We start from the raw sequence: 120200 nt of genomic DNA, 5'->3' as shown, positions 1-120200 counted from the left end.
GTGACGCAATCCCTTCTGCGTCTTGTCTCCTGTGGTGTGGATGGGTTCGCAGAGCGGAGCACCTCGCAGATCTGGAGCTGGAGCGTCTCGCTCTCAGGGACCTGCGTCTAGGGGAGCGTGCTCTCCTTTCTGGGGAGTGTCTGCGAGGAGCTGGAGATGGGGAGGCAGACCGCACTCTCGCTGGTTGAGGCGCGAGATGAAGACAAATGTCTCCGCCTAGGAGAAACACTCGCTGTGGTCCCTTGTGTAGCGGAGCCCACAGAGGAGCGGAGGGCGGAGCTTCTGCTGCGACAGCTGGCCGACAGGGAGTTCCTGGCCCTTTTAAGGCACGTTGCCTCCATAAAAGCCGCACAATGCACGCAGCCCCCCTCTCCCATCAGTGCGTTCCGGGCATGTTCCTCTCCGAGACAACGCATGCACAGATCATGTCCATCGTCTGAGGGCAGCTTGCCCTGGCACCAGGAACAGTGGTGGAAAGCCACTTTCGGTTTCATCCCTGTGAGAAGATTCGTTTCTAGATCGTCCACGTCCAGACCCTCCAAGTATATCGACAGCTCTCGTGGCAGATGGACTTCACCAAACTCCTCCGCTCTGATACCGTCCCCCTCGATATTAATGTCAAGGATATTGACGTCGAGGTCCAAGAGGTCGTCACGGATGTCCAGAGGTCGAGAGCGGGTCAACTGGACTTCGTCGAGAGGTCGATGGAGCACAGAGGTCAACGGATGTGGTTGAGGAGTCGACAGGATTGATCGAGGTCGACTCGGGATGACACGAGGTGGGATTTCACAATCAATATCAACAGAAAGGTCGAGGGATCGATGAGGTTGGTTGATATCGACAGAGAGGTCGAGGGATCGATGAGGTTGATCGATCTCAAGAGAAAGGTCGAGGGATCGATGAGGTTGGTCGATGTCGAAAGCAGGGTCGAGGGATCGACAAAGTTCGATGTTTGTCGAATGCTGTTCTCGGTGTGTCAAGCGGTTTATCCCAGGATAGAGCAGGGGGGAGGCTGCTCCGTGGAGTAGACTCCGTCTCTATCCTCTCCTACGCCACTCGAATCTGTAAAAATAAATGGTACAGAAAGGTAAAATCGTGCAGTAGATCTCAGAGAAGGGACCGAGGCCGGCTCCAAACGAGACTCATACTACACACCTACTCCAAGAGAAGCTGAAAACTACAGAACGGGAGGGGGCGTTGGCGTCTCTCGGCTGCGTCCCTTTGTTGCGCTTCCTGGAGTGTAAGTGGGGGTGTCTGAAGCTGTTATTATTGGAGGGGTGGGAGTACTCACACCCTGAATAATATAATCTTAGGACAGAACTTTGATGTCTCTAGTATGTAACTTGCTTATGCTGGAGACTCTTTATACATGAGAATCTACTGGACTGTCAAATTCTTTTTGGTTAACTTTTCTTAGCTGGCTACCCCTGTATCCACCTGCTTTAGTGGTACGGCCTGATTAGGGTAGGGCTGTGTGGAACTATTTAAATGACTAGTTTGGATCTGGAGGGAGAGAGGGCTCATACAGCTTGTGGTGAGGCTGTGCCAGGGAGCTGGGTTTTTTGTAAATACTTCATTTATTTGTTTGTTTATTTATGTAAGCCTGGGAGTTTAGTTTATTCTGTGGATTATTCTTCTTCTTCATTCTTTATTTTTGATATCTTGTTAATAAATAAGCCCTGTTGTTTTTGCACCGACCTTCTGGTATAGACCATCATTATTCTCCACCTACACCAGTGCCTTGCCACAGACTATCCCTTTAGTAGTGGTGGTATCTAGAACACCCCCCACACTACCCATTACGACTTATTCCTTAGAGACACTCGGGTCTAGTGTGACTAGTTTTCTCAATCTAAACCTTTTTCCGGATACTCATGCTCCGAGGAGCCCAGCAACAGAGCTTGTGCCGAACAAACAAACTGTTTTAAATCCGTGAAAAAAGACTCCTAATTCACACCCCTTTCCCTTTATTTTGTTCCCAAAAAAACAATAATACTCTGAGCACTATACCCCCCTCTCCGGGGGATCTGCCACTTCCGACACTTGAGACGAGTCAGTAAAACAGCTTTCATCATCAGTCTCCCTCTGAACTATCCCTGCTCCCCTGAGCCTGCACCCCAGCAGCCCCGCACAGCTACACTCATCAGCCCCACTGACCTCACCACCTGATACACTATCATCAAAAAAACTGACATTAGTTGTTTTTTGCGGGTACCTCAACATTACGTGTTTTCACTGGTCTTTTAAAAACCTCCTCTTCACTGTCGCGCTGCCCTCTGTCTTTGTCAGCCCCCCCCCGTACACAACACGACATGACATGCCGAAGTTCTGGGGCTTTACATCCCAGCGGGATATGCTTCACCCCTGACATGAGTTTCCTGTACCGCTGCAGCTCTCGTTCAATCAACAGACTGGGAACGAAAGGTGGAACATTAGGGGTTACTGGAATGGCCGGATTTCCCAACGGAACTACTTGAATTAGTGACTGGTCGACAACAATCCCCCGTTGTACCACCGTTTGTACCAGCTCTCCCCTGGCCAGGAACACCACTACGGCTTTACTCATACGGGAGGCTGATTTTACATTCACAGCTCACCGCGAGGACGCACTCCTCCACGGTGACCTGTTCAAAAGTTATAATTTGAATGGCATGCCAATGCGTCAAAGTATATGGGCTACTAACACCCCTTCCTGACCACCAAAAGCTCCACAAGGTCAAAGCCAGAAAAACATACAAGGAAACCATGCACACCCTCCTCCACTGCACTCCCACCACACACACAGAGAAAGATAGTGAGTGTGAATGGGTAGAGGGGCACAGCAAGTGCATGAGACAGCTCCAGGGAGATCCTCTCTGCGGATGTTGTGGGTTTGCCATTCACTCATGGGAGTTCTGGAGACTTTCTCTTTATGGAGTAGTGTGAAGCTAGCAACATTAAGCAACAGTAAGAGTTCTACTTCCAGTAAGCAATACAGCTAGAAGGCTCTTGTCGTTTCAAAATTAAAGTCCTGCCATTCCCTGCCATGGGGTATATACATATGTAATTCCTGAAAAAACTAAGGATTGTGCACCCTGCAAAGGGGGGTGAAATGTAATGTACAGACACCTACTGAATTGAATATGGCCTTGGATCACCCATCATAAGAACATAAGAACATAAGAAAGTTTACAAACGAGAGGAGGCCATTCGACCCATCGTGCTCGTTTGGTGTTCATTAATATCTAAGTGATCCAAGGATCCTATCCAGACTATTTTTAAATGTTCCCAAACTTTCAGCTTCAACCACATCGCTGGGTAGTTTATTCCAGATTGCGACTACTCTCTGTGTAAAGAAGTGTCTCCGGTTTTCCGTTTTGAATGCCTTGAAGCCCAATTTCCATTTGTGTCCCCGGGTGCGTGTGTCCCTGATGATCTGGAAAAGCTCCTCTGGTTTGATGTGGTCGATGCCTTTCATGATTTTGAAGACTTGGATCAAGTCCCCACATAGTCTCCTCTGTTCCAGGGTGAAAAGGTTCAGTTCCTCAGTCTCTCAGTAGGACATTCCCTTCAGACCTGGAATAAGTCTGGTTGCTCTCCTCTGAACTGCCTCTAGAGCAGCGATATCTTTCTTGAAGTGTGGAGCCCAGAACTGTCCACAGTATCCAGATGAGCTCTAACTAACACATTGTACAGTCTGAACATCACTGCCCTTGTTTTAAATTCTACACTTTTGACAATATACCCTAACATCCTGTTTGCCTTTTTTATTGCTTCCCCACATTGCTTGGATGGAGAAAGTGAGGAGTCCACATAGAATCCTAGCTCTTTCTCATGCGTTACTTCGCATCTGCAAATTTGACAAGTTTGCTAACTATCCCACAGTCCAGATCATTAATATAGATTAGAAAAAGCAAAGGCCCTAGTACTGATCCCTGTGGAACTCCACTAACAACCTCACTCCAGTTAGAAGTGACTCCTCTAATTGACACCCTCTGTTTCCTATACATCAACCAGTTCATAATCCATCTACTTACATTACCCTGAACGCCTACAGCTTCCAATTTGAGGATCAGTCTTTGGTGTGGAACCTTATCAAAAGCTTTTTGGAAATCTAAGTATATCATATCATATGCTTTCACATGGTCTACAGCTGCAGTTGCATGTTCAAAAAATTTTAGTAAGCTAGTAAGACATGATCTGCCTCGTCTAAACCCATGTTGACTATCTCCAAGAATATGGTTTTCATTGAGATGCTCCTCTATTTTCTGTCTAATCATTTTTTCCAACATTTTACAGGTGATGCAGGTGAGACTGATTGGTCTGTAATTTCCTGGCTCAGTTTTGTCCCCTTTCTTGTGGATTGGTATGACATTTGCTGTCTTCCAGTCAGTGGGGACATCCCCTGTTCTAAGTGTCATTTGGAATAATCGAGTTAGCGGCCTATAAATAATTTCCCTCATTTCTTTAAGTACTGTTGGAAATATCCCATCTGGCCCAGGTGATTTGTTTGTTTTTAATTCTGCTAGTCCCTATAGTACCTCCTCCTCATTTATCCTGATCTCTCTTAGGGTTTGACTGGACTGATTGTCAACCTGTGGCATGTCATCTGTTTTTTTTTTTGTAAAAACCTCTGTGAAATACTCATTTATAATATTTGCCACATCTTGTTCGTTTTCCAAGATACCTTCATTTTTGCCCTTTATCTGTTTCACCTCCTCCTTTATTGACCGCTTGCTGTTGTAATATTGAAAAAAGCTCTTTGCATTGGTTTTAGCTCCAAGAGCAATGTTTCTTTCTATTTCCCTCTTTGCTTTCCTGATCCCTTTCTTAAGATCTCTTTGCAGCTCAACATATTCTATGTATTTTGTTTCGTCACCTTCCCTTTTGTATGCGCTATACAACATTTTCTTCCTCTTTATATTTTTTTGCATACCTCTATTAAACCATTTTGGCCAGTTTTGTTTGTTCCTCAATTTGCTAAGTTTTGGTACAAATTGCTCCTGAGCCTCAAGTAGTATATTCTTAAAATATACCCATCCATTTTCAACTGACTCTGTATCCAGTGTGCTCCAGTCTACCTCTTCTAAGTGCCATCTCATACCTTCAAGGTTTGCTTTTCTAAAATTGTAGACCATTGTTTTAGACTTGGACCTTGTTTTTTGAAAGAATGCCTCAAAGCTAACCATATTGTGATCACAATTTGCCATTGGTTCTCTAACTACTGTCCCCCTGACTCTATCTTGGTCATTTGAAAAGATCAAGTCAATACATGCGCTCTCTCTGGTTGGTTCCCTGACAAATTGAGTTAGAAAGCAGTCATTTACCATCTCAACCATTTCTATTTCTGCTTCTGTAGTCCCCACTGGGCTTTCCCAGTCTAAGTTTGGGAAATTGAAATCCCCCATTATAACAGCCACATCCTTGCTACATGCAGTCCTGATTACACTGTACAATGCAGCATCTTTCTGAATATCTGAGTTTGGTGGCCTGTAACACACTTCTACCACTAATCCTCCAGATCTCTTGTTCAAAAGTTTCACCCACAAAGATTCTGTTCTGTTACTGGGATTTAATACAAGTTCTTCCCTGGGTTTTCTTTCCTTGGTGGAACATCTCCCATTGTCAGAGCTCCCTGCCCCCCTGGTTCCTAGTTTAAATGATTCTCAATTTCACTGCACATACGCTCTCCCAACGCATTAGCCCTCCTTCTGTTTAGATGTAGACCGTCCAGTTTGTACAGGTCCCATCTATCCCAGAAGAAAGACCAATGCTCCATAAACCTAAAACCCTCTTCCCTACACCAAGCTTTCAACCACGTGTTAAACTTTCTTATCTCTGCCTGTCTCCCTGGCCTGGCATGTGGTACCGGAAGTATTTCAGAGAAAACTACCGTGGAGGTTCTGCTCTTTAGTTTTGTTCCTAACTCTTTAAATTTGTCTTGCAGAACCTCTGTCCTACCTTTTCCTATGTCATTGGTTCCAATGTGTACCATGACCAGTGGATTCCCCCCGGCTTTGGCCAGTAGCCCGTCTACTAGTTTAGGGAGATCTGCAACCTGAACACCAGGCAGGCAAGATACCATGCGGGTCTCCTTGTCACTAGAACACACTGTGTGATCTATGCCTCTAAGAATTGAGTCTCCTACTATAACTACCTCCTTCTTCTGGGGGGGAGTGGGCACCATGGTGCTCTGGTGCTCAACTGCCCCCCCATCACCCTCTGAGCTGTCACTGTCCAACTCGGTGTCCAGCAGTTGGAACCTGTTGGGCAATTCAAGCTCTTGGGGTGTCTCTAGGGGTTGTGCACGCCCTTTTCTGCGGTTACGACCTACTGTAACCCATCAGTTCTCTACGCTGTCCTGCTCTAAGGTCTCAACTCTCCTAGGTTTTGGCGTGCACACCATCTCTCTCCTGGGCTGATTGACCAATTCTTCTATATCCCTAATACAGTGCAGATCGACAAGCTGTGCCTCAAGATCACGAACCTTGATCACTAGGATTTCAACCTGCCGACAACGTTCACAAATGAAGCCTTCTTGAATGAGTTCATCCAGGAAGGCAATCATTCTGCAAACCTGACACTGTAGTGGCCACATGCTTCTAGATGTTACTTTTTTTTTTATTGTCTCTTTATACTTCTCTTGGTTCCTGCTGCTAGTCAACTGCTTAACTTTTGTCAGCGAGAAACAGCACAGCTCTTTCTCAACAGCTGCTTTAAGTAGCTTTTGTCTACCTACCCCCAATTCACACCTAACTGGCCCCACCTGGCTCCTCCTGCAACAGAATTCCTGCTAGTCCTAGACAGCAACTCCCTTCTACAACCTGTTTACTTTCACCAACTCAGCAGCTGAACTGAATTGACTTCAATTTAGGCAAACTATAGACAATGCTAACGTCAATTTAAGGCAAACTTAAAACAAAATGAGCAATGCTAAGACTATTCTGAAACTAATCAAACAACAAGATTGCTACCTCTCACCTGTACTCTCCTGTCTTTCTCTGTGGCAACTTGTAAAATCAGTTTTCACATTTCATGAAAAGGCCAGCAAACAAGATTATAATGGTACAAAAAGTTATACAACTTTTCTTGCTCCAAGAATGAATAACTGCATGAAATGTGAAAACTGATGTGTGATACCTCAGACAGTATAGGCAAGCCCTACTCCTAGGAATTGTTGCCATGTTATGCCTGGAATACTGTAATTCCTACAGAGATTCCATACTGATTGATACATCCACAATGATGTCACACCTGATTTGCAACCTACACATTTCTCTCACACCTGTTATTCAATGGTCATGCGGTTATAATTGTTTCATGTCGCATATGATATAATCTCAAAAAGAATGTACTGTATGTTCTTTCATATGTGTTTCTGTTATCCATTTTGCAGATAGTTTTCTAGCTGCCAGCGATGGTACCACACCTCGTGTCTGGGAATGAGCAAGAGAGGCTTCACCACAGCAAGAGAAGATAGTTATGCTTTATGGAAAACCAAGAAAGGAGGAAGAATAGCGATGTAACGTTCAGAAATTTTGCTTAGATTCTTTCCCACAAGATTTGTTTTTTATATATATATATTTTATTAGTAATTCTATGTGAGGATCAGGTGAGATTACATGATATGCTGAATAAACTATGCAACTATGTACAATAAAGTAATTTTTCTGTGACAATCCTTGAATTAGTTATTGATTTTTATGGCCTTCAATGCAATATTATTGACTTAATTTCTATTAAATAAAATAAGCGTGTGATATGGTCAACATACCAAAAGTAATGTAGAACACGTAGCTTATATACTTGCCCAGTATTTTGACATCTATGTATAAAGGATTTTACACACATTTGCAGCTATCAATAGTTTTTCTAAAAAGAATACATGTACAAATAAGTACACACATTATGAAGTAGTTAAGTTAAATTAACATTTTGTGTCTGTATCATGGTTGCATTTAAGTTCTTGTAGGCTCTAGGCACTTCTGTTTTGTAGGCCTGTTGTGGGTGCATTTTTATGTGTATTGAGTTCTTATTTCTATGGGTAGAATCTTTTTTTTTGAGATTGCAGAACAGTGTGTGACATTATGATATGTTTGTCAAATAAGTTTTTATATGTTTGTCACTAGTATGCGTTGCCACCTTTAGTATAAATTAATCAATTTAGATATTGTTTTATGCAAAGTGTTAATGTCTCTAACTTTATGGAAGGAAAAGATTAACATTGACATGACTGTCTCTGTTAATAAAAAACTGTGCCTATCCTTGCTAATGAGTTGCTATATAAATATATTTCTTCAAGACGATATCTTTGTTACATTTTTATCATAGAACAAAATACATGGGCAATTGTTTTCGTAGGCTCTTTAGTTTTTGGTGCCTGCTTAATAATAGGGAACTAGTCTGTATAAGCCATAAGTGTGAATCTAGGCCAATATTCCAGTCAATTAGTTCAACTGTGGCTGCTGTCTATGTTGACGTCACGCAGACGTTCTGAAGAGCACCGGCAGATTTCCGCAGCTCTGCGCATATAAACAGAATCGCGCCGATCCCATTGGTGGAGCTGCGCAGATCTCGCAGACGGCGCTACACCGCGACCCGTGCTCTCGCGAAACATGAACTAATACGCATGCGCATAAGGCGGATCTTATTTTCGTGTGAGGATGGTCTCATTGCTCTCATTGGCTCCTAGTCATACAGGCAGTGCAGGACCGTGCGTTGATTGGTTGAAAAATCTCTTTCTGTTTTTAACGCAGCCAATAGCTGGGCTCGGGTGTATTTGGGAAGTGCAATGGAAATGTTTGGAGTGGGTTTTAAAGAATCCGTATTTTAACACACACTGTCAGAATTAAGAGTCTTATTTTGTGTTCCTGTGATATAGTGAGAATAAACAAATACGAGATGCCGGAAGAAAGTAGACACAACATCACGTTAGTGACCTGCACTGCGCCTGTAAATATCGCGGTTATAAAGTACTGTGAGTATCGCTGTGTTGTTTTGGTTTGGGTTGGATTCCTGATGTGGACATTCATGCATTCATTCATTCATTCAGGGGGGTTGTATTGTATTGTCGAGTTGGGGTGGGCGATGATCGCTTATTTCAGATCGTATGTTTTTATTCTACTCTCCAGGGGGGAAGAGGGATGAGGATTTAATCTTGCCCATAAATTCCTCTTTGAGTGTCACACTTCACCAAGACCAGGTACAGTTATAGTACATGTATGCCAATTGATCGCATTACTATACAAATGAAACACATCACTGTGCAATTACCGTTCTGTGTCATAAAGCTCTGTGTGATCTGATTACCATTGTAGCTGAAGACCACTACCACAGTCGCCTCCAGTCGTCACTTTAAAGAAGATCGCATCTGGCTCAATGGCAAAGAGGACAACATCAACCAGCCGCGACTGCAGTCCTGTTTGAGAGAAAGTGGGTGACCTACACACAGACAAGTACTGTAAAACTAAATTACAGGTCGAAGAATAACACCGTTATTTCAATGCAGCTCCTCTCATAGCTACAACACGGTCATCTAGTTTAGCTCAGTTTAATGCAAAACTCAGAAAGCAATCATTTATTGCCTAGTTAAAGAGCTGTTTCCTGGGCCATTGTTGCATTGTCACAAAGTTCTGTTCACTTGATGAACCTCACATCCTGCGTCCCACTAAGCATGTTGATACATCCATGAACTGATAATGCTCAAAACATCTTTATAGGTATTTCCCACCTTCCATTTTGTCCCGCCAGTTTCTTGATTTCTGCCACTGAAGTTGCTTCAGTGCTGCCCATAGCAGGATGGGACTACTTAGCTGACTTATTGTCCTGCCTGTTACTCTGAAATATGTGAAGAACTAAAACATTGTTCTGTTTACTTGTTTTTTGTGTGGAAAGTCCGTCGACTTGCCAGGAAGAGACGCAGTGATGGGGATGTAAGCACAGAGAGCTTAGGCTTGTCGCACAAAGTTCACATCTGCTCTGTGAACAACTTTCCCACCGCCGCTGGACTGGCCTCCTCTGCTGCAGGTTATGCTTGTTTGGGTGAGAAGCTGCTACCATCTACCCACATTGTGATTTTCATGCAGTTTGTGTAGTGGTCAGGACTCTGGAGCAGAGGGTTGTGGGTTCAATCCCAAGTGGGCGACACTGGTGTTGTACCCATGAGCAAGGCACTGTACCTGGATTGCTCCAGTACAAACCCAGCTGCATACATGGGTAATTGTATGTATACAAAAACTGATGTATTGTAACAATTGTAAGTCTCCCTGGATAAGGACGTCTGCTAAGGTATATAATAAATAGTCATATTGTGTCAAGCATTATTATTAACTTAAATTGGCAATAATACAATATTGCATCTTTCCTAACAACCTTTTAAATGTTAAATACTGTGTTTCTTCTCAATAAATGCACTCTCCCCCCCTGTTGTCCAGTGTACACATTGGCCCGGCTGTACGGGGTGGAGGGCGAGCTGTCGGAAGTGGCGCGGCAGGGCTCGGGCAGTGCGTGCCGCAGTATGTATGGGGGCTTTGTGCAGTGGCGCATGGGAGAGCGGACTGATGGGAAGGACAGCGTGGCGGAGCAGGTGGAGGCTGAATCTCACTGGCCGGAGCTACGCGTGTTAATTCTGGTGGTGAGCAGTGGCCTCCTGCCTCCTAATGTCCTCGTTCAGTGTTTTAAATTTGAAATTAAACATTTACTTTCCATCTCCATTTAATTCCAATCTGTTTGTCTTATTCTTCATCTTCTATTTTCGTTATTTATCCTCTGACCACGTAGTCTCACGTAGTTTTAGAAATTCTAACATTTTCTACAAATATGGCGTATAAAGGTAACAATATCAATATCTAGTGTTGTTAGTAGTTGGTGCATCAGAGATTTAATGTGGGCTTTGTAAGAATGTCTATAGGAAACTTAATTACAAGGAATATGTTTAATGGCACCACCAAGACCTCCCAGCCACAAGTGTCATAGCCTGCATCTGAACTGGCAACCCCCCTAGATTTACAGTGTTGTGCCGATAGATTCTCATTGTGAGATTCAATTCCCTTACCTTGCCATGTCTGTCTAAATGTGTTTCCAAGTTCCTGAGCAGACGTATTTCATTGGTGTTTCTCTCCGGGATCTGTAGGTGAGTGCGGAGCGTAAACCAGTCGGAAGTACGGCAGGTATGCATACGAGCGTGGAGACCAGCCTACTTCTAAAGGTACAGGGAGCCTTTTATCAATCTGTCAGTCATTTCTATATGTCAGCCTTCTCACGGTACTGTACAGTATGAAAAAGTCAGTGTCTTTATGGGTCTGTTTTTCAGCAGGCTTAATTTATCCATACAATGCAAGAAACAAAATGTGTAATCCTGTCTAAAATTTTTAGCACTACTGAAAATCTGTGTTAGTATTTTCTTGTGCAGTCAGTTTTCCAAATATTGACAATATTCAGTGGTTTCGATGTCACTAATCTATAAATAGTGTAAGAGTTGGAAATGTCAGTACCAGTATATAATTATAACTACTTTTATGATTTTTTTTGTTTTTGCTTTCTTAAATTTGTTATATCCTATTATATATAGGTACTTGTGGGTTAAGAAATACTATTTCCTAAGCTAACAAACTAGTCTTTCAAAAACAGCTGGTGGGCACAGGCTTTCAGGGTATCAGGACAGCCCTGTATTATCATTTCACTATAGGATCACTGGGGCTCTGAGATTAAAACATACCTTAATTGTTGTCAAGGCGCATATAAGGTCAGCATCAACATGTATCGAAGCGTTCTACGGCAGTGGTCTCAACCTGCTCCTGAAGAGCCCCAATCCAATGTAGTTTTGAATGTAGGCTAGTAGGCAAACTCTCAGGGACTATATTTGAAGACTTTGTTAATTGATTATTTAAATGTCTTGAGTGACCTATGACCTAATGATTCAGGTCTAAAAGCACCAGTGATTGAGTAATGTTACAAGAGGCTGATGAGGTCAGCATGTCCCTCTGCTCTGCAGCACCGGGCCGACTCTGTGGTTCCTGGAAGGATGACTGAGATGATAAGTGCCATCCGCCAGCGGGACTTCGCCGCGTTTGGAGAGCTGACCATGAAGGACAGCAACCAGTTCCATGCCACCTGCCTGGACACCTACCCCCCCATCTTCTACCTGAATGACGTGTCTCATCGCATCATCAGGATGGTGCACTGCTACAACGCGCACTATGGACACACCCGGGTAAGAGCAGGGGTCCTCAGGAAGGGCAAGAAACTTAAACGGGAGTCAACTCAATATTTGGGTTATGACATTCCTGTCACTGAGAGCCATGTTGCAGCATGTTTACTCCATCACTTCATATCTTTAGTATAGGAAGTGGTGATACATGTCCAGTTAAGCAGTTAAGGAAAATGGGGTAGTTGGAATTAAATAAAAAAACATACCATCTGGTACATATTCAGATCAGTTATATTATTCTTGTTTAAAAATGGAACAAAATTACCTATCTGGAGAAAATAAACAATACAAGAAAGTCACACGGACAACACCAGGTTTTAAGTTAACCCAATGTCTGCTGTCTTTATTTATATTTACATGTTAAGAAAGGGGATGAGGATAACATGCTTCAGGGCATGGTAGGACAGGACCGGTCAGGTCGAGTCGGGCTGGGAAGATGGGAGAAGGGTCTGACGATGGAGTCTGGGACATGGCTACTGTGGGTCATATTGTTAAAATGATGCCTTGTATTCAGTCACAGAATAGAACAGAAAAGGACATTTCTCTGTAGACATTTTGTGAAATATTCAGATCTTTTCTTGATAGTGGTTCACTTAAAATGGATAGACCATATATATTGTGTTCTGGAAGAGCCACACTATCAATGCTCTGCAGTTTTTGTTTCCTTGTTCTTTTTATCAATGTCACATTTGAAGTGGAGTTTGTGATTCTTTCACTCTATTGAACAAAATCTATGCCTATACTGTTATGTTTTGGTCAACTTGAATATAAACCTATTACAAACAAGTAGGCTACAGTTCACCTACCTCATTTTGATGATAAACCTTCCTATGCAACTTAACGGAATTGGAAAACCAAATACGCACCTGAAATACATATGTAATGATATGAGCTATCATTTCTGATGCAATTTCTGAAGCTGTTTTCAATTGTCGTCTTGTTTTTGATTAGAAGAAGGCAAATGTTAAACTGTTAATGGTCAACTTAAGACCTAACCTATTCAATACACTGTAGTTGAACTTACTGGATGTCTGATACCAGGACTGATTAGCTACTAGCAATGCAATGTGCAAGATGTTCTATTAGTCTATTCGTTTACTGTATGAATATAACCAATTTTCTGAAGTATTATTCTTTACACTACTGGAAAAGCAACTGTTCCTATGACTGTATCTGGAGGCAGAATTATTTTGTATTTTTAAGCATGTGTTGTGTGTGTCAGGTGTTTCAACTTCCCTTTTGCAGTGTGATTGAGTCTGACATTTTCAAGGGTGGTTTATACTGTTGCTAAAGTGTTCTCTTTCTGGTCACTGTAGTGTGACTGTTCAAACTGATTTGGTAACATGGAGGTGTAAAAGGGGATGTGAAACATTTAAATGTGTGTGTGTTTGAAATAAGGAAAACACCGGGGGCAGAAAATTCACTGCTATTTCTTGAAATCAAATAGATTTAATTTGAGTAAAAACAAAACGACGACTTTGGCACTGAAAGCTGCTCTCTTCTACATTTAAATCTGCATTAAATTGAGTGTTGTTTTTTTTTACATTTTGGGCATCAATGATTTGTTTAAATCTTGGTGGCTAGTATTGAGACAGGACAATAGTTTTACTATACATTACTATACCCCCCCACCAGGTAGCATACACATTTGATGCCGGCCCCAATGCTGTGATCTACACACTGGAGGAGCACGTGGATGAGTTTGTGCAGGTGGTCAAGCACTTCTTCCCCCCGGAAAACAATGGAGGACAGTGAGTTCCTGACACTCTCCACCCAGAGCCAGAAACACAGCACAGAGGTCAAGGGTCAAGTAGCAGAAGGGAACTTTCACTGACTGCTGTGCTAGACCAGCATTATCTATTTCACCGAATTTGATTTATTTATGTCTGAGCATTAACGTGTACAAAGTGTGAGTGTGTTAACCAGAGGTGGTCAACCCTGATTGTGGAGAAAGCACAATCCTGCAGATTTGTGTACTTCTTTGACTTATTTACTAACAACAAATTGAGCAGGAGGTAATTTTTCACTCCATAATGCAATTTATTGCAATCCATAATCCTTAATGCAATCTATTCATTAAGGTCTGTTATATAACAAAATCAGAAGACCATGTAGATCTTCTGAACCAAGCTCCATCTCTACTACGCTGTACTGTAGAGTTTGGTGAGGGGTGGACCCATTTTAGAGACGCTTATAAGACACTACACTTGTCTAGATGTTTGTTCATACCCTTTCTAGATCAAGGTTACCTTTTTTGGCCATGTTTGTTGCTTTGTGTACAAGAAGACCTATACAATTTAAGTAATTATTTATATAATAAAACATTGAACCCTTTCTCGGGTGATTAGTGATTTAAAGAGACTTTATATGCCCTTCTGGTTGGCCAACTTCAAGGGCATCCTACCAATAAATGTTCCAGATCCCTTAAATAATGAGTTGCCTTTTTGAGACATAATGCTTTTCAAAGCAATATCAGCTTGTTTTCAATTACTTCAATTTGTTTTAATGGGAAGCATACACAATACCATTAGACAGTTATTATCCTGCACTTTCAAGCAAGTCCAGACTCGTGTGTTTGTGGAACTAAGCCAGAGAGTGCCATGTGTATCCTATCTAATATGCACACTGGCACAGAGGACTGACTGCAAGCTGCTGTAATGCATAGGAAAGGGGTGTAGAACTTTGTGATAGCAATTGAAATCTCTGGATCTCAGTTTTCAAAAGTGACTAAACTTGGGGGACTGTGGATCAAAGCCAGTGAGTAGAAGAGATTACGTAACCTATCCATGATGCGCTCTATCATGGGACAAAGGTCTGACTCTCCTCTAGGAAAGGGATAGAGAGGGATGTGAAAACTCTGGGTCTCTACTTTCTAATGTGCTAACCAGCAACACACAATTTAAAATGAATGAATAAAACTGGTTTCAATCCAGCCCAGGGCTCCAAAATACTAATTTGATCAAGAGGGTTAAAAACGTGTGCAAATATCAAACTGGTCCAGTTTAGCAAGTAATTAATTTAAACAGCAAACTGAGAGCTGTTGTAGAATAAAATCAGATGACACTTAAGCACTAGAGGACCAGAGAGCACCACTGTTCTCATTTAAATGTACTTTGATACAGTATCCATCTCCATGCAATTACAGTAGTCTCTGTCTCATCAGGTTCCTCAAGGGTCTGTCTGTGAGCCCAGTGTCTCTGTCTGAGGAGGTGAAAACTGCCATTGCAGTGGAGCCCACTCCCAAAGGAATCAGCTACATCATCAACACAAAGGTAGAATGATTGGATGTTAAAGGGGTAATTAAATGTTTGAGAAAGGGGAATGGGGATTGCAAAGTGTCAGATATGTGTAGTGGGAAATTTGACTTTTATGATTGTCTTCATATTGTTACTGTTGTTGTCAATTTCCTCATGTTTGTAATGTAATGTAATTAGTTTATATGTACAAATGTATTTATGTAGCGGGATACTTTTATTTGTTTCATTGGGAATGTATATAGCTATTTTCTTAGTTTTTTAAACACAGGTATTTGATTGGGGGGTTTGCAAGCACTGGGCTATACTGATCACCAATAAAGGGTGATAACCATTTGGCCAGTCATCCTTCGTTTCAAACCACGTAGCACATGAAAATCAGGAACCACACGCAACTGCAAAAGTAATAAATAAACTCATGTATATGTTAATTGTTTGTATGATTGGATTTCAAACGCCAACCCATTGTCCTTTGTCCCTTACTCACGATATTTAGTTCTTTACTCCACCTCACACAAGCGGAAAACTTTAGGTTATCCTGTGTGTGTTTTGTTTGTAATAAACTTGTTACATTTGTGAGCAGTGTCTGCTGAGCATTTCTGAAACCCCTTACAAATGCAATTCCATGCCACTAAAACCAGAAACTATTTTCTATGTTTCTCTTAGGCAGGCCCAGGTCCTTGCATGGTGGAAGAGCCCAGCCTCCATCTTTTGGGAGCAGATGGATTACCCAAGCAAACGGTTTGATCATAGACCATCAACAAAGAATACCCAGCAGCTCTGGGCCAGTAGGAAGCACAGAATACGTCAAACAAAGTATCAGGAAATTAATTATAGCCATGATGGTTGATAAACAGTTACCCCAGTATTCTCCAGCTCCCCCCCTCCACACACACAATCGGACAATTCATGTATATTTTATGAGATATTTGAATACAATAATTTGTGGCAGGCACTGTCCTAAACTATTATACCATTTGTAATGTGGAGTTTAAAAAATTGTGTTTGTAGAGGAATTGAGGAGACTGCTTGAATCTGCAATTATATTTATAATTTATCATCAGTGTGTCACATCAGCTGTCGGTTAAAATGGAGTAGAAATGGATGGAATGCAAATCGAGAGATTGTGACCAGACTTTGGATTTGCACATCTGTTGGCTCCGAAAAGCATTCTATACACAAAGTGGAAGACTTTCAAAACTATGGGCTCTATTGCAGATGTTCCTACACTTTTCTGTTTCCAACTGATTTTCTGAAACTATTTATAGAATAAATGTTTTAATTTACTATACTGTATACTATACTATACTGGCATCTGTAAAGTAATTTTCCAGAGAATGCTGAGGTATACACCTTTAATATGACCATCTTTGTATGTTGAAGTATTTATTTGAGGTGCTACATGTTTTCTGTAGGCAGGACATCTGTATAGTGTAGAAGACATGTAAATAACTTTGCTGTGCCTTGCCTGCTAATTGCCTCTGAAATAAAAAGTTTTGTAATTTCACTGTCTCTTTATTTCTTTTTTTACACGACTATATGTATTGAATCCCTTTTCAGTTTCAAAAGCATTGTTTGGCGTTATGTAGATTAGTTTGTTTTAGTATATACACTCACCTAAAGGATTATTAGGAACACCTGTTCAATTTCTCATTAATGCAATTATCTAACCAACCAATCACATGGCAGTTGCTTCAATGCATTTAGGGGTGTGGTCCTGGTCAAGACAATCTCCTGAACTCCAAACTGAATGTCTGAATGGGAAAGAAAGGTGATTTAAGCAATTTTGAGCGTGGCATGGTTGTTGGTGCCAGACGGGCCGGTCTGAGTATTTCACAATCTGCTCAGTTACTGGGATTTTCACGCACAACCATTTCTAGGGTTTACAAAGAATGGTGTGAAAAGGGAAAAACATCCAGTATGCGGCAGTCCTGTGGGCGAAAATGCCTTGTTGATGCTAGAGGTCAGAGGAGAATGGGCCGACTGATTCAAGCTGATCGAAGAGCAACTTTGACTGAAATAACCACTCGTTACAACCGAGGTATGCAGCAAAGCATTTGTGAAGCCACAACACGTACAACCTTGAGGCGGATGGGCTACAACAGCAGAAGACCCCACCGGGTACCACTCATCTCCACTACAAATAGGAAAAAGAGGCTACAATTTGCACAAGCTCACCAAAATTGGACAGTTGAAGACTGGAAAAATGTTGCCTGGTCTGATGAGTCTCGATTTCTGTTGAGACATTCAGATGGTAGAGTCAGAATTTGGCGTAAACAGAATGAGAACATGGATCCATCATGCCTTGTTACCACTGTGCAGGCTGGTGGTGGTGGTGTAATGGTGTGGGGGATGTTTTCTTGGCACACTTTAAGCCCCTTAGTGCCAATTGGGCATCGTTTAAATGCCACGGCCTACCTGAGCATTGTTTCTGACCATGTCCATCCCTTTATGACCACCATGTACCCATCCTCTGATGGCTACTTCCAGCAGGATAATGCACCATGTCACAAAGGTCGAATCATTTCAAATTGGTTTCTTGAACATGACAATGAGTTCACTGTACTAAACTGGCCCCCACAGTCACCAGATCTCAACCCGATAGAGCATCTTTGGGATGTGGTGGAACGGGAGCTTCATGCCCTGGATGTGCATCCCACAAATCTCCATCAACTGCAAGATGCTATCCTATCAATATGGGCCAACATTTCTAAAGAATGCTTTCAGCACCTTGTTGAATCAATGCCACGTAGAATTAAGGCAGTTCTGAAGGCGAAAGGGGGTCAAACACAGTATTAGTCTGGTGTTCCTAATAATCCTTTAGGTGAGTGTAGTTCTATATATTTTTTTTTTGTATATGATGTTAAATATTTCCTCATCTGTATTTGTACAGGTTTCCCCTTAGTGGGTGGTTCCCAGTACTGTAGCCTCACAAACCATATCTGAAATGTAGTGGATGTTTGGAATTGCAAGCTTAAAAGCAGGAAATGTAGATCTATAAGAACATCATCTATAATATAACAAAAAATAGTCAAACCTGTGTATCTGTGCATTATAGGGAATACATTCTTAGTCTTGCTGCTAGTGACATGTTACAAGAGATTTAAATAATGTTTCAAAGCACTTAAATGAGCATTCGTTCACCAAATGTGCAGAAGCCAGTTAAGACTTCATAGCGATTAACTTATTCTAGTGTCAACTACACGTCTTTGTGCAGGAAAGGAGGAAGAATGGTTTACTTCTGCAAATTGTTCATGTGCTCATATGTAAAGCAGGCGGAAATGACGCAAGGCGGAGGCAGCTGTATTTTTTGTGCTTTTTCTTCCTCCTACAAATACCTACAGGGTTGCAGCACGGAAGCATCATATGGGTGAAATAACAAAACACAAAGCAGGAGTAGTCTTGGTCTGAACTGCGACGATTTTCTTTTTTGATTGGACATCTGGATAGCTGGCATGGGGCAGATCGAGTGGGCTATGTGGGCGAATGAACAGGCGCTAGCGGCGGGGCTCAGTAAGTCACTTCACACAGTTACTGCACTTACTGTAAAGACGACGCTTTTAACACATTATTTTAATATCTAGTGCCCAGACGTATTCTGCTGCTATCGTTTCCCATTTGCTGGTTGAGCAAGTTTCATCCAAAATATGAATTAAATGCATAGACGTCGAAGTGTAGAATCTGTGATCATTGAATAGGTGAAAATAAGTCACACATCCTTACACACGCTTAGATTAGTCTGATGTTATGTGATGTGCCAGTGTCAGTTTTAAGGGTTTGAACACTTTTACATGTATTATTTGTGGACTTCCTCTATCTGTCTACCGTCCAGGCTGATGCTAATGTCACAGTGTTTCTTGCATGAAGGCTTGTTGCTGTAATAGTTGCCATTTTAAACTTCTCTGTTTCAGTTCTGCTAACCGGCGGCATTGTTGGGGTCGCTGGGCAGTTCAGGGGATGGCAGTTTGCCGCCTACGGAGTGTATCCTTTCATTTTAACACAATAATCCTGCCAGATGATCTCAAAACAGCTTTTTAGGAGAGAACCTAAGCAACTGTTATAAGTGAGAAGTTCAGTTCTATACACTATAAGTATGTTTTAGTATACTTATAATATATAACATACTCATCTCTTGCACCTGGGCTCTTTTCTGAACTATGGTGGTTCAAGCAAAACTGAGATACAGTACAAAAACTGATCTGATCCCTACAAAACTGTTTGGTGACGGTGGTGCATGGTGTTAAATGTGTACTCTTAAGAATAGCACTGCAGGAAGTCACGTAGCTAAATTCTTTGTGAACCTGCTTGGTTGCACTGTTTTGGAAGAAAGTTAATCAAACAAGTTCCTCTTACACTGCACATCTCTGTAAAAACTGTATATATATCTGCAGATTAAACATTGGACTTTTATAAATCTATGAATGGCCCATAACAATCTGTGTGAGATGAAAGACGTGCAATTAAAATAACATCAGACTGCTGTATAGGTAGTAAAACTGTCTTGTAGGTTACACAGAATAAACACTGCCTGGCAAGATCCTTGATTGTAAAAAGAACGATCATTTTGGGCATTATACGTCCAGGAACGACACTCCTAATTATTGTCGGAGAGTAATTGTGCAGGAGACTGTGAGCTGTTTTGTGTCATTTAAGTATTGTATAAAAAAACAGAGTCGCTGTGGTAAGAACAGTGTATTACCCCAATGTAAAGCATTACTCCATCAACATGTTGAGAGAGAGTGCATCTGTTGTAACATTAAACTCATAATCTAGGTGGTACCCACACCATAATCCCCAAAATATGATGTTAGAATAGTCAGTTTCCCACTGAAAACTAAAGAGTTTCTATTTTTGGACACAGAAGGACAACAAATAATGAGATGAAGTCTGCGGTGAGGTGAAGTACTAACTCAGACAGTTCATGCTTCATTTCTTTGCTGAAAAACAGCTTTATATATTTAGACTCCAGTCCCAGGTGGCTGCAGTGTCTGTTGGTTTTTGTTCCAGCAGCAGCTCCCTATTACTTAATTAATGTCATTATTTTTGCAGGTAGGCTTATCTTACATTTGTATATTGTATTTTCATAGCTGATACCGTACAATCTGTTGATGACTCAAAACACTGAACCCACAGAACATTTCAGAGTCTGGAGAGCAGTGTTCAATTAATGCAGTTAATTGTTTAATTAGACCAATTAAGGAGCAGAGGGCTGGGCTGGAACGAAACCCAGCAGACACTGTGGCCCCCCAGGACTGGGGTCTGACACTCCTCATATAAGCACTCCCCAGTCCTGTGTAACTGAGCTGGTGGAATAGCTGTGTGGCATTGCTATACTCCTTGACTGGCAGCACAGTGCGGCGGGCGTGTTCATCTGCCTTCTGGAGTACCCGCGGGGCAAGAGGCTGAACAAGGGCACCAGCATGGAGAGGACGTGAGTGAAGTTCACACACATGCAGCATAGCATGAAGCACCCCTATGTCCTTTTATAACTGAATTTGAACAATGAGAAGTGAAATGAAAGGCATGTTACTTAGACTGTATATTTGTAAACCCTATTTTTCTATAAGAGTGGTGTGTGTAGAAACTGAAGTGAGATAGACGACAAAGTCTCTGGTTGCATAACCCAAGGATGTGCTGGCCGCGATTTGCCAATTGTCCTGACACAGAAGAGAAAAAGTGTTAGTATTAGCGCCTGATAGGACTTCCAGCTGATCTTCTCCCCAGTAGTCTGCTAATAGGTCTCACATTTATTAAAATAAAGAAATAAATAGCTTTCTACATATACAGGAAACTAGGATCAGCCCTTAAACAAAAAAACTCCAATGACTGAAGTGTGAGATAAACACTATTGTGTAAGTCTTTTTCTAAAATTTGAGGGTTTTTTTATGTATCTATTTTATGTCTAGTTCATGTTTAAAAATCTAACATGGCTTCTTTAAAATTATTTTCAGGGGTCAGCAGTGTCTGACCGTTTGTGTGAAGGCATTTGGCCCAGTCACTAAGAACTACTATGTCAGAGCTGTACTACATGCTGTGTAAGTTACACTCAGTCAGTGTGTGATCTGTAATACATTTTAATGCCTCTTTATGTTTATGTAATACTGTAACAGAATCCCTCGCCGATTGATGGCAAGTTTGTAATACTTCTTACTCAATACACTACTGTGCTGTCACTTACGGGAAGGGATTTTTATCCTAAATTGCTTTTGAATAATTTTCCAGGAAGCTTCCTCCACACCTTTATTTAAAAAGCTCTGGTTCATGCTCTGTTCATTTCTCTCTCCTACTCTATCTGGACATAATCAGTAGTGTCTGAAAGCATTAGCACACACAACTGCAGCTTTTCACAGATGCTATTGATGTTATCAGTTCTAAGGCACATTTTTTGTGGCACAAATAGAAACCGTTTAGAATAGAAAAGCAAACTGTAACTGCACTAATTCCCACACATCCACTGCATACTGAGGAGGTCGAAGTACAGACACTATTCCATTTCATAGACAGCAATTAATGCCCTTTGTATTTACATTGGACAATAGATAATGGGTGTTATAAGTGGCTATTCCTCCACCACAAAGAAGATGTATAGATCTGTGTTCCAGTGCTGCCTTATAAGTATTAGGAATTCACATTAAAGTAAGTGAACATTTTTGACCTGCATCGTGTTCTCTTCCCCACAGTCTCTCAGTGCCAGGAGGGTTCATTCTGCCCACGGTCCTGGGCTGTGTTAGTTTGGGCATCGCCAGTCTGATCTACTTGGCGGTGAGTGTCACTTTCCTTAGATGAGTGGTATCCAACCTCTTTCCTGGACAGCTTGAAGTCTTGGGAACTTTGACCAATTAAGCCCCATCATTGAGTCAATTAAGTTATTAAGGGCTTGGAAAGCCCAAAGAAACCAAAGACAATAACTGTGCAGGACCAGGGATCAACAACAACCAGGGTTCAACGTGTCTAGCATTCCTGTTTAGCAGACTCTAGGCTTTTGAGAATGACATCTTGGCAATGGGAGAGGTAACAGTTGTGCAGATGAAGGTGTAACATCATTGTGTACACAAGGCTGTTACAGTCACTGTCACTGCTCCAGACTTTTGATAATGTATAAAACGTGGTGCTTGTTTGGGCTGGCATGATTGCGATCTTGTCCTCCATTGTCTCCAGGGCCAGTTGCATACGTTTGTATTTCCGTTTATTAACATATACTGATGTTTGTCCTAGCAGGCTGCCATCAGGGGTGAGCACTGGGAGCCCATCTTGCCCCAGACAGAGACCAAAGAACGACAGGGTGAGAGCATCAAACAGCCTCCCCAAAACCCCCCTCCCCGCCCCCCTGCAGAGGTGCGGAGGAAACGGGCAGAGGACGTGGAAGGAGCCGCTTATGTCAACCCAATTCCAGTCACTGCCAACGAGAGTTAATGGCCACAGACAACACACAACCCCAGCCGGCACTCTTCTCTGGCATCCAGTGAACCAGTTCTATGAAGCGAAGTGTCCTTTTTGTTCTTGTATATAACTTGTAGCATTCTGTTTTTATAATATACAGTATATATGCAGTTTATACCATTACATGAAGGTGATTAGGGTGAATTGGATACATTTTAGGGACTGAATCTCTTCATTCTCCCACAGCTCTTGTTTTTTTTCGTGTTGTAAAGTTTCCCACTTCATACCTACGAATATGAAGTAACTAATTCCACCTGAGCCTAGGAAAAATGATGATGATATAATGGTATTGTTGCTGTCTATTTCATTGGCTCTGAATTAGTTTTTTAGTTTGATAAAACACACCTGCATTCCTTCATTATCTGTAGTCAGTGTACACTGGATAAAGCCTGTAAATATCTAACAATGTAAGATCAGGAAATAGGAAATATAATGTATTATTATTATTATTTTCCCACTGACGAAATATGATTTACAGATAACTCAGTGCACTGTGTTTCAAGTGTTTTGCCAAAAGGAGATCAAAGAGAAAAGTCTGCAGACACTCCCAATGGAAATGCCTTCACTTTCTGTCATATTAGCATTCCCCCCTGGCAGCCAAACAGTAGGAAAACAGTGTAAAACCTAGATGTTTCTGAAGATGAGCAGAGAGAAAATGAAACATCTCTGGCTGTGAAGATAAAACTAAGAAAGATAAGAAGCAAAATTAACTTCAGAATGTAATTTTATTTTATATTCTGCATTGGTTAGAAAAGTGGAGAAATGAGAATGAACAGAATTACATTCTTCTGCTGTCAAGTTTCAAAGATTGCCTAGCTAATAAATGAGTATATGAGTATGTCCAGAAGTAGTTTAGTTAACACTATAAATCTTTTTGGAAGATACAAATATTATATTTAATATTCTCTTTTTCGATTGTCTTTATAAATGCTCTTGAAATGTTTATAAACCTTGAAGTGTGTGATAATCTGTAAGCTGAAGAGAAAATAAAATCTTGCTTCCTTAATAATCATAAACATATATATATATATTTTATAAATTGTTCAATATTACTTTGGAATAAATACATTTGCACAATCCAAGCAAAACAAGCACAGTTTTATTGTCCTGCTTATTTTAATTGGTTATTTATTATATATATATATATATATATATATATATATATATATATATATATATATATATATATACACATACACATACACACACACACACACATACATATATGGACCTTAATGTGCTTCTTCTTGAGCCACTCCTTTGTTGCCTTGGCTGTGTGTTTTGGGTCATTGTCATGCTGGAATACCCATCCACGACCCATTTTCAATGCCCTGGCTGAGGGAAGGAGGTTCTCACCCAAGATCTGACGGTACATGGCCCCGTCCATCGTCCCTTTGATGCGGTGCAGTTGTCCTGTCCCCTTAGCAGAAAAACACCCCCAAAGCATAATGTTTCCACCTCCATGTTTGACGGTGGGGATGGTGTTCTTGGGGTCATTCCTCCTCCTCCAAACACGGCGAGTTGAGTTGATGCCAAAGAGCTCGATTTTGGTCTCATCTGACCACAACACTTTCACCCAGTTCTCCTCTGAATCATTCAGATGTTCATTGGCAAACTTCAGACGGGCCTGTACATGTGCTTTCTTGAGCAGGGGGACCTTGCGGGTGCTGCAGGATTTCAGTCCTTCACGGCGTAGTGTGTTACCAATTGTTTTCTTGGCGACTATGGTCCCAGCTGCCTTGAGATCATTAACAAGATCCTCCCGTGTAGTTCTGGGCTGATTGCTCACCGTTCTCATGATCATTGAAACTCCACGAGGTGAGAACTTGCATGGAGCCCCAGACTGAGGGAGACTGACAGTTATTTTGTGTTTCTTCCATTTACGAATAATCGCACCAACTGTTGTCATCTTCTCACCAAGCTGCTTGGCAATGGTCTTGTAGCCCATTCCAGCCTTGTGTAGGTCTACAATCTTGTCCCTGACATCCTTGGACAGCTCTTTGGTCTTGGCCATGGTGGAGAGTTTGGAATCTGATTGATTGATTGCTTCTGTGGACAGGTGTCTTTTATTCAGGTAACGAGCTGAGATTAGGAGCACTCCCTTTAAGAGAGTGCTCCTAATCTCAGCTCGTTACCTGTATAAAAGACACCTGGGAGCCAGAAATCTTGCTGATTTATAGGGGATCAAATACTTATTTCCCTCATTAACATGCAAATCAATTTATAACTTTTTTGAAATGCGTTTTTCTGGAATTATTTGTTGTTATTCTGTCTCTCACTGTTAAAATACACCTACCATTAAAATTATAGACTGATCATTTCTTTGTCAGTGGGCAAACGTACAAAATCAGCAGGGGATCAAATACTTTTTTCCCTCACTGTATATATATATATATATATAATTATATTATATACAATATTATATTTACAATTTAAGAACCTTGAACCAGAACTTAAGACTTTCTGCCTAGTATGTTTAGTTTAGTTTTTTGTTTTTTCCTCCGTGCTTGCTGAAGTTTGTGAATTTTATCACAAGGGTGTTGACTAATCTGTAGGTTGGTATTTTGCGAAGCCTGAGCTCATGATAAAATGTCTAGTTGTGTAATTATATTCTCTTCATCAATGCTGTACAAAAACAGGTTCAACACATTAATATTACTGCATTAGCTACATTTATTTAAGTCCTAATTAGACAGTCAGCAAACTGCTACAAACACCTGCTGTTCACCTTGAGCACATGTTTTATCTGAATTACAATAATCCATATATTTATTTGTCCTTGAAATTGATACAAGGTTGCAGAAATGTTATCTGTCTGAATCATGACTGCCACTGAACAAGCATATTACATTGAGAAAAATCAATAGTCCTAGAAGACAAATGCTCAAGAAAATGTGCGGTATGTACACAATACAATTTCCATGCTCCTGTCAGTCTAGGCAGTACTCAACTACTCTCCCTCTAAAAGAGTCTACAAATTAACTGTGATAAATGAATCATCTCCAACATAGAATTGAAAACCAGTATAAACTTTGCAAGATCCTGAGAAGGAGCACCCATTATTGAAACTGAGGACAATATCATATTTTGAGCAAAATGAGATATTTGCAACATCTTTAAGAATGGAACTGGGAAAACATGTCGTTAACTCGCATGTCACCTGATAAGAACAAAACTTAATGTAAACTGGGTATTAAAACATTTTCCTTTTAGTTCCTACATTTTGTCTTCAACTTAGATAGTTGTTGTGTCACTTCAGTTTTTGTTCCCCTTATTTTGCAATACAGGGGCAGTTCCTTTAGTCTTCTATAGTAACCCCTTGAAATGAAAGAGGATTTAAAAGTATACTGCAATAATTTATTCTGCCACTTTTGAAAGTCACGGTGTATCTGTCAGTGTATTCATTGGGGGGGGGGTTAATTATTTTACAATTCGCTAGTAAGAATAAATAATAGGATGACTTGGATCAGCTCACAAGGGAAACTTCACAGAAATCTGACCAGGGCATTGTGATGATTGTACAGGTGTGGTTGGGGGCATCAGTGAAGGGTTTAATCCATTACCTGTTCTGCTCCTAGGTTCCAGATTCAATTAATTTGTATTTAATATTTCTCCATCTGCTGGATTCCATAGTAGGCTATATTGTCTGCTAATATTGTTTGTATACATATGTAGCTGTGCGAAATGCCAGTCTGGGTGGACTGCCTGACATTCTGTTTAAAAAGAGCATGTTTAAAGTTTATGCATGAAAAGACGATGAAAAGACAATGGAATACAATAGTGGTTCAACTTGTTTTGATTGTTATGAAAACTTCACACTGAACTAGGAAAGCTGAGTAGCATTAAGAAGCTACTGTTACTACTGTTTTTAATGCAATCAGTTTGTTACCTCTTTTATTTTTAGCTATACATTATTGGTGAATGTGTGCAGTAAATATATATGTGTGTGTGTGTGTGTGTGTGTGTGTGTGTGTGTGTGTGTGTGTGTGTGTGCGGAACAGTGCTAGGTGGGAAACTAAATGACCACCATGAAATGCACCGCATATAAGGTAGTTTTGTGTAGAGATGGTTACACTCTTTTTTTAGAAGATTCTGGCTATACACATCCTGCCAATCGGTTTGCATTTCTTTTTTGCATTTTAAGCCCATAAGAACATTCTGTGCGTACAATATGTCATCATAATGTACTGTGTGTCCTGATCTAATACTGCCAACATCAATAGCCTATAAATCTCTTAAGTACAGTGTGAGTTCCCAGGTATCAACACGTCCTAAGTTACTGTAAATGAGAAATGTCACGACTATGCTTAATATCAGCGCCACCTACTGTTAAGATAAATGCTTCCCTTATGTTTTACTCTCATGTTTCAAACCCGAATAGTAGACTTATAGCAACATGGTTTATTTGGAAAAGATGTGGGTAACACAGCCACCATTTAGAAATATACTTACAAACTATAAAAATGTCTGCTCTGTATTCTTTGTGATAATCCAGTAACAAAGACAGTCATTTGGACCATTCTGAGTTATAAATAATTATTCGTATTACTTAATTTAGCTAACACCTTCATCCAGGGTGACTTAGAACATCACAAACAATGTCTCTGGGGCGAATCAAATTAACCATTTTGCCTATGATAATAATGTATGTTTGTATTCTGTATATCATTTCAATACTTTCCTAATTAGTTAACAGTGTTTGACCTGGTCATGTATGTATATTGTATGTATATTTCTAAATGGATGCAGTCCAGAATACAGCCTGTTAGGATAACGTTTGCAAGTCCCAGTATTATCCCCCCCCTCTCTCCCCGTGTTGTTACTTTCAAATTGTTGAAACCTAGGAATAAGTCCCGCCTTCAAGAAGTAAATAACCCAATCAAACGCGTGACACACGCCTTGTAAAGGCAAGTAACCAATCAGACGCATGATCCTGTTCTGCCCCCGGGCAAAGATTCGCCTGAAGCGCAAGTGTGCGGATTGTCGCAGCCTGTGGCTGGCGAGCTAAGCAGCTGTGTGTGACGTCACACAGGGCGCAGCCAGTAGGATTTGTGGGATACGCAACTCGTCATTCTACACACCAAGAATTCATGGTAAGGTCGTAGCTTTCAGCGAGGGAAATGTATTTAAATATACGATAACTTAAGCAAATTATGCGAATGATTCAAAACCCAGCACGAATAGCCTAGATTCTGCAGTCATGATGTTCATATGCATTCTTGTGAGCCTTATGTGAACCTTATTGGAATTTCACATATAAAGGCAAGCATTGTACATACAGTGAGGGGAAAAAGTATTTGATCCCCTGCTGATTTTGTACGTTTGCACACTGACAAAGAAATGATCAGTATATAATTTTAATGGTTGGTGTATTTTAACAGTGAGAGACAGAATAACAACAAAAACATCCAGAAAAACGCATTTCATAAAAGTTATAAATTGATTTGCACATAAATGAGGGAAATATGTATTTGACCCCTTCGACTTAGTACTTGGTGGCAAAACCCTTGTTGGCAATCACAGAGGTCAGACGTTTCTTGTAGTTGGCCACCAGGTTTGCACACATCTCAGGAGGGATTTTGTCCCACTCCTCTTTGCAGATCCTCTCCAAGTCATTAAGGTTTCGAGGCTGACGTTTGGCAACTCGAACCTTCAGCTCCCTCCACAGATTTTCTATGGGATTAAGGTCTGGAGACTGGCTAGGCCACTCCAGGACCTTAATGTGCTTCTTCTTGAGCCACTCCTTTGTTGCCTTGGCTGTGTGTTTTGGGTCATTGTCATGCTGGAATACCCATCCACGACCCATTTTCAATGCCCTGGCTGAGGGAAGGAGGTTCTCACCCAAGATTTGACGGTACATGGCCCCGTCCATCGTCCCTTTGATGTGGTGCAGTTGTCCTGTCCCCTTAGCAGAAAAACACCCCCAAAGCATAATGTTTCCACCTCCATGTTTGACGGTGGGGATGGTGTTCTTGGGGTCATTCCTCCTCCTCCAAACACAGCGAGTTGAGTTGATGCCAAAGAGCTCGATTTTGGTCTCATCTGACCACAACACTTTCACCCAGTTCTCCTCTGAATCATTCAGATGTTGGCAAACTTCAGACAGGCCTGTACATGTGCTTTCTTGAGCAGGGGGACCTTGCGGGCGCTTCAGGATTTCAGTCCTTCACGGCGTAGTGTGTTACCAATTGTTTTCTTGGTGACTATGGTCTCAGCTGCCTTGAGATCATTAACAAGATCCTCCCGTGTAGTTCTGGGCTGATTCCTCACCGTTCTCATGATCATTGAAACTCCACGAGGTGAGATCTTACATGGAGCCCCAGACCGAGGCAGACTGACAGTTATTTTGTGTTTCTTCCATTTGCGAATAATCACACCAACTGTTGTCACCTTCTCACCCAGCTGCTTGGCGATGGTCTTGTCGCCCATTCCAGCCTTGTGTAGGTCTACAATCTTGTCCGTGACATCCTTGGACAGCTCTTTGGTCTTGGCCATGGTGGAGAGTTTGGAATCTGATTGATTGATTGCTTCTGTGGACAGGTGTCTTTTATACAGGTAACGAGCTGAGATTAGGAGCACTCCCTTTAAGAGAGTGCTCCTAATCTCAGCTCGTTACCTGTATAAAAGACACCTGGGAGCCAGAAATCTTGCTGGTTTATAGGGGATCAAATACTTATTTCCCTCATTAACAAGCAAATCAATTTATAACTTTTTTGAAATTATTTGTTGTTATTCTGTCTCTCACTGTTAAAATACACCTACCATTAAAATTATAGACTGATCATTTCTTTGTCAGTGGGCAAATGTACAAAATCAGCAGGGGATCAAATACTTTTTTCCCTCACTGTATGTAGCCTATATGTCTATGTAAATTAGCTGTATTTTGGACTAATATTGGAATAATTATAATTATTTTTATAGTTTGATCATAATCATTGATTTATCAGATAATAGGCAAGCATGTGTTGCCTGGTTGTAGATAAAGAATCATTGCATTGAAACCTGTAGGTCTGTAGCCTAGCGAGTATACTTGCTCTGTTGCTTAGGTAAGTTCTTTGTGTAACTCAGTTTCAATATAGGCCTAATTAAACTGAAAGTGATACAAATGCTAAGCTTGCATGACACCAGAACATATGAAACATAATTGAACTAGTCCTTGCATTTAGTTTGTAGTCTGAGGGCTGCATTCATTTGTATTTGTATTTGTTAATACTTCTGTGTAGTTACAGGAGCTCGACAGTGATACAGAGGAACACAGGTATGTGCAGCGTTTGCTGGAGATGAAGAATTCTGAGCTACGGAACAAGAATCAGGAACATGAAGTGGAAATCAAGGTAATAATAGAAGATACTTTAACATGTCTATTTGTTGGGGTGTGATGGCCCTCCAGTACAGATGATCATCACTGGGTCAGTAGTTCATAAATAAATCCCTGATGAAGAATTGTCATTGCTGACGGATGGTTATTAATGAGCTGTTGGGGATTACTTTGCTCAAGACAGTTTGCCACACAGACAGTTCAATTGAGCAAACTTGTTTTCCTTTCTTGTATTATTATGCTTATGATTATTTTTATGTTTCTTACTAAATATATCCTATGGGGAATATGTTTGCTACATATAACATTATTGTCCTGCACAATTAGGATGATTTTCCATCATTCTTAAACAATTACATTTACATACAAACAACTTACAATGGGACTTAATTGTTGATAATTATTTTATTCTGATGTACACCTTGTTGTTGTTGTTTACAAACAGAAGATGAAAGACTTACTGCACAAAGAGCAGAACAGCATCTCGGAGCTGAAAGTTGAGGGGGTTCTAGCTGTGAAGCAGATGCAGGATCAGAGTTGGAAGGAGAGCCAGTTACACGACAAACTGCTTTCCCTCAAAGAGGAAAACAGACAGCTGGAGGTTGACAATGAGACTCTAGTGAAGACCCTGAAACTGGTATGTGTATGGTTTACATTTTTTTAAATGCCGATTTGCCCTTTTACACTCTGGCTTTTTCTTCTTAGGGGATCTAATTTCTGAATGCTTTTTTGTTTACTTTTCAATAGGAGCACGATGAAGAAATCACCAAACTGCACAATTATTATGACAGACAAGAACAAGGTATGATTTGATATTTGATTTTAATAGGCTCATTAGTCTTTTCACGTGATATTGCCTGATTAATTTCTCTGTGAAATCCTGAAATTGGGAACACATAGGGTGTTTCTCCTGTTGCAACTTGGATGTGATTCTTCCCCTGAATCAGAAATTGAAGGACAGAACAAGAAGATGATGCAGAGATTACGAGAGCAGCTGGATCTGAGACGGAAGACAGAAATCCAGGAAATCAATGAGCAGAAGGAGAACCAGATGAATGCACTGATGAAGAACCATGTAACGGCTTTCCATGACATCAAAAATCACTTCAATGATATCATCATGAAACTGAATGTAAGCACCCATAGTATAAATTAAAATGCTCTGTGCAAAGTGCTCTGAATTAAAATAATAATAATGACGATGATGACAATGAAGACAGGGATATTATGTTTTGTGCAAATTTAAAATAATTTTCATTGATAGAAATCTACATTTTACATTTGTAGCGTAAGGTACACTTATAAATTTCAATTTAAGAAGTGAATTTATAGTATCACCTCATCACGAATCCTGGAATCTTGTAGAACTCAATTTCGGTAATAATTGGACGCAGACACCAATTCCAAAGATATAAATTGTCAAATTTATTCAAAACAAAGACTAAATGTAGCACTACACTAATCATACAAAAAGGGAAAATCTAATTAAAATTCAACTCTAGATCAACAAATCAAAGACAAATCACTTCCGTGACCAAATCAAAGACTATGGGATCGCATATGATAACACAAATCGTTAAACACAAAAGGTTATAAACACATTGACTACAATACCGGTTAGTAAGACGAAAGTGAGTCTCTCATTAGTATTGTTAGTCGGACATCAAATAACTACGCAGGTTAGTATTTATGTCAGGTAACTTCTCGTTATATATATATCAGTCTCATTTAAGTTTAGGTGCCGAGAAAGATCCTATTATTACTTGTTACCACAATTTCCTTTAACTGATTATTATTCAATGATTGAGGATAGGCAGGGCCACCAATAATCGAATGTCTATTAACGTGTGTCAATTTCAGACTAAAACAGTTAAACAGGAATGAAAAGATATTCTTCGTCGCAGAGAGGCCTCTCTGGCTTCGGGCTCAGATAACAGCACACGGCACGAGGTCTGTGTGGTTGGGAACAAAGGCAGTCCGGTTCGGCTTTGTCCAAGAACTTCCACTCAGTCGATGCACCTGGAAGTTGGGGTTTCGCGAAACAGAGTCTTTCCAAACAGATCTTATTTGTAAGCAGGGTCTCTCACCGTACTTATTTGAAGACAAAGTCTTTGAGGAAAGCAGGGCCCTGTTTGGTTCCAAGGGTCGAGTTTCTTAAGACTCAATAGCTATTTAAATGACTGACACTTTCGTATTCAGTCGACTTAGTCAATTGTCCAGCTGTAAAACTCCACTGATCAGGTGGACACAGGCGGGCAGCGCAGTCTGTAAAGTTCTTTATTTAATAAAGTCCTTTAAAAGAATTCTTCGTACGGCTCAATCTCCTTCTCCCAGTTTAACTCTTCTGTTGCCGGCAAAGACTTGGTTGGTTTCTGGTTCCGGTTCTGGCAACAGAGCTACAGGTTGAGCTGTGGCAGCGAGTTACTGGTTCAGGTGAGAGAGAGAGAGAGAGAGAGAGAGAGAGAAAGACTGTCCGCTGTTCCTTATAGTCTGTCAGATCAATAGGTGATTGGTTCTTGAGTTCTTGAGATTGGATTTCGGTTTCAGCCCCCAGTGTCCTATTGGAGGGGGGCTTGATTTATGACTGATGTCAATCCATGCCATCTTTTGGAAATGCCGGTTGGCCTGGGTTCATCGCTCTGTGTCGGGATTTTGGCTCTCGTCCACTTCAAAGCTTTTTTATTACCTCAAGGCCCTATTCCCCAGACATTTCACAGCAGGGATCCCAAGCCATTCGGCCCATTCTCGGTACCATCCTCCCAAGACTGCCACTTTGATGTAGACTAGTTCACATGCTGATGAGCCAAGGAAATCTGATAACTTTGGGGGAGAGGTCTTCTTCAGATCAGAGCTTCAGCTCAGAGCAATGAATGCTCTAATCAGAATACACCCCCACACTTAACGCTACACATTCAACCTGCTATGTTCAATATCCTTTTCATAACTGAGAGGAAATGAGAATTGTTTCTGATGACTTTCTAGTGCTGATTTCTATGTTCATGTGATGACAGTGTGTGATGTAATGTAAGGGTAGGTGAGTGACGTATCAGGTTGTGTTTTTTTTGTTCTGTGTCCAGGAGCAGATTGAGGCCATGAAGCAGAATCAGAAGAGTCTGTAGGAGGAGTTGGCTGAGGTGCTTCAAAGCTAAATCTTCAAAAGTTAATTTAACTCAAGCGATGAACCAGGAGAGAAATGCTCAGTGAATGTTGCTTACACAAGGCCTTCATGATCCTGCAATTAACATGGATTCTACTGCTTACCCTTTGAAAGAATCATTTTAGAGAAACTCAACATTTCAGATCAACATGAATGACAGACAGTAAAGAGAATAATTGTCAAAAAGGCAACTTAAACATAAATGAATAATCAAGACTTTATATAGTTATAAGATATTTATCCTTGAACACACTAATCACGGTGACAGGCTTCAGTTCTGCAGTTCTGTTGAGCAGCATGTCCAACGGCTTCTGTGTATGAGGTGCCGTTAGGGACATAATTCACCCAGTGGTACATACACTACACTGAGACGCTGACACTATATACAGAGACGCACTATATACTGAGACACTGACACTATATACTGAGACCCACTATATACTATATACTGAGACGAACTATCTACTGAGACGCACTACATACTGAGAAGCACTATATGCTGAGACGCACTATTTACTGAGACGCACTATATACTGAGACGCACTATATGCTGAGACGCACTATTTACTGAGACGCACTATATACTGAGATGCACTATATACTGAGATGCACTATATACTGAGACGCACTACATACTGAGACGCACTACATACTGAGACGCACTGTATGCTGAGACGCACTATTTACTGAGACGCACTATATACTGAGACGCACTACATACTGAGACGCACTATATATTGAGAAGCACTATATACTGAGACGCACTATTTACTGAGACGCACTATATACTGAGACGCACTACATAATGAGACGCACTATTTAATGAGACACACTATATACTGAGATGTCTCAGTATATAGTGTATGTGTCTCAGTATGTAGTGTGTCTCTATATAGTGTCAGCGTCTCAGTGTAGTGTATGTACCACTGGGTGAATTATGTCCCTAATGGCACCTCATACACAGAAGCCAGTTGGACATGCTGCTCAACAGAACTGCAGAACTGTGTGCTGAAGCCTGTTGCTGTGGGGGACATTAGTGTGCTCAAGGATAAATATCTAATACATATATAAAGTATTGATTTTTAAGTTGCCTTTTTTATTTTATTTTCTGTTTTAATTTGTGTGTATAAAAAATGTTGACAACTTTTTATACTGATTGGGGATTTCTTAATAAACAAATTGATTAGTGATTAACTTTCTGTCTCTCTTTACATCCCGTTTTTTACACATCTCTCCCTCTGTCTCGTCTGCTGACGCAGCGGCCGCCTGCTTTTCACCCTTAACTACACAACCATGTTGGTCTCACACACCACACCCTCACTACAACTCAATACAACTCTTGTTTCAATCCTCATGCTGGTCTCACTAAGGTTTTGAATTACACTCACCTAAAGGATTATTAGGAACACCTGTTCAATTTCTCATTAATGCAATTATCTAACCAACCAATCACATGGCAGTTGCTTCAATGCATTTAGGGGTGTGGTCCTGGTCAAGACAATCTCCTGAACTCCAAACTGAATGTCTGAATGGGAAAGAAAGGTGATTTAAGCAATTTTGAGCGTGGCATGGTTGTTGGTGCCAGACGGGCCGGTCTGAGTATTTCACAATCTGCTCAGTTACTGGGATTTTCACGCACAACCATTTCTAGGGTTTACAAAGAATGGTGTGAAAAGGGAAAAACATCCAGTATGCGGCAGTCCTGTGGGCGAAAATGCCTTGTTGATGCTCGAGGTCAGAGGAGAATGGGCCGACTGATTCAAGCTGATAGAAGAGCAACTTTGACTGAAATAACCACTCGTTACAACCGAGGTATGCAGCAAAGCATTTGTGAAGCCACAACACGTACAACCTTGAGGCGGATGGGCTACAACAGCAGAAGACCCCACCGGGTACCACTCATCTCCACTACAAATAGGAAAAAGAGGCTACAATTTGCACAAGCTCACCCAAATTGGACAGTTGAAGACTGGAAACATGTTGCCTGGTCTGATGAGTCTCGATTTCTGTTGAGACATTCAGATGGTAGAGTCAGAATTTGGCGTAAACAGAATGAGAACATGGATCCATCATGCCTTGTTACCACTGTGCAGGCTGGTGGTGGTGGTGTAATGGTGTGGGGGATGTTTTCTTGGCACACTTTAAGCCCCTTAGTGCCAATTGGGCATCGTTTAAATGCCACAGCCTACCTGAGCATTGTTTCTGACCATGTCCATCCCTTTATGACCACCATGTACCCATCCTCTGATGGCTACTTCCAGCAGGATAATGCACCATGTCACAAAGGTCGAATCATTTCAAATTGGTTTCTTGAACATGACAATGAGTTCACTGTACTAAACTGGCCCCCACAGTCACCAGATCTCAACCCAATAGAGCATCTTTGGGATGTGGTGGAACGGGAGCTTCGTGCCCTGGATGTGCATCCCACAAATCTCCATCAACTGCAAGATGCAATCCTATCAATATGGGCCAACATTTCTAAAGAATGCTTTCAGCACCTTGTTGAATCAATGCCACGTAGAATTAAGGCAGTTCTGAAGGTGAAAGGGGGTCAAACACAGTATTAGTATGGTGTTCCTAATAATCCTTTAGATGAGTGTATATATACATGTAACACTCTCTCCCTGTATGTGCTCCTATCAATCATTACGCACTCTGCCCAACATGCCTCTCACGCTGCTCAATAATACAGATTTATGTGAAAAACATTAAGATTCCAAACACACCACCAACGAATCTGTCAATCAAAAAAAGTACTGACGAGCCTGTTAATTAAACCCAGCTCTTGTAAACCTGTCAAACAGTGGTCCACTGGATTGCCTGTCAATGTCTGAAACAATTGTCTGTTTCTCTTCAATCGCACCCTCACAAGCTTATTAATCGTCTTGATCCGAAAGCCAAGGTCCCACATATTCTCTATTCACATGAACCCTCTTGTCACGGGCACCACTTAGGAGATTGTCAACACCGCCGAATCCACCCATATCCTTTGAGAATAATATATTTACTTTAAACGTTTAGCACACGTGCTTCAAAGCTGAACAATAAAAAATAATAAATAAACACACCCCCCATGACAAACCTAACTAGCACACACCTATGTCTGGAACACATAGACATCACCACATGCTTCACAGATGAGGTGGTATGCTTCGGATCATGAGCAGTTCCTTCCCTTCTCCATACATCATTCTGGTACAAGTTGATTTTCGTCTCATCTGTCTATAGGATGTTGTTCCAGAACTGTACAGGGTTCTCTAGATGTTTTTTTGGCAAACTCTAATCTGGTCTTCCTGCTTCTTGTTTCCATCTTATGGTAAATGAAGTCTTCTCTTGACTGTTGACTTTGACACAGATACGCCTACCTGCTGGAGGGTGTTCTTGTTCTGGCCATCTGTTGTAAAGTTTTTTTCTTCACCAGGGAAATAATTATTCGGTCATCCACCACAGTTGTTTTCCATGGTCTTCCGGGCTTTTTGGTGTTCCTGAGCTCACCAGTGCGTTCTTTCTTTTTAAGAATGCACCAAATAGTTGATTTGGCCACACCTAATGTTCTTGCTATCTCTCTGATTGGTTTGTTTTTATTTCTCAGCCTAATGATGACTTGTTTCACTCACAGTGGCAGCTGTTTGGACTTCATATTGAGGGTTAACAGCAACAGATGCCACATGCAAATGCCACACTTGAAATCAAATCTAGACCTTTTATCTGCTTACCTGTAATTGAACTAATGAGGGAATGACACACCTGGCCATGGAACAGCTGAGACAGCTGAGCAGACAATTGTCCAATTACTTTTGAGCCCTTAAAATTGTGTGGATCACATATACAAATGGGTGTAATTCCTACGCCGTTCACCCAATTTGGATGTAACTACCCTCAAATTGAAGATGAAAGTCACATCTTGATTGTTTCCTTTCAAATCGATTGTGGTGGCGTACAGAGCCAAAATGATGACAATTGTGTCACTGTCCAAATATTTATGGACCTAACTGTATGTGCTCTGGTGGGATCAGCTATAACATTATGACCACTGAGAGGTGAAGTGAATAACACTGATAATCTCATTATTATGGCACATGTCAGTGGGTGGGATATATTAGGCAGCAAGTGAACATTTTGTCCTCAAAGTTGATGTGTTAGAAGCAGGACAAATGGGCAGCGTAAGGATCTGAGCGACTTTGTCAAGGGCCAAATTGTGATGGCTAGACGACTGGGTCAGAGCATCTCCAAAACTGCAGCTCTTGTGGGGTGTTCCTGGTCTCCAGTGGTCAGTACCTATCAAAAGTGATCCAAGAAAGGAAAAGCGGTGAACCGGCGACAGGGTCATGGGCGGCCAAGGCTCATTGATGCACGTGGGGAGTGAAGGCTGGCCCGTGTGGTCCGATCCAACAGACGAGCTACTGTAGCTCAAATTGCTGAAAAAGTGAATGCTGGTTCTGATAGAAAGGTGTCAGAACACACAGTGCATCGCAGTTTGTTGTGTATGGGGCTGCGTAGCCGCAGACCAGTCAGGGTGCCCATGCTGACCCCTGTCCACTGCCGAAAGCAGCTACAATGGGCACGTGAGCATCAGAACTGGACCACGGAGCAATGGAAGAAGGTGGCCTGGTCTGATGAATCACAAGTTCAAGGTGTTGACTTGGCCTCCAAATTTCCCAGATCTCAATCCAATCGAGCATCTGTGGGATGTGCTGGACAAATAAGTCTGATCCATGGAGGCCCCACCTCACAACTTACAGGATTTAAAGGATCTGCTGCTAACATCTAGATGCCAGATACCACAGCACACCTTCAGAGGTCTAGTGGAGTCCATGCCTCGATGGGTCAGGGCTGTTTTGGTGGCAAAAGGGGGACCTACACAATATTAGGCAGGTGGTCATAATGTTATGGCTGATCGGTGTATGTGCCTGCCACAATAGAGTACAAGAAACTTGTGAAGCTGCATGTATCAGGAGTCTCCTATCGAAGTAAGTTTACATATGTTATAAAAACATGTTTTTTTTTAAATGAACAAACAATAAAGTATATCCATCAAACCTTTGTTCTGTCATGATAAGAAACTTGCATAAATGAAGGTGTGCACCGCTTACATCCCACTTGTGCTCACATAAAAGTAACAATGGGTTCTATAACAAAACAATTGCTCTGTGTTGTACAGCCAAACTCAATCATTGTCTTCTGTATAACTATACCAACTATTGCATAGGATTGGAAAATGTATATTTATGCAAACACACTGTTTATACACATTTTCCTATGCACATTTTAAACAATTTTATACATGTTTGGTACGTGTACAGTCAGTCTTTTAATTTAATCACAGTTAAACTGAAGTTAGGGAGCACAGACTAAAGCTGCTCCATCACAGTGCTGGATTAAATACTTACAGGTATCTGTTCACGATACTGATGTGTGGTCAAATACCTTTATCATTATATATCATTATTCTCCTCCTTCTTCTCCTCCAAGATTGCAGACATCCGCAGGCTCTTCAATACTCCACCCTCATCTCCCATCACACCGAAACCTCCCACCGACCAAGCTTCCTTTTCTTCATTCTCACATCTCTCAGATGCTGAAGTTTCTGCTCTCCTCCTTTGTCACAAACCCACAACGTGTGCCCTGGACCCTCTCCCTTCTTGTCTCTTCCAAGCAACCGCTCCTGATCTTCTCCCCTTCATCTCCTCCCTCCTCAACTCCTCACTCCTCTCCTCTCTTCCCCTCTGCATTTAAACAAGCTGCTGTCATCCCACTGCTCAAGAAACCAACCCTTGACCCCACCTCTCCTCAGAACTACCACCCTGTCTCCCTACTTCCCTTCCTCTCCAAGACTCTCGAGCGGGCGGTCCACCATCAGCTCTCGGACTTTCTGTCCCAACACTCACTCCTTGATCCTCTGCAATCCAGCTTCCACACAGCTCACTCCACTGAGACGGCTCTCCTGGCTGTCACTGACTCCCTCAGCCATGCTCGGGCAGCCTCCCTCTCCTCAGTCCTCATCCTCCTTGAACTCTCTGCAGCATTTGACACCATTGATCACTCCATCCTCCTCTCCTGCCTCGCTGACCTTGGGATCTCTGGGACTGCTCTCACCTGGTTCTCCTCCTACCTCAGTGACCGGTCCTACCAAGTGACATGGCGAGGCTCCTCATCCACCCCTCAACCTCTCCTCACAGGTGTTCCCCAAAGCTCCGTCCTGGGCCCGCTCCTATTCTCTCTCTACACTCGCTCCCTGGGCCCCCTCATCGCTTCCCATGGTTTCTCCTACCACTTTTACGCTGATGATGCCCAGATCTTCCTGTCTTTTCCCTCTTCTGACCCTCTCATCCCCTCACGCATCTCTTCCTGCTTGTCTGCCATTTCCGCCTGGATGCACTCGCACCACCTCAAGCTCAACCTCTCCAATCAGATCTCCTCTTTTTCCGGCGGAAGAGGATGTTTCCCGGGGGCGGAGGCGACGGGACTGGGATATTTTCCTCCGATAGGAGACTCGGTGTCCAGGCTGGTTCAGGCGAATGCTATATTGGGCAAAGAACCGATTTGCCCTAATAAACAATGCAGGACACTATGCTGAAGAAAGCGTATTCTGCGGAAACTTCAGCGGTCCGGGCCAATAACGCACAGGCTATCTTGATCCTGTACATGGGTTACCTGACGGGACGCCTGAGGGAGCGCTGGTCTATGACGGATATAGAGGAGATGGAGCTAGTAAGCGCCTATATGACTTGCTGCGAGAAGGGGCGAAGGACATGGGGAAATTTCTCGCAGCTACAATTGCAGCCAGATGTAATGTGTAGCTGACACAGGTGAAGCTCCAGGACAAGGAGAAGTCTGTCCTCCGCGATGCTCCCATTACCCTGGGTTGGACGTTCGGGAGACGGTGGAACTCTCTATCGAGGGGTCAGCGAAGGCAAAGGAGACAGTGTCCAAATATGCTGATCTCCAACGATCTCCAATGAAGCACAATTCACACTTGGCTACAACAAGGCTTAACGAGATACTTTTGCTTTTAATATCAATTTGAACAATACATATTTTGTCTATCAGCCTGGGTGGTGCCAGTCTTGTTATTTATAAAGTTTGAATATAACTGGTTACAGTACAGTAAAACATGTGAGTTCAACATTAAGCGCAATTACATCTGGCAAGGGCTTAACACGACATCCAATCGTTTGTGTAACAGTTTGGAAAGTGTCAGTTCTGTCATCAAACCACGTTAAGCTTTTATAGACTCTCCCTCTGCTGCCGTGTGGTCAGCCATGTTAGATGAGAATGGAGATCGATAGTGCGATGATCATCTAGGATGCCTGATCTACACGTTGGTTATTGACTCCGTGTGAAAACTGTCAAAAAGAATTGCGAGCGTGTAGACAGAACTGCACATGTGTAAACGAAACTGCAAATATGTAAACGATATTGAACGAGCGCAGAATTGAATTGTAAGCGTAAAATAAAAACCATACGTATAGTTTTCCACATACAAGTTGTATTTCTGTGCTCGCAAATTTTGACAGTGAATTCACTCCATATATTTTCCTTCCGCCAAAATTTCTAATGCCCCTAAAACGCTCATACATTCATGAAAACTCACGAAACCTGCAAGTGTTGTAGACACCCCTTAAAGATAAAGGCGTTGCCCTAGTGAAAATCACGGGTGCCATGGGCCAATTTAAAAAAATGTATGCCACGACGTTGTGTGTTAGCTGGGTTGCTGGTGTAGCGTTTAGACTGCTGTTGGCACTACAATTCAGCATCTATACAGGACTGAAGATGCCCCTCGCCCTTCTGCCCCTGGGCACACAGGATAAAGACACTGCCAGGCCGCTAAATGCAACACAGACAGCCCTGCTGAAAAGCGTTTTTTCTGCATGGATGTGCGCACCATTTCAAAGCGCTTCATGGTGTGTAAAGTACAAAGTAAAATAATATGTATTTCAAATTTCGATTAATACAAGTTTAATAAAATATGTATACACTTTTTAATGTTGTAAAATATAGCACGTCAATAATTGTTATAGCCCTATTTTAAACACCCTCCTTCCTCCCCATTTCTGTCGACTAATTATTATTATTTAATACAACAACCAATACTACAAATATTCACCTGGTGCCCTGCACATTATCTATACATGCTGGTTCATATCATGTAAGTATTCCTCCCTAGTATATGCATTACTGGAATATTAGATCATACGCAAACAGCTTCCTTCACACTGACTGCACATTGAGTGATGCATTCATCGATTAAAAGGGGGGAAATTAAAGTGTTCAAAAACATTAGAACTAAGGGGTGTGTGAAATTAAAGAGTAGAAATAAAGACCAAACCTGCCATCAAGGATGGATTTGATAACAGTCTTTTTGAAATCGTAGGACATTAAGGAATATTTCATCTAAATCAAAAGAGACCATGTGGGTGTGTAGTGTGTAACTTAATATGCAAACTGTTGATGAATATGCAACACGCTGATGAATATGCAAATTGGTGATGAACTGTACCCCGTGATGAAGTGTGCGTGATGAAAAGACTTAGAGCCGGTTTCCCCTTAGTGGGTGGTTCCCAGTACTGTAGCCTCACAAACCATATCTGAAATGTAGTGGATGTTTGGAATTGCAAGCTTAAAAGCAGGAAATGTAGATCTATAAGAACATCATCTATAATATAACAAAAAATAGTCAAACCTGTGTATCTGTGCATTATAGGGAATACATTCTTAGTCTTGCTGCTAGTGACATGTTACAAGAGATTTAAATAATGTTTCAAAGCACTTAAATGAGCATTCGTTCACCAAATGTGCAGAAGCCAGTTAAGACTTCATAGCGATTAACTTATTCTAGTGTCAACTACACGTCTTTGTGCAGGAAAGGAGGAAGAATGGTTTACTTCTGCAAATTGTTCATGTGCTCATATGTAAAGCAGGCGGAAATGACGCAAGGCGGAGGCAGCTGTATTTTTTGTGCTTTTTCTTCCTCCTTCAAATACCTACAGGGTTGCAGCACGGAAGCATCATATGGGTGAAATAACAAAACACAAAGCAGGAGTAGTCTTGGTCTGAACTGCGACGATTTTCTTTTTTGATTGGACATCTGGATAGCTGGCATGGGGCAGATCGAGTGGGCTATGTGGGCGAATGAACAGGCGCTAGCGGCGGGGCTCAGTAAGTCACTTCACACAGTTACTGCACTTACTGTAAAGACGACGCTTTTAACACATTATTTTAATATCTAGTGCCCAGACGTATTCTGCTGCTATCGTTTCCCATTTGCTGGTTGAGCAAGTTTCATCCAAAATATGAATTAAATGCATAGACGTCGAAGTGTAGAATCTGTGATCATTGAATAGGTGAAAATAAGTCACACATCCTTACACACGCTTAGATTAGTCTGATGTTATGTGATGTGCCAGTGTCAGTTTTAAGGGTTTGAACACTTTTACATGTATTATTTGTGGACTTCCTCTATCTGTCTACCGTCCAGGCTGATGCTAATGTCACAGTGTTTCTTGCATGAAGGCTTGTTGCTGTAATAGTTGCCATTTTAAACTTCTCTGTTTCAGTTCTGCTAACCGGCGGCATTGTTGGGGTCGCTGGGCAGTTCAGGGGATGGCAGTTTGCCGCCTACGGAGTGTATCCTTTCATTTTAACACAATAATCCTGCCAGATGATCTCAAAACAGCTTTTTAGGAGAGAACCTAAGCAACTGTTATAAGTGAGAAGTTCAGTTCTATACACTATAAGTATGTTTTAGTATACTTATAATATATAACATACTCATCTCTTGCACCTGGGCTCTTTTCTGAACTATGGTGGTTCAAGCAAAACTGAGATACAGTACAAAAACTGATCTGATCCCTACAAAACTGTTTGGTGACGGTGGTGCATGGTGTTAAATGTGTACTCTTAAGAATAGCACTGCAGGAAGTCACGTAGCTAAATTCTTTGTGAACCTGCTTGGTTGCACTGTTTTGGAAGAAAGTTAATCAAACAAGTTCCTCTTACACTGCACATCTCTGTAAAAACTGTATATATATCTGCAGATTAAACATTGGACTTTTATAAATCTATGAATGGCCCATAACAATCTGTGTGAGATGAAAGACGTGCAATTAAAATAACATCAGACTGCTGTATAGGTAGTAAAACTGTCTTGTAGGTTACACAGAATAAACACTGCCTGGCAAGATCCTTGATTGTAAAAAGAACGATCATTTTGGGCATTATACGTCCAGGAACGACACTCCTAATTATTGTCGGAGAGTAATTGTGCAGGAGACTGTGAGCTGTTTTGTGTCATTTAAGTATTGTATAAAAAAACAGAGTCGCTGTGGTAAGAACAGTGTATTACCCCAATGTAAAGCATTACTCCATCAACATGTTGAGAGAGAGTGCATCTGTTGTAACATTAAACTCATAATCTAGGTGGTACCCACACCATAATCCCCAAAATATGATGTTAGAATAGTCAGTTTCCCACTGAAAACTAAAGAGTTTCTATTTTTGGACACAGAAGGACAACAAATAATGAGATGAAGTCTGCGGTGAGGTGAAGTACTAACTCAGACAGTTCATGCTTCATTTCTTTGCTGAAAAACAGCTTTATATATTTAGACTCCAGTCCCAGGTGGCTGCAGTGTCTGTTGGTTTTTGTTCCAGCAGCAGCTCCCTATTACTTAATTAATGTCATTATTTTTGCAGGTAGGCTTATCTTACATTTGTATATTGTATTTTCATAGCTGATACCGTACAATCTGTTGATGACTCAAAACACTGAACCCACAGAACATTTCAGAGTCTGGAGAGCAGTGTTCAATTAATGCAGTTAATTGTTTAATTAGACCAATTAAGGAGCAGAGGGCTGGGCTGGAACGAAACCCAGCAGACACTGTGGCCCCCCAGGACTGGGGTCTGACACTCCTCATATAAGCACTCCCCAGTCCTGTGTAACTGAGCTGGTGGAATAGCTGTGTGGCATTGCTATACTCCTTGACTGGCAGCACAGTGCGGCGGGCGTGTTCATCTGCCTTCTGGAGTACCCGCGGGGCAAGAGGCTGAACAAGGGCACCAGCATGGAGAGGACGTGAGTGAAGTTCACACACATGCAGCATAGCATGAAGCACCCCTATGTCCTTTTATAACTGAATTTGAACAATGAGAAGTGAAATGAAAGGCATGTTACTTAGACTGTATATTTGTAAACCCTATTTTTCTATAAGAGTGGTGTGTGTAGAAACTGAAGTGAGATAGACGACAAAGTCTCTGGTTGCATAACCCAAGGATGTGCTGGCCGCGATTTGCCAATTGTCCTGACACAGAAGAGAAAAAGTGTTAGTATTAGCGCCTGATAGGACTTCCAGCTGATCTTCTCCCCAGTAGTCTGCTAATAGGTCTCACATTTATTAAAATAAAGAAATAAATAGCTTTCTACATATACAGGAAACTAGGATCAGCCCTTAAACAAAAAAACTCCAATGACTGAAGTGTGAGATAAACACTATTGTGTAAGTCTTTTTCTAAAATTTGAGGGTTTTTTTATGTATCTATTTTATGTCTAGTTCATGTTTAAAAATCTAACATGGCTTCTTTAAAATTATTTTCAGGGGTCAGCAGTGTCTGACCGTTTGTGTGAAGGCATTTGGCCCAGTCACTAAGAACTACTATGTCAGAGCTGTACTACATGCTGTGTAAGTTACACTCAGTCAGTGTGTGATCTGTAATACATTTTAATGCCTCTTTATGTTTATGTAATACTGTAACAGAATCCCTCGCCGATTGATGGCAAGTTTGTAATACTTCTTACTCAATACACTACTGTGCTGTCACTTACGGGAAGGGATTTTTATCCTAAATTGCTTTTGAATAATTTTCCAGGAAGCTTCCTCCACACCTTTATTTAAAAAGCTCTGGTTCATGCTCTGTTCATTTCTCTCTCCTACTCTATCTGGACATAATCAGTAGTGTCTGAAAGCATTAGCACACACAACTGCAGCTTTTCACAGATGCTATTGATGTTATCAGTTCTAAGGCACATTTTTTGTGGCACAAATAGAAACCGTTTAGAATAGAAAAGCAAACTGTAACTGCACTAATTCCCACACATCCACTGCATACTGAGGAGGTCGAAGTACAGACACTATTCCATTTCATAGACAGCAATTAATGCCCTTTGTATTTACATTGGACAATAGATAATGGGTGTTATAAGTGGCTATTCCTCCACCACAAAGAAGATGTATAGATCTGTGTTCCAGTGCTGCCTTATAAGTATTAGGAATTCACATTAAAGTAAGTGAACATTTTTGACCTGCATCGTGTTCTCTTCCCCACAGTCTCTCAGTGCCAGGAGGGTTCATTCTGCCCACGGTCCTGGGCTGTGTTAGTTTGGGCATCGCCAGTCTGATCTACTTGGCGGTGAGTGTCACTTTCCTTAGATGAGTGGTATCCAACCTCTTTCCTGGACAGCTTGAAGTCTTGGGAACTTTGACCAATTAAGCCCCATCATTGAGTCAATTAAGTTATTAAGGGCTTGGAAAGCCCAAAGAAACCAAAGACAATAACTGTGCAGGACCAGGGATCAACAACAACCAGGGTTCAACGTGTCTAGCATTCCTGTTTAGCAGACTCTAGGCTTTTGAGAATGACATCTTGGCAATGGGAGAGGTAACAGTTGTGCAGATGAAGGTGTAACATCATTGTGTACACAAGGCTGTTACAGTCACTGTCACTGCTCCAGACTTTTGATAATGTATAAAACGTGGTGCTTGTTTGGGCTGGCATGATTGCGATCTTGTCCTCCATTGTCTCCAGGGCCAGTTGCATACGTTTGTATTTCCGTTTATTAACATATACTGATGTTTGTCCTAGCAGGCTGCCATCAGGGGTGAGCACTGGGAGCCCATCTTGCCCCAGACAGAGACCAAAGAACGACAGGGTGAGAGCATCAAACAGCCTCCCCAAAACCCCCCTCCCCGCCCCCCTGCAGAGGTGCGGAGGAAACGGGCAGAGGACGTGGAAGGAGCCGCTTATGTCAACCCAATTCCAGTCACTGCCAACGAGAGTTAATGGCCACAGACAACACACAACCCCAGCCGGCACTCTTCTCTGGCATCCAGTGAACCAGTTCTATGAAGCGAAGTGTCCTTTTTGTTCTTGTATATAACTTGTAGCATTCTGTTTTTATAATATACAGTATATATGCAGTTTATACCATTACATGAAGGTGATTAGGGCGAATTGGATACATTTTAGGGACTGAATCTCTTCATTCTCCCACAGCTCTTGGTTTATTACGTGTTGTAATGTTTCCCACTTCATACTTATGAATATGAAGTAACTAATTCCACCTGAGCCTAGGAAAAATGATGATGATATAATGGTATTGTTGCTGTCTACTTCGTTGGCTCTGGATTCTTTTTATTCTTTTTTTATTTTAACAACAGTTTGATAAAACACACCTGCATTCCTATATTATTTGTAGTCAGTGTACACTGGATAAAGCCTGTAAATATCTAACAATGTAAGATCAGGAAATAGGAAATATAATGTATTATTATTAATATTTTCCCAATGCCGAAATATGATTTATGGATAAGTCTGCAGACACTCCCAATGGAAATGCCTTCACTTTCTGTCATATTAGCATTCCCCCCTGGCAGCCAAACACTAGGAAAACAGTGTAAAACCTAGATGTTTCTGAAGAATCTTTTTGGAAGATACAAATATTATATTTAATATTCTCTTTTTTCGATTGCTTGATTGTTTTTATAAATGCTCTTGAAATTTTGAAATGTTTATAAACCTTGAAGTGTGTGATAATCTGTAACTTGAAGAGAAATAAAAATCTTGCATCCGTAATAATCGTAAACAATTATATAAATTGTTCAATATTACTTTAGACTAAATAATTTGCACAATCCAAGTAAAAGAAGCACAGTTTTATTGTCCTGCTTATTTTAACTGGTTGTTATATTTATATTATGATGGAATTCATAAATGGTATATTATATCTAGGACATTTATTAAAGCCAGTGAGTGTGTAACATTGTAAAATGTAAGTACAAATGTTTTCATGATTAGCTGCTTATTGAAAAAGGATTACAATTTAAGAGCCTTGAACCAGAACTTAAGACTTTCTGCCTAGTATGTTTAGTTTAGTTTTTAGTTTTTTCCTACGTGCTTGCAGAAGTTTGTGAATTTTATCACAAGGGTGTTGACTAATCTGTAGGTTGGAATTTTGCAAATTCTGAGCTCATGATAAGAAGTCTAGTTGTGTAATTAAATTCTCTTCATCAATGCTGTACAAAAACAGGTTCAACACATTAATATTACTGCATTAGCTACATTTATTTAAGTCCTAATTAGACAGTCAGCAAACTGCTACAAACACCTGCTGTTCACCTTGAGCACATGTTTTATCTGCATTACAATAATCCATATATTTATTTGTCCTTGAAATTGATACAAGGTTGCAGAAATGTTTGAATCATGACTGCCACTGAACAAGCATATTACATTGAGAAAAATCAATAGTCCTAGAAGACAAATGCTCAAGAAAATGTGCGGTATGTACACAATACAATTTCCATGCTCCTGTCAGTCTAGGCAGTACTCAACTACTCTCCCTCTAAAAGAGTCTACAAATTAACTGTGATAAATGAATCATCTCCAACATAGAATTGAAAACCAGTATAAACTTTGCAAGATCCTGAGAAGGAGCACCCATTATTGAAACTGAGGACAATATCATATTTTGAGCAAAATGAGATATTTGCAACATCTTTAAGAATGGAACTGGGAAAACATGTCGTTAACTCGCATGTCACCTGATAAGAACAAAACTTAATGTAAACTGGGTATTAAAACATTTTCCTTTTAGTTCCTACATTTTGTCTTCAACTTAGATAGTTGTTGTGTCACTTCAGTTTTTGTTCCCCTTATTTTGCAATACAGGGGCAGTTCCTTTAGTCTTCTATAGTAACCCCTTGAAATGAAAGAGGATTTAAAAGTATACTGCAATAATTTATTCTGCCACTTTTGAAAGTCACGGTGTATCTGTCAGTGTATTCATTGGGGGGGGGGGGGGGTTAATTATTTTACAATTCGCTAGTAAGAATAAATAATAGGATGACTTGGATCAGCTCACAAGGGAAACTTCACAGAAATCTGACCAGGGCATTGTGATGATTGTACAGGTGGGGTTGGGGGCATCAGTGAAGGGTTTAATCCATTACCTGTTCTGCTCCTAGGTTCCAGATTCAATTAATTTGTATTTAATATTTCTCCATCTGCTGGCTTCCATAGTAAGCTATATTGTCTGCTAATATTGTTTGTATACATATGTAGCTGTGCGAAATGCCAGTCTGGGTGGACTGCCTGACATTCTGTTTAAAAAGAGCATGTTTAAAGTTTATGCATGAAAAGACGATGAAAAGACAATGGAATACAATAGTGGTTCAACTTGTTTTGATTGTTATGAAAACTTCACACTGAACTAGGAAAGCTGAGTAGCATTAAGAAGCTACTGTTACTACTGTTTTTAATGCAATCAGTTTGTTACCTCTTTTATTTGTAGCTATACATTTTTGGTGAATGTGTGCAGTAAATATATATGTGTGTGTGTGTGTGTGTGTGTGTGTGTGCGGAACAGTGCTAGGTGGGAAACTAAATGACCACCATGAAATGCACCGCATATAAGGTAGTTTTGTGTAGAGATGGTTACACTCTTTTTTTAGAAGATTCTGGCTATACACATCCTGCCAATCGGTTTGCATTTCTTTTTTGCATTTTAAGCCCATAAGAACATTCTGTGCGTACAATATGTCATCATAATGTACTGTGTGTCCTGATCTAATACTGCCAACATCAATAGCCTATAAATCTCTTAAGTACAGTGTGAGTTCCCAGGTATCAACACGTCCTAAGTTACTGTAAATGAGAAATGTCACGACTATGCTTAATATCAGCGCCACCTACTGTTAAGATAAATGCTTCCCTTATGTTTTACTCTCATGTTTCAAACCCGAATAGTAGACTTATAGCAACATGGTTTATTTGGAAAAGATGTGGGTAACACAGCCACCATTTAGAAATATACTTACAAACTATAAAAATGTCTGCTCTGTATTCTTTGTGATAATCCAGTAACAAAGACAGTCATTTGGACCATTCTGAGTTATAAATAATTATTCGTATTACTTAATTTAGCTAACACCTTCATCCAGGGTGACTTAGAACATCACAAACAATGTCTCTGGGGCGAATCAAATTAACCATTTTGCCTATGATAATAATGTATGTTTGTATTCTGTATATCATTTCAATACTTTCCTAATTAGTTAACAGTGTTTGACCTGGTCATGTATGTATATTGTATGTATATTTCTAAATGGATGCAGTCCAGAATACAGCCTGTTAGGATAACGTTTGCAAGTCCCAGTATTATCCCCCCCCTCTCTCCCCGTGTTGTTACTTTCAAATTGTTGAAACCTAGGAATAAGTCCCGCCTTCAAGAAGTAAATAACCCAATCAAACGCGTGACACACGCCTTGTAAAGGCAAGTAACCAATCAGACGCATGATCCTGTTCTGCCCCCGGGCAAAGATTCGCCTGAAGCGCAAGTGTGCGGATTGTCGCAGCCTGTGGCTGGCGATCTGCAGACCTCCTGAAGTTGGCACCCCATATAATTAAATATCCACCAGAACTATTCCATTCATTTGTGCTCATCTGATTTGTGCCGCAAAAATGAGCATTTGTGCTGGTTTGGTGTTTGAGATATTACGCATTCTTTTTTGGGCTGTGTGACGTCACTCTTCACCCCATCTCGCTCAAATCGCTCCAAACCGGTGTCATTCGTTTGTGCTCGATCTGTGCCGGTTTGTGCTGTTAAAAGAAACAATCTAACTAATTCTATTACATAGACATAACAAAATGATCTCCCGGATCTGTGACTTTACCCCATCTCGTCCAATGCACTCATTTTCCGACTCGTTCGTCTGTGCTCTCGGTGCAGCTCTCTTACCGTTGATGTCATTGGTTTTTTTTCTTTCAATACTGACAGTTTGATCATTGGCCGTAACTTCAAACGTTTGCATCAATTGGAAGTCAGACGTATTTCAGTAATACCCCCGCAACCCTATTCGAAACATGATTTTGCTCATTTGTCGGTACTTCTTGTACAAGCAGCAGCATTGTGGCAATATTGTTTAGACCTCCTGTCGTCCCGCCAGAACCTGCAGGTTTCACAATGTTGTTACGTTAGCAAAGCGCTTTCATGGGGCGAAAAATGTAGTGAAACTAAACAGTCTAAAACCTGTTGAGAGAGGCAAGCGAGAAGACGGCAACATGGCAAGACTGTTACCAGCCCAGAAGACCGAGGGCGAAGCAGTTCGCAAGGTTCACTGCCGCATATGCAAAGGAAAGCTCAAATAGCGCCACAAAAAGGAGGCACCCAACCGCCTCTCACTTGTAAGTAATATTATTCATATAAGAAGTTAGTCGATATATATAGTACAATGCTGTTTTTGTGAAATCCAGTTTTTTTTTTGTTTGATACGAGGAATTACATGTTAATTTAGCACATGAAAAACTGTTATAATCTGTTATTGTGTAAGTGTTCACACCAAGTATTGGTCAAATCCTAGACTTTTACCAGCACTATCAAACTTGTCAAAAACAAACAAACAAACAAACAAAAAACACGCTGCATTAGTCATAGAATTGTTGGATTTGTATCAGTTCTCTACAGCACTATTAGTTTATGGCATAATAAACACTATTTACAATTTTACTCCAGATCATTATAATAATTTGTTTAAGATTGAGTCTTAATTATACTTTTATTATATGTTTTTAAAAGCAAATAATAATAATAATAATAATAACAAAAATAACTAAATCTAACCTTTTTAAATGTCTTTCAAAATTAATTAAATATCTTCAAATTATATAAACCTGTTTAATATTTATTATTGCTCCACAGCTGAGCTTTAATAATTGTTCAATACAATTATCTAGCTATCTGTGACTTGATTTACCTTCACTTCCTGATTCCAAAGAATTTCAAGAGGTTTGACCACTGGAGCAAGTTCAAAGACAAGGCATCCTGATATTCTGATCATACACTCACCTAAAGGATTATTAGGAGCACCTGTTCAATTTCTCATTAATGCAATTATCTAACCAACCAATCACATGGCAGTTGCTTCAGTGCATTTAGGGGTGTGGTCCTGGTCAAGACAATCTCCTGAACTCCAAACTGAATGTCTGAATGGGAAAGAAAGGTGATTTAAGCAATTTTGAGCGTGGCATGGTTGTTGGTGCCAGACGGGCCGGTCTGAGTATTTCACAATCTGCTCAGTTACTGGGATTTTCACGCACAACCATTTCTAGGGTTTACAAAGAATGGTGTGAAAAGGGAAAAACATCCAGTATGCGGCAGTCCTGTGGGCGAAAATGCCTTGTTGATGCTAGAGGTCAGAGGAGAATGGGCCGACTGATTCAAGCTGATAGAAGAGCAACTTTGACTGAAATAACCACTCGTTACAACCGAGGTATGCAGCAAAGCATTTGTGAAGCCACAACACGTACAACCTTGAGGCGGATGGGCTACAACAGCAGAAGACCCCACCGGGTACCACTCATCTCCACTACAAATAGGAAAAAGAGGCTACAATTTGCACAAGCTCACCAAAATTGGACAGTTGAAGACTGGAAAAATGTCGCCTGGTCTGATGAGTCTCGATTTCTGTTGAGACATTCAGATGGTAGAGTCAGAATTTGGCGTAAACAGAATGAGAACATGGATCCATCATGCCTTGTTACCACTGTGCAGGCTGGTGGTGGTGGTGTAATGGTGTGGGGGATGTTTTCTTGGCACACTTTAGGCCCCTTAGTGCCAATTGGGCATCGTTTAAATGCCACGGCCTACCTGAGCATTGTTTCTGACCATGTCCATCCCTTTATGACCACCATGTACCCATCCTCTGATGGCTTCTTCCAGTAGGATAATGCACCATGTCACAAAGGTCGAATCATTTCAAATTGGTTTCTTGAACATGACAATGAGTTCACTGTACTAAACTGGCCCCCACAGTCACCAGATCTCAACCCGATAGAGCATCTTTGGGATGTGGTGGAACGGGAGCTTCGTGCCCTGGATGTGCATCCCACAAATCTCCATCAACTGCAAGATGCTATCCTATCAATATGGGCCAACATTTCTAAAGAATGCTTTCAGCACCTTGTTGAATCAATGCCACGTAGAATTAAGGCAGTTCTGAAGGCGAAAGGGGGTCAAACACAGTATTAGTATGGTGTTCCTAATAATCCTTTAGGTGAGTGTGTGTGTGTGTGTGTGTGTGTGTATATATATATATATATATATATATATATATATATATATATATATATGATCATAATATCAGGATTAAAACACCAATGTTTCTGCTGAATTTACTATATATATATATATATATATATATATATATATATATATATTAGTAAATTCAGCAGAAACATTGGTGTTTTAATACTCAGATATGCAAAGCTTAGAACTAAATGATCACAATAATCATAAAAGTTAACATTAAATGTAATTAAAGTTAATTTAAAGCTATTTACACTTTAATTAAAATAAGTTGTAAAAATCTAAGAATTACATTTTAATTGATCTGTAACACAGATTGTCAGTACTACTCTGCTGTCCCTTAAAGTTCCATAAATAGCAGTAGTACTGTCCTTTTTGACATATAGGTGTAGTTTAAACTAAAAATAATTAGTAATGGTTAGCTGATATGATAGGGTTAGCTTCTGTATTGCAGCACTGGTATACTGGCTTAAGGCAGCTAGACTATATATTTTAAACCAAGACTACTGCAACATTTTAAACTATAATTTATAAGACTCACAGTACTACAGACTTTTGTTTTAAGTGAATTGTGTCTGTTAACTATTTTTGCAAAATAAGTTATTGACTTTAAAGGTTAATGAGTTGACTTTAAAAGAATTTTGCTCCACTTGTTCAGCAAACAGCAACAATCCATGTAGGTTGAAGTGACAACAATGATTAAGTTTTACAATTGCTTTCCAAAAATTCAGGAGTACATTTTGTACTGTAGTTATTTATGTGAGAAAGCATTTTCTGATTTAATAAAAATAAAAAGAATAAATAAAAAAAATGATATGTGTTGTTTGAGTGAGACTTGCTATTTTAGATAGAGACTAGGGCTATGTGATTTGGGGAAAATATCTAATTTTGTAAACTCAAACTTCAGCTCAATATTCTCAATAGTGTGCAGCACAGACTCTAAATTAGAGAACAACATGCCTTAAACTGTAGACCCTGTCACGGTCTCCCCTGTTTCTACCTTAGTTCACCACCAGAGGTCTCCCTCTCCCGAATACTAGTTTAATGCTTCTCCTTTCCTTTATCCAGTCAAACCAGTCTTTCCACATTCTTCCCTACCAGGTGCACCTGTTCTGTCCTCCTCTCATATCATTGGTCAATCCTTCATTCACCTTGTTCAATCCCTCTCTCCTTCACAGTACTAAAACCCCTGTTGCCTATTTTCATCGTGAAGTGAAGCATTCTCTCCTGGATCATTTCCCAGCCTTGTTTCTTGATTGCCTTCCTGTGTATTTTTGACCTCTTGCTTCCTTCTCTCGTTTACCCCTTTCGGATCTCCCTACTAGCCTGTTCGCTTGATCGTTTGACCTGGACTGTCCCTGTTTATGCTCTCTCGTTTTGCCCTTATTGGATTATCTGCTTCAACTCTAAAAGCCTGCACTTGGATCCTTTCCTTTGGTCCTAGAGGACGTCACAGACCCCTTCACTAACTTGTAGTCTAGCAGATGCAGTGTGCCAATAGATGGTTAGCTTCTTGCTGCTAAAATGCAGTCAGTGCTGCCTACAGAATGCATTCTAATTCAAGAAAAATAACTTAAAATATATTAACTAATTCCAACATTGATTACAATTTCTTTTTAAATATCCAGTTATTAAACAGACTCACTTTTCTCTAGTGCAAACAATTTCCTGTAAGAACAAATAAAATGACCTTACCGTTCTGTAAACAAGCTCTTCTGACTTTGAAATAAGGTAGGTCTAGCACAAAGCACAAAATAATGATCACAAATGCTACACAAAATATTCACAATCAACTAAAACTGTCAGGACTGATGACCAGCACTTAAAATATTGCACAGCACACATTCCAGTACAAGTACATGTTAACATTTTCTTCGCACAGTAAAGGCTGCCAGTAAGTGGCATTACAAAATAAAGTGCAGAACAAATCTTGACTCCAACTGAAGTCTTAAAATCACTTGCTGAAACCCCCCAAACCTTCTACACTCTACAGGGAAGTTGCCGTTTGCAGACAGCGAGTCTTCAGCTTGAAGTGCACAGTGAGACTCAGATACGGTTCGGTCGTCCTGCTTGACCACAAGTCTGTTGTTGTCGTAATATTCCATGTGTGTCAATTCCGTCTCAACTTTATTCCTACATTCAATGTACAGCTGTATGATTGCAAGTCGGCTAAAATATGAGGTTTTTAAACCCCTCTTTGGTCACTGCATTAAAAGACACTATTGCCCCGTTTCCACTGGTGGCCCCGGACGCTTAAATGGGTGTTTCCACTGGCTAAGCGTCTGGACATGTCCGTGTTTTGTGGCCAGTTAACTATCTGCTGCCAGACGTGTCTGTAAGCGTCTGTCACCCACTGAGGAAATGATTCACTTTCAGAATTGGAAATGTGCGCTTGACTTGTAGACAGACAGAGAAGAGATCAGATACATTAAGTCGGAAGATATAATCTCAAGTGCCGTGTGCGAACATGAAGAAATTACAGTTTTATTAGCAGGATGGAGTGAAATCCATGTACAGAAACAATGACTGCTTACAGTTAATATCATTAAATTAGCAATTAATTAGCATTAAAAACTTGGATTTCACAGGACCGGTGCAGTGCCGTGACTAGTTAAAAATAAACTGAAGGATAATAATTGGATCGTAGCAGCTGGTTGTATTAATATTTTATGAACAGCTCGACGGTGTTTCAGGCTGTGTTTTGTGAATGGTGTGCAGGACAATCCGCAGAGACGGCGAATACGATTCAGTTAACGTGTGTCAATTTACACGTTAAATTAATGAATGAATAAATACAGCAGATCTGGGTTTCCCTCTAAAACATTATGTCTTTAGCGAGGTAGTGGGTTATGGCGTTAGTTATCTCCTGCTGCCTTCATGAGGTCTTTTCATATGGTGTAACAGCCGCAATCAACTCTGAAATTGTACTTTGCTGTTGCTTGCTACTAGACTGAGTGTTACTGGCAGTACTTAGTTTCAGTCGACTTTTTAGCAACGCACTCCTCAAAGTGCTGGTGGAGGTGTGCTGTATTCCCACGTGTTTTGGCAACAATTCCACACAGCTCTTGCAAATGACCTTTTTTTGTTCAGTGTCTGTCACTTCGAAGCCAAAATAATCCCACATGACCGAAATGCTGTTTTTCTTTGGTATTAATTCGCCTAATGATCGCTCTGACTCTGCAGACACCATAATCCCACTCCACCGCGCTCTGCTGTTTGTTTTTTAATGGGGGCGTGTATGCAGTTGGCTGGGCAGCGCTGATTGGGGAGAACAGAGGTGCGCTCACTCTATTGGTTAGTAAGACTGCCACACAAAGAGCGCAGTCATGCTTTTGCTCTGGGACACTCGCTGCATATTTTTCATATCACATCCACATCGCGATTGCGATTCAATTTCGATTAATCGTTCAGCCCTAATAGAGACCATCAACAGAGTAAGACAAATCAACCAGTACTGGAGATAATGTTACAGAATATCACTTACTATATAGTGGGGGTGCCTTTTCTGCATTATTAAATGCAAAAAATATAATTAATCGGAATTAACAGATTAATCGATAAATCAAAATTATTAATCGTATTTGTGTCAATTATTTAAATAATCGCTCAGCACACCTCTAATCATTTGTATTCACCTTGTTAATACTTCTGTGTAGTTACAGGAGCTGGACAGTGAGACGTCTCAGTACAGAGTGTATGAGTCTCAGTATACTCATATCAGCCATAACATTATGACCACCTGCCTAATATTGTGTAGGTCCCCCTTTTGCCGCCAAAACAGCCCTGACCCGTCGAGGCATGGACTCCACTAGACCTCTGAGGGTGTGCTGTGGTATCCGGCACCAAGACGTTAGCAGCAGATCCTTTAAGTCCTGTAAGTTGCGAGGTGGGCCTCCATGGATCGGACTTGTTTGTCCAGCACATCCCACAGATGCTCGATTGGATTGAGATCTGGGGAATTTGGAGGCCAAGTCATCACCTTGAACTTGTGATTCATCAGACCGGGCCACCTTCTTCCATTGCTCCATGGTCCAGTTCTGATGCTCACGTGCCCATTGTAGGCGCTTTCGGCAGAGGACAGGGGTCAGCATGGGCACCCTGACTGGTCTGCGGCTACGCAGCCCCATACGCAACAAACTGTGATGCACAGTGTGTTCTGACACCTTTCTATCAGAACCAGCATTCACTTTTTCAGCAATTTGAGCTACAGTAGCTCGTCTGTTGGATCGGACCACACGGGCCAGCCTTCGCTCCCCACGTGCATCAATGAGCCTTGGCCGCCCATGACCCTGTCGCCGGTTCACCGCTTTTCCTTTCTTGGACCACTTTTGATAGGTACTGACCACTGCAGACCGGGAACACCCCACAAGAGCTGCAGTTTTGGAGATGCTCTGACCCAGTCGTCTAGCCATCACAATATGGCCCTTGTCAAAGTCGCTCAGATCCTTACGCTGCCCATTTTTCCTGCTTCTAACACATCAACTTTGAGGACAAAATGTTCACTTGCTGCCTAATATATCCCACCCACTGAGTGGTCATAATGTCGGTGTATTGTATATGTGTCTTACTATGTAGTGTATCTCAGTATATAGTGTCAGCGTCTCAGTGTAGTGTATGTACCACTGGGTGAATTATGTCCCTAATGGCGCCTCATACACAGAAGCCAGTTGGACATGCTGCTCAACAGAACTGCACAACTGTGTGCTAAAGCCTGTCACTGTGGGGACCTCCTTTCAACATTAGTGTGCTGAAAGATCAATACCCTATAAATATATCAAGTTTTGATTTTTAAGTTGCCTTTTTCTATTTTCTTTTCTGTTTTAATTTGTGTGTATAAAAAATGTTGATACAACTTTGTATACTGACTGGGGATTTCTTAATAAACAAATTGATTAATGACAAACTTTTTGTCTCTCTTTCATCCAGTTTTTCACACATCTCTCCCTCTTTCAGTTGTCTGCTGACGCAGCAGCTGCCTGCTTTTCACATTTAACTACACAACCATGTTGGTCTCACACACCACACCCTCACTACAACTCAATACAACTCTTGTTTCAATCCTCATGCTGGTCTCAATAAGGATTTGAATTATATATACATGTAACACTCTCTCCCTGTATGTGCTCCTATCAATCATTGCGCACTCTGCCCAACATGCCTCTCAAGCTGGCCAATACACAATTATGTGAAGAGCTGCTCAAAAAATATTAAGATTCCAAGCACACCACCAACGAACCTGTCAATCAAACTTAGCTCTTGTAAACCTGTCAAACAGTGGTCCATTGGATTGCCAGTCAATGTCTGAAACAACTGTCCTGTTTCTCTTTGAAAGACCTGAGGTCCTGTCAAATTTAAATGCAATAAATGACATCAGCTCTGCATAAATATTCAATTATATATGAATATGTACATATATTTCTATGAATGGAATATATAAAATGTTGTTGTATAGTTGTTGAACCACTCTCTCCCCCCACAGTCCTTTGCATATCCCAGAATGCTTTGCGGAGGAAACAGTGACGTCACCCCCGTTGTTTGGTAACCCTACACTCCAAAGGAGGAAGAGGAAGTAGAGAAGCGAGGGCTGAGCCAATCCACATGCACATCCGGGACACTGCCCTCTGCTGATTGAACATTATTCACCTTTTGTTTAGTGCTGTATAAAATGTAAAACCCGGAAGAGAACTGTAAGAAAGCTGTTTAAACTCAAGTTCACTCTGTTTTTCTTCTGTGCAGGCCTGAATAAAATACTTATTTTCCATGTGCAACACAACGCCTGCGCTGCCGTTCTCGACAATTTAAGAGGGTTTCTTCACTCTTCAATCACACCCTCGCAAGCTTATGCAACATTAAGCGTCTTGATCCGAAAGCCAAGGTCCCACATATTCTCTATTCACACAAACCCCCTTGTCACGGGCACCGCTTAGAAGATTGTCAACACTGCTGAATCCACCCAGATCCTTTGAGAATAATATATTTCCTTTTAACGTTTAGCACACGTGCTTCAAAGCTGAACGATAAACATTTTAATAAATAAACACCCCCCGATGACAAACCTGTGAAACAAACCTAACTAGCACATACCTGTCAATCAAACCACTCGTCACACTCTACAAGGGACATCAGTTTTCTTATCAGTTTCTTATCTCACCTGTCACTTTCAACATGAAACCTTACTGATGTTTGTGCAGACTTTGTGTTTTATTTTAAGAGTATATCTTTTTATGGACACCTAGAAATTTGATTTAGACTGTCTGTGTTATGTCGGGGCAGCCACTAATCCTGCAGGAGTCTATCCAGATATTGTGTCCAGATATTGTAGTCTCCAGAGGTTTAAACCCCAGCTCATCCACTGGAATCCCAAACGCACTGAGCTTAGCTTCATATGTCCATAGTAAATTATGTGTCTGAAAAAGAAAGTAATACTATTATTCTGACATAATACTCTGCGAATTAACTTAATTGGAAGGTGATTTGGTGCTCTGATATACCAGATATCTTGATTTTAGCAGCTAAAAAGTTAAAACACAGAGAATCCTCTTCCCACCCTCATTTCTAAGAACTTGTCAATCAAACCACTATTCATTTTGGTCAGACATTACAAGGGACATTCTATTTCTCATCAGCTTCTTATCTCACCTGTCACTTTTCACATGAAGCACAGCTTACACTACTAACATCTCTCTTTTGTGACCACCTTTGTTTGAATGTGTGGACTTGGGAATTGTAAAGATAAGTCAGACAATTTCCCATGTTTTATACTTTTATGCCTCGGTTCCACTGGCTTAAGCATCCGTGCAATGCCATGCCGGACGCGTCCCAGAGCTTTTTCTGTAAAACCAGGCCATTGTGAATCCGTCCCTCTTATGCGAGGAGCAGCGACTGTGGGTTTAGTTTGTGTTTCGTTTTAAAATCAAATACAGAGAATAACACTACGAGCAATACAGCCTGACGTGGAAATGACTTGTGTCAATTTTATTCTTTCTGCTTTACATGATTGTTAACAGCGTAATAAATACAAGTTTCTGTTAAGAGATATTAGGAAGAGCTAAACGTGTATAGACATTATATTCACACACGCACATCCCATAAGAATACGTTTCCATGTGCAACAATAACAATAAATATTTAGTATTATTATCATCATCATTTGTGCTAGTATATATGCATTTTAAATGGCACAACGCGACTCCCTTAACTTATTACTCTTTCTGCAGATTTGTAACTGCAAACAATACTTTTTGCCGTATTATTTATCATTTACTTACCAGACGTCCTTAACCAGGATAAGTTACAGTTGAAACAAAATACACAAGTTTCACGATTAATCATCCAGCTACAATATACCAGGTTAATTTAACTAAAGTGTACATGTCTCAGTCATGGCATTTATGGACTTATGGATGCATTTATTAAACCAGTCTTTAATGTTTTAGAGGGAAACCCAGATCTGCTGTATTTATTTATTCATTAATTTAACTTGTAAATGGGCACATGTTAACTGAATCATGTTCGCCTTCATACCAACTGTCTCTGAAACACCATCCAGCTGTTTATAAAATATTAATAACATCCTCTGCTACTGATCTGATTATTATCCTTCAGTTTATTTTTAACTAGTCACAGCACTGCAGCGGTGTCTTGTGTTAATACACTGGGATATTAACTATAAGCAGTCATTGTTTTTGTACGTGCTTTTTACTCCATGCTGCTAATAAAACTGTAATTTCTTCTTATATCTTCCGACATAATGTATCTGATCTCTTCCCTGTCTGTCTGCAAGTCCAGCTCACATCTCTCTTCTGAAAGTGAATCATTTCCTCAGTGGGACGGATGCTTACAGACACGTCTGGCACCAGATAGTTAACCGGCCACAAAACACGGACGCGTCCGGACGCTTAGCCAGTGGAAACGGGGCATAATATATTCACTTTGTCATGGTATGTTTACACCAAAAACAAAAAGGAAACATATAGAATATCAAATGTTTCTCTGTACCAAAATAAACTGAACTCTTTCAACCTTGGTTATTTTAAAAAGTATGTCTATTAACTGACAAATGGCAAAAGTGTATTGTGAAGCAATATAGGATCCAAACAAAATAATTCTTAATTTTTTTGGTCTTTAACTACAATGATATACAGTTCATGGAAATGTTTCCCAGGAGCCTTTGATAGCTTTCCTACTTAAGCAGGTAAATCTTATAGATGTGGAAGATTTGGTGATGTTGCACATGTGCTACTAACTGCATAGTGGGATTTTCTGTCATTAATATGAAATAGATCAGAAATACAATTTTGTAATAATTATTATTTATTAATTGGCAGACAATCCATATAAGCAAAAATACAGTGCAGTTCAGAGCATAATGCAATTTACAAATTCCAATTGATACACTTGTAAACAACACAAGTCCTAGATCCTAGATTGTAAAAGCTAGTAAATGCAGGCATCATTAAGAGCTAAGGGAAAAGAGGCATAGGGAAAATCAAAATAAACAATACATGTACTGGTAATGCAAAGCAAGGGGTATGTCAAAGCATTATGTTGAATCAGTGCAATTTTACAGGATAATAAACGACTAGATTACAAGTAGAGTCTGAACAGATGTGTCTTGAGTAATCAATGGAAGGAGGTCAGGGACTTCGCTGTCTTGATTTCACTGGGAAGGTCGTTCCACCACTTACCACTTAGGGGCCAGGGATGAGAAGGAGCGGTTCTGGAGGAAGGGGAGTGGAGAGGAGGCAAGGGTAGTCTTCTGATAGGTGAGGTAGGGTCAGGGGTGGATTTCTTGAGTAGTGGGATGACAGCAGCTTGTTTAAAAGCAGAAGGGAAACAGCCAGAGAGGAGTGAGGAGTTGAGGAGGGAGGAGATGAAGGAGGAGGCGAGTGGGGAGAGGGTCCAAGGCACACGTCGTAGGTTTGTGACCTAGAAGGAGAGAGGTGAGAATGAAGAAAAGGAAGGTTGATTAGCAGGAGATTTAGGCAAGATGGGAGAGGAGGGGGGACTGTTGAAGAGCTTGTGGATGTCTGTGATCTTGTAAGAGAACAAGGAGGCAAAATCATCAGCAGTGAGAGACGACGGAGGAGGAGGGGGGGACGAAGAGGGAGGAGATGGCAGAGTACAGTTTGTGGGGTTGTAGACAGAGAATTCAAAGAGTGATTGGAAGTAAGACTTCTTGGTTGAGGTGAGTGAGGAGGATAATGTGGACAGTAGAGAGAGGTAGAGTTCGAGGGCAGCTGGGAGTTTGGACCTCTTCCCTTCTTCACTTCACAATACAGCTTGGGAAGGTGCTCACTATAAACTAAGGGCAGAAGAAGAGAACTGCCGAAACGTGACTTCCCTGACTCATGATCCCTTCAACTATTGGAGCTGCTCAGGGATCATGTTACAGTTACTGCACTTAATATAAAACTTAACCAAACCCAAGAGGCTAGCTATCGATATTCTACAGAGAGCATGGAGAGCCACGGAGAGCGTCAAAGGGGAGCAGCCTCTAGAGAAGATGAGATCTAGCTGGCGGCCTCCCTGTGAGTGGGGGGAGACGGGGAGAGAGAGAAGTTAAAAGTGTGGAAGAGGGGAAGAAATCCGGCAGAGGGGGGTGTTGGAGAGGTGGATGTTGAAGTCTCCTAGGAGGATGGTAGGTGAGGACAGTGAGGGGAGGGAGGAGAGAAGGAAGTCCAGTTCATCCAGGATGGAGGCGAGTGGCCCGGGAGGATGGTAGAGAACTTGAAGGAAGAGGTGAGAGGAAGAGGTGAGATGCATTGCGTGGAATTCAAAGTTGTTAGTCGTGATAGAGGAGAGAAGGGGGGCAGAGAAGAGGAGAGAAGGGGAAAGCAGGAGCCCTGTTCCTCCTCCCCGCCCAGTAAGATGAGATAAAGTCAGCACAGTATGTGAATACTTAAATCCAGCACATTATTCAAATATTTGAACAAGAAGAATAAGAATCATGGACTAACTTACGTTCAAAAATATTATTATTTTACCTCCAAAGCCTTCAAATGTTTGTCTAAGAAATAAACACAAATCTTACAAATGGAATTTGACTGATTTCACTCTTCAGATGTCACTTGAAATTAATTGTATTTTCTGAAGCGGGTAATTTCTTATGCATTCATGTATTTGTTTTGGATTTCTAATTAATTTAGAACAATTTGCAGATTATATTTTTCGCTTTGAAATGATGGACATTTTCTGTGCAGATCAGTGGCAAAAACTCCTGATTAAACCCATTCTGATTTCATGTTGTAACACAATGTAATGTGGAAAAGTCAAAGGGGGTGAAAACTGTTAAGAGCCACTATATCATAAAGCTATCTTATAACTATCGCTAGTCCAGAACTCACTTTTTCACTGCAACAGGCTGTAATTCAGGTAACGCAGCACTTCGCTTTTCATCTCGGTGCCTGCTGGTCTCTCTCCTCTGGTCCAGAGAAGCTAGCTCTTGGTGTCCCCATCTGGAGTTGGTCTGGGAGCAATCTGTAGCTTATGCTGGTGGCAGCAGAAGCACCACTTAGAAAACGTGTTACTGGCAGAAGCAGTTCAAGTTAGGGGGAAGCTCATTAGTGGTTCTCATGACTCATGTGATGACATTTGTTGTGGATGAATGTTATTAAGGTCCAGGGCTCAGTAACCACTTAATTCAAAGGTCAATAGCAATCAAGGAAAACAATAATTCAACCAATTTGTGGAGTGGGAAAAGATTTTAGAGACCATACAAAATGTTTTTGCACATCCATACATACGTTCAAACATTTTATTTTGTGCTTTTCATTGCACGTGTCAGTGACGGTCATTGTGATTGAGTGGCATGTGCTAATAATGGGAATGTACACCAATCAGCCATAACATTATGAGCACTGGCAGGTGAAGTGAATACACTGATAATCTCGTTATCATGGCACCTGTCAGTGGGTGGGATATATTTGGCAGCAAGTGAACATTTTGTCCTCAAAGTTGATGTGTTAGAAGCAGGAAAAATGGGCAGCGTAAGGATCTGAGCGACTTTGACAAGGGCCAAATTGTGATGCCTAGATGACTGGGTCAGCATCTCCAAAACTGCAGCTCTTGTGGGGTGTTCCTGGTCTGCAGTGGTCAGTACCTATCAAAAGTGGTCCAAGGAAGGAAAAGCGGTGAACCGGCGACAGGGTCATGGGGGCGACCAAGGCTCACTGATGCACGTGGGGAGCGAAGGCTGGCCCATGTGGTCCGATCCAACAGACGAGCTACTGTAGCTCAAATTGCTGAAAAAGTGAATGCTGGTTCTGATAGAAAGGTATCAGGACACACAGTGCAGCGCAGTTTGTTGCGTATGGGGCTGCGTAACCGCAGACCAGTCAGGGTGCCCATGCTGACCCCTGTCCACTGCCGAAAGCGCCTACAATGGGCACGTGAGCATCAGAACTGGACCACGGAGCAATGGAAGATGGTGGCCTGGTCTGACGAATCACGTTTTCTTTTACATCACATGGATGGCCGTGTGTGTGTGTGTGTGTCGCTTACCTGGAGAACACATGGCACCAGGATGCACTATGGGAAGAAGGCAAGCCGGCAGAGGCAGTGTGATGCTTTGGGCAATGTTCTGCTGGGAAACATTGGGTCCTGTCATTCATGTGGATGTTACTTTGACACGTACGACCTATCTAAGCATTGTTGCAGACCATGTACACCCTTTCATGGAAACGATATTCCTGATGGCATTGGCCTCTTTCAGCAGGATAATGCGCCCTGCCACAAAGCACAATGATTCAGGAATGGTTTGAGGAACACAATAACGAGTTCAAGGTGTTGACTTGGCCTCCAAATTCCCCAGATCTCAATCCAATCGAGCATCTGTGGGATGTGCTGGACAAACAAGTCCGATCCATGGAGGCCCACCTCGCAACTTACAGGACTTAAAGGATCTGCTGCTAACGTCTTGGTGCCGGATACCACAGCACACCTTCAGAGGTCTAGTGGAGTCCATGCCTCGACAGGTCAGGGCTGTTTTGGTGGCACAAGGGCGACCTACACAATATTAGGCAGGTGGTCATAATGTTATGGCTGATCGGTGTAGAATTAGTTTTGTATATTACTTTTCTAAATAATGTAAGTGATTGTCATGGAAATGGCTCAGAATCTTTTATTTAAATCTCTTTTTTTGTTTTAGTCCAAATTGCCATGTTATATAGCTATATATTAGCAGTAATCAGTTCATTAACTGCACTCATGTAAAATTAACTTGAATGTCAACTTGATTTCAACCTAAATTGATGATATAACTTCACAATGTGTGTTTTCATTGTATAAACTAATGGTCCACCTTAAAAATAGATTCAAGTAATCTTAACAACAGGACACCACGGTTTATAAATGGTCGAATTCATGTAGCGAAGATTTGCGCAGTTCTGCGCTGCTTCACCAATGGGATCGGTGGGAGTCTGCAGATCTGCGCAGAACTATGCGCGGATAACAACATTAAACCAACACCGTCGTGTTTCGATGATGTCACTTCCTGAGAACCTAACTCCGTTTTCCGGTGAAAACTCAGCTGAGGAAAGATGCAGTTTTGCTGGGGTTTACAGTAGGCAGGCATTTCAGTGACTTACCGGCGCAATGTCGACTCGGGCTGTTCGGAGGCTGAAAGGCAAGCAGAGGGGGCAAGAGCCTCTTCAACTAGGGGACCTCCATCTAGACGAGGAAGACGATGTCGCAGCAGAGGAGGAGGAAGAGAGTGTGTCGGAACCGGGCAAGAAGAGCAACAGCCGGAAAGCAAAGAAAAACAAGCTGCAAAAAAACATCAGCAATCTGTATGAGCTGGTGAGGGCGATCCTGTGAGCCGTTATGAGAGTTGAAGTGCGGTTCCTGTGCACTGGGAGGTCAAGTGATTAGCCCCATTAGGCACATATCGTGCAGTGTTTCTTAATGTGTGTGTCATCATTACGTTATGCCTGGGGAAAAAAGTGTACAATATAGACTTCGTGACACAGGCTGCAGGCTTGAAAGACTGGCACACTACCAGATTGAGCCGAGGGGCATATATGTACACATTTGAAAAGTAGTTGAAAAGGGAAACGTGGACGTGTCACCTGAATTCCAGTTAGCAAGATAGTCTTCAGTCCCTGGCTTTAACTAAGTCTGTGACGCAACACTCTTGACGGACTGTATGGACGAAAACAAGTTCGCTCAAGCAGTTGCAATATTAATTCCTCCATCCAATGCAATCATGTGTGACTAGCACAAAACCACAGCAATCACTTCGCCATGTCGCTGCTTTGCAGGGTCGTGTGCTTAACTCCTTGTCGCGGCGGTTTCTTTGCAGATACACGATGCCGAGAACGAGGCGGACAAGCCCCGCACAGGCGCAGAGCCGGAGAGGTGGGAGGACCGGGACCGGGACCTCAGAGAGAAGACTGACAGCGGGGAGACCGAGAAAGGAGCTGTGCCCCCTGAGACGGACAATGTGAGGAGTCAAAGTCGTATAACCCTTTTCAAACCGTAAAAGCACACACTTGCAATGCATGTCTAAGCTTATGAACATTTGTAGTTGGAGTGTAATTGTCTCATGTCTTGTATGTGTGTGTTAGGACATGCACCTGTCTAGGTAATGAGCATTGCAGTATGTCTGAATTTTAGCTATCCCTTAAGTTGGGAACCAGGCCTTTCAGGTAATCCTTTAGTATGCATTTGTGTTTGTATGTGGGTACCTCTTTCCCTGCTACCTTCTCATCCATTTATAGTACCGTATTTCCTTCCTTCTTAAACACAAAGACTCAAAGGCAATACATTTATGAGCACAATTATAGTATTTGGTGGAATATGGCCAATGACTACATAAAACATGTCAACAAAGACTCTAACTATGACATCCATAACAGAACAGCAATTTACCCTAGATGTCTGTTTACATTATTGTCACAGGCCCTCTTATCTTCGCTTGAGTGTTTTTTTGTTTGTGATGGGATGTTGTTTTCCTCCTCAGTCAAATACAAGTGACAAAGTGAGCAAGAAGAAAAAGAAGAAGAAAAAGAAAAAGAACATTGCAGGAGATGATAAGGTACAGAGTATTTATTTTAATGTTTTTCTTTCCAATTAATTCTTTCTTCAAATCATTTAAAACACACTCCTGAATTAGATGTTCTCTTCACTTGCTCCATTTTATAAAGGAGTAGGTAGAACCTTAAATGAAGAGCTTCAAAAGTACTTAATTTTCTCTGCAAATTCCTAAATACCTCCTGTATACTTCACTTTACAAGGGAGACCACTCAAGCTCTGGTGGGGAACCCTGGTACTGGAGATCCACAGTTCTACAGTTTTTGTAGGTCTCTCGTTATCTGGTCACAACTTGTAAACCATTTTTAATTCATTCAGTTTATTATTATTATTATTTTTATTTCTTGGCAGACGCCCTTATCCAGGGCAACTTACAACATAAGTGCAAACAAAGTGCAAAAATACAGAGAAGTACAAGGCATCAATCATTACAAATTCAACTTTAGCTAAAACATAGCAATTCAAAACAATACATTTTACAAATTCCAATTTACAATTTACACAAGTACAGTAAGAGACTTCCTACATCCTGGATGGTGAAAGCTAAGTGCTGTCAAAATGTAGGGTTACAGACGAGGGCTACGGGAAAGGGAGCAAGGAGGAAAACAATCAAGAACACAAGGAGCATAATAAGCTGAAGTGCTATCTAGCAGGGATAGAGGACTAATATTACAAGTGCTGTCGGAAGAGATGCGTCTTGAGTAAGCGCCGGAATGAGGTCAAGGACTCTGCTGTCTTGACTTCGGTGGGCAGGTCGTTCCACCACTTAGGGGTCAGGGATGAGAAGGAGCGGCTCTGGAGGAAGGAGAGTGGAGAGGAGGCAGAGTTAGTCTTCTGGCACTGGAGGAGCGCAGTGGTCTGGAGGGGATGGAGAGACGAGTGACTGAAGGTTGCTTGGCGCAGTGTGGTCAAGACAGCGGTAGGTGAGGGTCAAAGTCTTGAACTGAATGCGTGCTGCTATCGGGAGCCATTGGAGGGAGCGGAGCAGTGGAGTAGCGTGTGCGAATCGTGGCAGAGAGACACCAGACAAGCCGCAGAGTTCTGGTTGAGCTGGAGTGGGCGGGTAGTTGATGCAGGCAGGCCAGCCAAGAGGGAGTTGCAGTAGTCCAGGCGGGAGAGGACCAGTGACTGGATGAGTAGCTGAGTTGAGTAGTCGGTGAGAAAGGGACGGATCCGGCGTATGTTGCTCAGGAAGAATCTGCAGGTGCGCGTCAGCATGGTGATGTGCTGGGAGTAGGAGAGCGCAGGTTCGAGGGTGACTCCTAGATTTTTAGCGGAAGAAGGAGAGAGTGTGGTGGATTCCAAGGGGATTGAGATGGGGAGGTCAGCAGAAGTTTAGCAAATAAATACATCAGATGCCAAAGACACTGAAGGCCCCCCAGTCCCAGGGTTCCCTCAATGTTTGTTATGGGTGTCTTGTCCAAAATAGGGTTTTTGTTGGCTGATCTTGATTCCCATTTGTACTGACCGGTTGGTGTGTCTCTAGCAGGAGGAGGCAGTGTCTGATGACATTGACACTCTCCTGGAGACCATTGAAACCACCAACGGCCTCTCCTACCACAACCAGGGCTCCAGCAATGCTGACAGCAGGCCCCTGCTCTATGTGGAGCACAGGTGAGTGGAAGGGAAAGTCAACGTGAGCAGCACCTGTGTTTCAAGAGAATCACGCTGCTAAAAAACAAAAACCAGATGGCCAGATTTTAAATTTACTCACAGATATCAGGTTCCCCTGTACACGTTGGACATATGCAGGAGAAGGTGAATGAATTTATGGTGATTAAGGTGACCTAATAATGCATAAGATAGATGAATATCCCACCTATCTGAATGGATTACTAATATTAAAAATTCTGCAATTGATAATGGAATAGTAACCGGTATGTAAACATACTGTCTGAGTGCAAGGTCAATTTCGCCCCCCCCTCCCTCTCAAAACCTAAATAATTACTGCAGGGAAAACATGAACATTTTGAGATGCATTTGAAAGTTCTTGTTATGTTTCTGTCTGTATGTTAATAGCATTTTTCCATGTTGAATAAGACGACATTACATGTTTTATTTTACTGACTTTGGAGTCAGGTTTTCTAGAGTGTGTACTGCATTATCAGCTTTCAATATTTTTCTTTTTTCTTTCTTGACTAGAAATCTGAATCCGGAGACTGAGCTCAAAAGATATTTTGGGGCGCGGGCAATTCTAGGGGACCAAAGGTACAGCTATATTTTATTTGTTTTTAATGGATAATAACCTCTTAAGTTATTCATGTCTTGTGAAGATTTTAAAAGTGTTTGAAAGGAAACATACAGAGAACAGAAATCAAAATCTCATGTTTTTCAAATCTGTTCTTGAACTGCACAAATAAAGAATGTGAACAATTCATATACTTAGAGGTCTTCAAAATCTTCTTCTGTATGTCTTGTGGGATCTTGTCATACCAATAACAGGCCAAGACAGAGGCAGAGACAGTTCCATCGTAGCACATGGATGACCATCTTCAAAAACACATGGCCTCGCTTCACCAGACCTGGTGAGTCCTTTGCCTGGAGGCTGCCCCTGTGCAGTACCTCTGTTATTATATAGGATAATATCTTTCTAGCTTTAGGAGTTTTCCCAGATATTGTTAATTGATACCAAATGCCAGTGGCAAGCAAACTCATGAGATTTATTTATTAAAAAGTCAAACTAAAAATATAAAAGACATTTGCGCTACAAAGGCCGAATCAAATCGAAGCTATGTAATTAATTTGTACATGGAAATTACATAAGTTTCTTAGAAAACATAACGGATGTTTAGACTGGGGAGACCTTTAGGCCTTTAACTGTCTCTGATTTGTCCTCTTTTGGGAAGCTGGGAATACAAAAATACAAAATACAATTATAATTGGGCACTTGAGTATAGCCACTTCTAATCTGCTTCTAGTGCAGTAGATGCTGTCCATATAGTCACAACAGTTTACATGCAAACATTACCCTCTGCATTTTCTTGCAGGGTGCAAGGGGTGGTGAAGAAGTTGCCTGATTTTTGTTTTTATTTTTAAATATAAAGATCATAAAACTTGGTGTAACTGTTCAGCCAGCAGTTTTCTCTTCAGCCAACATTTTTGGGCCTATTTGTCAGTATGTGCCTGAACTGTTAATAGGCACACACCTCAAGTTCTGAGCTGTCAGATCCCTTTATCTCCAGGTTTCACACGTATCCTGTATTTTGTTAGAGTTTAAAATGGCTCTGTTTACTTCTAAGGCTTAACAAATAGGAATATACAGATTAAATCTATTTTAAGAACTTTGAGTGATTTGAATGTGTTCTGACACCTAGTTTGGAGTTCTTTAAACCCAGTCTTCAGGGCCACAATCCCGTAGGTTGTATAGGTCTTTTTATATTATACCTAGAAAAGTGGTTACATTGGCCAATTTCAGTTACAGTGAGGGAAAAAAGCAACTCGAACCTTCAGCTCCCTCCACAGATTTTCTATGGGATTAAGGTCTGGAGACTGGCTAGGCTACTCCAGGACCTTAATGTGCTTCTTCTTGAGCCACTCCTTTGTTGCCTTGGCTGTGTGTTTTGGGTCATTGTCATGCTGGAATACCCATCCACGACCCATTTTCAATGCCCTGGCTGAGGGAAGGAGGTTCTCACCCAAGATTTGATGGCCCCGTCCATTGTCCCTTTGATGTGGTGCAGTTGTCCTGTCTCCTTAGCAGAAAAACACCCCCAAAGCATAAGGTTTCCAACTCCATGTTTGACGGTGGGGATGGTGTTCTTGGAGTCATTCCTCCTCCTCCAAACACGGCGAGTTGAGTTGATGCCAAAGAGCTCGATTTTGGTTTCATCTGACCACAACACTTTCACCCAGTTCTCCTCTGAATCATTCAGATGTTCATTGGCAAACTTCAGACGGGCCTGTACATGTGCTTTCTTGAGCAGGGGGACCTTGCGGGCGCTGCAGGATTTCAGTCCTTCACGGTGTAGTGTGTTACCAATTGTTTTCTTGGTGACTATGGTCCCAGCTGCCTTGAGATCATTAACAAGATCCTCCCATGTAGTTCTGGGCTGATTCCTCACTGTTCTCATGATCATTGAAACTCCACAAGGTGCGATCTTGCATGGAGCCCCAGACCGAGGGAGACTGACAGTTATTTTGGGTTTCTTCTATTTGCGAATAATCGCACCAACTGTTGTCACCTTCTCACAAGCTGCTTGGCGATGGTCTTGTAGCCCATTCCAGCCTTGTGTAGGTCTACAGTCTTGTCCCTGACATCCTTGGACAGCTCTTTGGTCTTGGCCATGGTGGAGAGTTTGGAATCTGATTGATTGCTTCTGTGGACAGGTGTCTTTTATACAGGTAACGAGCTGAGATTAGGAGCACTTCCTTTAAGAGAGTGCTCCTAATCTCAGCTCGTTACCTGTATAAAAGACACCTGGGAGCCAGAAATCTTGCTGATTGATAGGGGATCAAATACTTATTTCCCTCATTAACATGCAAATCAATGTATAACTTTTTTGAAATGCGTTTTTCTGGATTTTGTTGTTGTTATTCTGTCTCTCACTGTTAAAATACAACTACCATAAAAATTATAGACTGATCATTTCTTTGTCAGTGGGCAAACGTACAAAATCAGCAGGGGATCAAATACTTTTTTCCCTCACTGTATTAATTAGATCAGAAATGTTCTTGTCTTTCAGGACAGGATTTAAAGGACAAATGGCCTAAATGTACTTGTGATTTTAGGGATTTCCATGAGCCTGGTCCAGACAAAAGATGGGGTCCAATACTACACCTTTGAACACAACAGAGACTATCAACAAATTCAGTTCAAATTCCTGGATGCGGTTGAGTCTATGGATCCAAACAACATTGTGGTAGGTTTTTTTTTTTTAAAGTATGTCTGGTAGCTTTTAATCATTGGGCACAGTTTTATCCAAATAAAAACTTTAATTTTTGAGAAAAAAGACGAGAGGTGTTTTGTTTTAATAAAACTGTAGATTAGATGTATTTTCATATTGTGAGCTAATGATGCACTGTGGCAGTTCAGGATAAACCCCCAACATGTGGGAATATCAGTAAAATTATAATTATTAGTGAATTATTCAATACAGACCCTTGCAGCAGTTCTTCGGTTTTAAGTATCAACCTAAAATTAACCTTCCACTTCCAAATACTGAATCTGAGTGTAATGAAATTATCAAAATGAACAAAACAATATCACAATTTGACAGCCTGTGGAAATCTCCACCACTGGGTTGATGAATTAACGAAAATGGAACCCCCAAAATATAAATTTAAATATTTGAAGGGAAAAAAATAATTTTATCTGTCTTTTCCTTTTTGTGGATGGTAAAGCTGATAATTATCTGAGAAGTATTTCTGGTCTCAGAGAATGATCAGATGTTTATTTTAAAATCTCAATCTCCCCCTCCCATAAGCTTCTGCTGCAGATGAACCCCTATCATATCGACTCTCTGCTGCAGCTGTCTGATGTCTGCCGGATTCAGGAAGATCAGGAGATGGCCAAAGACCTGATAGGTGAGGTTCACTGATTTGTGCCCATACTTAGCCCTCATAGTGTATTGTTTGGACTTACTACTTTCCATGTTTATTTCTCCTGTAACTACCTGCCAATAAAGACATCTGATAACAAGCCACAACTTGATTAGTAATAATTTTCCCTTTTAGGGTAATTAACTAGTCAATGTGCTGTCGTGTAATTCTGCTGGTGAAAGTGAAATTCAGAGCAAATCTCAAAAGTTGAATTGTTTTTAAAAATGCATAATGAACTAATGAAATAACATACATTTAAAGAAGTTTGCAGCTTTTTACAAGAAGAATTATGTGGTGGCTCACTAACTGACTATTTATTTACTTTTAATCAGTGCTTTTCATTTTATTTGTGTGTGTGGTTTATCATGACATGTGATTAAATCCAGAATCTGAAATGGAAAACAACACTAATTACAGCTTTTTAAAGCAGGCAATGACAGTGGAAATAAACAAAAAAGTAAGCAGCCCTCTGTACATTCCTGTTTGGGTGAGGATACCCACAAGGATAAAACATATTACTATTTGACAGATAAATATATGATTATATGTACACACTTAACGCTGCTCCAGGGAACACATTTCACAGTTATTTGCCTTACAGTACCAAACACCTGTTTGTTGAGCTCTCCTAATACATTATAACAGTGAAGCTGAATAAAGTATGTAGACATGGTGTCTGCTCTGGTGGTGGCGCCCTGATTACAGTGAACTACAGCAATGAACTGTCACATTTCACTCCACTTTGCTCTTGAGCCTCTGCAATTTCAAATCTGATCTTTAACACAGTGGCTTGTTTTTATGTGCTCTGCAGAAGCTTTTTCTTTTCACTTTTGGAATTTATAGAGAAAATTGTCTGTTTTATGTTCTTCCTCAAGATGCTCTTTGTAGGAATATCTGATGTTGTTTTGCCAGTATTTCAACGATTTCTTTGGACAATGGGTGTTTTATTTTCAGACGCAGTAGACAGGGAGCAGGAAACAACAGTGTAGCTGACCTAGCAATCAACATGCCAAATTACCAGCATCAGAAATAATGTGCTATCTGTGCCACAGGAAAAAAAATGCTATTTTATGCTGTAAAATGTTTTAACGGTTTTGTTTTGTATTTGGCACTAATATTATTTCTGGACAGTAATCATTTCAGAAACATGAAGATTGAAAAACAGCATTAAGGCCTGTGAAGGAGAATGATTAGCTTTCCTTATTATAATAATAATAATAATAATAAATACATTGTATTTAATAAAACGCTAGAAACACAAAGCACTGTACAATCAAATATTAAACAAAATCAAGTAAAACAATTGACAGTTCATGTTTTGATGTTTTGAGTTTAGACTTATAAATGTTTACAGACTGGGCATCTCTGACACTCTGCGGGAGAGAATTCCTCAAGTGAGGTGAAGCTCTGCTGAAGGATCTGTCTCTCATAGGGTGCTGTCGTGTCCTTGAAGGAAGAAAATGACCAACAGTGATAGACCTAAACTGACTGGGTGGGATGTACAGTTAAACAAGTCACTCTTTTTCTTTTATGTAGGAGCTAAACTGTATAAGGGCATTGTAGGTCATCCATAAGATCTTAACATTGATACAATATGTTACTGGTAGCCAGTGCAGGTTATACGGTACAGGAGTGATGTTCCCATGATGAGTAAGTGAATAAGCACTTTTAGTATAGATGGAACATTTCATTGACCTTTCCTTTCATGGAAGCTGCGCTGACGCCATTGTCTTATTGCTGCATCTCCCAACTCCTGACTAGTTCGGGGACCTTGTGAGGTCTCCTAAATATTGGTCGAGTTAGGAGTACTTTTAATTCTAAAGAATCTTTATTAATAGCTTTTACTTCTAAGAGTAAAAGTAGGACCATATTGTCTTCACTCTCAGATATTTAATGCATTTAGGATGGATTTATCACTCTGCTTTATGAATACAGGCACAGGTTAACCAATTGGTGATGCTTAAATTCAATAGCAAATAGTTTAAAAAAAGATAAATCGAGGATTAATCTATTTGGGGAAAAAAAAATACATGTCATACAGTGTTAAAGGTCCTTTAATATTTCTGTGAAATTGGGTGTTTTAAAATTAGGGAAATAATAAGGGAAAAAAATGTTATTTGGGATGTGTTTTTAACATTTAATGGTTTCTTTCTGTTTGGAAGAAACGGTCAAGATGCAAACCCAAAATTGACTCAAACACCAGTTGCAAACTACAAGTATATCGATGGCTGCTTTTGGTTCAAATGAGGTTCCTTCCTTCAAAACTAATGCTAGCCCACCATCAATTACTATGTTTTTTTTGCAATTGGTGATTAAGTGAAACTGTGTAATGTGGTTTCTTAGATTGTTTTCCCCGGTGTAATTAAGCAGTGTATATTTTTCTCGTCCTGTTTTAGAGCGAGCCCTGTACAGCTTTGAATGTGCCTTCCACCCCGTCTTCAGCCTGACGTCAGGAGTGTGTAGACTTGATTACCTCCGACCAGAGAACAGGTGACTCATGGCTTTTGTTCTCAAATGCCATCGTATTTTGCTTTAACTGTGTCCTTCATAAACCAATATGTTAAAAAATATAAAATAAAAAAATGTCCCACTTTATATTGGGATGGCGATGTGGCATGCTGGGTAACTCTGCTGCACCACAACTCCAGGGCCTGGCTCTGATTCCAGTCTTGGGGGTTTGTCTGTGTGGAGTTTTCATTTCCTCCCTGTGTTTGTGTGAGTTTTCTCATGTTTTTTCTCCTGTTTGTTCCCACCTCCCAAAAACAATCCTAGGCAGATTGCTCTAAATGATCTCTCCACCATTGGACAGGATGCTAGTGCACTGCAGCAAAATGGGAACAGTGTCTTTTCATCCAGTGTAAACTTCCATACAGTGCATCTATTCATTGAGATTGCTCTAGTCTGTAGCGTAAGCCATTAGACGAGAGGTGTCTAAGGTGGTGGTATTTTTTCTTAATGCTCTCTGTCTTTGTCTAATGTCCCAGGGCTTTCTATCTAGCTGTGTATAAGCACATGATGTTTTTGGAGAAGAGAGGGTGTCCCCGGACGGCACTGGAATACTGTAAACTCATCTTGAGGTGAGCTTGGAATAAAACAAAGGGATTTTGTTCGTTCATCTATTTTTAATGTCACAGTAAGATCGTGGAAGGTCTGAACAGAATGAGTAATTGCTGCTTCTTCGACTGTTGGGACTCATTCAGATCACAGACCAAAGATAAAACTGATTATGACTATAGTATTAACACACCATGAATATTTGTACTTTTTTGTAAATCATCCAGCGTTGTATATGAGTAGCAATATATGAGCATGATTTTATGAAAAATGTTGTATGGGAATTCTATCCACAGTGACCAGTTCTCTTTGGCAGATGTCCATAGCACTTGTCATCAGCTATTTCTGAGATTTGAACTTGTTTTTCTTTCTTTTTCTTTGTTTGATGTTCTACCCTTGAAGTTTGGATCCCGATAATGACCCGCTATGCATGCTGCTGTTAATTGATTTCCTGTCAATACGATCACGAGAATACGCCTTCCTCATCAGACTTTATGACGAGTGGGAGGTAAGGAGGCACATTGTTTGTATGCCTGTATACATGTGATTAAATTGATAAACATTACACAAAGCAACAATACTTTTCAGTTCAGTGCTCCAATCAATCTTTTGTTTCTTAAAATATTTAAATACATGTCTGTATGTGAATGCTTTATTTGTTTATGTGAAGACATTTAAAAGTATGTCCTGAATACTTAAATCAATTTCAGTAAACTTTTAGTATTTAGGTTTTGTAAGGTCATTTATGTGATATTCAATAATAAGTACAAGTTACTGGCAATCTGATGCTTGTTTTACTGGTGAAATATCCTCTTCTACAAATTGGAATTTAAGCATCCTTCTCAAGCAGTTTAGCATGTTATGACAAACAACCTCTTCATTATTTTGCCATCAGCTTCTCATTTTAGTGTTATGCATAATTTATATTTCTGACCATCTTTAACTGCTAATTTATAGTCCGTTCTCTTTATTTTTCCACAAATATGTCATTTCTTTTGGTAGTTACAAGATAAACAAAGACAGTGACAGGACACTTTTTTTTTTTTTTTAAAGGGAAAGGATAGAAACTTAAATCGAGTATGAAATAATGGACTCCTTCATGTTATCATATGTCAGTGTTTGCAGTGTACATCATGTGAGGGTTTTGTTTTTCCAGGTTCATCGGAACTTGTCGCAGCTCCCAAATTTCGCCTTTTCCGTTGCACTGTCCTACTACTTCCTCAGTCTTCAGGATGACTTGTGCCAGGCAGAGAGTGCCCAGATGAAAAAGAAATCAGACCACCTCATACAGAACGCCCTGATAATGTTCCCGAGTGGTGAGTTGAAACTGGTTTATGCTGGTGAATACTTTGCTTAGTTGCATTTCACTGGCATACAACTATTAGGCAAAGGTTGTAACATTATCTGACCCTGTTTGCTTTGGGCTCACCGAAAGCTCGGGAAACGGCAATATGACTTTTTTTAAAACACTTTGCTCATGGCAGTCCGACTGTTGGAGGCTGCTGATACACACAAGATTGAGTCATGCTCCGAAGCCTAAATCAGCCATTACACGTCTGAAGCACTTCTGTTCAATTCTGTCATTTTAGTAAGTCTTAACACTTCAAAGTGTAACCTTCATCAAAATCTTGAGTGCTGCAAAAACTCCTACAGTGCTCTTCAGTGTTTTAGGATATGACATTTCAACACTTCCTGGATGGCAGAAAAGACTTAACATAAGGGGCAATTGTTACGCCGCTGATAATTTTACCTTAAATACCAGCTAAATTGACTAATGTTTTCCCTTAAATATTAAACATCAATAAAACTGATCAACCAGACACAAGTTTAAATAAAAATTAAAAATGGTTGTCTTTTTTTATATTTATATACTTTTATTTTTCTATCGCCACTGTTTCTGCTTTTCCTTCTCTTTCAAATTTCTGATCTATGGTCTAATCCAACAAAGCTGAGTAGGAGCCAATGTGTATTTAGCCATGTCTGGTTAACCAAGTGCCAACCCGCAATCTATCCTGGCCTCTGATATATAACTAATATTTGGTATAAAGGATAGAAAATTAGATGCTCCTTGTTTATCTTGGTCATTCAATCTTATAAAGTTTGTTCTCCTGGAGAGGCGATCCACTGCGTGTATTTTAATGTGTATCTTTATCCAACTGCTGTTCTGTTTTTGTTCCCTTGTAGTTCTGATTCCTCTGCTGGACTTGTGTACAGTACAGCCTGATGCTGCCGTGTCCTCCCATGTGTTTTTCGGACCCAAAAGCCAAATAGGGTAAAAACATTGGATTTAACGATTATGGCTTCTGTCCCAAAATAATCCTTTTAAATGTGCATATTGTTTTTTTTTTTTATATATATATATGGTAAGTAATCATTTTGTTTTGCTGGCATGGCAATTTGGGGGACAATTTTGCAATAATGTAACTAAAATCATAAATGATTTGGCCTTTTCATGGGTCTGAGCCACCAATATGTGTCACTTCATAATAGAACCACACAAGATTACAACATTTCACATCATGCAAAGTATTTTACGACAGAACACTGAATCATTTTGTATTACAGTATAATAAATTGCATTGTAGTTTGTACTTACACTGCAGTGTAAGAAATGTTTCCGTTATATAATAAGGTTTTTAAATTGGAATAACTGGATTTTTAATCAAAGTGGTGAGATTTATAATGATTTAATATAAATGTAAACAAACTCAGTTCTGAGCTATGCATTTGGTAATATCAGAGCACCTTACTTGTATAACGCACATTGTTTGATTGCGCCTGTCCCTTAAGAAAAAAAAAAAGGCTTTTTGTCCGCACAGTGACACCATATACCTCAGGTGGAAACAAAGAAGAAACAGCCGATATTGTAAACAATGGACCTTATTCCCAGTCCCAGTGAAAACTAGGCTCTGAAAGCATCAGTTCCGGAAGTGCGATAAACAAACGTGTATCACTGTTGTGTGATTCCCTTTATGACAGGTAAAGCCCTGTCATGTCACAGATTTCCAGTAAACAAACAAAAGGAAAGCCTGGATTATCACAATTTGCCTGGACATTGCACCTCTTTTCTGTAGTATTTTTATTCAATTTGATATTGATTGGACTGATTACATTCAGTGAGCTCCACTAGAACTGCCGAGAGTTCGGATTAAATACAACCACCGCACCCGCAAAGTGTGTGTATCCTTTATAAAACAGCTATGTGATGAAAATGAAAAATAAACGGTTGGATTAAATCACACAACATTTGTGCTTTTCAGCACTGCATTTACTACAGACTGCATTTCAACAGCGTGAAACATCAACAGGTCTGTTTGTGTTGCATTCAGTCTTTATTGCATGTGCCCATGTGCAGCGCTGGGTGAGGGGCATCTTCAGTCCTGTATATACTGAGTTGTAGTGCCTACAGCAGTCTAATAAACGCTAACAGCAGCCAGCCTATTGCCAGCCCTGCACCTGATACAAAATAATGAGCACATGATCAGACAGTGGCTGATCAAGTCATCGATCCAGAGACCTGGGTTTGCAAACGAGATCAAGTGTGATTTCCAAGGGAAAGTTAGAAACTTGCTGAGCCGATGAGAGGACAGGCAGATGAGAGCTAGACCAGGTGTCATTCTTCAGTTGTGTATATTTTGTGTCACCTGCTAACAAAATAATGATAATATATGAGTACATGTGTAGACATTTAGGTGTTTCAGCTCTCCGCACGATACAAATTATATCACAATGACTGAGTTCATTACAAAGACCAGATTGTCGGCTTTATTGTATTCAAGCCTACAGCATAATCTGCGTCCAGTGGCTGAAGAAAGTATTTATAACTTACTACATTCAACGAGTTTTAGTAACATATAAGAACAGATAAGCAGGAGAATTTCACATATGCAGAGATATTTACTTTTGCATTACAAAAGCCGCCCAAGATAGTGTTCACTGATTCATAACAATTTAAAAATAACGTTTATTTACAAAACAAATATTGATTCATCTTTAGGCCTAGGTAATGCTGCTTGATTTCATTTTGTATTTTCTATCTGCCTTTAAGATTCTTAACCGACATGGCATTATTTACTAAACCGTAAGTTAAACAGTATAAATGAGTTATACTACACCCAGCATTAATATTGTTTAATGGATCAACTATGCCTCAAGACTGTGTAGCAAGCACAGGATGATATATATGACTGTTATTTACTGTATTATTTTTTGGTTTGTATAATGACTGGTGTGTGTTACATGCATGTTCTGTATGTCAAATGAAATGACATTCAATTTCCATATGGAACACATTTTCAATATATTATAAATCTATGCAGTAATAATGCAGTCAAACGTCAAACATGAATGTGCCTGTTGACAAGCCACATTAAACCAGTCATGGAATGTTCTGTGTTATGTTGTCCAAAGAAATGACTAAAATATACATGTGTTATTAACTACCTGCATTCTATTGTTCTGAAGAAAATATTTGAATGGTTATTGAATTCTGGGAAAAAAAGTTTTCTTAATACTATGATGCTTGTGTTCACTGCTCCGGCCCATTTGATCTGTAGTGAAGATTGTGTGTCTTTATGAAAGGAATGCTAATGTATGTTGGGTGTGCAGATTTTTTATTTTTTTTGCGTGGTATGGAATTGGTATCAAGTACCGTGAAATTGAACTGGTATCGTATCGAAGTTCAAAATTCTAGTATTGTGATAACCCTAATACGAAGAAATGTAATGTGCTGAGTTTCCTCACAACTAGTTAAATACTTTTATCCTTCTGTGTGTTTTTTCTGTGGTGTTGCATATTGGGAGGAACACCCCCTGCAGAAGATTGTAAATTGTACATTTTGTCTCATGCCCTGAGAGTGTATAGATGCTAATTACTTTCTTCTCCCCCTGCCTGTACTGTCTCTGTCAATCTTTTTCTCTGTTGCTCTCTTCTCTCATCTCTCTTTGTTCTTCCTGCTTCTTTCTCTCTCCTCTCTGTTTAAATCTCCCCATCGGTCTCCTTGCAGGCAGCCCCCCGCCCTGAACGAGCTGGTTTCTCTCTATGTGGGAAGGAACCACTCCCTGTGGAAGGACGGGGGTGTCATGGTGTGGCTGGAGGGCAATGTGAGAGAGGTACTATGCAGAGTCGACTCCAAGGACCCCCTCGTAGAAGACAGCGAGAAGAAGTAAGTCCTCCCGGATCGCGCTTGCGGCTCCTACTGTAGCTCAGCCAGTGGAAGCAGGGGGTGGTGGGTGACTAGGAAAAAGGGATAGTGTTTTATACTGTTAACTAGAGAAAATTAAAAGCATCTGACATTCAGTTCCCTCAAAGGTATAGCATAGAATTACTCTCAACATAGTACTTGTTTTGTTACACTCCCAGCTGTTATGTATTCATGTAGGATGCTAAAGATTATATAAAGAGAAGAAAATATACTCACTCCCACCATTGTGAAACCCAGCCTGACTGTCTAAGCTTTTTTATTTATTTTTTTATTTTTTTATTTGCCCCCCATGTGATAAACATGCTTAGTAAGCAGCCTGGGATGCTGCCCTTATCACCACACACACTAGCCTGCCCTTTGAATATAATCTACTGTACTCCTGTAACAGTGTGCAGACTTTGTGACTCCTAGGAATGAATCAGGGTTTCGTGCAGCTATATTCATATCTGGGTAAAAATTTGTGCAGCCTGGCCAAAGTGTGTGAACTTCTTAACTTCTTAAATATGCTATTGTCAATAAATCATCTACCCCCACAACAATCTGCCTACTACTCAGTTTATGATGAGAAAATACATAGACTTGCACCTTCTTATAGACAAGGTTCTAGGGCTGGGCGATATGACTTAAAAATAATATCTCGATATTAGAAGTTTGGGCGATACACAATATATATCTTGATATTTTTTGTTTTTATCCAATCAAGCTACAAAATAAGACCAAAGACATTTAAACAACGAGTCTTTATTTAATCATTAAATATGCAAAACTAACAAATACCACATGCAGGCTGTCATGGTAAATATATGCATAATGCAACACATTACAGCTCAAGTGTTGTGTGATTATTGATTACTATTACGTGTGTTATGTTGTTATGGGATAAATATGTACAGAAATACACAGTATGATTTATGGTCACATAACAACAATAACACAGGTAATAGTAATCACGCAACACATGCGCTGTAAAAGGTATAGATTCAGGTAGATTTACCACAGCCGGGTTTATAGTGGCGCTGGACAGGGACATTTCTTCTCTCACTGTCGCGTCTCGATTCTACTTACCTGTACAGCACATGTTAATACAAAATAGTTATACTAATAATAAACTTTTACCACTACACCATCATAATGAAACTTTCTGCATGTGTTTGCATTGCTTTTCAATTTATTAAAATGCAAACCAGCTTTATTATGATTTAATTTTATACAAATTATATCAATCTAAATTAGCAGGGGTGCGGGGTGCTTGCAGCTTGAGTTTAACCTGGCGACGAGAGCGGGGCGGAACGTGTGCGCTTGTGCATTAAAGTATCTCTTGCTTATGTTGGTTATTCTGTGTCAGTTCACTCTCCTCCATGTCTGTCTGTGTTTCCGATGCTCATTTCTCACCTGCATCCGACACGTGTGGAATAAACGGGGAGAACGGAAAGCGTTGTCCAAATGATGAAAAATAATGCCGTAAAGAGTGGGATTTGCGACACAACGATATAAACAATACAGCAGAATATGAAACGATAGACGTTTTTCTATCGTCACACGATATATATCATCATATCGCACAGCCCTACAAGGTTCCAATCAAGTAGCTGGTTTGGTATTGTCGTTTTTTACCAATTTTGTGTCCTTGATATGGATAAATCCTCTTTTTTTATGTCCTTTCCAGATCTCACTTCTCTTTTCTCCGTCTTGTCCTTTTTCCTTTTACTTTGACAACAGTGGTGTAAAAAGCCATCTGAAAAGGCTAGTGAACTCATTAAGAAACTTCTTGTTTTGAAATTTACATACAAATTAAATCTTTTCTGTCCTGTGTAGATTCACATTCTGTGACAATGCTGGAAATGTGCATTAATTTCAGAGGAAAGTTGACCACTGCTTTAAAAATGGGAAATAGGCTATCACAGAAATTTTCTCCTGGTTTCTTCATGGTTCTTAGGAGAAAGCTGAGGTATCAGAGCGCCCCCAGAAACATCCATCGTCACGTAATCCTGTCTGAGATCAAGGAAGCCACCGCCACGCTACCTCTGGTGAGGAAGGAGGGGGAGTTTGCACATCTCTGACGCACTAGGAATGGAGAGCTCCTTATCACAAGATCAGGGTGAAAAAACTGAATGGTTTTTAGTCCCCTTTCTTTGTGGGGGCCTGTGTTCCAGTCTGCCCCAGAGCACAAAGAGTCAAGGCCATATTGTTTAGATCTTATGTAAGGAAATAAGATCAGAAATATCACACATTTAGATAAGATCACACTACCCACTATGTCAATTTTTTGTTCCTAGTATACAGAGGTCTACAGTAGTTGATGATCCTCACATTTCCACTGCCAGGAAGAGATTGACTCCACAATCTGGAACAAACTCCCCAGCGATGTGGTTGAAGCTGAAAATTTGGGAACATTTAAAAATAGACTGGATAGGATCCTTGGATCACTTAATTATTAATGGACACGAAATGAGCACGATGGGTCGAATGGCCTCCTCTCATTTGTAAACTTTGTTCTTATGACTGTGGGTGAAATTTGGTTGGTATACAACCATTAAAAGCTTACAATCTCTATTAAGTATTTAGGAGATATCAGAAGTTGTGTAGTTTGTAGTTTTAATTGTTAGAAATCATTCTCTTAGTCAATTTGCAAGGAGTGATGGCAAAAACAGATAATGTGTTTAAACAATGTTTATAATGGCAGTTTGATGGAAATTTGCATATTTGTTTCCTTTCCCCAGGAGGTGACCACTCAACCAGTGATGGGGTTTGATCCACTGCCTCCACTAGACTCAGCCATGGCTTACACCAGACCAGAGAGGTGACGATTACGGGGTGGGGGGAAGGATTGTAACCCAATGATTTTACACCTTTCTAACGCCCAGATAATGCACTCAAATCTGACCCAGTAAACCATTACATTCTGGAAGATATTGCTTTGCCTAAATGTGAAAGTTCGAAACAAGAAAGGGGTATGTATTCTTACGCAATATGCAGGTACTGAACCTTAATCAATCTCTCTCTGTACCCTGGAAAAAAAATGCTATTCGAATTTGTGATTATTAAGTTTGAATCACGTGACACCTTGGCCCTCGTTTATCAAGGCTGCATAAGCACAGATCTGTGCATAAAACATGTGTTTGATTATTTAAAAGCAAAGTGTGAGATTCAGACCAATTCAGACGCCTCCTTGAGATCATGCGTACATCTACACACAGCTTTCACCATGCGTATGCAGACAACCTAGTAGTAGAATAGGGAAATGGGGCAATTCCAAAAGCCCTAATGCATAACAAAGATGAATACACTTCAATACTTGTTTGTATTTTACTTTCACACTCTTTATTCAGCCATTTACATTGGAATATCTCTATGCATGAACCTATTCTTCCTCCTTCTAAAACTACTAGCTTGAATTAATCAGCCTGAATCAACATAGTTACAGAGGATACAGTAATGTCCTCTTTCCATTTTATAAGATTTTACCAGTTATTTAATATCTATATAGTGTCTTTGTTATAAATGTGATTTAATTTAATAAACTTCTGCAGTTGCCGACTTTTAAAAACTGACAAAGAAGCTTTGCAGTTTTCTGAATTCACTTGGTCTTTAATGGGAGCAGGTGGGTTACCCGTGTTTTCGAGGTTTTTCTTTTGTTTACACCAACACCGAGCCAACCAAAAAGTTCTGTTTTGACTCGACCTCAGCTAGTATAAGCAATTCAATTTCACTGTCAGAAAAAAATAAGTTTCTTGACCCTCTTTGCCATTATGCAACTTTCTTCCCAACAGAGTAGCATATTTGCACTTGGCCTCTTAAAGGGATATTACCATATATTGTTAATTGAGTGCCATTCTGTATGCAAATGATCACAAGCATACACACGCAAGGATATTACGAACAATTAGTATTTATCAATGTTGATTACTTACTAGTGTGCGTAAGAGTCTTGTACGCATGCTTGATAAATCTACATTTTCTTGTGTGTAAGAACATTCTAAAATTCACTTGTATGACAGAATTTAATGCAATGCTGATAAATGAGGGCCCTGGATATTCATAGAATGGGTGTGTTTACAATTTCTATAAATATGCTCAAAATGAGCATGAGGTTTTAAAGTCACATGTCTGTTGTTCCTAACACATTGTGGAAAACTGATATTTCTGTTTAAGGTTGTAGGTCAAGCATGCTTTGTCATTCCAAAAGTTATTGTGCTTTAGTACATCTGGCCATAAATGTCTTCCTACATGTATGTATGAGTCCAAGTATGCATTTTCTTGAAAACCTTCACACTGCATAAGTCTGTTTAGTTCAGTCAGGTCTATAGACAATGATTAAGAAAAACACAGTATGTTACTAAATATGTTCACAAATACTTATCATAATTGCATTCCGATTTTCATTATTACTTATTTTAGCTGCACTGGTGTCTTGCAAAATGCAGGGCCATACCTATTACACATAGGTATAAAGTATTCACACCTTTCATTTAAAATACTCTAATCAATTTAAATAAATGTATTCATTAATCTGTACCTATTTCTCAATTATATATTATCAGTTTGCAAAACAAATATCCACCCTAGAGAAAACCGTTAAATGAGCCAAGTTAAAACCGGGACAGTGTCAAATTTCACACAATCCCTTTTCCTTTTTCTGGGGTTGAAAAGCTTGATTAAATAGGAATATACATAAATAATCTATATAACATTTTACGTACAAGATAATTCCTGAAAAATGCATTGGATGCAGACATTTTAAGAAAATCTATTGTTTAGTTGATAATTGGTGTGTGAAGGTCATAGAAGATTACCATGTGTTGAGAGCATGCAAGTAGCAGAAGTAAGTCATTTATATGACCTCTATGTCATAATGTTAAAAATAAAATAAAAAAATCAGTACAATATTCATAAAATAATTTTTCAGAGCTACGTTACATCTGAGGTCAGCTGTTGCGCAAGAACGTCTTGATATGTCTGATTGGTTTTTATAACCACCACTTACATAAGTGGAAACTATGAGCCTTTTATCTTGCAGAAGCCACACAAAAAGGGAAACATCTCTTGTGGTCTTGTTTTGCCTAAAACATATATTGGATTCAATATCCAATTAGATCAATTGCTCTGCCAAACAAGGGCATACCAGAAAGTTTATTAATCTTATTTGAGGTTTACATAATCAGTTTGTAATCAGTTTGTTCAATGCTATAAAGCTGATGTTCCCTGCTACCACTGCACTGTGCTTAGCCAGAACATTTTGCCTTCTGTAACAGTTGGTTTTCTACTGTATGCCATGTACTTCCACTAAGTTGCTGTTGTTAAAGACAGGATTTGGTGTTTCTTTTATTGACTGCAATATACTTTGCCATTCATTCAATCATTTACCATTGCATTCTCCAAAATTGATGTCATGTGCATTACAGGAGTCTTCTGAAACTAGGCTGAAGCAATTACTTTGGTCTTGTGATAAGCATTTAAAAATCAAACCAGATTTCAATGTAGAAAGCCATCTGTCACTCAGCTAAAATTAACTTTGAAACCAGTGATAAATGGTCATTTTATTTTCTTCAAATTACTGCCTCCTCTCTTTAGTAGTTTGTTTCCAGGGAAATTAAAAATGTGGTACTTTTTGGAAATCTGTTTATTCAGAATATGCTTGTTTATGTTTTTCAATTTGGTTGCCATTCCTCCACCTTCAAAACTTTCAATTTACAGAGATGACAAAGTAAACTGAGAATTTACTCTGGTGATTTATTAAGTTTTATATGACACTGTCCTTACCCCACTGTTGTCCCCACCTCCCTTTTTTAAATGCCTAATTCTGAGCCATTTAAAAAATCCTGTGCAGCATTTCAACACTTTTGTTGTACAAGGAGTATCCAAACCCCAGAACCGGATGACTCATGAGATCTAGCAACTTGTTTTAATTGTACTTTTAGTGAGAGTGAATGGGTGAAGGGCGCATTGTGGAGTAACCAAGCACAACTCTGTAGGCAAGCCAGAGCTGACACGGCACACTGTGCCACCTGGCAGTTGCCAGGACTGCATCACTTTGCCAGCATGTAATATAGTGGTATAGAGAGGTAAACCTCTGGGAACTCGCTGATTTTTAAAAATCAAATAGAGGTTCTATAGCAGGCAGTTACATCATCTAAGAAAAAAATCTAAGAATTATGAAATACTGACAACCAAGTTGAGTACAATTGGTTAGAAATACTGAAAGACATGGTTTCTAAACTTTTTTTTTTTTTTTTTTAAAGAACAAATCGGGGAGCATCTAACGAGAGCACCTTGTCACTTTTCTTCCGTTCTTTACTGCCAAACTTCAACCTCCAGGTGAGTGGTTGATTGCCTTTCTGTGGGGGCTGGGTAACTGATTGTAAAAAGCACATTTTATGTAGACCTTCAAGCTATTAAAGATCCCTGTTTCTATTTCCTATTCAAGCAGGATTTATAGGAAACCCTATAAATCATGAACATATATTAAGTTGGAAACATTTCATGAAGCAGGTGTTTGAGTAATAACTTGCTTAATTGAACAGTGGGGGATTCCAGGGTGAGGTTTTGATGGCACTGGTCTAAGGTGTCTCTAAGGACCTTGAAAGATTTGTAGGTTATGAGATTATAATTCAGTTAATCTATTTGGTCTCTTTCATAGAACTGGCTTGAATTAAAAACCTGCAGTTTCTGAGTTCAATAATTCATCTTATTTAAGGCCAGCAGGTGATTGAATGTATGAGTGAATTGAGGAGTATTCCTCCTGTCACATCAAGTACTATTCTCCCAGTGATATGGTGGGAATCACTTACATAATGTCAGTACACTTTTTGAGACTGCTCCTAAAACACTGATTTCCACTATACAATGATCAAATAAAACAATCTATCCGACATTGTAGTCTGTGATTGCTATACAGTATTTAACCCGATTGGACTATTTCACATTTTGTTGTCTTAAAACCGGAAATATTGATGCATTTATATTTGATTTTTTCCTTTGATTTAAATGAAGTAAGTGGAAGAAAGACATTTCTAATTGTGAAATAAGACATTCTGGAAAAAACAAAAACAAAACGTAAATATCTTGGTTAGAGACGTATTCAGCCCCCTAATTAATTATATGGTAAAACCACCTTTGGTACCAATTACAGCTGTGAGTCTTTTTGGGTAAGTCTCTACCAGGTTCACACATCTGTATTGTGCAATAATTGCCCATTCTTGGCAAAATTGTTCAAGATCTGTCAATTTGGATGGGTATCGTTGGTGGACGGCAATCTTCAAGTCTTGCCACAGATTCTCAGTCAGATTCAAGTTCTGGGCCACTCTTCGACATTCACTTTCTTGTTTTTAAGCCACTCCAGTGTCACTTTGGCTGTGTGCTTGGGGTCAGTATCCTGCTAAAAGGTGGCTAAAACCACAGTCATAGGTCTTTTGCAGACTGAAGCAGGTTTTCTTGAAGGAATTGCCTGTACTTGGCTCCATCCATTTTGCCCTCTACCCTGACAAGCTTCAAAGTCCCTCCGCTGCATGACATCGATTTTTGTTTAAATGAACTTCAGAAATGTCTACCACATCTTTTGAGAGTCTGCCACATGCCTTTGTGCAAATTCCAAGCAGGATGTTACATGGGCTTTTTTTTTTTTTTTTTTTTTTTTTTTTTTTTTTCCTGAAATGGCTTCCTTCTTGCCACTCTTCCATGAAGGCCAGATTTGTGGAGAACCTGAGCTATTGTTGACACACAGACAACAGTTTTTCATCTCCGTCATAGAAAGCTGTAGATCTTTCAGAGTTGTCATTGGCCTCTTGATGACTTCTCTGACCATTGCCCTTCTTACCCGGCTGCACAGTTTGGGAGGACGGCCTGCTCTAATCATATTCTTCCACTTCCATATCTTCAGATATTTTCTACTTCTTACTGAACGACTTGACTGTGCTTCAAGGGATATCCAATGCCTTTGAATTTTTTTTTTTAACTCTCCCCATATCTGTGCATTTCCATAACGTTATTCCAGAGTTGTTTTGAAAGCTCCTTGCTCTTCATGGTAGTTTCTTTGCTTTGAATGCACTACCCAGCTCTGAGACCTTACAGAGACAGGTGTAGTTAATCTGAAATTATTTGAGCTACTTTTATTGCACACAAGATGGACTTTGTAAATACTTGCCTCTTGAAGACTTTATTTTTAATTGATTTGTTTTTTCACTCCTCAATTTCTCCCCCACATTGAAAGTGTGGAGTAAATTGTGTAACTCAAAGGGAAAACATCCTATTTAAATGCATCAGAAGTTCGGGTTGTAACGCAACTAAACATGTAAACGTCCAAGAGGGGTGATTACTTCCTATAGGCACTGTATACTAGATGTACCCTTTCATTTCACCTGTTCAGTTTCCTCTGATGGTCATTCTGGCAGACGGAGAGGAGCATAAGAGTTTTTATATAGTTATACGAGACTGCAGAGATGGGAGTGTTGAGGTTATTGAATGTTTACAGGTCTCCACAAAGACTGGCTTCATGTGCAAAGCAAGCAAATTCAGCCAAGTTCTTTTCCCAACACTCACATTTGTATGGTATGCTAGAGGGCAGACTCCTTAAGAAATGGCCTTTTTCACAATTTACATAATTGCCCCTCTGTGTTAGCTGTTGGATCGAGATCGCTGTTGGGAAATAACCATTTGTGTCATTGAGTCATTTGTGTGAAAAGAAATGGATTATGTAGGACATGGAGGGGATCAGAATAATGTGTCACCTGACATTTATCTGTAGTTGGGGATGCTATAAAGAAAATTTAATAAAACCAAAAACCAGTATTGACTAGAATACAATGTGCTGTTGTGATGCCAGTACAGCTGCCTGCATATGTTGTGCTGGTAATAAAAGAAGTGCAGATGAGGTTTATTTTCCACCTGATATATTTATCACATCAGGAGTCATGAACTGATCACAAGCCAGTATACCCATAAACTGCATCTTTAACTTCGTCATTTCCAGTCAGGGATGTTATTGCGACTTGAAAAACCTAGGGTCTGTGGTTGGGGCTTTTTTCGCCAGACTCCCTTTGAAGCTTATTTGTGTTACACAACATGTTTTCTGCCACACTAGCAATGTAGGACAAGAACTGCAATAACAACCAAGAAACTCTTGCATTTCTCCCTGTATACCAAATCTCCTCTGTAACATGGTTAGATTCTCAGAATAGAGTAAGTGGTTATTAAACACCTGTGTTTAAAAGGAGGAAATAGGAAACAATCATACAATAAACATGTACAAACATAAAATACTTGGAAAAATGTATTTATCCGACCTTTGTACCAGAATAGTAAATTTAATTTCAAAACTAAATATAAAGTATAAGTATTTGTTGTAATTTTGTTTTTTTATGTTTTCAGTAACATTAATATGACAGTTTAACTTTTAAATTTTAAATTTGGTTCATAATATAAAATTAAAAGAAACTAAACTATTTTCACCCAGAACAAAAACAAGTAGGCCCATTTTGATTTACAGATTACTAAATTTAAGGGTATAAAATAAAAGCAATTCTGGAAAGTGTGATGTGATGCTCAATTGAATTGTCCTTATTTAACTCAAAAGACACAACGGTCAGATGATCAACTAAGTTACGTAAAGAAAAAAAAGGCAAAGAGCCAGTACTAGGCTTTGTATAATAATAATAATATAATGTTCTATACAAAACCTATATCATACATAACTATAGTATCATAAATGTTTAGCTTAGGACACTTTCTGTTGTTGTTCTGCTGGAAAGTTGTTAATTTTTGCTATATTGAACTGTATCTTCCCAGGAGAATTCAATTCACAATTCACAATAAATTAAATTAACTGGTTTTTTTTTCGTAATGATACAGCAACACAAAAAACATGTATATTTCAGGTTCTCATTTAAATAACTAAAAAATGTTCTGTTTTTTCTTTGAAATGATAGGAGTTTGGATTTCCTTTTTCGTGAAAAAGGGTGGTGAAATTAAGACAATTCAAATTATTAATAAAGCCCAAGATCTCCTCTTTAAGGGGTGTCTGACAAGTAAAAGCAGGAAACAAGGTGCTGACAGAGTTCACAGGTACGGCCCCAGCAATCCCCCACAGACGGCAGAGAGTGAACAGTCCGATGTTTTGGGCCAAGAGCAGTGCGCCTCCTTTTACAGCGAGTGATGAAATCTTTTCCTGCAGGGCGGCCCCAGGCCCGAGGATGACCTGGAAGTGGCCCGAGCAGGTCGAGAGCTGAACCAGGAAGTGAACAGGCTAATGGTGGCCATGAGGGACATGCTGGCCAATATTCAGTTCCAGGAGCCACCCAGAGAGGACAACCCCGAGAGGGACGACGAGGAGTGGGATTGAGACCCAGTACCTTCCCTGGAGGAGGGAGGGCAGGCGGGAGGGACAGAGTTGGATAGAGTAGGTGAGGGAGAGGGAGCTGCTTAGCTGAAGAGGGTGACTGGTAAGAAAACAGCAACACATTTGAATTTAGAAACAACCTGATTAATTGGATTCACATTTCTTCATTCTTCAATTAAAAGATGACTTTGACCTGTTGGGAGGAAAATGTCTGTGCTTCTCCACCCCCATCCCTCCAATCCATGTAACGTTTTCCTGCTCACAACAGAAGAGCCTGCATTGAAAAATGTCCAGCTGTGTTGCCAGTTTGCTACTAGTCAGAACAATTTGAAAGAAGGATTAATTAATTTATACGTGTTGCATTTTCCCTTTTAAAACTAAACACCAGCTTCTGAAACGAGATTATGGCTTACACACAGTAACCGGGAAGGGATTTCCTGGTTTTATTTTCAAAATCACTGACTTATTTGGTTTTATGTAAATTAAAAAAACAAAACAAAACAACAAAACGCTGTGCAATCCAGGTCTGTTTCCATTGGGATGAGGGATTTTAATAAAACTCATGTCATTTAATTGTTTTCTTAATATAAAAATTATGAAACTGGTTTGTTGAGGTGGGCAGGGTGACAAAATGCACCTCGAATTTGCTACTCTTAATAACATGGCTCAACTGTTAATGCTTAGATCAATGCTGAAAATGAATAATATAGATGCCCTCATGTAATTTTTCACTTTTTACAAACATTAACATAGTTGATCACAAACATTTCCAAATTGATCCTCCTTTTTATCTCATCATTTTCTCAATACGTTTGAAATAAATACACTTGGTTTTCAGAATTCAACAACTGATTGATGCTATTTTCTGAAACAAAGTTCACAGAATGGGGAGAAAATGCTGTGGATGGAAAGAGAATATAAAAACTGTGACTTTAATAGTGAAAACTGGCTCCCAAAATAATTAAATAACTTCATTAATGAGTATTGGCTGATTACTGATTACAGTATGATTACTGGCAATTAACAATTTGGTTGGCTTATGTGTGTATAATATGTGTAAATAATTGAAGGTGTCTCTCTTAAATCTGGTTAAATGGCTTTTGTTTGATTTATTTTTTTTGTCCAGTTGTTCCCTGGAAAGCTCTGCTCACCTAGAATATGGGTGAATAATTACACATTAGTTTAAGTTAGTTTGCAGGTTAAAAATAATATGCTTCCTTTTCACTTGACACTTGAAGCTTGTCCAGGGGGTCTCATTGGTGAGTGTGTCAAATAATACAACTGCTGACTCCCACAAAATCAACACAGGTGAGAAATAATGAAAAGAAGTAAGTCACATGAACTACATTTTTGATTAAATGAACTCAAGTCAGGTGCACCTGTGATCAGTGGTCTTTAAAGCCATGGCTGAGGGCGAACCTGTTTCCATGAAGGGAAGTGTCAGTTACACCAAGGGAATAACATCTTGTCGTCAGAAAAATGCATCTGACTGAGAGTCCACCTCTCTGACAGGTTCTCAAGCAGCTGTTGACTTGCTATTATCAGTAAACTGGTCTTTGACGGTTAGAAACACATTTGACTCTCACATCTGACAGAGGGAAGTTTTTAAAATCCTATCTACACTGGTACAAAAGTGTTCGAGTGAAAAATGTGATGATGGTGTTATAAAGGGTACAATATAGAATTATAAAGAATCACACTTACTACAGTAAGACACCTCAGGCTAGAAGTAGTAAGAAAGGCCAGTTGCAGCACAGACATGCTGCAATTAGTGTCTTTATTATGCCAAATTGCAAAATAAAAAATATACCAGGCACATTGCAAGAACAGATCAAACATGGACATACAAAGCTATAGGATAGATCCAAAGAGACTACTTTCTTACGGGTTCGGGTGGAGCTGGTATTTTCCTTGTATTTTCTGAATCAGTTGGGCCATCCCCTCAGAGAGGTCCCACCATCGGCTGGTAGCTCGCAATCGACCAGTTGGGGACCCCTGCTGGCGACTGTGGAAATATCTTGAGGAGGCCTTCATCCAGCAGTGGATATACACATACACACACATTATATATATATATATATATATATATATATAATGTGGTGTGCTGTATGAATATTTTAATATACAATTAGAATTGTATATATTTATTTTATTTGTGGAAAAATTATGTATTTTTTTGTCATTTAATATTGGCACCTTTACTAGATAATATTTACTATTAATTTGGTTGTCTTACTCTGATCATGTTCTCTATCCAAAAAGTATTAACTCCTCACTTATTTACATTTAAATTATGTATAATAATCAGAAACTGATTTCCCATTGTTCTTATGTTTTCAAGAATGGAGAAATACTCCCAGTTCAGTGTGATGCATTTCTTGTTTTTCAAGGTGCAGGTTCTAGCTCCTTGCATCTACAATAAGGCAACAACCAAAATATTAAAACCTTAATACATGTAAACCTGACAGTTGTGTAAAATAATAAAACAAATCTTTTTGCACACCTATAGAAATGTATATGTAAAAAGATAAAAGCAGACATTGGCTTTAAGTTATATTGAGTATTACAGAAACACTAAACCATTCTGGAAGGGAACAAAAACAAGCATTGTGGAAATGGTTTCTTGAAAACACAGGCAAATATGTTATGAAACAACAGGCATATAGGCATCAGGACAGAAAATTATCTGAAATGTAGAAATGGAGCGCTGATGGTAATCATATATAGGTTGGAGTCGGGCGGTAAGACCCCTGAGGGACCTATTGCTATTTCATGGGTGTATCTTGCACTACAATAATACAAAATAAAACATGAACACTGTCAAATGTCATTGACCCACAACTACCAAAAGTAATAAAACACCACATTTGATTCAATTCCACTAATTCGATTAATTAATGATAGTGTTTGTGTGTGTGTGTGCAGTCTCTTTTGGCTATGATTTCTCATGATGTTTGTTATTTGTTTGTGTTTATGAAGAGAAATACCTACGTTTCAGGTCTTGTTTGGCTGTGAAATACTCTCATTGGCCATGCATTATAGATACATGACCCTTCAGCTTCAGAAGGTAAAATCAAAACCCATGACTAGCTAGCAAATTTGGATGGAATCACATGATCTTTAATGTTGTTTCAAACAAAACAAAAAAGAAAAAGATAGTATAAACATAATATATAATAATATAGCTGAAGGGAAATTAGACAGAATAGCTTTCTTTTTCACTCAGAAGTAGCTATTAATGTTCTTAACCTTAGGATCAAGGGTAGCTGCTTCAACCGAGTTATACAAGGGCTTTTTGATTCACAGTGGAAAGCTGAATGTGCTGAAAAGACCTGTTTGATGGCAGATTCATTGTAATAGCCATAAGTTAATATAACGCAGAATACACTGCTGCAGAAAGTGTCCTACAGAGCATTGGGATAATCCAAGGTAATTATTTGAGTCATTTGTATGTGTATTTGTGACTTGAATAAATGGATTGTATAGAACAATGTTTAACATTACATCAGTCAACATGTCAGAAACCATTGTAAAAATGAACTAAACAAAGACAAATTCAAAGACAGGGCAGTGCTAAGAAAGTATTTGAGACTTGTGCATTTGAGTTTTGATTGTTGTGTTTAATAAATTAATTGTTTTGGCGTAGGTGGCACTTCTTGTCGTTTAGTTAATTTCTTATAATTGATTGAATTTCTCAGGCCACTAAACAGTATTGCAGTAATCCTAATCATATGGCAGGTCTCAAATTCGTAAAATAAGGGTCATGTTCCATGATCCTACACCTCCTCCTGTTAGGTGTGAAATCCACGGCTCGGTCACAAAACAAAGCTTAAAGTATTATTAAAGCACTCCAAACACCCTCCTGTACTTCGCCTCAGTATAACGTGAGGTCATTTAAAAAGGGATGGTGTGACTACCTGCCTGAGCTGAAGTGAAATATCTCGTTCTGTGCCAGAGGGATCCAATCCTTCTTTATGTAGCATCCTTCATACACCACACCACAGGTATGTTAAGGTATGTTAGTTGCCATGGTCAGTTGAAGTTTTCCACAACTAACCTTTGCCTTATGCATGGATCTGTACCCTGTCATTAGTACACAACTTGAACAGTTTTTGATTGTTCTTGCATTATATGCTTTTATAGCCTGAAAATGCTGCAATCAGACTGGCCTTTAGAAAGCAAACTTCCCTTTGAGGCAAATTAAGAACATTTACATAATTTTTTAGCAGTTTATGGTGATGGAAAACTAAGGATTTGCTTTGGTTTTTCTCATGTTTAAAATTATATTTTATGCAGTTGTTTCTCTCAAATGTCAGAGTAATTGTACAAGAAGGTGAATTCATTTTTAATTTTGTTGGTTTTGTACTCAATTTCTTCAAATTACAGTTGACAGTGACACCTGTACAATTACACATTTCTGAAACACCACACTATTATTACATGCCCTCGTTATGTTACTGGATGTGTTATGGAATATACACACGCAACTTTATGTTTTTAAGAGACACATGACAAGTCTATGGTGTGGTAAGTGTGGGGTGGTTTTGAATATGAAGGCCTTGTTTCCTAATTTACCTGGAGCTATTTAATGTGTCATCAGGATGATTCATGTTGACAACATCCCAATAGGTCCCAGAATGGAAGACTGTTACATTACAGCTACCGCAACGTTTTCCTCTGCTTGGGAATTGTAGGGTCACCTAGTTTAACCAATCTGAACTACTGAAGCATTACAAGGCAGCACCTTTTAACAAGAAGATGATACAAAATAAGACCTTTTCCACTGCATTCAGTGTTTTCATCTCTCATTTCAATTTTTTCTGGTAGTATCCCATGTAAAACCACAGCGTTCAAGAGAGAGGGGGCCAAACATGTGACACACATCACACATCCTTTGATACATGTGTTGTGAAAGCTGTGTATTGTTATTGGCACTGCAAGCTCAATGTGCTCACAGCCTAACTATGACAATCAATTGGAGGGTTTAATGCACTTAGAACAGTTAACAATGTGCATTCCAGTCACTGGTGTGTGATGATCAGAGGAGCCCCCAGCTGACTTCTGCCTGCCTCCCCCTGGGGAGCTCAGTTAATTATGTCTACTGTCCTGGGAACTCATGGCTAAAGCTATCAGCTCAATTGACCAGCTCAACCCAGGTTGTAGAATACATAGTGCACTCTGGGTAGAGGCAGTTCATTACCAGCAACTCTACCTACCAAAACTCTTCTGAACAAAAATACCTAAAATAGAATTATATAATTTTTTATATCAGTCTTTTCAGGTTGCTTCTTCATCTAGATTTCATCTAGTGATGTATTAATTTCTGTGCCTGATTCCATTTTATACACAGGGCTTTGCTGACGTGAGTATCTGAAAAATAAACTTTCTTAGAAAATTTTAAAAGAAAACCTTGGGGAGTTTTACTGTTTTGGTAGCTTCTCCCGAGGCAAAGAACAGCTACAACAGAAGATCTCCCTTGTGACACCCTCTGATTAAGATCTGTAGCTTTCATTGGACAAAAGCAAGGATCCCATAACTATGCTCTGGTCAAATCATGCCACCCACTGCTGGTAGCTCCTGCTTATTGTGACTCTATGTCCTCTTTTAATAGATATCTCATCCTTTGCCAGGGGTTGAGTAACAGTCTATTTCTGTTATTTTGACAAGAGCCAAGGCTTTATATAATTTTTCTTTTACAGCCTAAGGCTCTAAAAAGACTTTACTGCTGCTTCCCAAACATTAATTCTCAGTATTGGATTCAGAACATCTGTTGTGATTTGCTTACAAATCTTGAAGGTCCATTAGCATGCAAATTAATTAATACAATATGAATACAATTTTAGGGAATTGCCTCAGTATCACAATATCTGTTCTCTTTTCTCTTAATAATGTGCCGTAATTTAGTTTCAGTTTTGATTTGATATATTGCCCTTTGCATGGAAGGCCCCAGAGTATGTCAGATATCATATCCAAACAACACACCATGAAGACCAAGGAACTAGTTGGTGAGGAAGTTCTGAAAACACAGCAGTGGCTATAAAAAATAACCGAAACTTTTAGCATCCCCAAGAGCACAGTTAAATCCATAAAAAAAAAAAAAGAATGAATAAGACACAACCACGGCTCTGCCTGGAGCAGGCCGTTCACCGAAACTGACTGGATAAGGAGGTCGGTGGTCAGAGAAACCACCAAGAGGCCAATTGTAACTCTGAAGGAGCTAAAGTGTTTCACTGCCAGGGTGGGAGAAACTTTCCATAAGTCAACTATTACCCGGGTGCTCCACAAAGCTGGACTTTATTTGGATTTTGCCATCAGGCATGTGGAACACACAGCAAAGATGTGCAAAAGGTTCTCTTGTCGGATGAGACCAAAATTGAACTTTTTGGCCTAAATACAAAATTATGTAGTTAAATATAGGAAACTCCTGGAGGAAACCCTGCTTCAGTCTGCAAGAGACCTTGGACTGGGGTGGAGGTTCACCTTTCAGCAAGTCAATGATCCTAAACACACAGCCAGAGCTACACTGGTGTGGTTTAAATACAAGAAGCTGAGTGTCCTAGAATGGCCCAGTCAAAGCTCAGACCTCAATCCAACTGAGAATCTGTGGTAGGATTTGAAAGATGCTGTTAACCAACGGTGCCCATCCACCTGGAGGGAGCTCGAGCAATTTTGCCATGAAGAATGGGCTAAAAATTACACAAATCAGATGTGCAAAGCTGTTACAGACTTATCCAAAAAGATTTGCAGCTGTAATTGGTGCAAAAAGTGATTCTACCAAACACTGGCTCAGGGGGGTGAATTCTTATGCATCTAACACATTTCAGGTTTTTTATGTTTAATTAACTTTTGTTTCACAATAAAAAAAATATCTTGCACTTTCAAAGTGTTGTGTATGTGATGTTAATAAAAAAGGAGAGGAAAAAGTAGACACTCAACCTTGACCCTGATGTCGACCTTGGCCTTGACCTCTACCCCGAGGGCTCAGTGTCAAAGGGTCTCCAACTCGAATCAAGATCCTCGAGGAGACTGGTGGAGACTTGGAGTTGCATCAGTAAAAAACTCGGACATGGAGCCTAGACTGATAGAGCCCTATCCAGTAGCAACATACACCAGAATCTAGACCCACGTATGCAGGCTGGGTAACCAGTGTTGTTGGCTGTCAGGTGCACGGACCTCCGCTACCACAGAAATCAAGGCCGTGCCGGGAGACCCACTAGTGATGTCTCTCTCTGACACAAATGGTGGTGGTCAAATGCAGAATGACTCACCCCTCAGGCACAGCAGAGGATGGTACTGTAATAATAATTGTGACACCAATCAGCAGCTTTGCTATAACGCCGTCAAGTGCTTCCTGGTGTAAAGGTGATGTCCCTCAGTCCCTTCCAAATCCTAAACAGTACATGCTACTGTTTTTTTTATTATGTAACTTTGAATGATGTCATCTCTTGTAGAATCACGTTGTTTAGGAAATTAGTTTTACGACACTCTAAATCATTTAAAACTATTTGGATGCTAAAAATATCTCAAATTATAATTACAAATCAAATTTTTTGTGTGTGAAAATGTTCAAAAAGTTGTCACTATTGGTTGAAGGAAAGAGACTTTGTAGGATTTACATTTATTTTAATAACTGCATATTTTTGGTTTTGGTTTTGCTTCAAATGATGTTAGTTCTGTTACGCATCCTTACATTGTATATCAAATAGACCACATTTAAAAAGAGTATTTAAGAAAAACCAAGATCTAGCAGCACTGGGAACTGTGATGTAACATTATTTAAGGAGTTATGGGAAATAATGTTATTATTCCTTCTGGCAGACTATTTAGGTTACTATAGTTGCTTTCATCTGACAAAAGTTTCTTTGCTCAGTCTTCAGTCTGTGTGTTCATGCGGGGGGCTGCACTTTCCACCCATGCGCTATATAGGTTTAGACATAAGCCCTCAATACAGATAACCCCTGACAAAACAGGGGAACAAGAATCTAACTAGTAAAAATATCCCCCTCCCATATGGAAGAACCATATATGTCCCGATCTCGGCTTGCATCCAGTTGAAGACTTTGATTCTTACCTACCGTTGTTTTGACCAGTCTGCACCTAGTTATCTACAGACTCTCCCTCCTTACACTCTCTACAGACCACTTACGATTCCACCCCCACTGACCTTCCCACTGAGGTCAGGACAGCAGAGTCACCTTCCGGTGACACATCGTTAGGCTGTACCTGTAAAACACCAGCCCAATCAGGCTGCTCAGCAATCTTGCTATTTTGCACTTTATCAAACCATGCTTCCTTATGCTCCTGCATACTTATGTATTGTTAGCACTTCCATTGTGTTACTGTGACTTCACTTATGACCCCCACCCTGGATATTATTATTATTATTATTATTATTATTATTATTATTATTATTATTATTATTTCTTGGCAGATGCCCTTATCCAGGGCGACTTACAACATAAGTGCAATACAAAGTGCAAGAATACAGTTAAGTACAAGGCATCAAACATTACAAATTCAAATGTACATTAAACAAACAATTCAAGATACAATACATTTTACAACTTTTATGATTGTTTGCTAAGACAATAATAATAACAATACAAATATACAGATATATATTGCAGTATGGTGTAATATATTTGAACAAATCATATATATATATGAATACCCATAAATTCATATAAATGCACCATATTTAATGACATATATATGAACAAATATCGTTTGGATTTATACTTATACTTCTGTTTGAATTCTAATTGTTTGAACTAATTCAAGCTATACCTTTGCAGTGTCACTGTGTAAACCTGGGGCATGACTGTTCTCACACATAACCATTGTATCTCATCATTCCTGTATATTTCAAAATGTAATATGTGATATATATATATATATATATATATATATATATATATATATATATATATATATATATATATATATATATATATACTACATATTTTGTTAAAACTGAATCAGATATTGCACTTGTTACATTTTACACATACATTACATTTTAAAGTAAGTTTAATATGTTTTTAACGTATTATGAATACCCAACCATATATAAAAATACATGTTTAGTGTGGATCATACTAATATTTGTAATATAAAAAGGATTCAACAATATATCATTTTATGACATATTTTAAATATATGTTCCCTATACCAAAAGCTGGATAATTTTGTGGTATTATAATTGTATTTATATTTGTATTCCCATAACTGAGTAATATAGGTGCAATATATGGTTCCATATATACATTCTATATTTGTTTTGTCCATATTTGCTTTTGTACAATACTTATAGTGGAATTTTGATATCCAGAACAACAACAAAATAATAATAATAATAATAACTTTAATGGAATACAAAAGTAAATACAGTTGGTGTATTTGATCGCATTAAACCAGTTTATTAGGGAAATTGGCTAGCTTGATTGAACCGTTATTAATGTCAGGTTTGTCAATTTTCAAAGCATACTTCCGCTGAAAACCTAGAATGAACATGTCAAGCACCGGCAGGGAGGAAAAAAATGAATTTAATTCCTTTGTTAATAGCGCTTGAAAATCTGAGTTGCGTTTGAACAATAAACAATGAAAACTGTACTTTCCAAAGATGTATACACACTTCAGGCCGAATTGATCGTTTTGAGAGCACACTGTAGTTCTCCCACCTATTCGCCTCTGCGTTACTTGCGCACAAACGCGCACACAGATGCGCCGGACAACACCGGCACCAACGGAGTCACATTCAGCGACGTTTCTTGTGTGTATTTCTTCATTCCCACAATACAGACAGAATGACACTCATGTTTTTTTCATTGTTTATTGCAATCGATTAGACTTATGCAACGATGTTCATGCAATGCAACTTCTAAGGCCAAAGGAAACTTAAGTGTAAATGTAAATTAAACTAAATCGCGTACTGTGGTATCCCAACAGACAGAATTTGGATTGAACAATTATAATTTTAGACCTAAAGTGACAGACATGATTTCTCATACTAGTTCATATTACAGTTATTACAATGCAAATGGAATAGTAGAAAATAAATAGTTGCATTTGTAGCTTCACATATGTGTGCCAAAGGTATTGAGAGCACTACAATATTGACCTATATGAATTGTTGGCAATGCAGAAATGCAATAAATGCAAACTATTGGGATACACTGTGTATTGCACGTTTGAAATAAACGTTATCTGTGGTGTGTGAAGAGCTGTCATGTGGTTGACCATCATTAGTGAAGGAGGAGTCAAGAAAAACACAGACCTTTAAAGACATTAGGCTGCAAGATTTGTTCCAGGGGTATTTCATTTAGGATGTTTTGACGCTGTCTTCTTTTTTCTCGGATTGTGTGCGGTTTGCAGCCCGGAAAGTGAGAGGAAACCTCATCCCTGCAAATCCTCTGAGGATGACAGTGATGCTTTCAGGACAGCAGCTCTGAAGTGACAGCAACGCAGAGCGGCTGTGGACGCGTTGTTTCAACTGAAATGAGCGTTTACACATAATCTCAAAGCGCAGGAAACAGCGGCGTCGTCGGATACATACAACCCCTCTAGTTGCGGACAGGACTCGTGGATTTTGTACTCCAGTAGCCTGATGTGTAACTACACGCCAATCCAAGATCACTTTAAGGTAAGTGCACTTTTGCACTTTGCTGCACTGCAAAACCATCACATTTTTATACTTTTAGACATTGCGATATCAAATATTTACCAATTACAAGGACTTTTTGTAACATTTGCATTCGTTTATATTTGAGAGAGACTACTTGAGTTGACAATAAACTATAGACTATAACACGATAGCTCTCCATGGTTTTACTACCTATATTTTATTATGAAGCTGATATAGGTCTACTGTTTATTTTGAGCAAATACATGTTGAGGTAAAGGTAAAGACTCATGCCCATTCGTATACTAATTGTGACATTTTCTCTGTCATTCCAAAATGATCGTGAATAAAGAAAGGTTACATTATTAGCCTACTATAATTGGTTAATTGGGTAATCATTAAAGGAAAACTAACCTGTTTTGTTTTTGTTTTTAGTACCAGAATATAGAAGATAGTTTAGATAAAAACTTTGCTTGAAAAGACTCACATCGCACTCTTTGGCAGACATGAACATCACAACTTACAACCCTTTGTTAAGGGATCACCTGGAGGTCCACCCTCATGGCTTTCACGGCGGGGGAAATGTTACCAACAACATCTCCCTTGGAAACCAGAACTACACTGGCTGCACGCAAATCACGATACCTCACGAGATCTTCCTGACCCTGGGCTTAGTCAGCTTGGTGGAGAACATCCTGGTGGTCCTCGCCATCATCAAGAACAGGAACCTGCACTCGCCCATGTATTACTTCATCTGCTGCCTGGCTGTCTCCGACATGCTGGTGAGCGTCAGCAATGTGGTGGAGACCATGTTTATGCTGCTGTTTGAACAAGGTGTGCTGCTGGTCACATCAGACATGATGAAGCAGCTGGACAATGTCATTGACATCATGATCTGCAGCTCAGTGGTGTCCTCACTGTCCTTCCTCAGCGCCATTGCCGCGGACCGCTACATCACCATCTTTTATGCTCTGCGTTACCATAGCATCATGACCACCCAGCGTGCTGTGGCCATAATTGTGATCATCTGGGTGACCAGCACCATCTCCAGCACCCTGTTCATCGCCTACTACACAAACACCGCCGTCATCATCTGCCTCATCACCTTCTTCTGCATAATGCTGGTGTTCACAGCTGTGCTCTACCTCCACATGTTCATCCTGGCTCATCTGCACTCCAAGCGCATCAATGCCATCCAGAAGAGCCGGCGCCAGCACCAGGCGACCAGCATGAAGGGTGCCATCACTCTCACTATTCTGCTGGGCGTCTTCCTCATCTGCTGGGGCCCCTTCTTCCTCCACCTCATCCTCATCCTCAGCTGCCCCAAAAGTCCCTACTGCACCTGCTTTTCCAGTTTCTTCAACCTCTTTTTAATACTCATCATCTGCAACTCGCTTATAGACCCCATCATATACGCCTACAGGAGCCAAGAACTCCGAAAGACTCTGAAAGAACTGGTGTTCTGCTCTTGTTGGTTCTTGGCATAGTGTGCTGCCCAGAAAAGCAAAGACCCCAACAGAGTAAAGAAATAGAGAACTGTGGTTCATCAAGCACAATAATTGACTAATGAAATCACAAAAATCATAAAGGAAGCAAATGCGCCTTGTTTGGGCTTGTAGGCTTTTTAACCACACATTACACTGTACTGATTGATGGTGATGTCAATTTTAAGGACAAATAGAAAGATTCTAAAATCTATTTTCTTGCATTTCTGAAAAGAAAACCATTTGTAATTGTTTGTAAATCCTGTTATTTTTTTAAAGAAAGCAAGCTAGTTAACAAGTATTCTTTTGTTATCAAAGTTGAATTTGTAAGGTGCAATTCTCTTGGAAGTTTGTAGGTAGAAATATGGGTTTATAAAAAAATTAAAAAAGAAATGGAAACTCCGATGCCAGTAATTGAGAATCGTGTTTCCTGTCCTGAAACCCATCCCACTTGGTCAATAACTCTATTTATTTCGATGTCACCAGTTATATTGTAACGATAGTGTTCTTTTCAAAAACAAAGTGCAAAAAACAAGAAAAACTGCAAAAATATTCAGTTACGTATTTATCATATATATTACACTATTTGCTTTTTTTTTTAGTTCATACCAAATTGTATTTTCTTAATTGACCTGTATTGATAACATTTTATCAAAATAAGTAGTTAATCTAATAATTTAACCTCATTGGATCGAGGCTTGTTTCTTTTCTTTGTAAGTCTTTATAAAAGGCGCTGTAGATTTGTAATTTTCATTGAGTAATTTGTGAATGACTACAGTAATGAGTGATGGCAATTTCTAAATAAAATAAAAATAAAAATACATTATAAAAAACAAAAAACATCTTGGAAGCAGTCCAAAGCACTGTTAAAACAAGACTCCAAAAATGTAATACCGTTTTGAAATAATGAAGTGGAAATGTAATGCTATTATTTTATTTTACTTGATTTTGTTTGATTTTATTTGATTTTATATTTCCTGTCGTGCCACTTAAAAATATATATAAGAAGTTTACAAAATTAAGAAAAACAGCTCACCAAAGCTTACACAAACTATATGAAATAACTGTAGTTTGGTTATAGCATACCTGCCGGAAATAATGAATCTTGAAAAACTTGTTTATTATCTTTTAGATCGTCATTATTATTATTATTATTATTGAGATCATAAGAATTGAGTTAAGGAAGTATAGGCTAAAGATGAGATATCATATATACAATAGGCTTTATTTATATATTATATATAGGCTGATTAAGACCGAAGATTCCAACAAGATATATTTTTAAATTGCTATAAAATTATTGGAATGTGACGTACTTGGACAATTGGAGAAATGTATTCGGGAAACAGTGGCCCACCAACTATTAACTTTCAAACAGTGATTTATTTATGTGATCGTAGGTATTTGTAATCGAGAAAAGCACAGTACAATATATACATTTAAATGTTAGCCTACACTGGTGGTCAAACGTTTTGGGGTCTGTTGCAAATCTAATTGAAAGGATTAAATCGTTTGTTTTCTCAAAATGAAATGATCCAGAGCTCATCTTTGGTGCAATTTAAACTGCGAACCTAATATTTGAACGCAATTAAGGTCAAGCAATTGAGGAGGCCTACCGATCAATTTAAATATCAACTTGTTTTTCCTCTGTCTTTATTATTTAGGTTGGAATTAAATAATAAAACAAAATACACACCTGCTAGAAAACTACTAACCTGTACTCAGTGGCAGCTTACAGTGAGGGAAAAAAGTATTTGATCCCCTGCTGATTTTGTACGTTTGCCCACTGACAAAGAAATGATCAGTCTATAATTTTAATGGTAGGTGTATTTTAACAGTGAGAGACAGAATAACAACAACAAAATCCAGAGAAACTCATTTCAGAAAAGTTATAAATTGATTTGCATGTTAATGAGGGAAATAAGTATTTGATCCCCTATCAATCAGCAAGATTTCTGGCTCCCAGGTGTCTTTTATACAGGTAACGAGCTGAGATTAGGAGCACTCTCTTAAAGGGAGTGCTCCTAATCTCAGCTCGTTACCTGTATAAAAGACACCTGTCCACAGAAGCAATCAATCAATCAGATTCCAAACTCTCCACCATGGCCAAGACCAAAGAGCTGTCCAAGGATGTCAGGGACAAGATTGTAGACCTACACAAGGCTGGAATGGGCTACAAGACCATCGCCAAGCAGCTTGGTGAGAAGGTGACAACAGTTGGTGCGATTATTCGCAAATGGAAGAAACCCAAAATAACTGTCAGTCTCCCTCGGTCTGGGGCTCCATACAAGATCTCACCTCGTGGAGTTTCAATGATCATGAGAACGGTGAGGAATCAGCCCAGAACTACACGGGAGGATCTTGTTCATGATCTCAAGGCAGCTGGGACCATAGTCACCAAGAAAACAATCCTGCAGCGCCCGCAAGTTCCCCCTACTCAAGAAAGCACATGTACAGGCCCGTCTGAAGTTTGCCAATGAACATCTGAATGATTCAGAGGAGAACTGGGTGAAAGTGTTGTGGTCAGATGAGACCAAAATCGAGCTCTTTGGCATCAACTCAACTCACCGTGTTTGGAGGAGGAGGAATGACCCCAAGAACACCATCCCCACCGTCAAACATGGAGGTGGAAACATTATGCTTTGGGGGTGTTTTTCTGCTAAGGGGACAGGACAACTGCACCGTCAGATCCTGGGTGAAAGCCTCCTTCCCTCAGCCAGGGCATTGAAAATGGGTCGTGGATGGGTATTCCAGCATGACAATGACCCAAAACACACAGCCAAGGCAACAAAGGAGTGGCTCAAGAAGAAGCACATTAAGGTCCTGGAGTGGCCTAGCCAGTCTCCAGACCTTAATCCCATAGAAAATCTGTGGAGGGAGCTGAAGGTTCCAGTTGCCAAACGTCAGCATCGAAACCTTAATGACTTGGAGAGGATCTGCAAAGAGGAGTGGGACAAAATCCCTCCTGAGATGTGTGCAAACCTGGTGGCCAACTACAAGAAACGTCTGACCTCTGTGATTGCCAACAAGGGTTTTGCCACCAAGTACTAAGTCGAAGGGGTCAAATACTTATTTTACTCATTAACATGCAAATCAATGTATAACTTTTTTGAAATGTGTTTTTCTGGATGTTTTTGTTGTTATTCTGTCTCTCACTGTTAAAATACACCTACCATTAAAATTATAGACTGATCATTTCTTTGTCAGTGGGCAAACGTACAAAATCAGCAGGGGATCAAATACTTTTCTCCCTCACTGTATATTTTATAAGATGCTATTTTCTTCTACTCATAAACTTAACCAGTATGATACATTTTTAGTTTTCTATTAAAGGGTGGGTCACAGTTTTGATTTAATCCGTACCTAAATCTGTGGTGTGTGTATGTAAGATCGTTATAGAAAAAACACAGCCTTCACCAAGGAGTCTCATGACTGAATGTAACCTTTAATCATGGGATATATTCAGCCTTTACTGTGTCCCATTTGCTCTCCAGTCAAATAGGTTGAGTACTGGTAAGAAAAGGAGTAGCACTGAATTTTCAGATTTGAGATTTTCAGATTCAGTCTTTTTATTTGTATGGCAAGACAAGTTATCATTTAGAGATATCTTCAATTACATTTAAATATATCTTTAAATATTTATCTTTCATTTAACACCATTTACAGATATCTGAAATTAATGTATAGATATATTAGAGATATCTACAAATCATTTCAAGATATCTGTAAATGACTTCTTATATGTTTAGTTCAGTTCATTTTATTATAAACCCAGAGATCAATTGGTTCGCAGGCAAGTCTAAAAAACTAAAAACAACACAGTAAACAATAATAAAAAAACACACAAATGTTTGTATGTTGGCTGAGATTGTCACTTCCTGTTTACTCATTCAGTTACATAGAAATGAATGAACGAGTGAACAGGAAGTGATAACCTCAGGCTACATACAGGAAATAATTTGCAGATATCTTAAAATGTATTTCAGATATCTGTAAATTCATTGCAGATATCTTAAAGTGAATTTGAAGATATCTATAATTCATTTCAAGATATGTTTTAATGTTTCAATATTTACAATGCGATTGAAGATATCTCTAAGTGAATTGCCATATATTTCGCCATATGTCTTGGACACTTTTGTTAGCTACTAGTTATATTTTTGTAGTATGCCCTCCATTATGTAAAATATTGACTTTTAGAATCTCCAAAAGAAATATCTGGTGATACAAGATAAATATATGTGTCGTTCTTTGGAACCAATGTTAATTCACCATACAAGAGATTAGGGTTTCATGTGAGCTGAAATACAAACAATATCAGTTATATGTTCTTATAAAATGGACAGTAAAACTTTTGAATAAGCCAATGCTTTATGTATAGTTTTCCTTAGTGGGATTTCTCTTTAATTTCCAAAAGACTCCACACACACACATACACATATGCACCCATGTATTAAACTCCATGGGTTGTTCATTTGCAAATTAGTTAATGCTTTATTAGTGTATAACATTATATTCCTTAGCTGAATGTAAATCAATAGACCCTTTCATATATATGGTACATTCTGTATTGTTTATAATCAGTAATGTACAGTACAAATTTAATGTAATTAAAGCAATTATATGAAGCAATTTCTTGAGCTCAGAACTCAGACTTGAAACACAGGGAGAAATTTTGTATTGCACTTATGTTGTAAGTCGCCCTGGATAAGGGCATCTGCCAATAAATAAATAAATAAATACTACTACTACTACTACTACTAATAATAATAATAATAATAATAATAATAATAATAATGTTGAAATACAGTGTAGAACAGCATAAAGACTTGGGGCCAGACCAAATTAAAAAAAATGTTTGCACTGTGACGCCTCACAGAGGCATTAGCAGTATTACTGTGAATGGATTTCACCCTGCTAAACATTACAGGTAATCTCCCAGTCTCACTGGAGGACTGTCAACAGGCCAACGTTTAGGCATTTCTTGTTTTAACATTACCTGGATAATGTTTTCACTTGCTCTTTTTCTAATGTTACCACCCCCTTTTACTCCCTTGGTTTCAGCTCCTCACTTTGAACCTCTCGGCTTCAGATATCTTGAAATTATTTGAAGAATGTGCATTTCCATTGCAACTGCCAGTCAGTTAAGAGTATGGTTTCTCTGATACTTAAGGTCCACACTCTATTATGTGTGTAACGGGGCTCATATCCTCCTGGTACCCAGCAATTAATTTTTGTCCACTGTAGTGGACATAGGTTTTTTGTCAGTATCTCTTAGAACATACATATCACTGTTTTAATGTATCTAATGTATCTTAAAGAGGTCATCCTGGTCTTTTTTGTGATGTTTGGGGTGGAACCTTGACTTAGCTTCCTCTTCCTGGCTTTTCAAAAATGTATAAATTGAAAACTTTTTTTTGCTGGGTCTCAGGAGGATATGGTATATGAGCACATTACAAGTTATATAACTCAGAAAAAATCAGAACAGTGATACTCTACTGGGTGGAGCAGACACTGGAGGGGCATCTGTGCGGTGCAGGTCAAATCCTGAGCAAGGAGCTCCGACTGCACGGGTTACACTGGGGCAAATTCAACAGTTGAATAATCCATGAAAGATCTTGTCCCTGGGCACACAACCTTCTGCTCCTCAGACAGGGTTCAACTCCTCCACATCCAGTGTTACTTTTAAAAGTAATGCTTTACAATATTGAGTTACTCCCTAAAAAAGGAACTAATTGCGTTACTTAGTTACGTTTTATGGAAAGTAATGTGTTACGTTTTCTTACCTGGCTGAGGCTCGATCTCTTCCAGGCTTGCAGGTGTTTTTTGACTGAGAAGTTATTTTTTGCACTAGTGTTTAACACAGCAATGCATTGAACAACAAACTATATAACATACACCTTCAATTTCTTTTAAATTAGAATCAATTACTTCTAGTTTATAATAACAGATAGATTTAATATTTTGTGCATAATTATTAGCACAGCTAAACACATTTAATGAAGTTAAGTTTGACAAAATAGGGCAAAAGACATATCTTAAACATTTCAAGTGTTTAATAACTTGAAACAATAGAGTACAAACTACATCACAAATTAAACATAGATCTATAAGCTTTCAAATTTGAAAAATGGCCTCACATGGCCTACTAAACAAATGTATAAGTTGATTCCAACAAGCCATCATCCAGGAGAAGCCCTCTTTCAGTGCCAAGATTTTGGCCATCAGGATTTCAAGGGTAGGTTGAAGGGTGCCATAGAAACAGTCGTCTTCACCTTGAAGTATATCCAATGCTATACAGACAGGCTTCAGAACCTTGCAATATTCTTTAAGGAACTGATACTCTCTCTCCGTTATGCATCTGATGTCCAGGCCAGTGAAAAGTTGATTCAGATCCACTAAGGGCATGTCTGTGACTCTGCTAAGCACATCATTTAATGAATTCCACCTTGTAGTTGTAGGGACCAGCAACTTTCTTTTGCTGAATTCATCAAGGCTCTCTGATGCCACAGTTCATCGACTAACTTTTGACCACAAGGCTGAACACTTTCCAGTTGCACTCCTGTACATTGCTTTGCTATCTACCTTTGCTGTCAAAAATTTAACTACGTTGTTCGTGCATATAAGATTAAGGGTGTGGGATACACATCGGTGATGTTGAGGGAGAACATACCTTTCGCTGGTCTTACTGTCATCCCGTAAAACTTTGTGCAACTCCATAAAGATGACCTCGTTTTCATTATTCTCTGCTTCATCTGCTTGAAACATTCTGAATGCTTTTGCAAAGTTGGCACCATTGTCCGTGACAGTTGTGAATTTGCTCTATCTCCGCTGCGATGGCATCATACGTGTGTCTCCCACAAAACCGTCTGCAGGCGATTGCAGCTTTTTGGTGATGCAGAGTAGCAGGATCGATCCAGTGTACAGTAATTCCCCAAAAACTTTTATTCTGTGCAGTCCATAGATCTGCAGTAGTGGAGGCATATTGCAAGTCGGCAAAAGTTTTCTCCATGTCCGTCTCCATTTCCATATAGGCCTTGTCCAAAGAGCTTCCAAAGGTTTTGCGATCGGGCAGCACGCTCACCGTCCTTTTCCCCATCACAGGGATTTTGCTGATGATATTACAAAATGTAGGCGCCTCCACAATGGAGATTGGTTGCATCTCCTCAACAATAAATGCAGCAACCAATTTGTTGAGTTCAGTCAAACTAATTGTTTTACCGGGTGGTGAACTGAAATCAAGATTTTGTTGTTTAGCATGAGGCGGGGTGCAGGTGTCATTCTGATCTCTCTCTTCCGACTCTGTAGTGCTGTGCTTGCATGCAGATGTTTTTTTAAATTTGAAGTAGTGTTTTTTGCAGTTGACAAGTGTTTTTCACCTGCACATAATCTACACTTAACGACTATTCCCTTTTCCCTTTCTTCAACGATTTCAAAATAATGAGAATAATTCCATCGCAGAAATGTAAAGCTCTGGCCTGCCATCTCCGTGTCTGACTAGCGTCTGTTCCTGTGCATGCATGAGTGCGCGAGTCTACGTGCCTACATTCATTTTAATTCAGAATTTTAATTCAGTATTTAAAAAAATGTTAATACAAATTAATTAAACTGAAAAGTAACTTGCATTACTTTTTTTTTAAGTAACTCAAATATCAATGTGTAAATTTATAAAGTAATGTGTTACTTTACGCGTTACTTTAGTAAAGTAATATTATGTAACGCGTGTTTCTTGTAACGTGTTACCCCCAACACTAACTGCTCTTTCATGGCAAACCTGGATCAGATGGGCCTCAGTCTGTGCATCTTGTGACATCCTAGAAGGTATATTAGTATTTTGATTGGTCAGTCCTGAGCTGTATTTTATGTCATAGTTATAACTATAACAGTGTTCATCTACAGCTCCAAAACTTGCAGTCTCCAAAGGACTAAAGGATTATTATCTGTATAGACTGTAAATGTCACTCCCCACAGATAAACCTTAAATGTCTCTACAACAGCCCATTTTGAAAGCGAGGAATTCCAACTTAATAGAGATGTATTTCTGATAATTACACTCAGCGGGGTGTAAGATCTGACTAACGTATGCAATCACTCTTTCCTTTCCCTCCTGGACTTGAGAGAGTACTGCCCCCAGTCTTCTCAGGTTGACATCAGTATACACACAGGAGGACTGGTTAAAATCTGCAAAAGCCAACAAAGGGGGAGATTTTAAAGCAGATTTCAAGGTGTCTGGCATTCCTTAGTCCAGATAATGTCTTCCTTACTGACGGTGTGTGTACTAGAAGAGCGAAGAAGCCAGTTTAGAAAAGCGCAGTACAGTGTTAAGCCCTCTATGCTAAAAGGCCAGGCCTCCTACCACGGGAGGCTTAACACTGTGCTACTTTTACTGAGGGGTTACGTCACTTTGCAAGGGGCTCATTATGCACGAATGACCCCCGTTACACAAGTGTTGAAACACCCCCTCCAAATGTTGTAAATGTGAGTCGAAATCAGATTAATATACAATTATGTCAACCAAGTAAATCATCAAGGAGTCACATACCTGATCACCCAGGCAGCGTTTAATTTACCACTGAAAAGTTGCAGGGGTATTACACAACCCAAATGCCATATGGTCAAATTCAAACAGGCCGAGTGGATGGTAAAGGCAGTCTTTTCACAATCTTGTGGGTCCATCACCCAGGGACTGGTGCGTTCTCTCATCACTCCACAGTCCAGCATATAGCCCAACAAAATACATAACTCCTGTAAAAGTGTTAGGGAGGGACACTACCAGTAGGGATCTGAAATCTTAATAATGGGAGCAAACACTGATGACCATCTTGCCACCAGCTCATCCAATATCCACTGCTTTGACGAATCAAAGACTTGCACTTGAACCCTCAATTCCTCTTTTGTGGGAATCTGAATCCTCTAGAAATTCACTTCCACTACTGCACTTCTTCCAAGTGGGTATCAGGATTACTCCACACTTCGTGAGGCTCTATGTGTGCACTAACGTATGGCCAACCTCAAAAGAAACCTCTACTGATGCTGTTTCTGCTAACACACAGCAGGTCTGATTAGTGTGCAAACCAGAAACTCTTTCTAACACTGTTCTCTCACTGATGGGAGGGACCTCAACTGCATTGCGGCTGGCTAGTCTTTCCTGATCCACAGGGTGAGCCATTGAAGATCTCCTGCCTCTTCCAGATGACAGATCCACTAGATGAAAGTTACTTTTGAGCCTGTATGACATAAATCTCCACTTCTACTTGTGGACAATTTCCAATAATTGAGGGTTGTAGTCCCACCTCACTTGGTGTCCTCTCCTCAGCAACTTGCCCTACAGTAGCTGAGCATTGGAGTGGATTCCTACTGGCTTTATGGCACTGTATGTGTATGGCTGCTCTGTTGGCATACATAGCAAATAGGCAATCTTCTACCATTCCACTGCCATCTTGGGGCTGCTGTTCTCTGGGGCTGTACGAGGGGGGCAATAAGAGGAGAGTCCAAAATTACTTGAAGAGGTGGGATAGAGAGTTGTCTGCGAACTAAAGCCAAGAATAACATAGTCAGGATTGGACCCCAGCTGGATCCATGCTGTAGGACGCATGCTGCAAACTGGGTGGCTGTTTTATCCAGATGCACCATTCAAGGGCCCTAGCTCCTCAGTTTTTTGTGAGCTCTGTTTTCAGACAGAATTTTCATCTTGTACTTAAAGACATGCCAATGTGTATAAATACAATTGCCCAAAATAATACATAATAAAAGACCCCAGCCACAAAGAAGTAGAATTTTGTCTGTAAAAGGCACACTAAATCAGTTACAGTATGTTATTCATCTTGTTATTGGAATTTCTTAAATAATCAAAGAGCATTATGACAATTTATTCCCCTGGGGGCTGATTTGTGTTACACACTATAGAGTACTGAGTGCCACTGAATGTCTGTCTATCAGCTGATTATTTTATTTTTAACCTCAGTGTAATTTTAGGGTTGCCTGTTTGCAGTTTGCAGACTGCTTTACCTCTTTCTGGACCAAAAGTGACGTTAGATGAATTTACGTCCTTCATGATCTTACCAAGGTGGCGAATGAAGTAGATGGCTTCTTTCAGCCAGGTCTCTGGTATGTTGATCCTCTGGGGGATTGTGCTGTAAAAAACATTGGTAGAGCAGTGGTAAGAAGCTTAAATGACTGCTGCCATGGCTATCCAGGTTTGTTGGTTTTGAGGAGTATTTCAGTATGCATTGCAATGGGCGTAATATCAAGTAAATTAATATATTTACCTCACACTGTGATAACAACTATTGGTGTTCACTCATGGTTGTGAGCGTCATTATGCAGAGAGAACAGTTATGGTGAGTGCACAACCGGAAGGGTGCAGAGACCTTTTGGATTAACCTGAAGCCTGCATCATATCGATAATTTAATATTCCCTAAATATAGTGACAATACAATCTAGTCTGGAACTGAGGAACCACAAACTTGTGCATTAGCAGTGCAAAAAGTGTAATTTATTTGATTAGGTTTGTTATTCAGGGGTGTCATCAGGGTGGTACTGACAGGGATGGCTGCCAACCTTCACCAATTGACAGTAAAGGTGAGAAAAAAGACTAAGCAAAATGGCTGTTAGCCCCCACCCCAAGCAATTTCTGAAGTTAGAGACTGAGATGCATAATATGACTGAGGGATGTATTTCTTTAAAAAAAAATCTGACAGTATATTCTGTTTACTTTTCTTGCAGACTTTGTATTTTTTCTCTTTTCTTGGTGTGTTAGAAGTGGAAGGAGCATCTGTTTCGTTCACGAGGCTGATAGATTAGGCCTTGGGGCATGGAGGGATATTTTGGGATGATCGTGCTCATGGAATACCATCGAACAATTAAGTTCTCTTATATGAACAAACAGTTTTTGTTTGGTGCCTTATAAGCGTTAAATATGAATTCCACCCTGTTTTCTGAAGTAGAATGAGCACATCTTGCTCTTTAAATTATGTTTTCTACTGTGGCAAAAACAAGGGGCCCACAGATGCATGTCTGTCTCGTCAGTAAGCTATAATGACACTCCATGCTTTTTCTTGTTATACTTGTTATACTTGTTATACCCTGCCTCTTTGTACTTTTATTTTTGGTCCTTACTCCCCTGTGGCTCGCAGTCGCTGTCGATAGCAGTTGATCTGGGCAGGTTTTTTTTGTTTGTTCATTAAGTCCTGATTCAACAATGAGCATGTTTATTTCATCCTACTGCAAATATTGTTTTTAGGCATTTACCAACAAGACCATACCCTTAGGGACTACTTTCAGAAAAGATGACTTTGCAAGGGAATCTGTGGGGGGCATATCTCAGTGTGAGGGCCCACAGTTAAATGTCAGCTGTTACAATTAATGTTTCTCAAATAATTGAGAGGCCACAGCAGGCCAGCAGCTCAAGACTAACCCTCTCTTTTTGTCATGTCCATGGTATCTAATATGTTTTATGATTTGTTATTTTAACTTGCATTTTTTATTCTGTGCAGCGATTGTATTTGTTTGTTCTTGGCTATGTCTTAAACAAATCTTTATCACACCTCCCTGGCTGAGTAGAAGCACCATACTTCTAGCCTGGAAAACTCCTCTCATGTCACAATGCTAAGACACCTCCAGTCTAGCTAGTTTTGTGCAGATGCAGTGATGACTCATAAATCTGCAATAGAATTCCTGCTGAAAAACATCTGATTAGTGGTTAGTTTGACATGACCAAACTATAGTAAACAATAGTTGCACTTTCTTAAATGCTTAATAATTTTCATTACCCCTATGAAAATGTATTTCGCATTTACACTGAAACATGACTGATAAGTTACTATGTTACACATTAAAAAAAAGGAAATTGTAGTTCGTTTTTTAACACATTTTGTCTAAAGATATACTTACTTTCTATGCTTTTTGATGTGCAAATTCGACAAGTTTCTTAAAACATAGCAATCCAGGAGTTTTCTATCAAACATGGTAGCCAGCCCAACTAGTCTCTCTTGCAACATTGAAGATCGTAGGTATGTCTTGATCTATTTTAGCTCTGAAAATACATGCTCCCCACTAACAACAGTAACTGGGGGAGTCAACAGAATTCATAGAGCATTCGTTTCACCATATAAGTAAAATGTATTGGTGTCAGCCATATTTGATTCCACAATTATACAAACATGAATATTAGGCTATAGCAATATATGAATCACATAGGCAAGTATCTATATGTGTAATCATATGCACAAGAATAAATTCACAATGGTATACAAATCTAATATTTTCAGTAGTTGTAGTGTTGGGAGCCCTTTAAAGGAGTTCCTACCCAGATCTTTACAATAAGAAGTATATAAACTCAAAGAAGGGGAAATAATGCAGTGTGTGGTTCTTCCCTGCAGTGGTGACACTCATTTGTATCAGTCACATGGCTGGATTCAGATGTATAATGCTTGGAGGACAGTTCATAATTACATCCATAATTTAAGTCACATCTGATATCCCAGGGAGTGCGGTCTCGAAGGGGGCCTACTTTCTGAAACCACTCCATCTCAGCCAGTTGTAAGAATGCTGCCACCCTGTCGCTTTAACTCACTTTCCTTCCCCCCATGTCTGTTATTTATAAACTGGCAGGAGGGGTGGGGGGAGATTGGAGTTGGTCAGAATTGCCCTCTTTATGCGGCTCACAAGATCTGAGTCAAATACTTTCCTGACCTATAAAAAAATATTTTGAAAATGTGATTTTGAGTTCTGCCTTGAAAATGACCTGTTGTTTACTGAAGGATACTGAGATTAGAAGACACACTTGGAATATATATATATATATATATATATATATATATAATTAATTAAACTAATGTATTTATTGGATAGATCTTTTAGTTGACCACTGAGGCATGTAAACTGTGGACTGCCACAATATATGAAATTCGGACTGTATTATCATCACTGTGTTACAAAAATGTACAGACATTACCACCAAATTTTGTGATAAAAGAAAATCCATTACCACGTTGCATTAATTCTCCCACTACTTTTTTGAAGAAGGAAATACAATCTCCTGTTACAAAATCATAAACATTCAATAAAACATTGAAATGACTAAGTAACCTAATTTAGTAACTTACTGTATTTTACACTGCTTGTATTTATTGCACTTTGTAATGTTTTGTAAATGTTTATTCTGAAGTCGCCCTGGATAAAGGCATCTGCTACTAAATGAATACATAAATTAGCATCTGAAAATATGTATGTCGCTTTCCAATTCCTTTGTGTTACTTATTATTAGGAAGAAAAGGTGTTGTTCATTTACTGTTGTGGTAAAACCCTTAACCCTTAAAAAAAACTTAAAAGTCCCCTCATCAATGACAAATATTCTTGAAACTTTCTATGAAACAGTAGCTCTCAAACCAATAATTATATCTGTCTGAATCTATGGTATTTAGAACTTCATGGCTGACAGAGAGTTATGATATGTGTTCAGTATTACTCACAGCCAAACAAACTAAGGAAACTTTTACTTATTAAGTTTTGATTGCTGCTCCAGTGATTTATTTGGCATACTGCAGTCATCTGAACTGTAAATTGCTGTTAATTAAATCAAATGAAGGGTTTTACTTTGTCACTTTGCCACTGGGGGCTTGTTCTCTATGAATATCATGACTGGAGGCGGGTCTCTCAGCAGTCTCTCTGTTGTCTCTGGCTCCCTCAAGTGGTTTTCAAAAGTATAATTTGATCATTTGGAGAGCACTGGTTGCAGGAGAAATGTATTCAAAACTACAGACTGAAGGGGGTCTATTGCATAATCCTAGGGCTTGTTATTTACACAGTCTGCAAAAATTCAGTCAGAACTGAAGAGGATAAATTGTGAGCCACTGGTTTCATTCACTACGGTATTCAGTAGTTCTGTTGTTTCCATAATGTTTAGCAATAGTAGCAGTAGCATTATCACTTACACAGCTAGTAGCAGTAGTGACAATGTAGTGGCAACTGTAACAGTGGCTATCACAGCAGGAAGACTATAGTTAAATCTGTAGTAATAATCATAGTAGCAACAGTAGGGTTAGTGATTGTCCTTTCTGTCAAGGTCAGATGTTTCTGCATACATGTGCATTAGTACTAAACCAGAATAAAATCAGATTAAAAGACAATAATTATAGTTATTATTATTATAATTGAAGAGGCTGGAATTATTTTTTCAGTGTACTGGAGCATATCAGACTCTCCATACATTTACATCACTAGTGACTTCATCCCTAGTTGTATTGATTAAAAACCCGACTTTATTACAGGAGGTCACCGTTGCCTGGAAATGCTACCTAAAAATCAACACTGAACTGCCTGGCCCCTCTCACTCGCTAATGGAAGCTAATCCTCTTTCAAGCCACTCCTAAGGGCCTGTGCTTTTTCCCAGTTGCTCTTGTGCAAGTGGATGGAACAGGGCTAACCTGCACTTTGACTCTCTCAGTAGGAGGTTCTCATGTACAGGTTAGTAGACTGGAGTAATGGACACTGAAGGATTTACCCATGCTCCCTACAGTTACCAGCTTTAGGCTATCTTGTCACCACTTCCAATAGCAACCTAATTTTCATTTGTCTCCCGTTCCTCTACTGACCAGGCTGAGCTCTAACTTAGCTTCTGAGAACTGATAGGATCAAGCTTCAAAGTAGTGTAGCAGCTGGCATCTTAGGGACAATCTAGGGATTTAAAACACATTTCAAGATAACATTGTAAAAACAATCCACAGAGCAAGTCTTTGACCTTAACTGAGATCTTTTACCAATGTCCCGGGCTGCACTCTTCTCAGACTTGCAGTGCTAGGTTGATTGAAGTACAGGGGTAACATGAAACAAGTACTGAACAGCTCAAGTATTTAATATAGGAGCTTTTCCTTATTTCAGTATGTTAAGTTTCTTTGTGCAACACCCTTCAGCTCAACGAACACTTAGCTGGCTACAGTGCTTCATAGTTGTATTCATGATCAACTATCTTTCCACCCCTGGTATCTGCCGTGCCTCTGTTATTTGGTTAGTGCTAATCGGATGCAGGGGGCCTTCTATGTTAATGACTATTGACAATATATTTTACACAGAGCCAGGCTTCTCCAGATGCTCAGTGTGGCTTTAGGGGGCCATGTGCTGGCTGTCACTGGGAAAGCTACTATTATCCCAAGTTCCTCATTGCTCCCTGCATATATCCCTGCCCCCCTTTGTCTCTCTGTGACTCATGCTCCATCGATTGCACAGCTGAATTATGGTCTGGGAAAAACATTTCTGATTTTTGGAATCAGTATTTCTAAATGTTGCTATGGAATTTGCATGATGTTTTTTGTTTTCAAAATATGAAACCAGCTGCAAACAATAACATTGAAAGAGTCTCCCTCCAGGGTTTGCTTGAAGAAAGAGAAAAGTGAAAAATGATTTGCTCAGCTAGATTTGTTTATGCTAGATTGCAATATTCTAAGACTCAGCTCATGTAGTATATTTAATAGAAATCATGGAGTTGGCGCTATCCAAACACATCAAAACATTTATTAAATGACTGAGAATTAGCAAGTCATTTTGTGCATTAGTGAGCTCCTGAGTTGCTCGCACACTAAAGCTTTATGATCCGAGCCTTTGATGGCTTAATCAAATTTATATATTAAGTGATTTAAATGACAGCTTTAGAAAAGTCACCAAACATGTTAGCATTGTAATGAGGGCCACAGGCAAAAAAATATAAAGTCATTAATGTACTACAACTGAATGTTTTAATCTATTTAATGCAGTATCTGAAAACTGAATATACTACATGCTCTGAAATGTGCTCATTGAGTTTCCCAAAACCTTTACACAATGGGGGGTGTTGTGTGCTCAGGGTCTGTATAGGGGTCTTGTAATAAAGATTTAGATTTAGATTTTAGTAATTATCTTCTTTAATAATAATAAACAACAGCCCTACTGTGTTCCCCTGCCCCTGCCTCCACATCCTCCCCGGCATGAATCAGCTATAACCATTTTCAGGGTTTTCAAGACAGTCCAAAGTCAAATACCAAATCCATGACCCTGACTGTAAGCAGTTTCCAAAAGACAGGTGATCCTCACAATGTTGCTGTAATGTACCACGGGGCATGGGAACAGGGGTCTGTGCTTGAGCTCATGCTTGTAATTTGAGAATTGCTACAGTATATATATATGGGCTGATGTTGATTATATATATATATATATATATATATATATATATATATATATATATCATCAACATCAGCCCATATTGATCCACATATTGATGAAGGCCTTGCCAAGATCTTTCCATTTGCTTCTATCTACATCTTATTTTTTCTATGTCATGCCTGCAAAGTTTTTTTTTTCATCTTACAATCTTTTATGTGGTCATCCTCTAGGTCTTGTTTCATCTCTTGGGATCCATTCAATAATATCCTTTGTCCACCCTTGATCTGTTCTTCTTGCAATGTGCAATGTATCCGGCCCATTTCTATTTCAATGTTTCCACTCTTTCAGTGATCCAATATATATATATATATATATATATATATATATATAGATATGATGTGATATGTTTATAGATTTCATTTCAATCTGAAATTTGAATAGAGACATAAAACAATAGTTCTACAGAGAATCATTCAAATCAATATAATTTCCCCTTGCCTCAGTGGAAAGGATGTTTCATTGAGTAGCTGCAGGGCCTGAAGCTGAGACAGTTACCCTCTACACCAAGAACATAGCTTAGTCATGAATACATTACTGTGCTGTTCAGATGCTTTCGATTCAGCAAGTTTAAGGTAAACCTAAAGTAATACATCTATCAATAGAGTGATTAATGATTGCAAATGTATCTTAACAGGCTAGTGAAAGGATGGAGAAGGGGGATGCTGTGTGGAATTGGCTTTACTGGGGGGCATATGTCTTCATTGATGCCATCTGTCAAATGGAGAAATGATCGCATTAGCATGGAATCTTCAAGCTATAATCCATCACCCCAATGTCACAGCACCTTGCATCTGCTGAGCAGGACAGAGCTATGAAAAATTATATCAGTATATCAGGAATTCACACAGAAACATGAACTGCATAATGCACAAGTCCGGACAAGAAACAAGACAATCTCCATCTGCTGTAATTACAGGAAGAAGGTGTGAATAACCAGCCTGGATGTATTCATTCCATAAACATGACAGTAGTTTAGTTAAAAAATACTGCAGTAACCTAGTTCAGTATTTCTGCAAACATACTTT

General features: G+C 39.7%; 6 protein-coding genes across 7 annotated transcripts; all 6 read left to right on the top strand.

Annotated features, from left to right (window-relative positions):
* Positions 1-8742: 8742 nt before the first annotated feature.
* On the top strand, positions 8743-16948 carry mvda (mevalonate (diphospho) decarboxylase a). Its single transcript, XM_066714109.1, has 10 exons — positions 8743-8956; positions 9111-9181; positions 9297-9411; positions 9874-10020; positions 10413-10612; positions 11111-11185; positions 11972-12190; positions 13823-13938; positions 15351-15459; positions 16108-16948. The coding sequence occupies exons 1-10, from the start codon at positions 8881-8883 to the stop codon at positions 16186-16188; spliced, it is 1209 nt and encodes a 402-aa protein (XP_066570206.1). The 5' UTR covers positions 8743-8880; the 3' UTR covers positions 16189-16948.
* A 1809-nt stretch (positions 16949-18757) lies between these two features.
* On the top strand, positions 18758-23975 carry LOC136759210 (cytochrome b-245 light chain). The gene is made up of 6 exons (XM_066714108.1): positions 18758-18954; positions 19353-19422; positions 20795-20872; positions 21393-21476; positions 22122-22203; positions 22660-23975. Exons 1-6 carry the CDS (start codon positions 18897-18899, stop codon positions 22852-22854), a joined length of 567 nt encoding a protein of 188 aa, XP_066570205.1. The 5' UTR covers positions 18758-18896; the 3' UTR covers positions 22855-23975.
* A 3871-nt stretch (positions 23976-27846) lies between these two features.
* On the top strand, positions 27847-33595 carry LOC136759209 (dynein regulatory complex subunit 4). Its single transcript, XM_066714107.1, has 6 exons — positions 27847-27974; positions 30105-30215; positions 30645-30836; positions 30947-31001; positions 31147-31331; positions 33277-33595. The coding sequence occupies exons 1-6, from the start codon at positions 27972-27974 to the stop codon at positions 33316-33318; spliced, it is 588 nt and encodes a 195-aa protein (XP_066570204.1). The 5' UTR covers positions 27847-27971; the 3' UTR covers positions 33319-33595.
* Positions 33596-42316: 8721 nt separating this feature from the next.
* On the top strand, positions 42317-47213 carry LOC136759208 (cytochrome b-245 light chain). Its single transcript, XM_066714106.1, has 6 exons — positions 42317-42518; positions 42917-42986; positions 44359-44436; positions 44957-45040; positions 45686-45767; positions 46224-47213. Exons 1-6 carry the CDS (start codon positions 42461-42463, stop codon positions 46416-46418), a joined length of 567 nt encoding a protein of 188 aa, XP_066570203.1. The 5' UTR covers positions 42317-42460; the 3' UTR covers positions 46419-47213.
* A 17995-nt stretch (positions 47214-65208) lies between these two features.
* On the top strand, positions 65209-94520 carry tcf25 (TCF25 ribosome quality control complex subunit). 2 transcript variants are annotated; one of them, XM_066714105.1, is made up of 18 exons: positions 65209-65517; positions 66020-66160; positions 66680-66754; positions 68240-68364; positions 68893-68958; positions 69193-69275; positions 71479-71609; positions 72174-72273; positions 74685-74778; positions 75273-75365; positions 75745-75850; positions 76499-76658; positions 77527-77614; positions 80348-80506; positions 82482-82572; positions 83266-83345; positions 86785-86860; positions 90711-94520. In XM_066714105.1, exons 1-18 carry the CDS (start codon positions 65314-65316, stop codon positions 90876-90878), a joined length of 2040 nt encoding a protein of 679 aa, XP_066570202.1. In that variant the 5' UTR covers positions 65209-65313; the 3' UTR covers positions 90879-94520. The 2 variants fall into 2 exon arrangements, with proteins under 2 accessions (XP_066570202.1, XP_066570200.1); XM_066714103.1 differs by having other exon boundaries at positions 68237-68364.
* A 6676-nt stretch (positions 94521-101196) lies between these two features.
* On the top strand, positions 101197-103872 carry mc1r (melanocortin 1 receptor). The gene is made up of 2 exons (XM_066714102.1): positions 101197-101517; positions 101932-103872. Exon 2 carries the CDS (start codon positions 102003-102005, stop codon positions 102981-102983), a length of 981 nt encoding a protein of 326 aa, XP_066570199.1. The 5' UTR covers positions 101197-101517; positions 101932-102002; the 3' UTR covers positions 102984-103872.
* Positions 103873-120200: the final 16328 nt, after the last annotated feature.

Source organism: Amia ocellicauda, chromosome 9 (genome assembly GCF_036373705.1).
Source record: "Amia ocellicauda isolate fAmiCal2 chromosome 9, fAmiCal2.hap1, whole genome shotgun sequence".
NCBI classification, from domain to species: Eukaryota; Metazoa; Chordata; class Actinopteri; order Amiiformes; family Amiidae; genus Amia; species Amia ocellicauda.
This window is presented reverse-complemented; position numbering and strand designations above follow the sequence as displayed.

Excerpts from the sequence above, each read along its gene's own strand:
- LOC136759210 (XM_066714108.1), top strand. The coding sequence starts at position 18,897 with ATGGGGCAGATCGAGTGGGCTATGTGGGCGAATGAACAGGCGCTAGCG. Across the intron at positions 20,873-21,392 it reads GGCACCAGCATGGAGAGGAC|GGGTCAGCAGTGTCTGACCG; the intron begins GTGAGTGAAGTT and ends AATTATTTTCAG. Across the intron at positions 21,477-22,121 it reads AGAGCTGTACTACATGCTGT|TCTCTCAGTGCCAGGAGGGT; the intron begins GTAAGTTACACT and ends TCTTCCCCACAG.
- mc1r (XM_066714102.1), top strand. The coding sequence starts at position 102,003 with ATGAACATCACAACTTACAACCCTTTGTTAAGGGATCACCTGGAGGTC.
- mvda (XM_066714109.1), top strand. The coding sequence starts at position 8,881 with ATGCCGGAAGAAAGTAGACACAACATCACGTTAGTGACCTGCACTGCG. Across the intron at positions 9,182-9,296 it reads TCACACTTCACCAAGACCAG|CTGAAGACCACTACCACAGT; the intron begins GTACAGTTATAG and ends TTACCATTGTAG. Across the intron at positions 13,939-15,350 it reads CCGGAAAACAATGGAGGACA|GTTCCTCAAGGGTCTGTCTG; the intron begins GTGAGTTCCTGA and ends CTGTCTCATCAG.
- tcf25 (XM_066714103.1), top strand. The coding sequence starts at position 65,314 with ATGTCGACTCGGGCTGTTCGGAGGCTGAAAGGCAAGCAGAGGGGGCAA. Across the intron at positions 66,161-66,679 it reads TGCCCCCTGAGACGGACAAT|TCAAATACAAGTGACAAAGT; the intron begins GTGAGGAGTCAA and ends TTTCCTCCTCAG. Across the intron at positions 66,755-68,236 it reads ACATTGCAGGAGATGATAAG|CAGGAGGAGGCAGTGTCTGA; the intron begins GTACAGAGTATT and ends GTGTGTCTCTAG.
- LOC136759208 (XM_066714106.1), top strand. The coding sequence starts at position 42,461 with ATGGGGCAGATCGAGTGGGCTATGTGGGCGAATGAACAGGCGCTAGCG. Across the intron at positions 42,987-44,358 it reads CAGTTTGCCGCCTACGGAGT|TGCGGCGGGCGTGTTCATCT; the intron begins GTATCCTTTCAT and ends CTGGCAGCACAG. Across the intron at positions 45,041-45,685 it reads AGAGCTGTACTACATGCTGT|TCTCTCAGTGCCAGGAGGGT; the intron begins GTAAGTTACACT and ends TCTTCCCCACAG.
- LOC136759209 (XM_066714107.1), top strand. Across the intron at positions 30,216-30,644 it reads AACATGAAGTGGAAATCAAG|AAGATGAAAGACTTACTGCA; the intron begins GTAATAATAGAA and ends GTTTACAAACAG. Across the intron at positions 31,332-33,276 it reads ATATCATCATGAAACTGAAT|GAGCAGATTGAGGCCATGAA; the intron begins GTAAGCACCCAT and ends TTCTGTGTCCAG.